Source organism: Theobroma cacao, chromosome 1, assembly GCF_053813885.1.
Source record: "Theobroma cacao isolate CCN51 chromosome 1, ASM5381388v1, whole genome shotgun sequence".
NCBI classification, from domain to species: domain Eukaryota; kingdom Viridiplantae; phylum Streptophyta; class Magnoliopsida; order Malvales; family Malvaceae; genus Theobroma; species Theobroma cacao.
Genome location: NC_142639.1, coordinates 4,171,390 through 4,309,830, shown reverse-complemented (window position 1 = coordinate 4,309,830; position 138,441 = coordinate 4,171,390). Strand labels below are relative to the sequence as shown.

Here is a 138,441-nt window from a genome sequence, read left to right as displayed (position 1 = left end):
AAAATCCAGATACTTGCTTCGTTGTCCCCGAAGAGGGCAAACTAAAGAAGTAAAGAACGGCAAAAGAACTAACCATTTTATTAAAGAACTGAAGTATTTAATATATAAAAGAATGCCAAGTGAAAGAATGAAAAGGGAAGAAGGAGGGAGAAATTAAGGCTCGGATTGGAAGGCTAGGCATGAAAGCAAAGCAAAAGAGCAAGGCAAATAAGACTTCTTTAGGTTCAAGCTAGGTTTTTTTTTTAGCAAGACAGTACGCACAAATTAGATAAGTTAAAAAAAATACTGTTAATTGAAACAGTTTTGGAATACCAGAAAATAAGATAAAATGAAAGGTTGCTTGATATTTTAAGGATTTTAATATTAAAAAATACTTTTAACGTATTAACTATTGATAAGTATTAAATTTGTGGTTAAAACTTAAAAATCAAGAAGGATAAATGATGCTGAAAGGCTTACAGATAATAAAATTCACAAATTTTATCAAATATTTTTCTCATGAAAATGCATTTATGTTCCCGAGATAAGACTTAGTTTTATTAGAAGCATTCAGGATGAACAAGCTCAAGATTTTTTGGAGGAACTCTGCACCAAGCTAATGACTATAGAACTAAAGAAGAGACAAAGAGACTTGAGAGCAGGAAGACACCAAAACACAGAGTTTAAATAAAAGAGAATGAGAGCCACCCAAACTTTGCGTATCAAGCTCAGCTAAGAAGCAGTAACTACAGTGGAGTTGACGAAGGCTAATCAATTGATTGGAGGCAGGAATTGCTATCACATCGTCCGGCCACAAAATCCTCCCGGAGTAACCCCCACCAAGCCTATCCTTACCATGAACAACTTTCTCAGCAACCAGTTCCACCCTCTGGCCCCACCAAACCATTTACCGGCCCCACCCTCCAACTGGCCACATAACGGAGGTGTTACCCAAACTTTCCAATACCCACCATTCCAGCCGGCCCCTCTGCACATCCCCCAACCACGAATCTCTACAACCACCCAAAAGCCATTCCAAAGAGACCTCAGCAACAATTGGCGCTCGTCCCTTCACTCCATTTTTGTCGCGAATCTCAGCAGAAGAGTGACTAGACAAGGATTGAAAGACTTCTTTGATGTCTATGGGAGAGTACGTGATGTCTTCATCTCACTTAAACAGAATCCCAACAAAACCACCACTTTTGCCTTTGTCCGCTACAAAGAGACGTGGGAAATGGAAAGAGCCATTCTGCAAAGCAACGGCAGAAAGCTGGATGGATACCATTTAATGGTAAAGAAAGCTGACTTTGGCTGGGATCAAAGAAGGAAAACCCACTTCAACGGGCACCCATCTGTCCAGAGCAAACCAAACACACCAAGAAATCAAACCAATCAAAACCCTCCACCCCAACGCTATCGTCCTAACTCTCCAAGGGACGGGAGGACCTACCTTGAAGCCTTACAAAACAAAAGCCCCACGCGACCTCCAGCACAGATCAGCTGCGCCATTGATATCGATTAGGAAGAGTTTGAATGGCTAAATAGAAGTGCAGTTGGGACCCTCTCAACCTATGTCCACCATGAAATCCTTCAAGGCATTTTTGCAGAGGAAGGATATCAGTGCATTGTTAAACCAATGGGCGGCAATAATGTTCTCCTTACTTTTTGTATGATGGAAGATTTTAAAGCCTACACCTCAGAGTACAGGGCATGGTTAAATCTCTGGTTTGAAAGTGTTGTTCCATGGAAGGATGCTCAACCAACCTTAGACAAGATGATTTGGCTAAGGATTGAAGGAGTTCCCATCAACCTATGGACGGAATGCCTGTTTAGAGAAATAGGTGAGCAATGGGGATCGTATGTCTTCACTGATGATGACACGGCTCATAGGAGAAGATATGATGTTGCTCGCATTCTGATCATTACCAAAAAAGACAGTGTCATCCCCCACGCAATCACTTTCAAAGTTAATGGTCATCTTCTTACTCTCTCCATAAAAGAGGAAGATAGAAAGGAATTCCCTAAACCTCGCCCCATCGGCGATTCACATGCAACTTCACCCAGACAAGAGCACTTGCAGCTTAGTAAGAACAGTGATTCAAATTCGAACGGGAGGGACATGGCAGTGTACTAGAACTTGGGCAGAGAGCCCTGTAAAGTTCAAAACGGTCATAGCTCCCTAATGAGTAGCAGTAGTAGACTATCCTCTCCTACCCTAATTTGGGCCCAAATCGACAACTCTCACAATAGCTTAAGATCGCCCACAACCTCGCCTCAACCATCAGGCCGTATGCATCTCAACCCAACAACAAGACAAACTCAAACCATGAAACCTACAGATTCAACCCCACAGCACCCCAAGTTTGACTTAGCCACAAAAAAACTACAACAAATGGACCCTTCAAACAAAACAATCCAGGAAGCCCAGGTGAAAATCCATCCAAACAAAAGCAATTCGCCAACCCCTAACCCAAAAGGCAAGGACAAAGACGAAGCCACACCCCTCAGGAAATCAGACCGTATTGCTGCCAGAAACAAAAAAGCACTCCTTAATTCTAGTCAACCTCCCTCTTGTGAAATGGAAGCCCCCTCCTCTGACAGTGATTTCACCCCTCTTGCCCAACTTAAAGCCAAAATCAAAGCTAGGAAATCAAAAGAGGAAAAGGCCATTTTTCAATCAAAAAAATCCAGGAAGCTAAAGAAGGTGACCAATGTCGACAAAAAACAGAACAGAAAAAGGAGTTTGACAAAAAGGGGCCTAAAGATAAGGAAACTCCCTGAAAAGAGTAAGGTAGTGATTCAAGATGATCGGATCTCCTCTTTCGATAGCCCATCAAGCTCAAATGAATCAACCAAAAGAAGGAATTCTCTTACTCTCAAGGAAGCTAGAACCACGATGGAGATTAGTGCTCTTTTGGGACTTCTTTTTGAAGATGACCAAGACACTGTCCTCAACCACTTCTTGAGCTCTTTGGTCACAACTGAGAAAGGGAAACTTTAAATGCAGGTCTCTCTTTTGGCTTCTTTGATTATTAATGATTAGCATCATTTCTTGGAATGTTAGAGGCCTCAAGTTCGGAATCAAAAGACGGGCTGTCAAAAGACTTGTCTCTTCTAAAAATCCCGAGATATTGTTCATTTAGGAAACAAAAAAGAATAAAATTGAGGTCAACCTTCCAAGATTCATATGGAAGGACAATAACTTTTCCTTTAAATTTTTAGGAGCTATAGGTACAGCTGGGGGTTTGCTTTCTATTTGCTCTAATAGTTTCTTTGACCTTAGTTCCTTTATCACTAATCAAAGGTATATTCTTATCTCTGGAACTATCAAACCCATCAATTTCCATTGCACCTTTTTGAACATATATGCTCTTAATTGCCCTGTGGAACGCTCTAATCTTTGGATGGAAATCTTATCTCTTAAAAATTCCTATGAGGGTCCTTGCTGTATATGTGGAGACTTCAACATCATTAAATCAACTGAAGAGAAAACTGGGGACAATCTCGACTACTCGGGTATGGCTTTATTTATTGATTTTATTAATTCAATGGAACTGGTCAATCTCCCTCTCTCGGGGGGACTGTTTACTTGGTCTGACAACAGGGAATTTCCCACCATGTGCCACTTAGATCGTTTCCTTGTAAGTGACGACATCATGTTAAAATTTTCAACAGTTATACAAAGAGTTCTTCCACGATCCACTTCTGATCACAATCCCACTTCTCTGTCTGTGAATCAATCCGACTGGGGGCCAAAGCCTTTTAAACTTTTCTCTCACTGGTTAGAAAACAAAGATTTTATCAGCCACCTTCAAGAGTCTTGGAAACAGATTCAGGATTTTGCCTTACCAAACACCAGCCTTTTTGGCAAAATCAAAAAGCTCAAACACTCAATCAAGGCCTGGCAACAGCAACATCATGAGGATGACTCTAAAAGAATTCTTCAACTTGAAAACGACATTGACCAGATGGAGAAAGTGGCAGAACAGAGGCAACTTAACATATTTGAGAAAGCTAATTATTCTGCTCTCAAATATGATTTATGGAAACTTCACCTTCGTGAAGAGCAATCATGGCTTCAAAAGTCTCGTCTCAAGTGGACTCAACTTGGGGACCGCAACACCAGATTTTTCTATCTTATAACCTCTAATAGAAGAAGAGTCAATTGCATCCAGCATCTCCAATGCAATGGCTTCACTATTGATGTTCCAAATATTATCAAAAATGAGGTGGTTCCTCATTTCTCAAATTTTTTTAAGAAGCAGGACACCTTAAAACTTAGACAATTCAACTATCCCCTCAACTCAATCAGCCCTGAACAGAAGCTTCAACTTGAAGCCCCTTTCACTGAGGATGAAATTTGGAATGTTGTCCAGCAATGCGATGGGAACAAAGCTCCGGGGCCAGACGGCTTCAACATGGATATCTTTAAGAAACAGTGGTCAATTTTCAAAACTGATATCATCTCATTCATGGCCGAGTTTTTCAGAACAGGGAAGCTCAACCCAAAATTTAATGCCCCATTCATCACTTTAGTTCCTAAAGTCAGCAGCCCTTCCTCTATTGCTCAATATCGTCCCATTAGTCTTGTAGGGAGCGCCTACAAAATTCTTGCAAAAGTTCTTGCAGTAAAACTCAAATCAGTGATCAACTCTGTGGTGGGCAATAACCAATTTGCTTTCGCAAAGGGACGTCAAATTCTAGACTGTTCCTTGATTGCCAACGAATTGGTCTACTCCATCAATAAAAGCAAAAAGGCTGGATTTCTCTTCAAGGCTGACTTTGAGAAAGCATTCGATAGTGTTGACTGGAACTATTTGGATTTTATTATGAAAATCATGGGGTTCGGTGCTAAATGGAGAAAATGGATTCACCAATGTATCTCTACTGCTTCCATTTCTGTCCTTCTCAATGGCTCCCATTCCCATCAATTCAAAACTCATCGAGGCCTCAGGCAAGGATGCCTTCTCTCTCCATTCTTATTCAATATCGTGGTGGAATCACTCAGCTCTCTTTTTCATCAAGCTGTTGCAAAAGGGTTATTCGAAGGAATCAAAATTGAGAACACGCATACCACCATCTCTCACCTTCAATTCGCTGACGACACATTTTATTCTGTGGCCCCCAACCTGATCAGCTCTAAAACATTGCCAGGATCCTTAGAATTTTTCAAGCTATTTTTGGCCTCAAAATTAACTTTGAGAAAAGCAGTCTCTTGAGAATTAGAGTTGACATTGATTTTCTTCATTCTTGTGCAAATCTAATATGCTGTAAGGTGGATAAACTTCCCTCCAACTACCTTGGACTCCCTCTCGGAGCTAACCCACGTTCGATGAGCACTTGGCAGCCCATTGTTGATAAATTCAATGCTAAGCTTGCTACTTGGAAAGGTCAATTCCTCTCAATGGGTGGCAGGCTCACCCTTATCAACTCTGTTCTCTCTAGTCTGCCTCTATACTATATCTCAATCATGCAGCTTCCTTCAACAGTCCAAAAGAAACTTGAGAGCATCCAACGTAACTTTCTTTGGGCTGGAAATGGTGAGAAGAAAAAAATTCAGTTTGTTAACTGGACTACTGTCTGTAAACCCAAATCTCAGGGAGGACTTGGCATATTAGACCTTGAATTGAAAAATCGAGCCCTCTTGAGCAAGTGGCTATGGCGATATGCCAATGAACCTGATTACTTATGGCGCATAGTGGTGGCTGCCATAAGTAAATTGAACCCGAGCTTCATGATCCCATCAAGGAAGGTCTCTAACCTATCTTTTCTTTGGAAACAGATTTCAAAGCCTCTCCTTCCTGGGAACAATTATCACAACTTTGTTATCTCTGGGTTTGGGCATTCCTTAGGCAATGGTACTACTATTTCGTTCTGGAATGATGCCTGGCTTGAAAACTCTACCTTGTCAGTTCTTTTTCCTAGAATACACGCTCTTGCAGTTTATAAGAAAGCCTCTATTGCAAGTTTGGGACAGTGGATTAATGATAAATGGTGCTGGGACATTAAGTTGCGTAGGCAACCCCTAAGTTGGGAAAAAAATCAATGGACCAACTTTAGGAGTTTTATTGAAGATATCCAACCTCATCGCACTGATATGGACAAGGTAATTTGGAAGCACTCCACTTGCGGTCAATACTCATCCTCTTCTTTCTATAACTCCTATCAGAATTCTTCTGATGCCGTTTTTGAGCCTTGGAGTTTCCTCTGGACTGGTTTGGCCCCCCCAAAAACTAAAACCTTTTGCTGGCAGGTCCTCCATGGAAAGCTAGCTGTTAAAGCTACACTCCGCGATAGATGAATCATTTGTAGAGAGGAAGCCACTTGTCCTTTTTGCAAAGCTCACCTCGAGACCCCTTTTCACTTATTTTTCAATTCTTTTATGGCTTGGGAAGTTTGGTCCCTTTGTTGCAAGAAATGGTGCATCAGTTGGGTCTCTCCAGGTGATGTTGTGTCCTTTTTCAAGGCCTGGATGCTTATGCCTTTCCCAAACCATAAGAGAGAGCCCTGGAGAATGCTCTTTTTCGCCACCCTTTGGTCTTTATGGCTTTGTCGTAATGAAATTATTTTCAGGAACAAGACCTTTGACTCTCACCAGATTGTTGATATTATTTTCTTACGCCACACGCTTTGGTGCAAGAGCAACTGGCAATTGGGGCATCTTTCATCTAATATGTGCCTTACTTATCCCATCACTTCCACTGTCAAAGGAAAAAGGAGTAAGCTGAAAGTGAGCTCCACTTGGACACCACCTCCTTGCAGCACACTTAAGTTGAATATCGATGGAGCAGCCAAAGGTAAACCCGGGCCAGCTGGTATCGGTGGAGTTCTTAGGGACCACCAAGGTATCATAAAAGGTACTTTCTCCCACAACATTGGCATAAAAGATTCAAACTTTGCTGAATTTCAAGCAATTCACGAGGGCCTTAAATTTTTCCTTGCCTCTCCATGGGCCTCCAACTCTGACTTGGAAGTTGAAAGCGATTCCCTTAACGCCATTCTCTGGACGAGAGACCATAGCGAAGTCCCTTGGCGTATGAAACTAATCTCCAATGCCATTGAAACTCTTTCTAAATCCATCAAGAAAGTCACCTTTAATCATATCAGCCAGGAGCTAAACTTAATAGCTGATGGTCTTGCTAAAGCTGGGGTTTTGATAGCTGTAAACTTCAGTACCTTCCTTCAGCCGCCAAGAATAGATCCTTCCTCTGAAGCTTGGCAAGGACTTTTTCTGATGCTTGCCAATCCTCGTATGTGAGGATGCTTTTGTTCTTTTGAAAGCTGTTTAGCTTGTTATCTCTTTAAGAGACTTCATCAATAAAATTGCCTTTCAAAAAAAGAAGAAGCAGTAACTGAATAAGCAATGTACCGTTTTGTATATATATAATTATTATTTTAAAAGTTAGTTAGGTTAGTTACGATGTAATTAATTCTTTTTTTTCTTTACTTAATTTTTAAGCTCTTGTATATATAGCTCGTTTACTGAGCCCTGATGATGAATGAATAGAAAATCATTCCCTCAGCCTTTTCAGCGCCGCTTGTCCTCTCTTCCTTGTCATATTCCTCTTTTGACAAGTTTCAAGATCAAGTAAAGAATACGTGATGAATAAAGTCTTGTGAATGGGAGATTAATCAAATATAAAGTTTGATGCAACATATAGATGGCTATAATATTTGCAGACAACCCATCAATATATTGCTTGATATTGACTTTTTTGATTAAGTCAATCAGATAAAACATTCAAGAATAGCTTAAGAACAAAATTCATTATTGAAAATGTGATTAAAATATATTTTATAACTTAATATAAAAGGAAGTTTCAAAAAGGACTCTAAAATAATGTCATGTGTCGATTTAGTCATTAGACACGTCGATGCATGAAAAAGTTCTTGTAAAATTTGTTTTTGATGAGTCATATGGGCTGAGGTAGGTTATTATAGATGAGCTATCATGAGATTTGGTTTTGGACTGATCGCATTATTAGTGGCCTGTATAGGTGATGAATTGCTATTTGCAAAAATTGTCAGATCATATTCTAGCATAACTAATACTCTTCTTAGGCCTACCATTGAAAGAGACTGAATCCGATGAAAACGATTTGTTATTCATTAACACTTTTGTGAGGAAACTCTAGCCAAGTGATTCAAAAGAACAAGTTTATAGAGCAATTAGCTGGAGCAGATTTATATTAGACATTACATATAAAATGGAGAAGACCTATTCCGGTTCATCAGATTCTAGTATATAATGAAGGGTAAAGCTTACATAGCTGCTAGTAGGGAAACCCAGTAGATTTTTCCTTCCCCCTTCCGGTAATTTCTCAGCAAGCAAACATAATTTTCTTTTTGGGTGATGAAAGAAGAATCAATCCAGTAGGTCTTGAAACAGAACAACGGTATAAAAAATGTGCTCCTGTTTATAGCTAATAAAACTAGTTTCAGGAACTCTTTAGCAATCTCTCTTTGTTGAGACCAAGATTCCCCTCAAAATATCTGTGGACTGCATCTGCATTGAACATTACTTTTATAGACAAGGTAAGAGCATGTTCTCTAACTTCTTCCCTTGGTTTTCGAATTCACATTGAAAGAGCAGAAATTAACAGAGGGAATTAGCACCCACAAGACATGAGGGCCGTCAACCAATCGTTCAGTAGACAGGTTTTTCAACGACAAATATATCCCTGTTGTTTTGACATAGAATTTTGGTGATTGTTTGCTTACAGGAGCCAGAAGCAAGAGCAATGACCACACCAATTCATATTGTTGTCTTCGGATACTTTTTAATATTTGTTCTATCTCCAATAATTTTCATGTTTCAAGATACAGATGATTGACGAAAATGAATGATTAAATCATTGATAAAAATGAATAGTTGAACAAAAACAGGCAGGAACTGTTGCTTTCATCCGCAATCAGAGCACAAAACTACTGTTTGTCATCTCAGAATGGTACAGAAGAGTACAAGGTGCCATTGCACTGCAGTATTAGTTTCCATTCGAAGATCAAGTCATCATAATATTTATAGTTACCATGAAAATACAGCCTCAGGAAGACTTCCTATGACAATATTTACGACTAAAAATGATTAAACAATAGTAGAAACATCCAATCTAGAAGCACATATGAAGGAAAAAAGCAAGTATTAAAAATTTAACTGATAAACAAGATGACTAATTCATGATTACATATAACAAGTCAGACCAAATGAAGATGACACATAAGTTTTTTTTTCTTTTGTAAGAAAATAAGTCCAAAGTCATCAAATCAGAAAGGTTGTCTTACCTGCCAAGCAAATACTTTCTTAATTTTTAACTATAACCGTCTCAGGTTCATCTTGTTTTCTGCATAATATACCAATTCTGGGATTGACTTGAATATTAAGGGGAGTGACAAGCATGGGGTATATTTTAGTAGAGTTGAAGAAATGTTGATAGATTACTTACCGAAGTTTGTGATGATAACTATGACCTTAATAAGAAGGAAAGGAATGGATTAATTAAAAAGCAGGAATAATTAACATATATTCTGAATCAACTGAGACAAGTGCCCAAATATGCCTTGATTGCTTGCAGCTAACGGTACTTGAGACCTAGGTATATGAAATGTTTCAATATAACTCAATCGGAACAGCGTATAAGCATAACCACACAAGCTTTGTATAGTGATCTTACATTTTGGAAATTCCAACTATCATTTTATGTCTATATTATATATGATCAAGAAAGGAATACAGAAACAGAAGGAAGGACACCCATGGCTAAGGCTTTTGTTTTTTTTTTTTTTTTGACCGCCCATGGCTAAGGTTCAATACTGTAATGTTGCTAAATTCCTTCTAAGTCCCCGGTAGCTGCATGACACCCACCGCAGATTCTTCATGGGATCAATTTCAGGAGCTTGGGTGTCCACTCCATTGCCTTGTGGGCTTCTATTTTCACTTCCTTTACTGATTCAATAAAATAACCATCACGTCAAACCCGACTGTACAATGTTTCCTTCAAATTGATTACCATCAAATTTTGGTTCTTATTCCCTGTTTTCTACAATGTCATTAAACTATCTGTCTTTGAGGTTTTACAAATGACCTGATTGTCAGTAAACAATCCCGTTTCAGTTGTTTCTCCAGGGGCGGCTGACTTTCTTCCGTCAGACCATTCCGATCCAAAGCCAAATACATCCGACTATTTATTTGTCCTTCCTGTGCTTTATATGATCTGGAGCCAACTAGCCTAAAGTACCAGCCAACCCAATTGTTCTGGGACCCAGCTCATGGCTCATAAATAGTAACATTAAAGTTATAAATAAGAATAAATCCTGTCAAAATCTAAAAATCAATCTCTAACATAAAATTTTTTAACAAATTATTATAACTAGAAAATGTTATTTATGCATTGAACATTTAACTTAATGATAATTACATATATTTATTTGTTCCGAGAGTTGAATTTGAATTCTATCTTTATCAAAATAAAAAAGAAAATACTTTATGTCAGTACCTAGAAGTTTCGGTTAACTGTATCCATCATCCCATTCATTGCACTAAAAAATGTGAAGTCCTTAACTTCAAGATAAACTATATATCTGTTCTTTGCCATTGTTTTACAGGTGTAAGACAATCGCAGAAAGGAAGCGATTACAAACATTATACAAATATACAGTGATAAGGACTCTCTCTCTCTCTCTCTCTCTCTCTCTCTCTATATATATATATATATATATATATATATATATATAAATCAAACAAATTCTTACCAAGAATTGGTCTATATTATTCATTATGTGCCACGTCTAGTTCAAACATCCATATAATATAGACTTCAGAAAACAAAACAGTATTTCTCCCCCTAAAAAGGTATCTTGTCAATTAATCTGTATAAACCACAGAACTTCCATTTTCTTTCCTTGAACCATAGGAACAGGGACCTGTGTAGCAAGGTTTGGGATGGCAGCTTCCTTTAAATTCTGAACTTGGAACAGCAAACTTCAAGGAGAATTAGTCCTGCTTTCTGATAATAAGAGAACTTCCTTTTCTCCAACCATCATAACTTCAGTACTTTACTTCCTCTATTAAAAAGAGTCCACTTTTTGAACTTCCAAATATCATATTTTTTCTATCGTTATTATCTTTCTTTTCTGAATAATTGAAATAGTCCATTGATTCAAAAAACAAATGCAGGATAATCTGCTACTAAAGAGAATCAGTCCTGTTCTTTCTGTCTTTATTGTATATTACTATATTATCAAGAAAGGACAACAAACATATACTCACTTTGGCTGTAATAGTGCAAAATATCTCCCAGTAGCTCTATGAGTCGATACATTCAAATTGAATTTTAGTAATTACATAATAGATTCAGAAGGCAAAACAATTAAAATGTTATAGGGCCGTGGTAGGGAAATCGAATCTAACGACCCACTTCCATGCTTGAATTAGTTAACAAAGGTTCCTGGCTAGTGACTAATTGTGTAGGTACAAGATACGTAGGAACAGGCATCTTCATAAGAAGATTTGGCTTCTCTATATCAAAATTGAGAACTTGAATTGCTTGCCTGATCGAGGGTCTCGAACTACTATCAGGGTGAGCAGACCACAGTCCAACAATCATCAAGCACTCCACTTGTTTCTCATCAACTTCCTTGTTCAACTTCTCATCAACGGCCAAAGGAAGCTTTCCTTGCCCGTAAAGGTCCCAAACCCACGCTACCAATCCCATTTCAAATTTTTCTATGCGATGAATAGATTTTCTTCCAGTAGCAATTTCTAACAATACCACTCCAAAACTATATACATCCGACTCTTTACTTGCTCTACCTGTGCTGACATACTCCGGAGCCAAATAGCCTAAAGTCCCTGCCAACCCAGTTGTCTTGGGCCCTAGCTCATGGTCCATGAGCCTGGCCAACCCAAAGTCACCGAGTTTAACATTGAAACTAGAATCCAGCATTACATTGCTAGATTTGATGTCCCGATGCACTACACACTGCTCCTACTCTTCATGAAGATAAAGAAGTGCAGACGCTAATCCGAGTGATATTTTATACCTGACAGGCCAAGAAAGTGGAAATTTTTGGCCAAAAAGGTGGAAATCAAGGCTACCATTTGGCATGAACTCATAGACGAGTATCAACTCACTTCTATCATGGCACCAACCAATTAGTTGCACCAGATTCCGGTGTCTTAACTGGCTAATGACCTTCACTTCAGTTACATACTCCTTTTTGCCTTGTTTTGACCGTCTTGAAATCCGTTTTACAGCAACTACCATGTCTAAATCAGGTAGGTAACCCCTATAAACTGCACCGAACCCTCCTTCGCCCAACTTTCTTTGTTCTGAGAAATTGTTGGGTAGCAGAGACAAGATCACTATAAGAAAACTTTCTAGGTCCAGCTCTTCTTTCGAGGTCATCATTGATTGATGTTAAGTTTGCTGTCTCTTCTGTTTTTCTTTTCATGTTCTTCTTCCACTGCCTGAAAATGATGAGTGTTACGACGGTCCCAGCTACCAAAACACCTAGAGGAACTACAGTACGTACCACTATTTTAACATTTCTTGCTGTAGTTCGACCAGTTTCCTCTCTTTCCAATGTTGAATTGAACTCCCACGATTGAAGAATATGTTGCTCTGTACTCACACCTGTGGCAGCTGAAAATCCAACCATGACCCACTCAGGTAGAGTCTTCATAAGATCAATTTGATAACTCAGACTAGAATTTTCCTGACGATTATGGGTGGCGCGGTAGCTCCAAGATGCACTCAAATTCTTAGTTGTAGCATTGTAAGTAATCAATACATCCGCAGTATCTCCATTATGAATGCTTGCATTCCATCTGGTGTAGACGGCTGAAACGATCGAATTGTTGTTAATCCCCACGTGGTTATCAAGTTGATCAGGATCCCAACCATTTTTGTAAGTGTCGAACTCAACCAGGACAACTTGGCCCAGAGTCGAAACCCACTGCGAAGTGTTAAAAAGGCCCAGACGCCCAGCAGCTGAATTTGGTGGGATCTGAGATCCAGCAGGAGCCAGGAAGAAGACAAAGCCATGACCATAATCAGAAAGGTTGTTGATGTTGATGCTGAAGGCAAAACGGGTACTAAAGTCAGAAAGCTTCCCTGTTTTAGGCTCCCACAGCGGCACCCTGTTGGCATATGTAACCCATCCTACTCTGTACAAAATGTCCAAACTGTTAAAGTTAATAATTTCATCGGAAGGGCTTGCCTCACCCTGATAGAGAATCCTGTCATCATTGGGTTCAAAGCGAGATATCTGAAAGTTTACTGAATTGACCGATGGAAAAACTAAAAGAAAGAAGGCGAAAATAAAGGGTGAATAAAATAAGATGTATAAACCAGCAGCCATGGCAAGGGAGAGGAGGGAAAGAAGCAGCTCGGCACTGAAAGGAATTCTAAAAACACTATACAATGATGCTGGTATTTTTATGATGACTTGGTGCCGAAATTTCAGCTGCCAAGTACCAAAAAGTCCAGAGCTGTATGAACCTCAGAGAAGCTTCGTTGAAACGGAACTATAATTTTGTCCTGGAAAATACATAGAAAAACAGAGTGATTTTTCTTTACAAAGTTATAAAAATTCTAAGGCGCTAGCTGTCTAAGTGTTTGACTGTTTCTTTAGTAAATTTTTATTGCAATTTTTAAAAGGCCGAAAGGTTTGAATAAATTCCCCGGTAATTAAGGCAATTAAGAAATATTGGTAGACAAGTTTATCAAAGAATTTTAGTTTTCAAAAAAAAAAAGTTTATCAAATATAAAAAGAAGAAATCAATCTTCTGATGATGAAATCGGGGTTAGGAAAAATATAAAAACTAAAAAGTCAAGAAAACGATACCAAGAAAAAGCATTAAAATAACTCAAAAAACTTTAGTCTCTAACAAACACGTACCAAGAGAGTAGAAAAAATTGCGAACTATGCATTTCAAGACATCTCCTATTTATAGGTCTTAGGTTGAAAGTAATCACATAAAGTAAATTTTTAATTTTTAATTTGAATTGCTATTAACAATCCAATTAGCAATAGTAAAAATAATCAAATTAAAATAATTGTTAATAATAATGGATCAAATTAAAATAATCATTAATAATAATGGTATAATGCTCGAAAAAATATTTGAATTATTAAAAAATATTAAATAAGTATTTATTTTTTATTTTGTTTAATCAAACTCATGTGTTTTTATTTTAAATCAAATTAGTTTTTATAAATAATGGTTGACTAATTACAATTAATCAAAAATATCATTTATCATTTTATACTCACATAATGTTAATGTAAAGAGTAAAAAATATTATATAATCATGTTATCATATCATATCAATATGTTATATCATCATCCATCGTAGTATATCAACATATCACATGAAATAGAATGACAAGTTCAAATTAGACATAATACTTAAAAAAAAAACTCCTAAACTATTCAAGACTGTTCAAATAAAATCTTATTTTTTTTATTAGGTTCAATCAAACCATTTATTTCTATTTTGAGTCAAATAAGTTTTTTCACTTTTATTTTGAGTTTAATAAACTCTTATGACTAATGGTTAACTTAGTTAAAATACCACTTATCATTTTATACCACATGATGCTAACGTGGCATACTGATATGTTATAATAGATGATTACGTAATATAATGACATACTCATATGATATTTTTCACTTACGTCAATATCACATAAGTATAAAATGCAAATAATATTTTTATTAAAGATAATTAGTTAATTATTAATTATAAATATTTATTTGATTTAGAATAAAAATATAAAGACTTGATTGAATATAATAAAAGAATAATAATATATTTGAATTTTTTAAAATAATTTAAAGAGTTTTTAGAACATTATCTCTAATAATACTAACAATCTTTAAATGCTATGTAAAACAATTTGAAAAGATCAAATGAAATCAATGCAAATTTTAGGTTTATAAGGTTTTTCTTTCGTTTGCCATATGCTAGAAAATATATTCTGGGTCATAAAATTCATTTTAAATTTGAAATTTCAGCATTAAGGATTATGTCTATTTTGACTAATTATTAGAAATTCTTATCTAATTTAATTTAAATTTATATTAAATATGTAAAATGTATAAATAAAAATAATAAATATAGCAAATTTAATCTTTCGATACTAAAATTAAAATGTTGCATTGGTTAGTAGACACATAACATAAGCTATTCACACACAATTATTTCTTTTTTATATGTGTATTATAGTTATTACTATCATTGAGAAACATAAAGAAAAGAATATTAGAAAAAAATTTTAAATATAATTTATATCCCAATAATCGGCAGAGGCGGCTGAGAAATTCTACAATCCAAAAGCGCTCAAAACAGTATACTAATATAAGTTGATTGACTATGTAGCATGACACTTTGTCAGGTTGTGTTTTTTCCTCCTTCCACAGAATAATTAAGTTTGTCAACATCACAAAAGTCAAATTGCTTCACAGGCAAGAATTTTCGATAGGTCAAAAATCTACATCAACCGGTCCCATGGCCACGGGAAAATATCCCGACGTGGTTTTTTTAGTACAAGGCAAGGTAATACTAATAAAGAAAAAAAGGAAGAAGTGTTCAAATAAAATTATATGTACATTTTTCTGTGGCATTTTTATTTTGATATTTTAAACTTGGGAAAGAAAATTTCTAATTCAAGCTTCTCAACTAAAATGTACATACACTTATCATTAAAAACGTGGTCCGATGTTTTCTCTAACTAAAACTAATTAAGAGCAAAGCACATATAACCGCTGAGGTGTTTCCATGGTAAACAAAGCACATTGTTCAGACTAAGCCCTGTCCCATAGCGATGAAGGGAATCATGTCTAATAATAACCAGCTTCAGAGCTCGAGTAATTTAGTACAAGTCCCTTAGAAACGAATGAGATAGGAGGTACATGAAAGGTAGGAACAGGCATCTTCGTAGGAAGAGTTGGGATGGCTGTCTCCAAATTCAGAACTTGAATTGCTTGCCTGATTGAGGGTCTTGAACGGCTATCAGGGTGAGCACACCATAGTCCAGTAATCATCGAACACTCCACTTGTTTTTCATCAAAATCCTGTTTCAACTTGCCATCAACAGCCAAAAGAAGCTTTCCTTCCCCATAAAGATCCCAAACCCACTCCACCAATCCTGTTTCAGTTGCTTCTCTAAGATCAGCTGACTTTCTGCCGGTAGCAATTTCTAACAGTACCACGCCGAAGCTAAATACATCTGACACTTTACTTGCCCTTCCTGTGCTTATATACTCTGGAGCCAAGTAACCTAGAGTTCCGGCCAACCCAGTCGTCTTGGGACCTAGCTCATGGCTCACAAGCCTAGCCAATCCAAAGTCACCTAGTTTGACATTGAAACTAGAGTCCAGCATGACATTGCTGGATTTGATGTCCCGATGCACAACACATTGCTCCCACTCCTCGTGAAGATAGAAAATTGCAGATGCCAATCCAAGGGATATTCTATACCTGACAGGCCAAGTAAGGGGAATTCTCTGTCCAAAAAGGTGGTAATCAAGGCTACCATTTGGCATGAACTCATAGACAAGTAATAACTCACGCCTCTCATGACACCAACCGATTAGTTGCACTAGATTCCGATGTCTTAACTGGCTAATGACCTTCACTTCAGTTGCATATTCCTTTTTCCCTTGTTTAGACCCTCTTGAAATCTTTTTCACCGCAATTGCGATGTCTAAATCAATAAGGTAACCCCTATAAACCGCACCAAACCCTCCTTCACCCAACTTTCTCCCTTCTGAGAAGTTATTGGTAGCAGAGACAAGGTCCTTGAAAGAAAACCTCCAAGGTCCCGCTCCTCTTTCAAGTTCATTATTTATTGAGGCTAAGTTTGTTGTCTCTGCAGTTTTCCTTTTCCCCTGCTGCCACCGCCACCAAATGATAAATGCTATAACTGTCCCAGCTATCAGAACACTAACAGGAACCGCAGAGGCTACTAATATGTTGATCCTTCTTGCAGTCCTTCCATCAGTTCCCACTTCTTCCAAACTTGAATGGAATTCCCACGATTTAAGTATATGTCTCTCCACATACTTACCTGTAGCAGCGGAAAAACCAATCATGACCCTCTCAGGTAGAACCCTCCTTAGATCAATTTGAAGGGAAATGTTTGAATTTTCTCGTGGATTGGTGGTTGTGAAATAGCTCCAAGACACACTCAAATTCTTAGTAGTAGAATTGTAAGTAATGAACACATTTGCAGTATCTTTACTATGAAAGCTAGCATTCCATGGAGTGTAGACGGCTGAAGCAATAGAGTTGTTGTTGATCCCCACATGACCATCAATTCCATAAGGATCCCATTCAGGATTTTCAAAGGAATCGAACTCTACCGAAACAATTTGGTTGCTAGGTGAATCACTAGTTGTAGTGTTATATAGTCCCAAAAAGCCTCCAGCTGAATTTGGTGGGATTTGAGATCCAACAGGAGAAAGAAAGAAGCAAAGCCCATGGCCATAAATAGGATCATTTTGGACGTTGATTTCAAAGGAGAAGTGAGTAGTGAAGTCAGAGAGCCTACCGGTTTCAGAATCCCAGAGCAACACACTGTCTGCATATGTGGCCCATCCAACTCGGTTTATATAATTGACAAGGTTAAACTCGACAGTCCCAACAGCCAGTTTTGCATCACCCTGATAAATAATGCTGCTCAGCGTAGGGTCAAACCGGGATATTTTGAAGCTAACTGAATCAGCATAGGGAAGAAGAGAAAGAAAGGAAAATAAGCAGAGAAAATTAACTGAGTTAGAGAACCTGGTAGCCATGTCAAGGCGAGGAAAGAGAAAAGGTAGCACAGCTCGGTGTGTCATATATGTTTATTTTTTTGAACAGCTTGGGTGTGTCGTATGATAGCATCTATGCGAGCCATCTAAAGATGCTGAGGGGTCAAATTTCAACAGCCGACTGTAGAGATGGACCGTTGAAATGATGATACAACTAAAGCAAAAACAGTTCATGAAGTCAGGCCATAAAATATTCTTTTTCTACGACTATCATCCCTCACCAAAAATTGAAATTTCGTTCAAAGACGTAACTGAACTACAGAACTCAGAAAACGTGATAATTATTTTCGCCCATACTAATACATACAATTGAATTGGAGAAAATTATGAGAAATAATTTTTTTTAATAAAAATATTTTTAAAATAATTATTAAAATAAATTTAATTATTTTTAATTATATTTAGTTATAATTTGATAAAAATATTTCAAATAAATTAAATCATTCATAACAATTTTTCTTTATTTGCGTTTTTTATTTCTCTTTCTTACCATTCAGCTCTCTCTAATTTTATCGATTTTTCTCTTCGATATTAATTTGCTATGCTCTCGATTTCTCTCTCCCACGCTTTCAGATTTTTCTCTTTTACGTTTTTAAGACATCAAGTGATGGTTTTAATGCGCTTAGAGTAGGTGGCTATTTAGAGAATTTGATTTTTAAGTATTTTGGATAAAACTAAAACAATAGAAATGATCATAGATGTTTAGAATAGCTTTTAATTTGATCAATTCGGGACCTAGACACAAAAATTCAAGAATTTGAAATTTATAAACCTAAGTTTTCAAAAGAAATTTTTTTCAATTTTTAGTCGAAATAAGTGTTTCAGATAAGTAAATTTATGTATTGATTTATGAAAACATATTAAAAACACTTTAATCGGTGTAAAATTATCCAAAAACCAAAAAGAAATTAAGAGAGTTGAGAGGATTTGAAGTTTTGGTTCATACGTAACAATATTTTAGGCATTAAATTGTAACAAAATGTTTTTAAATATAGCGTGTAATAGCAATATTTTTTCAACATAACGTGTAGCAACAATATTTTTTCAACATGACATGTAACATGTTTTTATATATGATGTATAACAATAATATTTTTTTTCAATATAACGTGTAACAACCTTTTTTAACTATGACGTATAACATGTTTTTATATATAACGTGTAACAACAATATTTCTTTTTCAACATGATGTGTAACAATTTTTTTTAACCATGACGTGTAATTTTATTAAGGGTAATTTTATCTAACTTGATTAAAAACAGTTAAAATTGTAAAGAGAGTTATATTTGAAAACATCTTATTTTTAAGTGTTATTTTAAAAAATACCCCATTGAATTATCATCTAAGTATGTTGGAGACAGATAATTAACTAGAGTAAAATTAATAACCTAGCAGGAGAAAAAAATAAAAAAAAATACTCATCAAGTCGTTGTACTCATATATTTTGCTCAATTTAATTTTTGAATTCAAAATCGAAGTCATTTAGTCTCTTGATTTTGAAATTATTTAAATTTAGTCCTCTCTTCTAACAGCATCTAATTTTGTCATTAAATGAGATGACGTCAATGCTGACGTGGTACATTTTGATGGCATATGTACCAACATGATAATGTGACAAGTCACGTGATATTGACATAATGATATACCAATGCGACATGACACTGACATATTGACGTGTTGATGTCACTTGACAGATAAAAAAAAATTTCAAAACAAATTATTGTCATATTGTAGGGGTTAAATTGAACAAAAATATATAGTATAGAGAATAAATAAAACAAAATTGAGATGGTAAGGGACTAAATTAAAAAATACAAATCTTTAAGTAGATGATAAATATAATTATTGATAAACCAAATATTTAAGTGTAAAAGAAGATTTTTAGTGTTAAAAAATATATAAATATTTTATTATTTGATTATTTGATTTTAAAATATATACTTTAATTTATCTTATTTGCAAAAATTAAGTTTGAATTATCTTTCTATAAAAAAAAATTTGAAAAAATTTTCATATCTAAAGCCAAATTTATATAAATAACTTGCATTATGTTGAAATAAAATAATATAAAAAGATTAAATAAATTCTTTTTTTCTATTTATAATAGTATAAAAATTTGAAATTTATTTGATTTAATTTTTAACTTGAACTGAACTCAAAATTAGCGAAATAAGTTAATTTAGTTACAACTTTCACAATTTATAAATACCCATTCTTTTGGGTATGAAATTAACCAAAAAGAAAAAATTAAATCAACCTATTTTGTTAATTTGAGTTCAACTCAAGTTAAAAATTAAATCAAATAAATTTTAAATTTTATACTATTATAAATAGAAGAAAAGAAGAATTTATTTAGTCTTTTTATATTATTTTATTCCAACATAATGCAAGTTATGCATTTAAATTTAGCTTTAAGCATGAAATTTTTTTAGAATTTTTTTTTTATACAAAGAGAATTCAAACTTAACTTTTTCAAAGAAAAAAAATTGAATGTATATATTTTAAAATCAAATAATTAAGTAAGAATATATATATATATATATATATTTTTTAACACCATAAATCTTTACACTTAAATATTTGGCTTATTAATGGTATAACTATCATCTATCTAAATATTTGTATTTTTTAATTTTTTTTCAATTTAGTTCTTTAACATTTTAATTTTGTTCAATTTAATCCCTATATTATATATTATTGTTCAATTTAGTCACTATGACGTGGCAAAAAATTTTTTTTTAATTTTTAAAATTTTTTTTGATCTGCCACGTGGCATAGACATGTTAACATGTTAGTGCTACGTTAGCATGTTAGTGGCATGTGGCACTACCACATCATCACGTGACATGTCAAGTCGTCATGTTGATATCACATTATCAAAATGTGTCACATCAACATTGACGTCATCTCATTTAACAACAAAATTGGATACCGTTAAGGAGAGAGACTAAATTGAAATGATTTTCAAAATTAAGATATTAAATTGCTTCAATTTTAAGTATAAGGACTAAACTCAAAATTAAACAAAATGTATGAATATAGAAACTTGATAGGTATTTTGACAAAGAAAAATCCTGAAGCCATTATTTATTCATCTGATGTAACAGATTTGGCCTTTATTAACTTACAATAAGAAAATTTAATTGAAATTGTGCTAGAATGAAAAATTATTCTCTAGTTGACTTAGTAATAGGAAAATGTTAGATACCAAGGGATTTCCTTTCTTTCTTTCACTGTGTTTTTTATTTTTTATTTTTTTAGGCGAGGGGTTGGGGGGCGGGGGGCCGAGGGAGGAGCACCTAGATTTAAATTCAAATCCTAGGGCAAATCATTTAGTCAATTACCATGTAGCACCTTGTATTTTGATACGGTGGCTAATAAAGTTTACGAATATCAATTAAAGTTGATTACTGAGTTAAAAGGGTAATTCAGAAGTGAACCTGTGAAATCTCGACCTCTATAAACACGTAACTAAAAGTAGATGCGATAATGTGGACCAAGGGTAATTTCGTAATTTCTCTTGGTAGGCTTCTATGAGTGGGTTTTTTTATGCTATTAAGGTCTAAATAGGCCTAAGAAATGAATAAATGATGTTTATGATGGTAAATAAAATGAGGAAATTAAAAATAATGATAATTTTCACGGTAGGGGCAAAATGGTCATTTTACATCTTGGGTCTAAATTTTTACGTGTTCATGAACCTGAGTATTTCTGAACTATTATGGATTTTGTCTCATTGTCAAAAGAGTAAAAAGATTGCACAAAGGATAGGAAGAAGACAAAATGACCTTATTAAGGGCATTTTGGTAATTACGTGAGAAAATGGATAAATATAAGGCATAAATATCCAAGTTTCTAGCAACTTCTTCAAATTTCTAGCAGATTCTTCAAGCTTCCAGCAACTTTTTCTTCTTCCTCACCCATCCAATGCCATTTTTCATTCCACCTCCACGAAAATCAAAATTTTCATGTGATTTTTCCTTGTTTTCTTTTTATTTCTTTTCTTTTCCTAATCCTTCCTTCTCCTAACTTCTTGGGCACTGAATTTGTAGCTTCTAACCCCAATTTTCAGCACATCTAAACCCTAGGAGAGAGAGAGAGAAAAATCTCTCCTTGTTTCTTATATTTTCTATTTCTACTTCACTTTCAACAACACTTGGATTTTTGGCTTCAAATCTTCATTTTCAAGATTGAAATGTATATATTTCCAACTTTTGGAATTTTTGAATTTATGGTTATATTTTCATATTTATTCTCTAATTTTTTCAAATTATTTTTCTTAGAAAGATTAGGTTTTTGGTTGATCTTCATGCCTCCAAGCTCCTCCAAGTAACGAAATTTAAATTGGAGTAGTTGGCCAAATGGGTTTGTGAATTAGACTAGAAACTTAGGTTAAATGTTAGGTTAGAGGGTAGATTGCCTATTGTAAATTCATTAGAATTATTAGATTTAATTTACAACTTAATTGAGATTATTATGGTTTATTGATAAATATAGGTTTTAATGGTATTTCGAGATTACTTGGATTAGGACCTTGTTGGTGCTAGTTTTGTCAGGTGAGTGAACTGCATTTCAAAATCATTTTGGGAATGTGACTGTTTTGTACAAAACATTTGAATGATTTTATACAACTTTATCTTAAAACAAGTGCCTTGGGAACAAGCTTTTGCTAAATGGTTTTATGTTATGATATGTGGTTATTATTGATTCATGCACCATTTTATTATGATGATATATATATATGTTGTGCATGATAGTTGATATTGTGTATGATGACTATAACTGTGTGTGTGCACGATGTGGGGGGATGCACATGCCGGTGATGATGGTGGTGTGGGAGATGGATGATGATAGTGCCCGTGTACACGACATGAGGGGATGTACATGATGGCACTGATTGTGCACGATGTGAGGGGATGCACATGATGGTGCCAGCTATGTGCACGATGTGGGGGGATGTACATGAGCCGGGTGTGATTATGCTGATATTGGTGTTATCTATGCATTTATATATATACATCTATGTTTATGAAATCAAAGTTCATAAGTATGGTATATGGTTTTGTATATGTGAATCTTTCATGTTGAACTTTGAAAGTTGCTAAGTATTGTTAAATTGGTGTTCATTGTAACAAGGAATTTGGCTGTAGCGAAATGGATTCTCGCTGCCGCCAGAAACTCTCGATGGTGGTGCAGTGCTGTCATTTTGACAGCAATTTTGACCACCTTTCGATCAGAATTGGACAAAGTGGTAAACACTAAAGTCGTAGCCCTGCCTCTTAGCTTTCTAATGAGATAACAAGCATGTCAATTGGACCCATGTAGTGGAAGATAGGCTTGAAAAACTGAATCATATGCAAACCAAGAATGCCTTTTGCTGTAGCGAGAAACGTATTGTCATGTTGCTACCTTGCTCGGGTTCCGATATAATTTCCTTCACTCCCTTATCTTCATGATTGAGCATGGGTCTTTGTAATATTAAGAGTCCACTGATCAATTTCCAAAACAAGGGGGTTTAAGAAAGAAATTAAACCAAATTGCATTGTTTTCAAAACAAATGCATCATTATTCCAAATTCTTCCTATTGATTGTTTGTTCCCTTCTTATGTTCACTCACTGAGTTTTATACTAACGTTTTTAAAATTCATATTTTCAGATTTGGAGTTAGTTGGAACTTAGTTTGAGTCGCACATATATACTCGTCTTCTTAGTAGGTACTATGACATCTCAGTAGCTGCACCTTTACTATGATAACTCCGTTGGAAGTCTAGAGTCCTTTTCGTTGAACATATGTACCTTGATGTAAATTGTTAAGATATATATATCTTAAGCAATAGACTTTGATGTTGATTAATGTTGCCACTACAAGATGGCACGAATGACATTATTTTGAATTATAAATGTGAACATATGGTTTTGATGGAAAAGTATTGAAATACTTGTTGATAAGAATTATGAAATATGACTGTAAGAACGAGTGATGAAATCGATGAATGGAGTCACATAAATAGACTTGTTTGGGCTTAATGAGCTATGCCCATTGGGCTCATGCGCTGATTATGGTCAAAAAATTTAGGCTGTGACATACCATGCACTGGAAGGACGATTGAATTGACATTTTCTTTCTAATTATAATTTTATAAGGCTGCCCAAGCATTTTTTTCTACTCCATCTGTTGGACTAATCAATCTGATCATAGCAAAGGTTTATCCTTTCTTCTCATGTTCCCTTGTGCATCACGGATCAAAAGGCAGTATGCCCATTTGTCTATTCTCAGAAACTGTCTCCGACGATTTCCAACTCAGTGGTTTCAACTAGTCAATGTCTTGTCTTAATAGCTACAGAAATAATCTTTAACTTGTAAAGATGAAATTCTCTTACAATATTAACAATCATAGTACGGTATGTTTAACAGCTCCAAGCAATGTGAACTGATATATCCAACAACTTAATTTTGATAACTTTTAATCCAATTTTGTCCGATTGGGTTTAGCATATAAGCCAAACTAGTTAGAGACTGGCTGTGTCTGCCTAGAGAGGATGTATATGTTAGATATTAATCCCTGAGTTTAGACAACCATCTAATTGATTAATTAACTTTTAAGTTAGTTGCTTTTAATTAGAATTCACATCAATGCAGCTAGTTGAGACAACTGGCTATAATAAATTGGCAGCAACCGCTAATTAGCCTACAACTCAATTAGACCCTTAAAAATAGTTGATGACGCGTTTGGGCATATCCTTTATATATATATATAGATAGATAGATACATTGAATAATAAGCAAAGTCCATAACTTCTCCTTTTCCTTTCTAATCCAACAATGGCTTCCTTACTGCCATTAACCTCCAAACCTTCCATTAAACCCTGCAGCATCTCTAGAATTATTCTCATGTCGGCCCCTCCAATCACCATCACCGTCCTCCTTTGCTCATTCAAAATGCCTATGGCATTTATGTTCTATCCACAAACACCTATGATCCAACTAAACAATCTTCTTGTTTCAAATTTCCAAGTCTCGAACTCAAATTTGGCAGCCACTTGGTTGGCCAACCTCACAATATATAACCCAAACATAGCCTTGGAAGTACAAATGGATCAAATTGAAGCTTCCATTCTTTATAAACACGACAATGCTCTCTCCTTAACTTCCATGGACAATTTCAAGTTGGGTTTCAGGGAGAGAAAAGATGTGTACGTGAAGTTTGTGACGACCAGGAACGAAGGTGATCAGCCAATTGTGGAATATCCACTGTTGAGGGTGATTGAAAAGGATAGGAGACAAGGAAGGGTGAGCTTTCGAATGAGATTCAATGCAATGACTACGTATGAGATTGGTTGGCTTGGTTGGAGGACAAGGCCAGTGATTATGAATCCCTATAGTATAGATTTGGATGTTGTTAGATATGGAAGAAGAGGCACTGCAAGCACCATTATTGGTGATTCCCCCATGGATGGTTCTTTGCTTATGATGGTTACTGATTGAATTCAATTTTTCGTCCACTTGTATTTGATAAAAGAGCAGCTACGATATATAGATAGATAAATCATCATTGCAATATCAAACAAGTTACTTTCTATATTTATCTGTCTTATCATCGAGACAATTTTTCATTAATTGTATAGAAGATTGTTCTTTATGAATTATGGGAATTTCTGTACAAATTTTTTTGGCCATCATTGTGTAAACAAAGTGACAGAACTTAAATTTGAAGCATAGATTGAGTTATGGATTAAAGGTTACAATTGTGAAGACTATAGAAATAATCATTTGTTTGTTTCTAATTTTCTCAACAGTTTTATAGTGACAAAGGAAATTTTGAGTGATATCCCAATTTAATTCTGGCTAGTTGGATTGTCAAACTTCGGTGGCATTCTAATTAAAATAAAATAATTGTTGTATAAATTATTTTTCTTTTTCTCAATATAACTCTCTCTCCTTACTCACTAGTATTTAATTTTATGTACATTGTTTGACTTTTAACCTAATAGCTGGGATGTTTAAAGAGCTAAAGACGCTACACTCACATCTATCAATGTTTGTGGAATTTATAACATGTAGGCAATTAGAATTTTTCTTTCTTGTTTGACTTTGATCCTAATTTCTTAGTTTCAGCTTTGATTTATTTTTTAAAAAATATTATTACATGATAAACTATACACACACACATATTTTTTATCATGCAATCATTTTTTTAAAAAATAAATCAAAGCTGAAACTAAGAAACAAGGATCAAAGTCAAACAAGAAAGCAAAAATTCTGACTGTCTCCCCCTGAAGAGGCCTCAGAGTTGAGTCCAACACAGGAAACTGGCCCAAAATCAAGAAATGGAATAGCAAATGAGAAACAAATCAATCTACAACATACAGTAGAACTGTATCGAGGAGGTCCTGTGTTGACACCTGTACGGGACATGGTTGGTATTGTTTAATCTGCTTTGGTTGTTTTGGAGTTTTCGGACATGGTATTCAAATTGTTTTGAGTGTTTTAGATATTGAGTTTTGGGTTGAAATAAAATGTTGGGGGTGCTTTGGGGATTTTGAGTTTTTGTCAAGTTTTTTGGGTATTTTCTCCTTTTATTCTTCCAAAATTTTCTTCTCACTTAATTGTTCTGCTTTCTCTTCTTTTTACTTCATTTGCTGTTTTGTCTTTCGCTCTCTACTGTTGGTTCTTTCTTCTTTTCTGTGTTGGATTTGTTTTCTTTCAGTTAGTTTTTGTCATTTTCTTTGTTTAATTCGTTGTATACATCTGACTATTTCTATGTTTACTAGGGATTGATTGTTCTTATTGGATGATGCTATGTTGTGTTTTGTTTTTGCTCTTATTTTTTCCTTTTTATTTTTGCTTTACTGTTTCAATAGTCCATTTGCGACACAAATGCTTCATGAAATGCAAAACCTTGGCTTGCTGAAATTGAGTGAATGGTTCCTAACATGAACGTTCTCTTTTTTGTTATATGTGAATCAATTCCCGACTGAGGTTTTACTTTTTGTAAATTCTCTGGAATTCGCTACTTGGCCCTAAAAAGAAAGAAAAAGAATATTACAAATGTTGAGAGGATTCGCTTACTTTATCTTTTATATTCAGAGACCACGTTCTTTGTTCAATTTTTCTTTTTGTTGACGGCAGTCATTGCATAAAATGCGCCATTCAAATTTTACTTCTGTTTAGTACTGTTTTATTTCTGTTGTCATTAATGCAATAGTTTTTTTTTTTTTTTGAGAAATAATGCAATAGTTTATTTCTGATATATTTTCTAATCTTAATATTAATTTCATCAAATTTAATAGCTGCTTAGCCTTGAATTCATGTGTCAAATTTTTTGTAAGTGAACATGTCTCACTTAATACACTATTGGAGTAAAATGCTTTGTATATAATTATTATCAAATGGCACTATATATTTACATGTTCATTAAATACAAGATTTGTCAATATCAATTTCAATTTACTTAAAAAATTACCTGTTTTACCGAGCGTATCGTTGTGGTTACATTTTAGTATTTCAGATAAATTTCTCTATTTCTATTAAAATATTTTAATTCATCTATAAATATGAATATGCGTCACTTTTTTGTTATATAAATATATGATAAATAAATAAATAAATATATTTGAGTATATAATTTCGAATTTTTGAAATAAAATAAATTTATATGTGACGTTTATAAATAGCACAAAACTCTGGAACTCATTAGTATGATATATCTATAAATATATGAGTTTACAAGTTGAAGCAGATCATGTGGGCTTGAAGCATCAAAAGAAGGCAGATCTCCCTCTCCTCCTTTCAAAGAAGAAAAAGCGAAATCTTCTTTTCTTGGGTGGAGAAACTGTTTGAGAGTTATGATACAGTTCATGTGCATCGATTTCTTATTTATTTTATGTCTCACTCTTTAAAAAATTTGAGTAATTTCCAATGGTGGGATGACTCAGAAAAGCGACATTTCCATTTGTTGGGATGATAAATTAATGGGAAATTGTTCTCCATAACAACTTTTTCCTTGGTCTATGTTCATATATCATTTGTTGATGATTGACACCTGGCTAAGCTCGTTTTAAGCTACCATTAAATTAATCTAAATCTCGGATTTAGCTCTCCTTAATCTAAGGACCCCCTAGCCTAGCCTTGGTTCAGTTTCGGGCAAAGATCGAATCTTATTGGTCCAACAAATCCCACTCACATGGGCATTAACCAATGGCAAATTGTGTTTAGTGTCAGGCAGTCACCAAACCATTATTATAATTATCTATTTAGCATGGACTTGGCCCCCTCGCTAAACGCCCAATTGTAAACTTAATTAATCATAGTTAAAGTATTCTAAAATTTGTTTTAAAATTTGATAGAGTGATAATAATAATAGTGAAACCTAGCTACATGTCCATTGTGATGAAATGTGCTTTTCCCTTAACCAAGTTTGCAATATGGTGGATAAGGGTGTACGGGATGTTTCCCATTGCCTGAAGCCGATGCAAGCGTGCCGAAACCTCCCTCGGTTGGTGGATGGTGAATTAATTTTAGGCTTTCACATGTGTGTCAGTATTTGTATTTTCCAAAAATAATATTGGTACACATTGTACCCGCTTTATGATTTAATCAATGCACTATTAATTATATATATGATCAAGTTAAGGGTTTGGTTAACCCGTATTTTTAAATATTGATTAAACTAATTAAAAGAAAAATATAATTGTAACAACATTTGCTAAGATGATATTTATAAAAATAGCTTATAATTAATGTATTATTTCTTCGTAAATTTGAGAATGGTGAGAACCTTTTAAAGCAACCTTGTCGTGGATCCAAAAAAGGAAGCTATGCATTAATTTTTTCACCTCAAAATGGGCAAGTTATTGTTTGCATATTGTTTGCTAACCATGTTTGGCATCTAAGTATAAACGCATTAGGTGTATTTGGGTTAGAAGAGGCAACCAAATCATAGAAGAGATTTGTCCACATACGTAAACTATTAAAATAAACACATATAAGCATTTTCTATTGAAATTAAAGCCAAGCTTTCGACAAAGACCTTGATAAAATAACATACAATAGTATTTAAATAAAAAAAAGTTTAAACTTTTTAAGTCATCATTGACTCGTTTTATGTATAAGTTCTTTCTTTTTTCTTTTTTTAATGGAAGTAAACAAAAAGTTCTTCGCCAAGTGTAATTACATCAAGAAATTAACTTTCAAGAAAATTATATCAATATTGTTTTGATATGGAAGGAGGAAGTTGCAAGTTCATCCTCTCTAGATCACAAGGTTCACGTTGAATTGAATTTATTGAATTTGGATATGATGAAATCAATTAAAGAATAAAAACCTTTTTGCTACCTTTAGCATTTTAATATCACCAATACTAGCTATGGTTGTGCAAACTAAAGGTACGATTGTGTAGGCTAAAGAATACCTACATGTTAAGCCTAACAATTTCAACATTTATAAGGAAAAAAAAAAATTAAAGAAACCCCTAGAATCTTTTGTTTATAGTTGGATGTGAAGTTTTTAAAGAAATTTTAAAGATATGTTTAGTGGTCTCCTTTTGTGTCAATGAAAAGAAAGAGAATTATTCTTAAACAAAAGACAATTTCTTAATCCCATAAGATGCATTTTTGTACACTTAAAAATGGTAGGTCGCAGTTTCAAACTTCTAATTAATTTTGGGTAAAGGTTTTGCCTGGAACCAACATTGAAATGAAACAGGACCTACCAACCAAGAATAAAGCTTGCTACAACCAAGAAAAAAATATATATGAGGCCTTCTATATTTGGATTGAAGAAAATTGGTTTCCCTATCCATATTTGGAAACTTTACAAGAAAAGAATGAATCCCCTCTCCAACTCCAACGCTCTGTCTGACATGTGGAAATAATCCCATATCCTACAGTTGTACTTTCTGATATATGGCAAAAACTTTATCACATATATGAAAAAGATCTCAAAAAAAAGTGGTCAACAGTAATGTAAATTGGCTACATTAGCATAGGGTTCATCATAAAATATTCAAACATGGCTACAGCTTTGGGTTAAGAGTTACTGTTGATAAACTCAACCTGGGTCCTGGGACATACTAACATTATCAGAGGCAACAAACCAATAAAAAATAGTTGAAAACGGAAGATTAAACTATTATTTACTGGTATTCCCACCTGTCAGTGACTTATAAGTGCGACGGAGCCATAAAAATACAGGAATTCTGTACAGTCTAAATAATATGCCCTAAAAAGTATTGCACTGTTCCAAGTCCAAACCATATTCGTAGTAAGCAGTTTAAACCTCAATGAGCAAATTCCCCATTAATCTCCTCAATATGCAGCTCTAGTTTCACCACAAAAGCCACTTTTTTCACTTATAAAACTCTTGATGACCACCTTAACCACTAGCTGATTATTTCCGAAAGCGGTCCATTGGCTTAACCCTGTAAGCTTTTTCCTTCTACTCTTCTGAATAAGCTAAGAATCTTTGGTTTTCATTCACTAAGATTGCCCTTAACTCTTTCACTCCTTTTAATTTGTCTTTGTTGCACTATTAGGAACCCTAGAACAACAAGGAGAAAGGATGGGGAGAGGGAAGATTGTTATTCGAAGGATCGATAATTCTACAAGTAGGCAAGTAACCTTCTCAAAGAGAAGAAAGGGGTTGATTAAGAAGGCGAAAGAGCTCGCAATTCTATGTGATGCAGAAGTTGGTCTTGTGATCTTCTCCAGCACTGGGAAGCTCTATGAATTTGCAAGCACCAGGTTTGATATCAGTTTGTTATAGATTTTTCTTTATAATCCACATTTTATATATTGGCATTAAGGAGAAAAAAGAAAACTCACCCTTGAATTTCGATCATTTGTTGTAAGAATAACAACCATAAAAAAAAAAACCTAAGTTACTCATGTTATCATAGTTTAATGTGCTTCCTTCTTTCTATTAATCTTAGGCTTAATTTCTGCTTTCTAACCTTTGCAATAAAAAAATGTTGCATTTTAAGCTTATATTTTTCTCGCGACTGCCAATACTATTTAACACGCAAATTAATTATTTTTGTGACACTATTGTTGATTCTTTTATATATATATGTATGATTAAACATTCTTCATTTGCTTTACCAACATTTATGTCAATTAACGGTGTTATACAGTCGAGGTTTGCCGTGCAAGATATTGCATGGCATCCAATTAAGAAAGGCAAGGTTTCTTCGTGTCTGATCTGCTGTAAAAATAAAGCCAAGCATAACAAAGCTCTGGGATATGCAACTATGCATCTTATCTTATGTCCTAAATGATGAACAAGTAATTATATCACTGAAATAAATTCTAGTGAACCTGATATATTATTCAAGTATAGCCAAAGTCTTAGAACTCACTCCCTAGGAATATCAAAAGATTAGGAAAGATACAATTTTTGCAAGCTTTACCTATCAGGAATGTTAATGGGGTTTGAACTTAAATATAGAACGTTTAGTGACTTGATTTTTAGTTAACTCAATAATTGCAAAATATATCATGGGAGGGAAATAGATAGAGTTACTGTGTGTGTATGTGTATATATATATGATGATGATGATGATGATGATAAATCATAGACTGAAAATACATGTCATAGCTCATTTTCTTATCCTTAATGAATCTCATAATTACTTTCTTTTCTTGAGAATTAGCCCCCAAATAAATCTCTGTTTTGGACTAGGGTAATGTTATTTTCTATGACTACTCATAAATTATATTGGGGTAATAAATAAGAAATTGGCATTAATTATTTGACACTTTAATATTTCTTGCGAATGCCTTTCAAAAAAAAAAAATACTTCTTGTGAATGAAACTACCTTTGTGATAAAGTTAAGGTTAAAAAAAAAAAAACCTAAGATCTATGTCTAGGTGACCTACAATTTTCTCTCCTTTTTCAATCCTATAAGTCTTGTCTTAGAAATAATTTTCAAATTATAAACATGATTATAAAAGTTTAGGTTAAGTACTATTTTAATGTTGGACAAGCAACGTGTTGCAGTTTTCCTAGACTTTAGTAAAATTGGGAGCAGAATCTAGGGAGTAGCAAGTTTGGTTGTGAGGAATTACTCAAAAGTGAGAATTTATGTATCTTGAAATTGTAAAAACAATTTTCATTTCCAAAGAGCCCGCTCACAAGGAACAAGTGTAGGGGCATTTCCCTTGAGAAAATAATTAAGGGTGTGAAGCAGGAATCAGCTGGCTAGATATGAAGAATAATGGAGTATCAGATGAATGATTTGATTAGGAGTTTCAGCAATAATGCAAAGGTAGCCGTACTGTATGTTTGACAAATTATAGTAAGTTCGGTAGGCCAGTGAGGAAAAAAGAATAGTAAGTGCTTCTCTATGAAGAATGCACTATTAGTAAGGGATTTGGATTCAATTTTGGTGTGCTCCAAAGACGATAGCAATGGTAGAAGGAGCATGATGAACACTGAGTCACCGACAATAAAAAGGTGGAAATGGACCATTACCAAATAAACAATATACATATAACCCCTTAATGAGTTAGCGGATGAACTAGATACAGACTTTGGGTTCATGGTTTCGATTGAAGGGTCTTATCTTTTACCTAATTCTCCCCAGTTTTTGTTGATTTGATATGTTGATACTTTCTTCCTTCTTTCTGACAGGGAAAACAAATATTTAAACTAATGCATCTTCAACCACACTAAACAAATAGTAATTAGACGAAGTTGTATATATATAACAATATAGAGCATTTAGCTTTATCCAACGGGGTATTTGTTTTCTTTTTCTTGATTATTTTCCTTTAAAAGGAGGAAGCAATTTTGCTACACTTTTAAGATACTTCTCAAACCAGACCTGTCTCTAATCACCAATTTGAGTTAAACTAAGATATGGTACAAACTTTATGATACGATATACGTCTATTATGTATATATAGACACCACATTTTCTGCACCCGTTTTCCATTTCAAAAGAAATTCCCCACTTCATGAGTTCTTTTCCTGTGCTGCTGCTGTTTCTTTTATTTCAACTTGTTAACACTGTTATCTTTTGACTATATCTCTGCGTTTTCTTGTACCAAGTCAGTAAAATTCTTTCCATGATCTTATTGCTAGAAAGATTATATATCCAAAGATATTACTTAATTATGCTGTTGATTTCATATTTTGCATCAATTCCCATTGCATGCTGGCATTGAAGTCAAAATTATACAGCTAGCTTTAGTTGAAGTTTTATGTGATTTACGTCTATATCTCAACACAGTCATAAAGCTGCTTGTTTAATTCCAATTTCTTACAAAAACTTTATAATTCTACATCCTAATCCAATCCTTTTTATCAATGTATGATGACATGCATATGACTTCCCACTAAGGCGATCACCATTATGTTTTCCTTATAAGAAACAAAAAGTATTGATTCTTTAAAACTTTCCCTCCTCAAGAAAATGATTGTTGAACTAAATTGCTTAGCAGCCAATGATTTTGGCATGGCATGTTGGGTTCATTGCATCACACTCTTAGCTTTTAAAATTAATTTATAGCCAACTTCCACAACTTGAGATCAAAATGCTAGTTTGATTCAACTTTTTTCGTAGTGTACCCTGCTCCCTTTTAAAGTTCAATGCTCCCACGAGAGAAAGAATATTATAAATAGATATCCAACTTGTATTTTACTTTTAGCATTTCTTAATTTATAGTTATCTATATTATAAGAACCATATTAAGCAAAGCATTAGGTATCAACTATTCATTTAGGTCACCTCAAATGACCTCAAAAGGGAAAGTTCACATAGAAAACTAATTTAAAGAACCAAGCATTTGATTCATGTTAAAGGTATTTTATAGCCACTAAGCGAAGGGTAAATCTCACTTTATCTTCCTCAAGTTTCGTTGTTTTTTTTTTTGTATTGGTATCTCTTCTCATGGAATTAATCAGATCAATGAATGACACTATATATAGCTAAGATTATATATATATTATGGTTTAAATGAAATGAATTACTTTTTCATGATTTCAATTTTCTAAAGTTATTTATGCCAATCATGCATATTTGTGTGTGTATTCTCATTTGCAACCAATTATATACAATTTTGTTTTGCCCTTTATTTAATACTCTTTGGAAAATTCTGTCATTTTGTTTTTTTAACATTTATTCAATTATTTTATTGCGACAATTTTGATAATTTCATCCTTAGCTTACATTCAAAATTTATATATTATATATTGAAAAAAAAGTTTGATGTTTAATCATTGAGTACAACTTATTGCGAATAGCAAAACTTTAATGTAGTAAAATTAACTGAAAACTTTAAGTAGAGCTAACACTTACTAGAGTACAACACATATTTCATCTATGTGTCTTTCTTTTTTTTTTTTTTGATAGGCATCTATGGGACTTAATAACTGATATAAGAAAGAAATAAAATATTTTCTTATATTTAATATGTAAATGGGATATGCGAGTAAATGAGTTAGTGTAATTAAAACTTAGCCTGGGCTGTTGTATATATAAAGGAAATGTTAGTGTTGGCATTGGTTACGGTGATATTTAAGTAAGGAAATATTGCAATTATCTCGTCTCCTCTTAAATTTGGTGAAAATAATGCATTAAATACAAAAATCTTTCTTAAAATGGTATTTTAACTATCCTTAATCAGTGTTTACACAAAAACCTTTCTTAAAATAGTTTTTTAACTATACTTAATCCAATTTTATATATCCTCTAGCTTGTTAGTAGAACCTTGATTTTAGGACTAATTAAAACCAGAAAATCCAAGTTTTGTAGCAATTAAGCACATTGAGAAATTTCTCATGTAATCAGAAGTAAAAAATAGATAAAAACCCATGCACAGTAAGGGAAATATATCAAGTAATAACTGACATTTCAGAATTACTGAAAAGAACTGCTTTTTCCTGCGATGATGCTATCATAATCAGTTGACATTTCATACTGCTGCATCTAGATGAAACAGATACAATTGTGCAAGCCCCTGATTATTCTATTTACTTTTACCAGCATGAAATCAGTTATTGAACGATATAACAGCTTGAAAGAGGAACATCAACAATTGTTGAATCCATCATTAGAGGTGAAGGTAAAGTTCTCACCACTTTTTTTCTGTATAAATGAGAATTGGTATGCTAAAGTTGGTTTTTGTTTACATACATGCTATGGAGGAAAAAGAAAAAAAAAATGGTAAAGATTAATGGTGCATATGCTATTTCATTCACTCATTAATGTTTAATATCTTAAGGTGAAATGTTACACATAACTAGAATAAATTTGTGTCATATGTTACCTAAATTTATGGGAAATTGTGTCCAAAAGATTTTATTTGCCATAATATATATATATATATATTTATATACATACTACTTGCACTTGTGCGGTGGGTAATGCACTATGCTATATCTTATTGTCAAGAAAAATAACAGCATATGATAGCAATGAATATTCTAAAAGAACATATGTTTATACATATAATCATAGTCTATTGGCAGTCTAATATTAACCAAAGTAAAAACTGCAGCAAGCGAAAGAATCCAAGGTTTCAAAAGTCACCTTTCCTAGAGAAAAATTCATCTTTCTAGTGGTAAAGTGAACAGCTGATCATCTCTAATTGTAAACAAATGACTTCCCTGGTCCTGCACCAAACTAGAACAGTCAGCCAACAAGAACAGCAGGCATATGTAAGGGCAACTTTATGACCAGTATTAAATATAAATTTTGAGGAAAAGCACCTTTTAGAAAGCCCAGGTACACTACAAACCCTAGTTTAGATGAGCTCCAAGTCCAAGCAAGTCGACTTAAGTAAACTATACTATCAAAAATTCCCAGCAGAATGCAAACCGCAACAGTTCATTAGGAGTCTCCTTGAGAAATATATTTTTGACTAATAAAAAGCACCAATCAAGTGATCATATTTCACTGACATAAACCTGTCATGCTGGCAATAATGTAACTAATTCAGGTATGAACCAATTGATTTCATATTTTTGAATAGTAGGATCCCATTACAAATATATAAACAAATAAAATCACATTAATTATGAATAACCTTCAATCAACCCAAAAACTAAAATGAAAACCGTAGAAAAGCTATATATTATTGTATTAATCTATTTCCAATCAGATTGTGTGATGATGAAGCCTCTCTAAAAGCTAAGGAAACAATCTTATTACTCTCATATCATCAATTTTCGCAATATGTTATTAAAAAGCACTTTGCTTACTTTCCTGTGAGAATGAAGCAAATAAATTTCTTATGTTCCAAGTAAACTAACATTTGCTGTTTTTACTTGCCAGTTTTGGCAAAGAGAGGCTGCAATCTTGAGGCAACAACTACAGAATTTGCAGGAGAACCATCGGTACATTTTTGTCTCTGAGCTTAAAATTCCATAACATTTTTGTTTAAGATATTTCTTATCCTGAAACTAAATTTTAAATGAAAAAAATTAGCCACAGAAGCAGGCTCTGTTATCTTTTCCAATGCTTTCAGTTTTTCAGGCATAAGACATAAAAATTGTATAAAGAAGAGAAAAGTAGTATTGCAATACTAGAAAACATCAATTAATATTCCAGAAATGATGAAGAAAACATGCAAGAACACAGAATACCTATGGGAGAAAGAAGAAATATACATCCATATTGCTGATATTTGAAATGTTGAAATGATTTAGCATACCACAGGTAATTAATAATTCAGTGTACATGGAATATAGGGGCCAAAGAAGGAAACAAAAACAGCAAGTAAGAAACAAGTAACAATAAAGAAAAAACAATAGAAATTCTAGAAGGCATTGCAAAAGCTGAACTTAGCAAGACCAGTGGCACAATGCCTCACAGCTTCAGAATTGTCCCATAAAAGGCACACACGACAACTCAAGCCACCATCTAATGTGTTCCTTGCACCCTCGTCAACTAGTGCCGGTTACTTGCCTTGAGTAGTCTGATATGAGTAATTTGGATGCTTGAGACTGTATAGAAACCTTCTTGTATATTTCTTCTGTAATGGCTGGTTTTTGTAAGCCATCTCGGTTCTGACCATAACAGAAAGTCAGATCCTTTTGTAAGTTACAGGGATTCACTGAATTGATCAGTGAAACTCCTTACTTCTTCAAAAAAAAAAAAAAAAACCCTTGCTGGTTAACCATGGAACAAAGTCAATAACCATAGAATTCAACATATACATGCTCTTACCCTAGATCAAGACCTTAGGCAGCTTATGCTCTACACCATGGAATAAATTTCTAAACACCTTAAACAGTGTCCCATTGCATCTCCATTTCACCTGTATATTAACTTCTCATATCTTCAGATATTTAAGAGGGTCTCATGCCCTAGTCTTACCATGGAAAAGTTCCTGACAAAGATAAACCAGGAGATACACAACTCCCAACTTGCATTTGCCACATCTATGTAATGGAAGCATACCTTGTTGAAAAATTACAGCCAAACTAACTTGAAATAAATCATAATAGCAAAACTGCCCTCTTAAGCAAAAACCCCCTTGCCGCCAGCCCAAACCTTTTTTTCTGTTGTCCTTGAAGACCTCAAAGCCTCTGTTATATATCCATGTTCTCACTTCCCCAAAATATGACCTGCTAAGTATCTCTAAGTAGCTGCTTCCTCAACATAAGAATTTCTATTCAATCATTTCAAAGTGGAGTGAGTCCTAATGATAATGTCAATGGAACAACAACAAAGCAAAGGTTTTTTATGCTTAAGTTGCTAAATATGATTCAGCTTCTCTTTAAGCAATAAACTATATGGAAATAATAGTTCACAATTCATCAAATTACATCCATAAGGTTCACAATTTGTCAAAATACCCATCAGAACTGTGAGGTAACTACAATCATAAACCAATCTTTGCCTGTATAGGCTCTCCGCCTCCAACAAAGATGGATCTGTGACATCGAAAGAGCATGATAATGTTGGTTAATTATGTACTAACCTATAACCGGACTTCAGACCTCCTACAGAGAGGTTGCCATTCAACAGGTTCAAACATTTCAGATAACCATTTTCCATAACCATAAAGCTAGTTTCAGACAGCTAACAAGAGGAACAAAAAATTACCGCCCAGATCCTTTATCCATCTCAGAGTCTGTTTGGTCAAAGACCTGGACTCAGAAAAGATAAAGGGACAAATCACCAATCAACAATGAAAGTAGCAAACTAATGCCCAAATTTCGCCAGATCTTTACAGCCACTGATAAACAAGCACTGCATACAGCATCTTGCACTGAAGTTCAAGAAACCGTTATGAAAAAAACCACATTACCAGATCTAATAAAGATGTGACTCTATTATATTTTACATATGGATGTGAGACCTAATTCATAAAATCTGGTGATTGACCAACACATATGATCTGATAAAGCAGGCAACTGATGGGTGAACAGCTTCATGGTTTGAGTGTTGAAGACCTGCAGAATCTAGAGAACCAACTGGAGATGAGTTTGAGGGGTGTTCGTATGAAAAAGGTCAGATCTCCAGAATTTATACATAATCTCATGGCAGTCAATTTGAAGCATATGCATGAAACTTGACATGCTTTAGCTTTAACTTTTGCAGGAACGGATATTAACTGACGAAATACAGGAATTGAGCCAAAGGGTCTTTCAACAATCAAGCTTGCTGTGTTTTGTTAAATTGTTCTATATAGAATCACTTCAATTGTTATACTTACAATGTGCTTGCACTTTTGTCAGGGGAATATCATACATCAGGAGAATGTGGAACTGTACAAGAAAGTAAATCTTATGCGCAAAGAAAACATGGAATTATACAAGAAGGTATTCCATTTTATTGATGATACAAACTTTAGACAAATACAAGAATACTAACTAAAGAGAATAACATCCTCTAAAACTACATAATATCAAATTAACAATGGCAATGAGTTAATAAATGTTGCTTCATGTCTCAGGTTTATGGAACAAGGAATGTAAATACATCAGATGGAAATGCCTTAACTTCATATTGTTTTGACTCTGGAGAGGGTTCACATGTCCCCGTTCATCTTCAACTAAGCCAACCTGAGCCACAAAATTATGACACACCAAATAGATCTAAGGATTAAAGGTAAACGCAGTTTTTATATCAAATAGAAATCTTTTCATGTCAACATCAATCTAAGTATATTCCATGAAACTGCAGAAGCCGAGGAAAGAAGGTTGTGAGGAATTCAGACTCATGTTACTTCATCCTCAACAAACCTCAAGTCTATAAGAAAATTATTCTTGGAGAGATGATCTAGATAAAGTATAATCCGTGCAATGACCAGTCTGACATTGTTTGTGGCAGTACAATGAAATCACTAAAGTTATCAGAGGACGAGGAATCCATGTACGTGCAAATCAAAAATTTAAATAAAATATTGTTTGCACAAAACTATCTCCTCCATAAAAACAAAAAATTAACCATTTTTAATGAGATCTAGGTCTTCTGATACTGTGTTCATGAAATATATCACATTCGAATGATTAACAAGTATTAGAGAGATTGAATAACATGAGATCCCTTTGTTTGACACGTTTCTACAAACTGGAATGAAAACTTATTTTGGAAGAAAAGGGGGAGGGATTAAAAATATATCCGGTTACCTCTAGAGTGAACAAAGAAGGGAAAGGGCAGAAAGAAGCTTCATTGCTTGATATTTTTCACCTTTTGCATGATAGGTTCTATCTTTTACATTTTTTGTTTTCAATATAGTCTGCCCGATCCTACAGCACAAAGACTTGACTTTGTCTTTCAGAAAAATAGGTATCAAAGAAGGAGGCTCAAACTTTTAAATAATTTGAAACTATATCTTAAATTTTTTCTTCCTCGAACTTCATGTCACCACATCAGTTTAATAATATGTGGGCAGCTTCTTCCTCGCAGCCAAAGCCATCTCTTGTCCTTATAAAGGTTTGAATTAGAAACAAATCACTTCTCCATGTTGCAGCCTCCCAATGTAGCTGCACTTAACTGAAGTAGCGAACCATCAAAACCAATATTCTTTTATCTTTTGCATCACTGGTTGTACCTATCTTCTCAAAATTGTAAAATGCTGAAATGCAATGCTATCATTTAGGAATGGATGACATAAAAGTTCTTCTGAAAGTGAACTGACAAGTCACCGGCATTGAATTTCTAAATTGCAGGGAGTTCACATATGCAACTTCCGCACAAATAAAATTTTAAAGAATTTCAATTTACTAATCATAAGATAAACTGCCATATATGATACTGCTGCACTCAATAGAATACGTTGAATGAACCAATGGCTTCATCAATCTCGGCCTCACTAGGAAATAGATAAAGGATGGCAGCATGGCACCATACTAGATTGTGAATAAAAGTTTAATCATGGGATCAACAAAATCTGAATGCCCTTTGAGATGAAAACAAACCCTAAATTAAAACTAATACATTTGTACATAAGGGTGACTAGTTTGCTAAAGAGTTGAAATAGAAGTTTTATATATTGGAATTAAGCAGTCTCTGCCAAACTATCAATTTAATGAAACAGAAAAAAGAACCACTTTTTTTTCTGAAAGATGATCGTTTATTCCTCCTTTATCCGTGATGCCATAGCAAGTCGTAAGCCTTTTAGGCTAGAGACTCTAATGGCATAGCAAACCTGATAAGGGCAAAGAAGACTGTACATTCACAAAAATCGCTTAGACAATAAGCCATAAGAGCCTATACCGTTTCAAAGTCTAAACCAGGTCAAAAGTCCTACAAAAACAAGGTGAAAAGAAATTCTACATAATCAACAGGAACAAACTAAAATAGAAAACAACAAAGAGCCTCCTCAAAAAGAAATCCACATGAGGATGACAAAGGAAACAAAACAGCCTGAGCAGAGTCGTAAAGAAGGCTTCCAACCATGATGGATTCAGGACTTAAGCCTCACATTCGCCACAAAGAAAGGTGGTCAACTCAAAATCCTCAGCCAAACAGGAATAAAAAACCAAAGCAAAACCTCCAAATCCACAGGCGTCAAAGAAGTTCCCAACGCTCCACAAAATCGAAGCAAGGAGTGCTCAAAAACCAAGAACCTTCAACAACAAAGAACATGACAGCAAGCACAGAAACGAGCCAGAATCTCCCCAAAAAAGTCAGAACAAGCCCCTCCTGAGTCAACCTAGAGTCCCGAAACAGTGCACCACATGAAAACCAAGGTGCTCCTTCACGCACCCCAAACCCATCCAACCAAGCATACCGCCCTGTGACAAACTCAGCCACCCCAAGAATCCAACCTCCTCCATTGATCAAGAAGGAGGGAAGGCCAGTCCTTATCAAGCCACAAACACCAAGCAACCAAACACCCTTACTCCCTTAAATGTGCAACTTGAAACTAATCCAATCCATTATGTGCAAGTTAAGATTGAAAATTTCAAACTTTATTTACTCCAAAAGGAAAATCTTCAAGCTTTAAAAAACCAGGTTGAGAAAATATACAGGGCTGGGTTTGTCTAAGCTAAGAACTTTCAAAGATACAACCCAAATCAAACCAATATGTTTAACCTTTCATCAATCCAATATGCATCTGTACATAATAGCTTATCTTTGGCACCTACAGGCTGATGACTAAGAATCTATACGTTTATATATGAAGTTGAGTCTCAAAATACAAATAAAAATAAGTTGACCTTCACCTCATGTTAACCTCCCTAAGTAATTATCAACTTCAAACATAATTAATAAACTTAAAGATAATTACCTGTGTAGATATACACACTGACAAATTAGCTCCGACATGGAAACGGCATAAATTCCAACATCATTCATGTGGATACGACAACCTTCAACATTATAAATCATGAACTAAGGTATTTAACCCTTCAGCCTAAACGCAAAGGTTGAAAATTGACAAAACAAGCGGCAATTTCTTATTTTTCGTATATTTGGTGGTAGTAACTGAATCATATCAAACGACCATTCAATCCAAGGGTTCAAGACATGAAATCCCAACTCATGAGGTAAAGGAAAAAATAAAAATAAAAATAAACCTATAAATCTTTACAATCTTCTCTTCGAAATTTTAACACAAAAAGGGAGTTCTCTCACTATCACTTCTCTCTAACCGAAATGATAGTAATACAATCGAATATGTATCACAATTTTTTCAAAAAGAAATGAGAAAATTTGCTTAAAAGCAAGCAAGGGTTTCGAATTTTAGAGAGGAAACATTTATGAGATTTGGAAAAGAAAGAAAATGAAAGAAAGGATCGGATTCTCACCTGGAGAGAAGCTGAAAGGGGTTAAAACTGTGTGGGAGAGTGGAATTTGGAAAAGCAACGAGCAGCAACCGAAAGAATCTGGGCTTCCCAGATTTAAATAATGGAGGGAATGTGGTCCCATTTTATATAGGCTCCACGAAATCCCCTACTGCTACGGGTAGAACCCAAGCCCAATACAGGTAATATAAAACCCAAATATGCTCCAGGCCCAAATATGCTCGTTAAATTAATCAGATAACACGTCAATCCTTTGCATAACAAAAGTTGCATAACAAAACAATATGGTAGCTTATGCTCTAAAAGAAAAAAGGGTTTCAATAGTTTATTTCTCGAGTGAGCTGCTTCTCCAAAGCATAGAGTTATTATAATACTAAGTATATTTATTTCAATTATAGCTACATGTATTTTTATTTAAAAATTTTTAATTTTGATTTTTTTCCAAATTAAAAAAAAAAAAAAAGGAAAGAAATAACTCAAGAGGTACTAATTAGACTTTGGTTTTAAGAAAGAAATAAGTCAAGAGGCACTCATTAGAATTTTTGTTTGAGACAGTGCTAAGCTGTATTATTTGATTTGTCATGTTAAACATCTATTAGGAGATTTTAAATGATTATTAGGACAACTATACATTGGTGTTAATCACAGAAATGTTTATGAGGAAAGGCCTTCTCTATCTAAGAAGGAAATTTCCCCCGACAGAAAAAGAGACAGAGCTTGACTGGTGAAATTACAAATGAAATGACAATGTTTTCTTGGCTATATATATCAACAGTGTTGATCACAAAAATACACTCTGATCAGTCTCAGACAAGCATACGGATCATATGCAGTTCCAGGCCTACTCAATGCAACTTGCACGGCTCTACCCCACAATTTGCCTTCAATAATTCTGCGACCTTTATTGACAGGTGAAGCTGCATCCAAAAAAGCATGAAACTTAGCACTGTAACTCTGATCAATGCCTAGAAGATGTTAATAAGTTATGACCATCGATTTCAACAAATCCAGTTTGATCAGAAAAAACCAATCAACAAAAGAAAAAGAACAACCTTCCTTTTCCTTGCCATCTTGGCGTATTAGCTTGTGAAAAACTAGAGTTTCACATGCAACTCTGATGGTCTCTGATGACATTTGAAATTACATTCTCTGCAATGTGTGCAGTTATCAATCACCGTTAATTAGTCTTGTCATGGGGCTGAAAGGTTGTTTTCCAGATGAAAATCAAATTAGTTAAGATTTTAATCATTGGTGAAGGCATTTCTTTGATAAGAATCTGACCTTGGAAGGTTATTTTGTCTCTTCACTGATGATCAGAATTTAGTTAAGCAGATTAAGAAGAACAAGAAGGTCTTGCTCCTGTTGTTTTTCAGTCGGTCCTGGAACCTGAAAAATGCACCCCCAGTGGCCCTCGCAGATTCAATATGTCATCATCCAAGGCACAGATCCATTATTTCTAATCATCAGAGCTAACATAAACATTTCGAGCGAAAGAAGAAGAAGAAAACAAAGCAACAGAAACAGTAATTCGGCAGAAATGTGATTCTTGGAAACTTAATTAGCAGATCTTAATATATCTATATAGTTACAACAAAGATGATCTGAACTTAAAAAAAAACACATAAACAAACACAACATTACTCATGTACTTCCCATCTAACATCCTGAAAAACTCGCCGGCCATGGCCAGATTCATCATGATGACAGCCATCATCAAAATTCTGTGAATAGCTAACAGCATCATAGTGAAAAGACAAAGGTTTTGATCCATATATGCTGCTCTTGCCATCCCTTACCAACCTCCTTAGCAGATTTCTCCATCTCCTCCTCGTCTTGTCACTGCTGCTGCTTCTATAGTGAATGCGTGAGTACTCCATTTCTTCATGCACAGGGAAGCATGATGGGGACATCATGCAACCGGAAAAATAAAAGGATCGGCGGCGGCTGAGATCTCTCTCCATTTGAGACATTGGTTTCTTCTCCCCTTTCTAGCTAGACTTTATTTAGGTTCGAATTTGATGATGTCAAGTTTCTCTTGTGTTTCCTCAACAATCATATGAGTGAGAAGAGGATGTTGTGTCTTTTATAAGTAACAAGAATGATGGCAAAGAATGCAAAGCTTTATCCTTTTTGGCACTAATTCAGTGGGCCTTTAATGTGTACTAGACTATTATTTAAGCTCGCAAAAGTTTTAGCTGGATTAGAAAAAAGAGCAGGATAATAATCAATTAATCATGTGATCCCTAACATTCAAATACATTGGTTTTTTTCGCTGACTTCTGATTAGTTCACAAGCCAATTATCTTCCTTATTAACCACATCAACTCCCAAAGTTGATCTGATGTGATACAACCTGAGCTTTGGATTCATACAGGGTCTAAACAAAATCAGTCAAAACACAGAATTAGTTTGCTTGAACTTAGATATCAAAAGAAGGCCAAGTTGTTCTAATTGCTATGCTGATCCTGATCCAATAATTCCCAGGAAAATACAAAAATTAAGTTAATAACAGCAAAACAACAGACAACAATATTTTCATGCACTCACAACTGATAGATAACGCTGTGTTGTATAAACCCCAAAATGAATAGCAAGGTTACACAAGAAAGTGGCACAGCTCTCTTGCAGGTCTTTCACTTGAATTTTCAATACCTTTCTTAAAGAATTAAATTCCTGAAATTGAAATGGAGAAATAGTATAGTATCCAAATGCAAACAAAAACAGTGAAAGTAAAGAGTATGAAAGTTTTCTTGCCTTTTTTGTCTTGGCAATTCCTGTTTTCCTTTAAAAGGAATTTATATATTTTAGCCAGAAGGGCAGAACCTGATCATGCTGGGTTGGTGTCTGTTGAGCATGTAATTAATAGTATTTAGGTTTGGTGGATTGCCCATAAAGTTGCCAAGCTAATTAGGAATAGGCAAATATAAAAGCTAAAGTGAAATTTACAAATAACCAGTCACGTTGTTAGTTGAGAAGCATCGGTCATCAAACTACTTCCAACTTTAATCATGATAACATTAACTTTCTTTTAATATATGATGGTAAGCACACTTAATTGTCTGAAGAAATGCTCGTGACTGTATCGTTTTCATGAATCCTCGCCTCATGAAATGAAAACAGGAAGAATCTCAATCAAACGATACTTGATTGATTGAACAGCTTTGCTGTTATTTCTTAAGGAACATTAATGGTGGTAGGTGTGACAAAGAGTGTGTTTGACGCCTTATTTTATATGCTCAAAGATTCTCTTAAGGATACAAAAGCTCAATATACTAGTACTAAACAAAGGTTAGCTACCCTCTTGAATTGAATAAGAAATAAGAACTTTTATCACTTTTTCTTAAACCCAGAGATCCTGTTGTTTTGCCTAAGCTAACAATAATGTCATGGTTCAAACAATTCATTCAGAAATTTTGATTCTTGAAGCAAAGAAGAATTAGCTGAATGGGTTAAGCAAGTGATCTTGGTACAACAAAACCTGCTTGTGGCTACAACCCAACACGAAACTAGTGGGCACTAGGGCTGGGGCTTAGTTTGTCGTATATATCTGAAAATTTTTTGATTTGGGAAAAAAGACATAAAAGCAAGCAGGGTACGTAGACACTGTCATATGCAAACATTTCACTCTTCTAGGATTCAGGGTCCCAGCTCCATCCCTGTTTTATCGTCTTCTATCTTTGGATTCTGTTTTCATCTTTACGGTAGTATATATATAAACCATGTTGGATATAAATGAATTACTGTTTTAATTTGGTAAATGTGTTGATGATTATGACATAAAATAAAAGTAACTAAAAATCAAAACATATTTTCTATGTACTTGGACTTCCCCCCACTCTATTTACGTCACCAAAACAAATGGTAGGTGAAAATGCCACGGCATCGTTTCTGAAACGGTGATGGAAAGAAATGGCATCATTCCACCGACTATACTGACAAAAACTTAATGGTTCTGATCAATACGTGAGATGATTGCTGAGGAACAAAAATCAACATTTCCCATGATTCAAGAGTGGGGTAATAGTCATTTCAACTTCTGCTATTAAATCTAGCTCCGGGTAAACAGGTTACAGGTTTTGAAGTTGAGAAGGTGATTGAATTTGTTATAGGAATTGTGAAAAAACAGGTTTGCGTGCACTTGAAGAGTGTCGTTGAACCTGGATTTTGACTTTGGTTCAATTTCTGTACATTTTGATCTTAGTTAATAATTCCCTGTGAAGATAAGGTTAAGGTGAAGGTGAAGGTGAAGCACACCTTGGCCCAACATGATCCACAGCCGAAACTTTTCTAACCGTTGCAGGTGATGTATATTCCTCTTACAAGTAGAGTAACATATGTCTCCTATCTACCCTCCATTTATCATTGATCAGTTTACTGTTGCTACTTGAAATTAATTGTCAATCTAGGAAGTCGTGCAACTGTTATGGAACATGATTTACCTCCTCTGCAAATGTTTTGAACAGATATGGGATAATGGGGAATGGGTTGCTCAAGGAGATCAGTTAGGAAAAATGATAGAGTAAGAGAGATGAGCTTTGGGTCATAAACAAAAGAGAACGGGCTTTATATAGAGTGAGAGTAAAGAAGATTATATTCCATGGTTGAACCAAATCAAACCAAACTAACTATCCAAGATTAAGTTATGTTGGTCTGAATCAATCTGTTTTTTTGCTTTTTTTTTTTAAAAAAAAAAACATTTCGGTGTAAGACAGCAAATCACATTTTGAAAAGTTGTAGAGCATTTGAAACTCATCTGGTCAGGCCAGGGACCCCATGTGGAGAAGCTGAAGTATGTCTTGGACCAAAGACTTGGCGTTTCACATGTTGAGAAAGGACGCAACTGGACAAGGATGGTGGGTGCACATGGCCCGAATCAATGAACTTGACCCTGTTTTGCTGTAGCAATGTAGCCTGTTAAATCTGCTTCGGTTAAGCGGCAGACGGGGGATGGGGGTTGAGTTGATTCTTCAGACAATTAAGTTTTCTTTTGCTTTTTTCCTTGATTATCATAATTAGTGTTTTCATCTACTTGTTACGTGGGCTAAAGGGGTGTAAGGCCCCGTTTGACTGGGGGACATATCAAGGGGACAAACACGGTGGTTTAGCTGGCCGAACGCGCACCCTACATTTGGCTTTGCCTGAAACCTCAAAGCTGAAAAAAATAGTTGAATTATATTTATGTTGAAAAAATCAAACAAGCTGGAATAGCTCAGTTGGTTAGAGCGTATGGCTGTTAACCATAAGGTCGGAGGTTCGAGCCCTCCTTCTAGCGTTTTTGTTTTATTTTTCATGACATTTTGGGCTGGCCTGGTTAAGACTTAAAGGCCCATGGGTAAATATTCCGGTTTCATAAAAAGGGTTAAGACAGTTTAATTTCACATGACATTTTGAGCTGGCCCGGTTAAGACTTAAAGGCCCATGGGTAAAATTTCGGTTTCATAAAAAGGGTTAAGACTTAAAGGCCCATGGGTAAAAATTTTCTTATATACTGAATAGTGTTTTCATTTTATTTTTCATGACAGTTTGGGCTGACCCGGTGTCATAAAAAGGGTTAGACTTAAAGGCCCATGGGAAAATATTTTCTTACATACTGAAGTTTAGTGTTAGTGCTCAAGCCCAAGCCACTGTCCCAGCAAGAAAACTACATAATTTTGGAGAAAATGACGTCTTGAGTTAGCGAGGAAGGGTCCATATCTTTGGTGGCAAACTCTGTCTCTCAAATACATTCAGATTCTATCAGCTTATATTTCTGAGGTTTTAATTCTGTGGCTAAGAAATGCAGAGTTTTGGATAGGCCTTTCATGGCTAGTTTCGTTGCCATGCATATCTGACGTTGGATTTCCATAAATCCTTATTTGATCATGTAAACAAGGGAATGGTACTAAAGATAATCGGCACTGGCAATTAGCAACGAAAGGCAAAGACAAAAGGGAGCACATACTCAGTGGGAGCCACCAACGGTTGGAGGATAGTCGTTACTCGTTAGAGAGACAGCAGCACTTCTTCGCTCTGAGGAGAGCCAAACCAGCTTCGAAAGGAAAAGGACTTGAACCCACAGATTTCAAAAATCGGCTTCCAACCACCAAAAGCTCACCCTCAACCTATGCCACAAACCAAGCCTTAGAGACATACCCATACCCTAAGTAACAAACTTCTTCCACAGCTTCAGAACCCTAAACTCCAAAAGAAAGAAGAAACGAAAATGGCAATGGCAATGGCGCTTCGACGACTCTCCTCTTCCATCGACAAGCGTTTCCGTCCTCTCTACAATGCCACCTCCCTTTATTACATGGTTTCTTCTTTTCCTCTCTTTTATTTCTTCTAATTCGATATTCTGTGATGGTTCCTTTTTTAATTCTTTTCTTTTTCCTCTTTTTTTTGGTGCAGTCATCTTTGCCAAATGAAGCTGTGTACGAGAAGGAGAAGCCTGGTATCACTGTAAGAACTTCATTGTTTTTCTTTAAACTTGTTTAGTTTAGATTGAAAGTACTTTTTTCTTATTTGAATTATTCGATTGAAAAGTTGTTCTCCTGTTTCTTCACAGTGGCCAAAGCAACTGAATGTTCCACTTGAGGCCGTTGATCCTGAAATTGCTGACATCATCGAGCTTGAGAAAGCGCGCCAATGGAAGGCAACAGCATAACTATTTTCAATCAACTAACTCCCCTTTTTTTTGCTTTTTGTTTTTATTTTTTTAAATAACTTTGTTCTCAATGATACCCTGTTTTTGGATTGATAACATGTTGAAGTAGCTAAAATTTACTGAAAGAAAACCCTGTTTGATTTTGAAGGGACTTGAACTCATTCCTTCGGAGAACTTCACTTCGGTGTCGGTGATGCAAGCAGTTGGGTCTGTCATGACCAACAAGTACAGTGAAGGGTATCCGGGTGCAAGATACTATGGAGGGAATGAGTACGTTAATCAATTCTCTAGTCCTTTCTTCGTGCTCATATTAAGTTTTGTTACTATTATTTTCTTGGGTGTTTACTTGACCGGAATCAGTAAATTCATGTAGTATCCGGATGCTCTAGTGGTTTTAACTTTCATCTTGTAGGTACATCGACATGGCAGAGTCCTTATGTCAGAAGCGTGCCCTGGAAGCATTCCGGTTGGATCCTGAAAAATGGGGAGGTAAGATATGTCTAATTTGGTTATGGCAAGAGAATTCATAGCAATAGTTTTTTTTTTTTTTTTTTAAGTTTGTTATTTATATTGGAGGGTGAATAACGTACCTAGAACTTTACAGATGTAATTACTCACTGGGTGCTTACGGAGATAGTAATAGGAATGGTTAGGAAAGAAATTTACTGCATGAGCTTTCATACCATTTGGTTGCTGACAGGCTTTCTCTGTTTATCATGCTCTGTTGTCTGGCAGTGAATGTGCAGCCCCTTTCTGGTTCTCCAGCCAATTTTCATGTTTACACTGCACTATTAAAGCCTCATGACAGAATCATGGCACTTGATCTTCCTCATGGTGGGCATCTTTCTCATGGTTATCAGGTACTTCAAAATTACATAGCTAATTTTGTTGCACTGACTGTCCTTACTTGCTAACAGTATTTAAGTACACTGTGACTTTGCAAACAAGTTTAAGCTAGAGTGCAAGACATTATTCTCTTCAAACATCAGAAGATGCCTCAGCAATTGCTGGAATTACTTAAAATGAAATTACGGGGTTGTAAATGTATAATTGTCCCTTAATTTATTTTTCTTCTTTGTTTTATTTATCCAAAACAGTGCAGAGAGTAAAAAGATAGTGGTAATAATTAAGAAATGAGGCTATTATTTAGACATTTTTTAAGCATTTCCCTTGTTATTTCTAAGAACAGATACTGAGTACAAGTTTAAGAAACACCAAGAGCCACTCTCATTCCCTCTGTCTTGGTTAAACTTCTAGAGTCTCTCTCATAGTCCCAGCCTCCTTCCAAGTTTTCTCCTGACACAGATATTCTGTCTAGATTCCCAGCGTCGTTTTTAAAACAGACAGACATATGAGTTGAATTCTTGAAATAAGTGGTCACTGATATTTCGCCTGTTAGTTGAAATTTGAAGGTCTTCTTTTGAAGCTTTCATCTCTTGTGCTGCTGTATGATAATGCATGCAACATTCTTTCTCTTTGGAAGTGTAATCCTATAACCAATGAATCTATGTCTATATACTCTGAGGATTAAGCAGGATTAAATTCTGAATGTCAACAGTTTCTTAGGATGTCTTCTTGTTTGTATCATTATTTTTGTGTTGTGGCTTGATGCTTATGTGGTTTCTTTTGTGATTGCATAGACGGACACCAAAAAGATATCTGCTGTGTCTATATTTTTTGAGACAATGCCATACAGATTGAATGAAAGCACTGGCTATATTGACTATGACCAGGTACTTTATCAGTTTTCATATTGTGATGGCTTCTTAGTTTTTCTTTCATCACTTTTCGGTCAAAACAGAATACAGTTTCCCAGATTGCAAATCAGTTTTTGTTTACAACTATTTTCCTTCCCAGTAAGGCAACACATATTTTTCTTCTGCTAGTTAGCTGACACTGTGCTGCATCAACTTTTTATATTACTTTTAATTGATAGAAGATGTCCCCTGTGTAGTTTTGGTCTAGTTGAGCAGCTTTTGTAGTTTTTCGTTTTATCAGATTCCCCTGAATCGTAGTAGAAGTTTTTCTTGACATCAAAGTTTTTAATTGCAGATGGAGAAGAGTGCAACTCTTTTCAGGCCAAAATTAATAGTTGCTGGTGCTAGTGCTTATGCACGCCTATATGATTATGCACGTATTCGAAAGGTAGCCTTTTTTAGATTTATCTAAAGCTATCCAGCTAAGATTATCAATTTGTCATACATCGAAGGTCGTGATTTTGACCCCATTTGGATGTTGCATTTGTTATGTATTAAACCAGGTTTGCGACAAGCAAAAAGCAATAATGTTGGCAGACATGGCACACATTAGTGGTTTGGTTGCAGCTGATGTCATCCCTTCACCTTTTGAGTATGCTGATGTTGTAACCACCACAACTCACAAGTCACTTCGTGGGCCTCGTGGAGCCATGATTTTCTTCAGAAAGGGACTGAAAGAGATTAACAAACAAGGGAAAGAGGTTAGCCGCTGAAAGTAAACATTACCTTTTTATAATATCTAGCTCATTTTTTGCTCAATTCTCTTTCAACATGTGAGTGGAACAAAAATTTAGACTAGTGACTTTGTCTGCAGATTTTCTATGATTATGAAGACAAAATCAATCAGGCTGTCTTTCCTGGACTTCAAGGTGGCCCGCACAACCACACAATTACTGGTCTTGCGGTTGCACTGAAACAGGCAACTACACCAGAGTATAAGGCCTACCAAGAGCAAGTCCTCAGTAATTGCTCAAAGTTCGCACAGGTATCATTTGCAAGATGTAGCAGAATTTATTCTACAACAAAGCATGGAAACATCCCTTGTTCTCATCTACTTGATGGAGAATTATTTTTCATTTTGCTGAAGTGATTCTTTATATACATTGAAAAAGAATGAACATATACCAGGAGGCATCCTTATGGATGTGTTCAAGAATTTTAAACAATAAATACGTATGATTCTCTCTTCTTAAACTCAGTAGTTTTAACCACCAAAATCTACCAAATTTGCAGACTCTGGCTGAGAAGGGATACAAACTTGTTTCTGGTGGAACAGAAAACCATCTAGTTTTGGTTAATCTGAAGAACAAGGTAAGAGATAGACATTTTATATCCTCTGGCTACTTGGAGAAAATAATAAATCTGGTTTAAAAGTTCTCATACCTTACTTCTTGGTTGTTCTTTACAATTTTAAATTTGCTACTCTGTTGAGTTTTGATGGAAGATGATGCTCTTTACTAGTAGAGATGCTGACTTCATGAAAAGAACCTTATTATGAAGGCTAGGATGAAACTAAGCTTTTATAGCATCTTCTCTACAGGGGATTGATGGCTCCAGGGTTGAAAAGGTGTTGGAAGCAGTTCATATTGCAGCAAACAAAAACACTGTACCTGGAGATGTGTCTGCTATGGTTCCTGGTGGCATCAGGATGGGTAAAGGCTGTTTTTTGTAATTTTGTGCTCACATGACCTAAACTTATTCTTACAAGTTGAATTACACTCCAGGAACCCCTGCTCTTACATCTAGAGGATTTGTTGAGGAGGACTTTGTTAAAGTAGCAGAATATTTTGATGCTGCTGTGAACTTGGCAGTGAAAATCAAGGCTGAAACAAAAGGTTTTTGCAAGCCTTTATTCCCTCTAGTGTTATTCTCTCTGAACTTGTACTTGGCTGACTATCAGTTATATCTGCTCTATAATGCGTATGTTAATAGTACATAATTATTCTAGGTCCTGAGTCGTGACTAGTTCTGTTGCTTGACTCTACTGATTTGTGGCTGCGTGCTGTTGATTTTTTTAAACCAGGGACAAAGTTGAAAGATTTCGTGGTCACACTGGCTGCTCCTAACTTTCAATCTGAGATTGCAAAACTCCGCCACAATGTTGAGGAGTATGCAAAGCAATTCCCAACAATTGGATTTGAAAAGGGAACCATGAAGTACAAGAACTGAGAAACCAACCTTGTCTGCAAGGTATATGATTGATTAACTCACCATGCTAAGAGTCATTTCTTACTTCTCTTAAGGTGAATTAGTTGACATCTAAAACCCATTTATGTTCTTCCCCCTTTGAAAAGAAATTGTTGCCAACATATACTATGCTCTTTGGGTATGTCAGCATCTATACTAAGTGCCATCTGATGAATCTTTTAGGTCTTCCATATTTGTGACAACCATGTTATTGTAGTTCTGTTCTTGTTGTCATGTTCTTTGCTGATTATATATCTATTCGGAACAGGTATGCATGTGCTAGTGTGATTTTTCGACTGGTGGAGGCAAACGAGGAATAAAATTTTACCAGCAGGCCAATTGTGTAGAATGTGAATTAACAGCTTTTATGGGTATAAATGAGAAAACTTTGGTTTGAATCTTCACTGAATGTGTAAACATACATACATACATACATACTTATCGACACTTTGAAGTAATAAACCTGCTTTGAGATCAAAAGTAATTTCATCTTACTGCCTTGCATTTGATTCATATGGTAGATGCAAAATTCATCTGAGTAACAGATATACTCTCGAATCGTTATGTTCATCTGAGTACCGGATTGTTCAACCACCAGACCAAAATGATATCGGAAACAAGAACAAGAAGTAACTCATGACATTTGTTTTGGAAATGATCATCATGAAAACCCTCTGATGATGCCGCAGTGGTATTATTTTCCATAACTAAGCAACTTCACCTTGTTGGCCTTTTTGGATCCCTAGTTAAATCTGCTAGAACAAGATGGTTGAATTATGAGCACTTGATTTCGACCAATCTTTTTAAAGAGAATCTTAGGCCTTGACTATCCATTAAACTGGTATCTACTTCCAAAGCAAAGGCTGCAGCCACTCTTGGAAAAAAAAAATGGAGCAACTCTATTTTTAAAGTGCTTGGAAGTTACTTTTAAGTAAGAACACAGTAAAGAGAAAGGGAAAAGTAGACTAATAATAGCCACTATGTTGTTCATACTTTTTAAACTTTATAATAAAATCAAATACTAATCTGATTGGGACTGCTACTTTTGAAAAGAATATGCATAAATATGAATTAATCACCAGAATTGTTACTATGAACAAGTTAACAAGTACTATATTAACTTTCTGTTTACCCTATTCTTGTTATTGTGTAAAAGAATGCCTTCTTTATAATAAACTAGGGGATGACAAGATGTGACATCTCTCATTTTCACCACCTTTTCACCACTAAAGAATGTATTCTCACTTCCTCCATTTTCCCAGTATCTTAAAAAAGAGTGATCATTGATTACAAATATGTAATAGGATATTATAATTGGAAAAACTTTCCAACTAATACTGTTGAGATATGGGATTCTTCATATCCCATGTTGGGTAGCAAACTTCAAATTTGTTAATCAATATAATACAGAAATATCCAAATTCGCAATTTTCTCAGGAAACTTTCCATGTTAACCCAATGCTACTAAAATTGTCATTAATGGCGTTAACTTGATAACTTAATCCCATCATAACTGAACACGTGGGAAACCAGACATGAAGAAAATCGGGGTCCCACCCCAAAAGATCATCCTACAAGAACAATATTTATTTCCTCTTATCCAAGCAAATGTACAAAAATCAAAAGAGGAAAAATGAGAATTACACGACACCTGCCAAACAGAGTCCTATTCAAGACAACCTTAGTTATGGTCAATGTCCTCATGGCTACTACTCGCTTCTCTCTCTCCCGCTCAGTCCATCCAATACCAAAGTTTTCTTCTCCTTCTCCCCATTTTACCCCCAAACTTTTGCGTAAATCCTATGCTTGTCCCCTCTGGTCTTCTTCTTTCTCCTTCTGCCTTGAGTCTTTTCACCACTCAACTTCTCCTTCTCTCTCTTTCTCTTCATTTTCTTCTTGCTCTTCTCTCTCCCCTCCTTCAATGGCTTCTTCAGCTTCTATTGATGAGAACATGGAGTCCAATCCTCTCTTGCAAGATTTCGACTTTCCACCTTTTGATGTTGTTGAAGCCAAGCATGTCAGGCCTGGGATTCGTGCCTTGTTGAAGAAACTCGTATGTTCTTTTGATTTTTTTTGGGCTGGTTTTATTTCCGGGTTTAAGTTCTTTTTTCTTTTTGCCTTGTTCTAAATCCAATATTGGATTTTGCCTTTTTTGAGATCATTCTCTTTTTGAGAATTCAAATTCAAAATTTTGGTTGCCATGATCTTTTATTTGCTTGGCTTTTGGGCTTTCAAGATATTGCTTCTTCGAAACTAGTGTTAAAGTTCGAAACTTTGTAATGTTCTGGTGTCTGGGATATTTGGATTTTGTGTGTTTGATTTTGATAATGTTTGTGTTGGTTGAGTAGGAAAATGATTTGGATGAATTGGAGAAAACAGTGGAGCCATCGTGGCCAAAGTTGGTGGAGCCGTTGGAAAAGATTGTTGATCGGTTGACTGTTGTATGGGGAATGGTTAATCATCTTAAGTCTGTTAAAGATACAGCTGAGCTCCGTGCTGCCATTGAAGAAGTCCAGGTACATTGATGTTGTCATTATGTTCTCTATTTAAGGACAGTCTAATATATAACATACAATATATATACGAATATATTAATGCTTAGCATCAATTTTTTAGACATCTAAGACCTATCTAGTTCTTATCGTAGATTAAGTTGGTGAATTTATTTTAATGATTTTGGCATAACTTATACTACATGGTATAGTAGGAATTTACTTAATTGATTTTCTTTCTATTGATTGAGTGGGGAACGGTGGCGTTCCTTTTTGTTTTCAAGCAATTTGGTTTGGCATTCTTGCATTACTTTGCAGTTTCCTTTAAACTCACTCTTTCCATTTTGGTCCTTACGATGTTTAGTTTTTCCTTACAGCCTGAAAAAGTGAAGTTTCAACTAAGATTGGGACAAAGTAAACCCATCTACAATGCTTTCAAGGCTATTAAAGAATCTCCTGATTGGCAATCACTGAGTGAAGCTCGCAAACGTATTGTAGAGAGTGAGTATCTTTGTTTAGTTATATATATATATATATCAAGTAAAATGGGAGATGTTGTTCCATTTTTATCTTGGTGCCTTGCTTCTATGCTAGAATCACTACCTTAATTTAGTTATTAGATATTGGCCAATGCTGAGTACTAACAGCAAAGTCTTATAGTTTGATTGCTATAACAAATGTGATGATTAAAATTCTGAAAAAAGAATGGAAGAAAAACAAAGTGAAACTTAATTTAGTGTGATGTTGCATGTCCCTGTTGAATATATAAAACTGATATCATTTACCATGTGCTTGTTCCATTTCTTTTAGTTTCTATTAGTGTTTGAAAATGCTGAATAACTCCCTTTTTTTTGTATGTGTGCAGCCCAGATAAAGGAAGCTGTTCTTAATGGTGTTTCACTTGAAGATGATAAAAGAGAAGAGTTTAACAAAATTGAACAGGTTCAATTTAATATTAGTTGAAGTTAAAGCAACAGAAATTTGCTTGGTGTCATACTACTGGTCCATTTTATCTTTTGCAGTCAACTTCTGTGCCAACTAAAATGAGAAGTAATTGACACAAGTTTCTTTTGAAGTTCTTGGTGTCTGTTTTCTTGCCTTTCTTTCCCTGTCTTTTAAGAAAATTATTTCCTGTAAAGTTTAGCAGGTTTGGAAATCTGAAAGTAACCATATAAATATTTGTGCTCATTCTTTGTTCCTTTTGGCTATTCCTTTCAATTTACCATTAGCTGCATTACAGGAGCTGGAGAGGCTGTCTCACAAATTTAGTGAGAATGTTTTGGATGCCACCAAAAAGTTTGAAAAGCTGATAACTGATAAGAAAGAAATCGAGGGTTTGCCAGCGACTGCTCTTGGGTTAGCTGCACAAACAGCAGTTTCTAAGGTATTCTTTTCCTTCAGCTTATGTTTGCATTTACTAATGGTTTCCCATTCTCAGGCCTAGTGTGAAGTTTCCAATTTTTCTGCCATGTATTATATTATTTCTTGGTTCTCGCCTAGGGGCATGAAAATGCTACTGCTGAGAACGGCCCGTGGATGATTACATTGGATGCTCCAAGTTTTATTTCTGTTATGCAACATGCTCGTAACCGTGCTTTGCGTGAGGAAGTCTACCGTGCTTATGTAACTCGGGCATCGAGTGGTGATTTGGATAATACACCAATAATCAATCAGATATTGCAGCTTCGGTTGGAAAAGGCTAAGCTTCTCAATTACAAGAACTATGCTGAGGTATGAATCAAGAGTATCTACAACAATATATCCTTTTCATAGGCTGACCAAAGTGTATTTGATCAGGTAAGCATGGCAACCAAAATGGCTACTGTTAATAAAGCTGAGGAGCTATTAGAAAAGCTTCGGAGTGCTTCCTGGAATGCTGCTGTCCAAGGTAGTATGCTGGTTATAGTTTCTTATTGGGTACAAAACGTTGCCAGTCTTTTGTTCTTTGATTTATCATGTGAAACTTTGTCCTCAGAACTTGTCTGTTTGATTAGAATAACTTATTAATGTATGATATTTTTAGTTCTTGATATTTGAAAGTTCAATTTTAACACGCAAACACTATTGTTGTTGTTAGGAACACATTCCTACTCTAGCTTATTTAAATGAAACTCCACTCACAGCAATTGATTTTGTGATCATGTATGTTACTTATTATCTGATGTGATTTCTTATGAATTCACCTTAATGCTGCTGTACTAGTTGGCATTATCAGAAAGGTTGTTTTTTCTTAAATACAATTTCAGAACTTGATTGTCATGAAGCTTGCTATGTTTTGCTTTCTATATTTCTCCTAAATAGTTCCTATCCAATAGTTTCATTCTTAATGCAATCTTTCTAAATAAAAGCTACTTGGGAAGAACTTTTAAGCATCTGATCTTTTTGGTCTTTGCAGATGTTGAAGACCTAAAAGATTACTCCAAGAGTCAAGGTGCACTAGAAGCTGATAATTTGAGCCATTGGGACATCAACTTCTGGAGTGAGAGGCTTCGTGAGTCAAAATACAACATCAATGAGGTTGACTTTCTCTCTTTGCTAATTAAATTGTAGCTTCAAGACATCAGCTTTACGTGAAGAAAACTTATGTCTATCCTGATCCAAAAATTGTACAGGAAGAACTCCGGCCGTATTTCTCGTTTTCAAAGGTTATGGATGGCCTTTTCAACCTTGCTAAGACACTTTTTGGAATTGACATTGAGCCAGCTGATGGCCTGGCTCCTGTAAGTATTTCCTTGGTTCATCTACACTTTTCTTCACTGCCTATTTCATAGAATATTAATTTCACATCCAACTTTTTTTTTTTTTTAAGGTCTGGAACAAAGATGTCAGGTTCTATTGTGTCAAAGATTCTTCAGGTAGTCCAATTGCCTATTTTTATTTTGATCCATACTCTCGTCCATCAGAGAAAAGGGAAGGTGCATGGATGGATGAGGTTGTTTCTCGAAGTCATGTACTGTCAAGTAATGGTACCACTGCAAGGTTGCCTGTTGCCCATATGGTGTGCAATCAAACACCACCAGTTGGGGACAAGCCAAGCCTCATGACATTCCGTGAAGTAAGTTGAAGACGTTATTTTTAAGTATAATGCTAATGCTTATAAGTTATGGTGTTCTAAATGATTGGAAGCTAAGGTAATAATAGGGAGCAACGAGGTCCAGAAGCCTAGAGTTTGTCCCCATCTGCTGCCTTTCCCAATTCCTTCCCTCCCACTTTAGTAGTGCTTCTGATCTTATCCCCAAAAACCAACATTTTGAGCCACCTAAGCACTGTGTCTTTATTATTAATTTTATCAGTTAAATCAGTCTTCTATAATTAAGTTCTTTGTCCCATTTAAGCTAAAAGTACCCAGGTGTACTCCTTGATCAAGTCTGATCATAGCTTATACTTTTCAAGTGTAAGCATATTTAAACAACATGCTTTCTGGGAAGGCATGATGCATGGATGCTTCTTGTTTAGAACTTATTAGATTTAAAAGCACGGTTCTAGTAAACCCTTTTGAATAAATACCCATAATAAGAACATGCATTTGTGCATTAGACTGCCTGGTTCTAGGAGCCTAATCTCTGATAATACTATGGTTAAACTCAGGCCACATGCTTGCTGAGAGGATGAACATTTGCATGCTTAGCTGACCTCAAATTTTGCTTCCGGAGATTTTGGCTTTATTCTATCTTGTTATAGTGCTTGCATGTGAGATTGCATAGAATAAGATAGGATATACTTTTATTCTGGTATGTTTTACTCATTACTGTATAAATAGTGGCCGTTGTAAAGCATATCTTACTCTTCTGGATGTTCAAAGTGTTTGCTATAATTTGGCCCTTGTAGACTGATGGCATTTCTCTTTCTAGGTTGAGACTGTCTTCCATGAATTTGGCCATGCACTTCAGCATATGCTGACCAAGCAAGATGAGGGTCTAGTTGCTGGCATTCGGGGGATTGAGTGGGATGCTGTTGAGTTGCCCTCTCAGTTCATGGAAAATTGGTGTTACCACAGGTTAACATCTCCAACAACCAAAATCTATATCTTGTGGATTGCTTCAGACTAAATTTGCCTTTTGTTGCTAAAAGAAACAAAATTGGGTGTGATACATGCATGTGGAAGATATGCATACAAGGCCCTATATAGTTACTTATCATATTAGGTGTTGCTTAGTAAAGCAGCCCCTCTACTTCTTGTGTATTATATGGCTTCTTAGTTGTTTGTGGTTTTGGCTTTATGCAACTCCATAGTGTTTTTACTACTCTGTTTGTAGTAAAAAAATTGCATTTGATCTTAATGTTTATGATCTGACTATGGGTTAGGAGAAGGTGTGGCTATTTGACCCCTATGACCATGAGCTTGAGCTTGTTTGATCTATTTGTTCTTATTAGTTTGTGGCCAGTAAGTAGAATCATGGTCAAACATGTAAATGTTCTACATTCTCTAATTGGTTTGTCCGAATATATTTCCCATTCCACATTCTTGGATGTTGCCATTACTATTATGTGCATTTCCTTTTTCTAAATCAATTATAACTTTTGTTAAGTAGATTTTTATTCAAGTTGTCTTTTGTTTGCTTCAGGGAAACATTGATGAGCATTGCAAAGCATTATGAAACAGGGGAGACTCTCCCTGAGGAGGTGTACTTGAAGCTCCTTGCTGCAAGGACTTTCCGTGCTGGTTCTTTAAGTCTTCGTCAGGTCAGTTGAACTTGTTCTGCCTTCATGTCAATTTTGGTGTGTATCTCTGCAGAAGCAATGTGTTTCCTGAGGAAGGCTTGTAGTTAAACAGAAGCCCGCCCCTTAATATATGCAGTGTTCCTTGTGAGAGTTCATTAGCACCATGTTCTCCTCCTTTGTCTTTCTCTTCTTTCTTTTGTTCCTCTTGTGCCTCCTATCTCTTCTTCCACCCCCTCTCCTACCTTAATGTTGGACTGATTTGACTGTGCTCCCTTTGATATCAACCAGCTACAGATCTATCTTGCCTGGATACATCCATATTTTAAAGCATTATGGAGGGTACTTTGTGTCCATGCAAACCATGTAGAGTGTTACAGAAATGGATGATGTTAGATGATTTAAGTGGATGCATTAAACGTATCGTTTTCTTCATTTGTTTTTACCACCTTATGCAACTCTGTGATAATGTTTTTTTAAAACTTTGTGACTCTGTATGTTGTTGTCTTACTTTAATGAAAGGAGATTGTAATATTTGGTGAACTGCATTAGTGTTTGCTCCAGTATTTGAATACTTGACAGGGCATTTCTAACTGTTTCTTATATTGTAGCTTCGATTTGCTAGTGTTGATTTGGAGCTTCATACAAAATATATACCAGGTGGGTCAGAATCTGTTTATGATGTTGATCAGAGAGTTTCCAAAAGAACACAAGTGATTCCCCCATTGCCAGAAGATAGGTTCCTCTGTGGTTTCAACCATATATTTGCAGGTTTGCTCCTTTTTCTTCTGATCTCCCCCCCCCCCCCCCCCCCCCCCCCCCACCATGCCCCACCCCTTGTGCTCTCAGAAAAATTGTCACATGTATTTTTTACTATTTCTGTGCAAATTTTACCTAGGAGATTTTTAAATTTGTTTGCTTTTGTGAATATCAGGTGGATATGCTGCTGGATATTACAGTTACAAGGTATATTTTATTTTTTATCTAGGTTTCTTAGAAAAGTACATCTGTGGAGAAATATTTGAAATGTTCATGGTTGGAACTAGCTACCAAGGTCTGATTGTCTACGATCTAAAAAAGACTAGATATAATTTATGATCTTTCTCCCTCTCATTTTCTCTCTGCAGCCTACTTCTGCAGTCTAGCTAGTATTAAGTTTTGTCTGCTAAATTCCTGTGATCTTTTTAAGAGCTGTGGGTAATTAGTATTCTTGTTTTTCCTTTTCTTTCCTTTTCCTTTGCCCTTTGCTATGTGATCTGAAATCAGAAATGCTAATTTTGCAGTGGGCAGAAGTGTTGTCTGCAGATGCTTTCTCAGCATTTGAGGATGCTGGATTGGAAGACAGCAAGGTATGTCAGTTGAAAAGGCTGTTCAGGATTGGTTTGTACGATCCTCCATCCTCTTTTATATCTTTTCCTTTTCAACTGTATGCATCAAATAGAGTAAAATCACTAAGCAGATTTCACTCCCCCTCTTTGTTATTTTACCAATTCTTATGGCTGTGCCTGTGTCTGCAATTGGTGACCTATGGCTCCTAATAAAGGATTCAGCAAAATGTTTATTGCACTACAAAAATAATCATTGAATGCAGATCCTTACCTAGGGTGCTGATTGTGTTGCATACAGTGCTTCCTCTCTGTGTTTTCCTTCAAAAACTCTGCATCAGAGCTTGCTAAAACATATTCATGGTCCTGTTATTATTAGTAAATGTTTTCAAAAAGAAAAAGGGAAAATATATGCTCAGTTATTTGTAATTGTATTCCAACAGGCTGTTAAAGAAACTGGCCACAAGTTCCGGGAGACCATTCTTGCTCTTGGAGGTGGAAAAGCACCATTAGAGGTTAGTTTATACAAATTGTACACTGACATTCCTAATTGTGAAATTTTAAATCATGTTTTCTGTTTCTTTCCCTCTCTGAGCAGTTTCTCAATAAGAGAAACACTATGTTTTGTATTTTCTGTTTCAGTTTGTTAGACATCGTAACTTGTAATGTAGAGTGCGTCAATTATGTCTTCTTAACATGAGATGATGATGCATCCAGGTCTTTGTTGAATTCCGTGGACGTGAACCTTCACCAGCGGCATTGCTCAGGCACAATGGATTGTTACCAGTCACAGCCTGAGCATGAGCTGTTTTTCAGCTGCCATTCAAGGACATGGAAGGTCATTTAAGCTTCTGTCATACACCACATTTGTGTTTTACTAAGCTTTTCAAGCTATCTTTACTAGTCTCAAGGGTTCTGCTTGCTTATTGCCCTGAAAAGATAAGAAACGAATAAGGATGGGGAATAGCACTTAGAGATGTCTTTAACCCGAAGATATTTATTCTGGAATTTTCTTGGGACTTATCCTTTTGCTATCTCTTCTGGTGAAATATTTTCCATTTCTGGTTCTTTCATCTGCCTATGCATTTGGCTGCTATAACTTATATACGATATCAATTTGCTTATACTCAGAAGCAAAATTGGAGATGGTAAAAGCACAATGTCCATGAATGATTTTGTTGGGTTGATGGGATTATTTTTAGGATATTTATATTGGATCTTGGCTTCAAAGGCAAATTTGCTGATTATATTTCCAAAGTCAAGCACATATAAAAACTGCCCCTTCACTTCACTACTTAACAAAGCTAGAGAGTATCCACATGTCACAGTAAGTTAATGCTCTTTTCCCTCCATTTTCTTTGTTCATTCTAATAATATTATATTTTTTAATATATCAAAATCAATTTTTATTTTTTTACTTTTTAATATTAAAAATCATGCTACATCAATTTATTAAAAAAATTTAATATTATAATATAAAATATAAAAAATAATTAAAAAAAAAGAAAATAGATTGCAAGCATTTTTAAATAGGATAGTACTGATAACTATAAAAATAAATAAATATCTTTATCATGTTAAAATCTTAATATATCTTAAAATATTGAAAGTTATTAAAGAAACAAATTTCATTACGGCTGAGGAGGGCTTGCCTTGAAAGAAAGATTAACATTGTAAGTTTGTTAAATAAATAATCATACCAAGTCAGATCATATTTCTTTGGTAAAGGGATTGACGGGTAAAGTCAACACCCGACGTAAAACCCGCCACTTGCAAACCCACAACTAACCCAAACCAACCAACCAACCAAACCGGACCCAATTTTATTTCACAAAAGGAAAAAAAAAATCTTTTATTTTCTCTCTCAACAAAATTTAAAACAAATATCCGAGAAAAACAGCTAACAGACGAGGAAGATCTGTAAAAGTCGGCGATTCTTTTTAGGAACAAGAAGAAAAAGGGGAAGAAGAAAGAAATGGCAAGAGCAGGAGGAATAACGAACGCCGTAAACGTAGGGATAGCAGTGCAAGCCGATTGGGGGAATCGCGAATTCATCTCTCACATTTCCCTCAATGTTCGTCGCCTCTTCGAATTCCTCCTCCAATTCGGTAAATATATCCCTTTTTTTATTTTCCTTTTTCTGATTTTCAGGTTCAATTTCCTTTTTTACCTTTTTTATTTCTAGTAAATGTTTGTTTTCACCTTTCAGAGGCCACAACGAAGAGCAAATTGGCATCATTGAACGAGAAACTGGATACCCTGGAACGTCGTTTGGAGCTTCTTGAAGTTCAAGTGGGAACTGCTTCGGCTAATCCTTCTCTTTTCAGTACGTAATTTGCATTTAAAATTGTATTGTTTCCATGTCTTTGTCGTGATTCTGTTCGCACTAAAGTTTTCGAATTGTAGAAAACAAAGTCCTTTTTTGTCTATAATATACTAAACTTGTTAATTAGTGAATTTTTGCTTGTCGTGTTTGTAAGACATTATCTACTGTTTGAAAACTTCAATGAATCATCTTTGCCTTGTCTCTTTTAAATCTTCATTGCACCATTTTTGAGAGATTTTTTTGGGGCTATTTTTTGTTTTATCTTTTAGCTACTTAATAAAAGCACACATTCTTCCAAATGACAATTTTAGGTTGTGGCAGAGACTGAAACCTAAGAGTTAGCCAATCTTGCCTACAAAGATGACGTTTTAAGTTCAAATCTTTATTTCCACAATCTTAGCAATCGAAATGAAGAAAGAAAGACAGAAAGATTGGTAACTTGCATTTTGAGGAAGATGCTGAAACAGTGCTTGGCAGCTGAAAGTTCTGACTCCCGCCTTTATAGATAATGGAAAAGTTAACTTAATAGTGATGGTGGTTATCTCCTTAACCAGAAGAAAACCAAATTCTGGACTCCAGTGGATCCAGATTTGAATTTTATCAAGGCAAAAGAAAGAAACTTAAATTAAAAAAAAAAATCAATTGGCTCTGTGGTAATGTTAAAACAGTTGCGTTCATCAAAAATTTAGATTTATTTCACTTAATGTATGCCTCTTAACTGCTTTGTTAATTAGTCTGCTCAAGGATGTTAAATGAATAGTAACTAAAATGGCTGCTTTTGGCTTGCTTTGTCATCAGTTCATTCATCTTTGTATTGATTATCCCACATTTCCAGTGTGAATTTTAGTTGCTTAAAAGGTCTCTTGTATGTTAAATAATGCCAGTTTAAACATTTGAAGCTCGTAATTGCTTTAACATGCCCTGTGGTTGAGTCTAGTCTGGCTTCATATTGTAACATGTTTATTCTTAAGCATAGTAAGCCATCAGTTGCTTAACAATTCTGAAATTGAAATATGGTGCTGTAAGTATATAACTTATTTAGACTAAAGTCACCAATCAGATCTTTATAGCTTAAATCATGTAAAATGTCTAGATTAGTGTTGCATCTTTGGCCTAACTATATAGTGGTTGGCAAAAGAAGATGCAACAACTTGGCTGATTAACTGAGAAGAGTGGGGAATGAAGGGGAGGAAACAGGGAATGTGTATTGACACAACATTAAGGTCTGATGCAATAGTAAACACTTAAACTTCAAAATAAATGGAATAGATGAGTGTACTTAGTCGTTCATTGAAAAAGCATTGGATACTCTTCCTGTTAGCTGATTATCATTTATAAATTGATAAACATTTCATCCACCTATCTACTATCTTGGCTCTGGAGGAGCCAAGGCTTGTGTGTTAATAGGGGAGGGTTCTGATGTAGTTGGGGTAGGCATTAGAGCCATCTTTTTTTCCATATTTATGGAGTAGCGATTGGACCCTCCCAAGCTATATATGCTGTCTATGGACTTCATGTATTCTGATGCATTGTTCTCTATGATCAAAGCATCCTCTAGCTCTCGAATGATGTCAGCCATGCATGGCCTGTAAGCAGAGAAAGGCTCAATACATGCCAATGCTGCCTCAACTACTCTCCACATTGCCTCAGCATGGTACCCTCCCTTTATATTGGGGTCGACGATTTCATCAATCTTTGACTCCCTTATATAAGGTTTTGCCTGCATGCAAAGGTGTCTCTTTGTTAATCTCTTCGCTTGCATTTGGTTTAAGAATGATAGAAAGAAATTTCTAATAAAGGAGTTCTATGAATTCAACGATCTAGAAACGAGAAAACATGAGATCAGATATACCCATTCAACCAAACTCCACTCATTCCGTGGCCTCTGTATGTTAAGAGGCTCCCTTCCGCTTATAATTTCAAGAAGAACAACACCAAAGCTGAAGACATCACTTTTTGCAGATAGCTGCTGGGTTGAATAATACCTTAATAACAGAACAAAGTTAGGAGTTAGGCTTCTTATAAAATTTTTTAAAGACAAAGTAGGCAATGGAAAACCATTTTTGTTTTATGGTGAGGTTGACTATAGTTTCTATAATCAAGTTGCTGCTGTAGAAGCAGCATAGTTCAACAAAATCAGAATTAGCTTGGAATGATTGATTCTTACTCTGGATCCATGTATCCAGCGGTGCCTCTTACTTCAAGGGAAGCATTACTGTCCCCCTCTTGAGGAGCATATTTCGAAAAACCAAAGTCTGCTACCTTAGCACACATGCTATTGTCCAAAAGTATGTTGCTTGATTTTACATCCCTATGTATAACAGAACGCCCCGCATAAGTATGGAGATACATCAAACCTGAAAATTACAAATGCTTATTAGACACTTCAATAGGATCAATATTCTTATTTTGTTAGAGTAGAGAAATCATATAAAGCATAAATAGCTTAGCATCTCGAGTTACTTGCCTCGAGCAGCACCAAGAGCAATTGAAAGCCTTGTTGGCCAGTCCAAAATTTTCCTTTTGGCTGCTTCACCTATTAAATACTGATGATCAACAAGTGATGAACAAGACAAGAAATAAAATATAAGGGCTTTTAACGAAAATTACCATAGAGGCGATCTTGCAGAGAGCCATTGGACATGAAAGGATATACAAGGATTTGTTGGTCGTTTTCACAACAATAACCAAGAAGAGGCACCAGATTTTCATGCCGAATAGCCGAAAGAAGGTTTAGCTATAGATATATTAAAAATGGTTATCAGTTGCATATTTTCAACTTTGTGTTGAAGCTATAAATGTAGGATTCTAAGCTGATGATTTATTAATAATAACTTTTACCTCATTCTCAAATTCTCTAGTTCCTTGAGTTGAGGTAGCTGATCTGACCTTCACTGCAGCCTCCTGGCCGTCAGGTAGAGTACCTTGGTACACAGATCCAAAGCCTCCTTCACCAATCAAGGTTTTATACTTTTGGGTGGCGATCTCAATGTCCTCTAGAGTATATGTCTGTATAGATATTGACTTAACAACAACGTCATCTGTGCTAGGCATGGAGAACATCGGATCTGCATTTTCAAGGAGCTAAGGTAAATCATTTACTTTGACAGAACATAATACACAGACTGGAAAAGCACTTAAAAATCACCAAACACTTTTATGCAAAAACTCAGAAATGTAATTAGTTTGTATTAGCTTCCTGACATGGAATTAAGAGATCAATGAGTAAAGAAGGAATGGATTACTCACTCTTTGCCGTGGAGATTCGATTTCGATTGCATTTTCTCCTAGCCATTAGTTTTTGTCTGTAAAGGCAAACAATAACAGTTCCAAGAGCAATAGTAACTACAGCGCTTCCACATGCAGCAGTGCCAATGACAATTCCTTTTGTTGGACCACTTGATTTCCGATGACATGCTCCGGAACTGAAATGTAGATGCAAAAAGATCAGTTAATTTTGTTTTAAATGCTTCTGTTGTTCTACAAAGTCATAGAAAATGGACTAGTTTCGTACTCGGTGGTTAGTTTTGAGCTGTTCAAGCTGTATGGGAGGTCATTGTCAAGTTGAGGATTGCATCCATAGTATCTGGGGAAGAAATAACAAGATCATAGAGTTACAAATCTATTCGTAGTTTCAAACAGATAATAGCTAGTTTTGCAGCACAAAATTAAACTTTTGTAGGAAACAACTCACAATATGCTCAAGTTTGGAAGTGAGATAAGAGATTCCGGTAGCGATCCCACGAGTTCATTTTTGCTTATATCCCTGAAAATGAAATGTAAATCAATCAATATATGAAGCATAAAACTTTCTAGGGAAGAAATTTGATATGGTTGGGAATGGCGTTAGCAAGTGGAATAATAGAACATAGAACCATTGTCTTTCCAATTCTTAATATTTGCAAATATCATTTTATTAATAGATTTCTGTGGACTTAAGAGCTGAAATTTGAGTTTGAAGAGAAAATTTACACTGATGTCAAATTGGAGGATTGTGGGAATGTTGGAATCTCGCCTCTGAAGTAATTGTCGCTCAGGTTCCTACAAAGTCACAATCAAGTAACAGAATACAAATTAGCGGCTTTCGTGCTACTTAGTAGACAATACAAACAACCAATAGCAGAGAGCATTGAAGATCGTACAATGTTTTCAGGTGGGTCAGTTCTGTGATACTCGGAGGAATTGGCCCTTGAAATTTACTTGCAGAAAGATCCCTGAAATTATGTAGTAATAAGGAACAGGGAACTAATTTTCAGTGCATCTACACTTGAAAGCAAGAATCAAGAGAACATAGGAATTCGTTATAACCAAGTGGTAAATCTTGAAAGGAAGAGTAAAGCAACTTACAGATCTGTGATGACTGTGGAACCATTGGAGTTGCAGGTCAGACCTTGCCAATGATCAGGAAGGCATGGATCTCCTGACCAAGAATCTATTAAGGTATTCCCCTGGTTAAGCATTAACAGCTCCTCTTTTACCTTCTTTATCACAATCACTAAATAGAAAGAAATGAGTGAGAATCTTGATTGCTAGATAAACTCTGAAGCATAAACATTAGTATAATTAAACTTGACCATTGAAAAAACAGAAAAAAAAAAAAAGAGAAAAAAATAGGAAACAATTTGTTAAGACCTACCATCATCATAGTCAGTCTGTTGATCCCTTGGACGCACCTGCAAGATCTCGAAGGCATTGCAAATGGGTCCAAATTCAGATCTATTCGATACCTTAGCCAAGGTCAAATTCAGAGACCCTTTAGCTGTCAAATTGAAAAAACCCTCTCGATAGTTCGATCCATTAGCCAATATATCAAAATTCTCCTCTTTCCTCTCATTGTTGATGTAAATATCAAACACCCTTTGACCAATTCTTGTAACAGTGTCATTGAGCTCAAGAAAGTAGAGGATCACCGTGTAGTTATAGTCTTCATTATCAAGGCCATTTTGCAGGAACTCCAATCGATTTGAATCTGTAACAGCTGTTTGTAGAACTTTGAGCGGCACTGTTGTATTAGCATTGTTGTGGATAGTAATAGAGAAGTTGGCCGGTGAGTAAAGACTTGAAGCTGGTTTCCAAATTCTGTCATATCCGTCTTCTGGGTACCTGAAATTGGCAAGTAGCCTTAATAAACATAGTTCGCGGCTTGATACGGTGTTTACACTTTGGCTCTGTGCAAGTTGATCTAGTGAAGAGAAGTGTAGTTGAAGATATTGTATTTTAGTGTATTGAATCATAAATAGAATTAGAAATGCATAAATGATTCAGTTATTCGTGGCAGCAATTCTAGTTTCAGCCAGGGGGAAAAAATCAATTTGATTTTTCTTTTGATTGAAGCACCACTCTTGCCAACTCCCTAAAGGTTAAATCTGCAATCAAAACGATGCCCTGGGCTTGGCATTGTTGTTGTAAGAAACATGTTATTCCTGCTTTTGTCCTTTTATTACTCAGTTCTCTAGAATCATTATGGTGCTTGCTATGCCGACACTAATCTTATCATACTTGTTTATGGGTTTTAAGGATACAGAAATCATATACCTGGTCTCTCCAATGCCCCCTAGATCAGTTCTGTTAAGCAGCTTCAGAATACTGGATGATTTATCCTTTAGATACGCTGAACCATTCAAATGCCTTAGTTCAAGACTCGATATGTAGGGATCCCCTTTTTCATGCACTAAGCAGAAGTCAGTATAGCTATCAGCAGCTCGGAAAATTCCCTCCACCACCAAGCCCTCCGATGAGTTCACGAGGTGTAGTGGTGTGACGCCAATGGAAACACGAAACAACGAGTCTAACTGAGCCCCCTCTGTTTCGCCGACAGGGAATGAACCCCTTATCAGATAGTCCTGATCTTTTATTGTCGGTAAGCTATAACATCTTTTCCCTGATTCGATGTCAAAAATCCGAACTCTTTCGATGCCTTTGTTCAAGTTCCTGCAACTTTTCCTGTCTCTAAACCATTGATCATCAGGTATCCAATGTATGCTGTTTTTTGTAAAATTTGATTGAGCGCAGCATGCTATGCTCAAAAAGCCTGCATGTAATTAAAGCTTTGAGCATCACATATTTTGGTCAACTCCAACATCAGGTTGGAAAACCAATTTAGAACATCAACAACCTCACAAGTCAGACTCTACCAGAACATGTAATTAAACTGATTCTATTGCAGTTTCACTAATTTGCAAGGAAGATCTAACCTTTATAAACCCTGATCATTTCTTTTTATCAATAATAACATCATATGTGGAATTTGTTAATTATCATTTCGATATTGATCCACCTTGTCCAACATATATTCTGACAAAACATTCCATAGACAAGATCAACCTCGCTGACTGTTTCTTTAAAGATAATCAGATTTGAGAGCTATTGGCACAATTTACACGTTACAGACTAGATTCGTTCTTTCATCTACTAAGTTCTGGAACATTTATTCAGTCAAAATACTTGGTTTCACCAAACTTCGTTAAACAAATTTGGTTCAAATACTAGAAAAGTGTCTTACAAGAACAAGGTCAAGAATTTTTGTCTGATCTATGATGAACAACATAACAAAATATGTTCTGATACTAACCTTGTGCACTTGTTGATGGAAGAAGAATGAAGAAACAAAGGATACAAAACACATAACATCTTCTTAAAATCCAGTAAACCAACCCTTCCATCATCATCTCATCTTAAATGGAGCACGCCCCATCGGGTTATCAAAATCATAATCAAGCAAACCAAGTTGCGGAACTTTCACCAACTACCAGGCTAACCCTTCCGATCAAAACCAAGAGCTCAACCATTCCTAAGATAAGCTGTTTTTCATATGGCTCTCATGATCAACGTATCTGAAGTAATCCAGACATTTTTTTGCAGTACTTGAGATCAAAAGAAGGCGTTCATCTTGACAGTTATTGAATCAATGGAAACATGTCAAAAGTCTTCTAATGATTATCCTCAGACACGGCGGTGGTGACATACAAATGAAACAAAGGGTAGAGGACGGAAAAGAGGTTGATAATGCAGGTTTGACTTCACAATGTGGAAACTAGAGGAGCTTAATTTGCTAAGAAAGAAGATTGAATTAGAACAATCCAAAAGTTGATTATCAAATTTATTTTAAAATAATTGGTATTAATTAACAAGTATTATTGTTCTTTTGTTTTGATGGTGGAGGGTAATCAATGTATTAAAATTTTGGCTTAAAATAATGGAGCGGAACAACCCCTCATCTTCGTCTGCCTCCGTCTCTCTTCTTGTCTGTTACCATGGACGCAACATCAAGGAAAAATGCACATTGGCTACTCTAGTAAAAAATAAATAAATAATAACCATCCCATACAGTTAATCACTTTACTATTTATATTTTCTTTATCACTTTTTACTTCTTTAACTAAAATTAATTACCTTGTTAAATTGGACAAAAGTAAATAGTAAAAAACAAATAATATTTGATCAAAAAAGACACGAAAATGAAATATTGTGACACTATACTAATGGTGTATAAAATTAAATCAAGCTCAACTATGAAGTTCAATTAATTCAGTAGTATATAAAATAATAAACAATCTAGTATAACACAATGCTAAAATGATATTTTAAAGGCACTTAGAACTAATACTATGTAAATCCTATTTGGTTTACATTAATTTATCATTTTAATCATGAAAGATTAAATTGATTTTAATCTAGTATACTCTTATCTATATCTAACAATTTGAACATCATACTAGATCATGGATGATACTGATAAGAAATGGCCAGTACTCCGCCAGAAAACATGTCCATGACAAGAAAATATATTTTGATTCAACTAATATGGTCAGATATAAGTAATCCAAATTCTCAAACCAATTAAAATCGAACTGTCGATTTCCACAAACGTGTAAAGACAATTAGGATGAGTTGTAATCCCATTAGCAGAATTAAAAGCTGTGTTTTACAGACTGGAAGATTGGGATGTCCCTCAGATACAGTGTTCTGCTTGGTCAAATGATCCTACGTAACAAAACATTGTAGAACCAATCACCAATCAAAGTTTCAGTAACCCATTTTCTGTCTTTGAAATCTGCAACATCCATCCTGAAGTTTCGTCGAAGATAGGAAAATGTTTTATTTTCGGGTTTTTACAACTAATATCAGTTTAAAATCATTGTCTTCGTTTTCTATATGAAAAAAGATGTTGGATTTGGTATATCTCAAAATTCGATCATATAGGTCATCAGGTTTACTTGGTCTTCTTTTAGAAACGTGTATATAGCCCATAAGGCCACACTTGCCAATGACCTTATTCAATGTACTTTCTTTTAAGAAGGGTTAACATTTATTTTGGTTCAAGCCTTAGCATGCATGCAGTCAAAGTGAAGGAAGAAATAGAACATAGCATTATCTACCTTTGTATGGCTTAAGTCTCAAAACAAAAATAAAACCGAAGGACAAGAGGGCAATCTTGTTTCCTGAATCTGGTTTTAATTAATTTAAAACATGCCATCAACTTAAGAATCAAACCTCTTTAAGTATTAATTTCTGGTTCTAATCATGCTATCTGCCTTAGTACATGAGGATTATGACAAAGTTATCACTTATTATTGTGCTTAAACCTTTCACTTTAACCATAACTGTCAAGATTAATAAGTTGATGACTGTTTAGGTTTCATGACATAACTCAATTCACATTTGTTGATCCAGTCCCTTTCTGTTTTCACACTATGATCCCCATTCCAAATTAACTGTCAAAGTGGAAAATGCCCTCCTGTGAGAATTATGTCATGGTTTCTGAAAGCATAGACTAGGCTGATCAAGTTTACCTTAATGCACACGCTTGTTCCTGTCACGCTAGGAACAAGTCAAGGGCAATTGGGTCAACCCCGAGTATCAGTCTAACAATTTAGCTGAACAATTAATCAGCAGATGGAAGATTCTCTCGGAAATCCGTCCCCTCAGAAAAGGCTAAAACCTTGGATGATTGGTTAGGTTTTTTCTAATTTAAACTTAAAATAATGAAAAGGTTTGCTTCCTGACAATCATGTCAGCATAGTTCTAAGCTCTTGATTTGTTTACTAATAAAAAGTTAATACAATCCTTTGCTAAAAAGCCGCTTGTCACCTGTAATTATTTTTAAGTGTATAATGAAAAGATTGGATTCTTTGTTTTGTCAAAATGATCAAAATAATAATTATCTTCGTCAAAGCATTGCTTAAGTTGGTTAGCCTGTTTCCAGCAATACCTGCGTCACTGATGAAGGCATATTCGAAGCATTAAACTTTGTCCATAGCTGATACATATATGGCCAAAGTTAGCAATGATTTGCTTCTATTGTTAGTTTCCCATTTTTTAATTGGGGTATCAAAAATTATTAATCCCTGGCCCAATGGCTAATACAACTATCAACCATGGTTTAGTTCCAGGAACTCTTGCTATCATATGGAAGCCTTTGGTAAGTGACCAATAACAATTTTGGAAGGATAGAATTCCAAGCTGATATTATGCAATTCATGGCATGTATCAATCCATTTGACTTGAGTGACAGAATAGGGTTGCTAATAAGGAAGCATGTTGCCGCCTCCTTGTTATAACAAAATTTTACAAAGGATACGGTGATTCGATTCATCAACAAGAATAAGTATTGTCTCTTCTGTTTTAGAATTACGTTCAATGACGGGCGAAGCCTCCTTAATTGATGGGGAAGGAGGGGCTAATTTTTTTTTTTTCATTACATAAAAAATTTTTAAATTTTTTTATATATTCTTTTAATAGCTTCATCAAAATAAAATTTATTTAATAACTAATACACATAAAAAATAATAAAATGATTTTACATATCTCACTCAACTTTAAAGCTTTTTTTTTGTTTTTTCTTTCAATTTATATTATTTTTATTTTATTTTATTTTTTTCATTTATATTCTATTTGTTCATATATTATAAGTTTCTATAAATTTTCTTTCCCAAATTTCTACAAACTATCAACCATATTCTTTTTCTTTCTTTTTTGTTATATCATATGTGATAACTTCTACTTACCATATTTTTCTTTTTTCTATTACGTAAATTTTATTGTTTATGATTTTAATTTTTAAAAATTTATAAATTATTATGAAGTTTTCAAATATAAGTTGTAATGTTACATTATTATTTAAAATTTTATTAATATATTATTATTTTATTAATCTTGATTATGTAAGAGAAAATTAACTTGATTATATTTTTTTTATGTGTTTTACGTTTTATATTTAGTTAAAATGAAATTATCTTGAATATGTAGTTTTTAAACAATTTTGATTATATAAGAAGAAATTATTAATCTTATATATCGTATTTAATTATTTACATTTTACACATTATAGTTTTTTATTTAATTTTATATTTTCATTATCAATCTTTTGATTTTTGATTGAATTTAACATATTAGTTTTTAAAATTTTTAATCCTTATTCTTCTTTATTTAGCCTCTTCAATAAAAATTGGCTAGCTCCACCTTTGTTCAGTTAGCCATTGTGAGAAGCACATGAGCAGATTTCATCCCCATAGCTATTCTGTAAGGAGAGACAATGTTAGGTTGGCCTCAAACCAATCAGCTCAAGGGTTATTTATTGCATGTTGGCTAAGATGAGCCTTCACATAATCTTATTTCTCCATTTAACTGAGTTATGCTTACTTTTGCCAGGGTATTGTATAGGGAAATTCATATGCCTTAATATCAGCCAAAAGAATAGAGGACAAAACTTAGCTTCTCTGGAATAACGAATTGTTTCTACCAGCCTTTCTTAATAACATTGATCATCGAAACCAAAAATCATCTTTTCTTTGAGTTGATTAGACCAGAAAATGTCTTAATCGAAAGCTAATACTTGGTTTCCTCGATTGATGAAAATGTATACATTCAGCACTAATTCATGCATTTATAAGGATGATTCCAAATACAATTACAGAAATACAAAAAATAAAGAAAAACAGTTCATTTTGAGCTAAATGAAACGTTTGTTAAGGATTCCTCTGTGATTTTCCTGTGTCCTTCGGTTCTTCCGTCCAAAATGAAGTGGTAGATCAAAGAAAATCCTATAGAAAGCAATCCACCCTGACATTATAAGGAAAATTTTCTCACTTCTCGAATATAACAGTACTAGAAGAATAACGATTGAGTGAATTTTAGACTTGGATCATAGTCACAGGCTCACAGCTCTCACTGCAGCCTAGCCTATCCAACGAGTTTGTCTGGTCTAATACTGAATAATTATCAAGAGTAATGATAGGCGGATTGGAGTTTTGGACAGTTAGCTTAAAGGGTTTTTCCTTACGATATCAAAGAACCGGTTAGAAGAATTCAAAAAAAAGTTTATACGTGTATATTCTCCAACATGAATAACGGAGCTCTATCTAAGAACCAGCCATATAACAAGGGAAAAACGCACAATGAAGGCAAAGATGTCAGCATGAACTATTTTCTTTGGCCCAAAGAGGGGCTTTGTGCACGCGCTTTCCTTATAAAAAGGGTCTTTTCTAGTTGAAAGAAAGAAGTGATCGAGAGCAACCAAGAGAAGATATAATGGCCTACGAAGCTTAAAAGCTTTCCAAGTAATATAAGCATGTGTTAAAGCCTCTATAACAGCTCCTGGCTCAGGAAAGCCAATGGCAGTGGATAAACCGAATACGTGAGGACCAGAGACTCTATAAGCAGGATGAGAAGTTTCACGAACAAAAACGAATCGCTCTTGGAGAAAATAAGATAAGGAGAAGAAAATACAGATGGTGAAGATGACGAACAAAACATGTTTAATGATTCCTTGCATGTTAATTTCTATTGGGGTTCAATAACTTAGGGGATAGACAGAGGAAGCACAGAAGAAAAGTTTGAGGGATTGGTTATATTTGAAGGCAACTGCATCAGAGGAGCCAGTTCCAAAGTTTTTGTATGCTGACGTTTTGTTGAAGAATCCGAATTGAATCGTTTTAATCAAAAAGAAGAAAATGATTCCTTGTTGTCTTCATCCTTTGGTTTTGGCTTATGTACCAGCTGTAGCAATGGATTTTGCTTTAGCTTTATCCATTCAGAGTTTGGACTTATGATTATCCAATTTTTATTAACCCCTAAGCTCTTAAACCCTTGAAGGTAATGAGTCAGTTCATATGAGAGTTGAGCTAGAGGTTAGAGCTTGGAATAATTTTGTTTCATATTGCTCATACAAGTTGGATAAAAACTAAAAGGGTTACCTTCCTCTTGTGCTCTATTATTCCCTAAATAAATTTTAGTCAATCTCTGGGGCTTTTCATCATAACTTGTTCATGGTTGATTGTGATCTCAGGTAACCTGTTGTAGTAGAAAATGCCATTGTATTGTATAATTTAATAAGGGAGCATGTTATTGCTTTATTGGTATAACAAAATTCTACTAAGAATATACGAATTTCATTTGTCAACAAGAATAATAAGTCTGCCTCTGTTGTTTTAGAAAGTTATGTTCAATAGCCTCTGTGAGAGTGAGAACCGCAGGAGCACATTTCAGCCCCATAAGCATATAATTAGAAGGCATAAATAGGCTATGGTATCTTTCACATATTCTTATTTCTCTTTGTAACTGACTAATTACTTTGCCTAAGTTTGTTAAAGGAAATTCATGTACTTAAGTTTTTTTGCTTAATCATAATTGTGATTAATTGTGAAAGGTGGTGCCGTAGGGTTAGAGAGACAAGCGGAGAAAAGGAAATACTTCACGTATCTAAGTGAAGCAGAGGAAATTCATGCATATAGCAGAAAATTGTATTAAGGTAAAAGTTACCACTTAGTTTCCTCCATTAATGAAAAAGTATACATTTACTATTATTCATGCATTTATAAGCATGATCCCAAATACAATGATAATGAAAAGAAAAATAACAGTTCATTTTGACCTAGCATTATACGGAAAATTTTCACTTGTTGAGTATATCAGTACTAAACAAAGTATGGTGTGAATCTTAGACTTAGGTCACAGTCACAGCTCCTACAGCCTAAGCCTATCCAAAGGATTTCTCCTGTGTAGTACTGAATAATCAAGATCGAATAACAATAGTCATGGTTGGAGATTCAGACTTAGATCAAAAGGTTATCCGTACATACATACCAAAGAACCTATTAAATGAGAACTCAATCCAAAACAGGTTTTATTCTCTAACTTGAATAGGACTACCTAAGAAGTAGCCACGTAACAAGTAGAAAATTTGCTGTGGAAGCAAAGATTTGTGCATAACCTACACTGTTTGCCTTTGTCTCCAAGTGCCTGCAGGGGTTTACCTCAAAAGGGTTGTTTGTTGAAAGAAAGAAGTCGATGATAACAACCAAGAAAAAATAGTATGGCCTTGGAAGCTTAAAAACTTTCCAAGCAATATATGCTAGTATAAAAGCGTGTAGTGAAGGAAAGGATATCTTAAAAGCAAAGGCTGTATAAGCAGCATGGGAAGTTTGGGTAGAAGGATCTAAGAAGTAGAAGGAGAAGAGACGGATGGTAAAGATGAAGAAAATAACAAGTTTAGTGATTCCTTGCATTATGCTAATTTATTTTAGGGTTCATTAACATAGACATAGAGGAAGAACAGAAGAAGATTTGAAAGTAATTTGTTGTATTTGAAGGCCAATGCATCTAAAGGAGTTACTTTCAAAGTTTTGAATGAGAATTTCTTTATTGAATAATCACAGTTGAGTTGTTTTAATCGAAAAGATGAAAATGACTTCTTTGTATCTTCATTTTATGCAGACATGTTATTTTTGTCTATAGAACTAACAATTTAAGAGGAAACAGGCAAGTCACTGGTTCTTACAAAGCTAGAAAAAGTCATGTCAATAACGGTTGAGAGTGAGACTTGCATGACTCACCCTTATGCACCCCTGCACATGCTTGTATCAGTTATTGTCATAGTTTACTTGTTATTTATTTTGTGACAGTGACATGCAGCTATTCATGTACAGACATGAAGTGTGACTTCTGCAGTGTGTTAGAGCATAGCAGAAGAGTTAATGACGCTGTGTTTGAATCATGTATTGAAGTGTTTTACTGCTTACGGAGTATTGTCTATACTCTTTCAATTAATAAAAATTGAGGGTGTTAGTTCCTTTTTCTTAAGTTCTCTTCTTTGTTTTCCCTGCTAGCTTTCTGTCCTTGAACCTTCACAGCAAAATCAGTGCTTATTCTTTGAAAATATAATTGATATTTTAGATCACCAACTACTCAACAACAACAACTTCGGTCAAAAAATGGACTTGGGTATGGGTAAGTGACCTCAGGAGCACATTTCAGCCCCATAAGCATATAATTAGAAGGCATAAATAGGTTATAGTATCCTTCACATATTCTTATTTCTCTTTGTAACTGACTAATTTTTTTAAAAGTTAATGGATTTCATTGATAGAAAACAGGGATAAGTTCCCTGGATACAAAAAAAGCAATGATTTTAACATGCTATGCCTTGATGCATATCATCTCAAAATCACGTTGACAACCCGCCCAGGAGAAGCCATCAAAAAAGAGACCTCCAACATACTTTGCCTAAGTTTGTTAAAGGGAATTCATGTATCTATTTTTTTTTTTTTGTTAATCATAATTGTGATTAATTGTGAAAGGTGGCGCGGCTGGGTTAGAGAGACAAGCAGAGAAAAAGGAAATAATTCATGTATCTAAGTGGCTGCTAACAGAAGCAGAGGAAATTCATGCATATAGCAGAAAATTGCATAAGTCAAAAGTTACCACTTACTTTCTTCCGTTAATGAAAATGTATACGCATTCACTATTATTCATGCATTTATAAGCATGATTCCAAATACAATGATAATGAAAAGAAAAATAACGGTTCATTTTGACCTAGCATTGTAAGAAAAATTTCTCACTTGTTGAGTATATCAGTACTAAACAAAGTTCGGTGTGAATCTTAGACTTAGGTCATAGTCACAGCTCCCACAGCCTAAGCCTATCCAAAGGACTTCTCCTGTCAAGTACTGAATAATCAAGATCGAAAAACGATAGTCATGGTTGGAGATTCAGACTTAGATCAAACGGTTATCAGTACATACAGACCAAAGAACCTAGTAAATGAGAACTCAATTCAAAACAGGTTTTATTCTCTAACTTGAATAGCATGAGGGTTACCTAAGAAGTAGCCACGTAACAAGTATAACATTTGCGAAGATTTCTGCATAACCTACCCTGTTTGCCTTTTTCACCAAGTGCCCACAGGGCTTTACCTCAACAGGGTTGTTTGTTAAAAGAATGAAGTGGTTGATAACAACCAAGAAATAATAGTGTGGCCTAGGAAGCTTAAAAGCTTTCCAAACAATATATGCTAGTATAACAGCTTCTAGTGAGGGAAAGGGGATGTAAATGGAAATCTTATAAACATTGAAGTCTCCACAAGCAGCATGGGAAGTTTGGGTAAAAGGATATGAGCAGTAGAAGGAGAAGAGACAGATGGTGAAGATGAAGAAAATAACAAGTTTAGTGATTCCTCGCATTATGCTAATTTCTTTTGGGGTTCATTAACATAGACATAGAGGAAGCACAGAAGAAGATTTGAAAGTAATTTGTTGTACTTGAAGGCCAATGCAACTAAAGGAGGTGGTTCCAAAGTTTTGCTTGAGAATTTCTTTATCGAATAATCGCAGTTTGAGTTGTTTTAATCGAAAAGATGAAAATGACTTCTTTGCATCTTCATTCTACTCAGACATGTTATTTTTGTCTATGGAATTAACAACTTAAAGAGCAAATAGGCAAGTTTCCGGTTCTTACAAAGCTAGAAAAAGTCATGTCAATAACGGTTGAGAGTGCGACTTGCATTACTCACCGTTATGCACCCTGTACATGCTTGTGTCAGTTATTTTCATAGTTGTTGTTTATTTTGTGACAGTGACATGCAACCTATGCATGTACAGGCATGAAGTGTGCCTTGTGCAGTGTGTTAAGTATAGCAAAAGAGTGAATGATGCTGTGTTGAATCAAGTATTGAAGTGTTTTATTGCTGATGGAGTATTGTATATACTCTTTCAATTAATGAAAATTCAGGGTGTTGTTCCCTTTTCTTAAGTTCTTCTCTTCTCTGTTTTCCCTGTTAGCTTTCTGCCCTTGAGCCTTCACAGCAAAACCAGTGCATTCTTTGAAAATATAACTGATATTTGATATCATTCACTGCTCAACAATAACAACCTCAGTCAAAAAATGGACTTGGGTATGGGTAAGTGACCTGAAACAATCTTGCAGAGTTCAAATACAAGCTGATATAATGGAATTCAAGCCATTTTCCACTTTGATGTTCATGACAATGGGGCTTCTATATATAAGAGAGCATGTTATCACCATTTTGGTAAAAAAAAAAAAACTAAGAATACAGAAATTTCATTTGTCAGCAAGAATAAGTGCACCTCTGGGTCTAAAATCATCACAGAGAAGAAAAAACATCATGTCAAGTGAGGTTTACAAGAACTGCATGAGCCCATCCATCTATGAAATAGAGTATAATCTTCATGTTTCATAAGCACACCATGGATTTCCATATATTCTATTCCCTATTGTTAAAGGAGTAAATCAATACCTCCGTATCCACTAAGAGAACCTATGAACCAAAATATTAAGGCCCTCTAGAAAAATAATGATTACTACAAATTATTTCCATGAAATTGAAGATAAAAGCACTTGGTTTTCTCCATTGGTAAGAATGCATACATTCACTACTAGTTACTTTGTATAAAACTTGTAAGCATGATTCAAATACAGTGACATTGGAAACAATAAAAATCCAGTAATTTTGAACCAAGCAAAATGTAATTGGCTAAGCATATCTAGCACATCCCTTTTCCCTGTGATTTTCCCATCTCCTCTGTTTCTTCAATCCAAAACAAGGAGCTAGATCAGAATAAATGCTACAAAAAGCAGTCCAACATAAAATAATTTTCCCACTTCTTGATTTTATTACTACTAATAGAGTAATGTCGTAATACCAAGAGAATTCTAGATTTGGGTTCTTGTCACAGCTCAAGACCGGTCCATCAAAGGAATTGTCTAGTACTAAATGATCAAAGAGCAGCTAAGGATAGCTAGGGGTTCGAACTATGTACAAGATTGACAATCTTGATACCATGCCAATGAAAAAAGAACTACTCCCGATTCTCCACCTCTGAAGGTGAACCTGTTCAATGAAGGATCAAAAGTAGGTTCTATTCTCCAACATACGGCTATCAAAGTAATAGCCATGGAACAAGAAAAATCCGAGCTGTGAAAGCAAGAATTGCTATTGCGTAAGCGGCGTAAGCTGATATTCCTACATCGTTTGGCTCCCTGTAGTTCGCTGAGCGTACAACTACCGAGACTCTGTCGTTCGTTAAGATGAAGGAAAGGTACAGAACGAGAAGTAGATGATAGAATGGCCTATGATGCATCAAAGCTTTCGAAACAATACAAGCATATATGACACCTTGTACCGCTGGAAAAGGGAGGAAAATGGATTCACCAGAAATGGTGAGAAAAGAGGCTGTATAAGGAGGAAGGGAAGTTTTACGAACTGACATGAGATTTACTACCGATAAAAGCTTGGATGGTGTCATTGGAAGAGAAGAAGACGATTGAGATAGTTTGAATACGCAAGATAAGAAATTTAGTCATTTCCCGCATGCTATTTTTTTTTTTTTTTTATAATTGAGAGAGGGAGATTCGAATTCTGTGTTTTAGGTAAGGAGATTATGCATCAATCAATGAGATAAATATTCGGATGCTCTCGCATACTAATTTCTTTCTAAATTCACTAACATAAACATAGACAGAGAAATGTTCAAAGCACTTTGTTGTATTTGAAGGCATTTGCATCTGAGGAGGTAGTTCCAAAGTTTTGTAAGAGGATCTCTTAGTAGAAGAATATGAATTCTGTCACCTGGACTGAAAAGAAGAAAATGACTTCTTGTAGTCTTCAGCCTTTGCTTTTGGATTATTTTATGAATTGTAGTTTACTTTATCCTTTGTTTATTTATCATTTGTGCGGAAAGGTTTTGGAACTTTCTACCAGTTTGCAGCTAAATAATTTGGACTACATAAAAATCATCCCTGTGGAACTTTGTGAGAGTCGTGTCTATGAAGGTTACCTATGATGTAACCCTTGAAAGCTGAAACTAAAATGTAAAATTATTGTTTAAAATGCAAAGCATACTTGCATTTCCATATTGGTCATGATGATTGAATGGCTAGCTTGATCAAAGGCCACGGAATCATCATGTTGGGAAAGAAACAACCTCAAAGTAAAAGCTCTACTATCCTTATTAGAGATGCTGCCCTGGCATTCCTTTTATGCAGGTGCTTAATCTGGTCTAATCCTACAAATTGTGTACCTGGGAAAACTAAAAGTTTTGCCAAGAACATAGCCAATACTCCTAAGGAAAACATGTTTCTAACCAGGCAATAGGCTTTTGAGAAATCTAATTTGATCTCAAGAAAAAGAAGGAAAGCAAATCCATATTTTTAAACCAATTAGAAAAATTGTATTGTCATCTGTCAATTTTCACGAATATGTAAAAATAATTACCATGAGTTGTAATCATATTAGCAGAGGTGGCAGCACTAAAAGTTGTGTTTTTACAGTTTGGAAGATGGAGATGTACCTAGCATTTTGTGTGCTACTTGGTCATAATCCTGTCCTGTTGTAGAACTAGTTCTATTTTAGACAGAAAGTTATACTAGTCTATGGAATTAGTAACTTCACAGAAAGTTTTACTGGAAACAGGCAATAACAACAATTAAAAATGATGGTCCTCATTTTTTAATGAATGAAAAATGGATTGGTTTCTTAAACTCTATCACTGCTTATCAAAATTACTTGGAAATTTTTTAATTAAATGTCACATTGCCTCTCACTAAAAGTGTCAAAGCACCAGATAGAATTCAGATCCTTCGACTTAAGTTTTTTACAGATGAGGCCATACTTGCTTCAGAATAGAAACGGAATTCTTGGTATGTATCGACCAACTATCTTAGTTGATAAAGTATTCTAGCTGTTGAATCAAGAACTTGTAATTGAATCTCGTTTTTATCAAGGAGGGGAGAGGGCTACCTTTGCATAACCTAGCTATTAAGACCAAACGGTCCAAAACAAAGAAAAAGAGTCAATGGCAATTTATTATACTTTGATTAACACCAAACTCTTTACTTTCATGTTCATAGAGGCAATAGAAAAACCAAAATGTGAACCATCCTCTTTTGTTCTCTTGTTTTCCAGATAAGTTTTAGCCTATGCTGTAGCTTATCTGCACTAATCTTTCATGTTTATGCATACAGGCCTTCCTCTTTCCTGCATTTTCAATTTTGATCCCAGTTAAACTGTCATAGTGGAAAAGGGAATTCTATGAAAGTCTACTTGTACTATTCAGGAGTTCTGGTCATGAAATTTATTTCTGAAAAATGCTTTACTCAAGTAGATCAAGTTTCCCTAAGAAACAAATCAAGGGCATTCACTTAACTCCTAACATCAATTTAGCTGAACCAATAAATCAGGAGATTAGTTGAAGATTCTTTTGAAAATCTATCCATGCAGTTAAAAAAGGCCAAGATAACAGATGATTGGATTTTGTTTAGTTTTTAACATAAAGTAATTTCCCTTCCTGATAATTTATACTGTCAATATCACAACATGCTCATACGCTCTTGATCTGAAGAGATGCCTGTCACCTATAGGTATTTGTATCTTCGGCAGGGGTTATGACATGGTTAATTAATCCATGTATATAACTGAAAGATGGATTCTTTGTTTTGCCAAATAGATAAAAAAAAAACTAATCGACTGTGCAAGACCGTGCGTAAGTTGGTTAGCCTGTTTCCAGCAAGGTCTATTTGATGCTTACAAAGATAGGTGGCATATTCAAAGCATAAACTTTGTCCATTGCTGATACATATGGCCAAAATTAGCAGTTACATACCTTTTTTTGTTAGTTTTGCAGTTTGATTGGGCTAATGACAAATGATGGAAAAGCTGTCACTAGGGTAATGTAATTATCAAGCATGTTTTATTTCCAGTAATTTTTATAATTGTGAACCCTTCGGAAAGTGACTTGGACCAAGCTTGTAGGATAGAGATGCAAGCTGGTTTTCCTAATTCATGCCAGTTTCCCTTCAGTAGACATGAACGCGGCTTCTAAGAGACTAAGCATATCCTGCCCTTTCTTATAGTTTCTTTGTTATATGTCCTTACAGGTTTTGCTAAGGGTATACAAATTTCATGCTGCAAGTGCCTATGTTGTTATTGGAAATCATGTTCCCAAGTTTCGGTTAAATTGCACCAGCCAGTTCATTCATAAATATCTATGCCCCTAAGCACACCATGTATCTCCATGGCTCTATCTATTCGTGACTGACTAATGTTTGCCTTGTCTAGAGTTTTCTTTATGGAGAAGACTCATACCTGCTAACAGTACTTAAGGAACAGCATATCGACGCCCTCAAGAAAAATAACGTAAGTCACAAGCTATAACCTTTGTTTTCTCAACTGGTGAAAAAGTATGCATTCAGTACTGCTAGCTCATGCATTTATAAGCATGATTCCAAATGTTTTGACAGGGAAACAATAAAGTAACGCTCGAACGAAGCAAAATGTTAAGCCCTTTCAGCGTCATCCTTTTCCTCTTGATTTTCCTATGTCCTCTGGTTCTTTGATCCAAAACGAAGGATTATATAGAAACAAATCCTATAAAAAGCAGCCCAACCTAACATTATAAGAACATTTTCCCACTTCTTGAATTCCTCAGTGCTAATTGCGAGTGAATTTAAGATTCCGAATCCTGTCACAGGTCTCTGCTGAGGATCAAATCCGAAAATTTGAGGAGTCTGATACTGGTTCATCAAGAGCCCTTCGTATGGATATGTCATAGTGGAAATCTTGTTCATCCATTTCCAGTACCCTGGAATGTCATGGCTGTTTAAGAAGTAGCCACAGAACAAGAAAAAGAGTGCGGTGAAAGCAATGACTGCTGCATAACCTAATATATAATTTGGCACCACTGAGCTCACAAACATCACAAATGAATTGGTTGAAAGAAGGGAGACATAGAGAACGATGAAGAAATAGTAGAATGGCCCCCGAAGCTCCAAAGCTTTCCAAACAATACAAGCATAGACAGCAGCTTGTAGTGCTAGAAAAGGAAGGTATGTGATCAGGCCAGCTATGGTGTAAGCAGAGGCTCTATAGGCATTATGGGAAGTTTCACGAACAAAAATAAAGCGCTCTTGGATGAAAGCTGGCACGGCATCATTGGAAGAGAAGAAGAAGAGACAGACAGTGAAGATAAAAAAGCTAAGGCGATTGGTGATGCCTTGCAGGTTGATTTTGGGCTTCATGAACATTGTGGCCATCATCAGGCCCATGACAGTGAGGACTACAAGTCTGGAGAGAAAAAGCTCAGGTGTACGCCTGATGTTCTTGAAGTTTCGGCGCATGAGAATCCAAGTCTCTGAGAAAAAGGAATTTGCAAATTTGGGACTTAGGTGCTGTACTGAGATCTTTTTAGCAGCATGATCCGGAGTCAGGTAATCATCTTCATTCACAGTATAGTCACTGCTGTGAGGTGTTGGCGTCCCTGGAAGGATATCACTTGAGGATGTGTAGTAGCCAGGGGATGAACTGCAAAATTTCATGGACGCAAAGAACACGGGCATTTCAGCTCTTTGTCTCTAAAATCAAAAAAATTTTCCCTCAGAAATTGCCGAAAAACAAAACTACTTTACCTCATTGGATTTGGAGATTTTTTATCAGTACGTTGCCTGGTAGGGGTGAATATGAGTTGGTGCACTAATCCACTGTGGCTAGCACTCCATGACATTGATGTATTATTGTAAGGGCTCCTCACACTACGATCAAAATCATTAGCCGAATGTGCATTTGCTTGCAAGGGAAGGCGCCCGTCATTTTTCCTTTCGTCACCGCGCCCTTCCATCTGATGGCGGCGGCCACGATTAGCTGGGGGTGGTGTTGGGGCTGCCGTTGAAACAGACATTTCCTCTTCAGTCAGTGGGGGTGGTCTTAGGCCAGTTCTCGCAAATTCAGCAACTGCTTCAACTCCAAGTTCAGATTGATCATATTCTTGAATCACATCAATAAGGAACTCTATTGCATTTTCACCCTTGGGGACCTTTCTCCCCATCCGATTGAGATGTAGAGTGACATCTTGTGGTGATCCTTGATACATGAGCTGGCCGCGAGCAAGGACAATGAGATGATCAAGGAGCAGCTGGATTCTGGATGAGGGTTGGTGAATCGTGAGGATCACAGTACTACCAGAGCGCGCAATGTCCCGCACCTTTTCAATTACACTATAAGCACTAGTGGAGTCTAGACCAGAAGTTGGCTCATCTAAGAAGAGCAAGGATGGTCCATGAATTATGTCAACACCAATCGAAACTCTACGGCGCTCACCACCCGAGACTCCTCTAGTCCCAGCATCGCCTATATACGTGTTCCAGGAGGACTGCAAGAAAGTAGTAACAACTCACATAAATTAAGAACGTCACTAGAAAGTAGTTTGCTGGTAAATTCATGAGAATCTAGAATAGTTGGTTCCTGAAACCAATTTTCAGGCTACAGATAGGATGAATATAGAACCACATGAAGAAGAGAGTTGAAACTGGAAACTGTACTTACTGTCAGTCCAAGCTGGTGAATCAACTTCTCCACACGTTGCCTCTTTTCCACTCTTGAGATTGGTCCAAGTCGAAAATCAGCAGCAAACAGCAATGTCTCGTAAACAGTAAGCATTGGGAACAACCTATCATCTTGCATTATATAAGCTGAAGTCCTTTTAATCAAACTTGGGCTCATTGCCATTCCATCCAAAGACACCCTACCCTTAAGGCTTCCACTAGCAATACGCCCTGCCAAACCATCCAGGAAAGTAGATTTGCCAGCACCACTAGGCCCCATGACTGCAGTGATGCACCCTTTCGGTGCATATCCGGTAATCTTATGCAACAAGTCCACTTCCTGGCTCAACCATTTCCCTTCTAGCTTCTTCTTCTTTATCACAGTGTAAGTAAGGCCAGAATACTCAAGCCCTCCAGTCAAAGTCACCGGCTTGTTCCCTATATCAATCACTGTATCACGGGCATGACCGTTTCTATGAGCCATAGTTTAAGACCAGTAAAGAAACAATACGATTTTTATTTTGGAAAAGGTTATGGCATGGACAGAGGAAAGAGAAACGAACCTTCGGACAACTAAACTAGCTTTTTTTTCTTTTTATTTCTCCTGTTGGTCTCCTAAACTGTGTTTGATGAGGTGATGGGGGAATTAAAAGGAGGGAAGATCATGAGAAAAGGACTTTTACAGCTGGTGGGGCAGATCGAGGAGGTAGTTCCAAAGTTTTATATGGGGCTGTCTTCATTGAAGAATCCGATTCTAGTCGTTTTGATCGAAAAGAAAGAAATGACTTCTTGTAGTCTTCATCCTCTCAATTTGGCGTTAGCATCTTCATTGTGGCTCTGGATTTTCCTACCCTTAACCCATTCCTTTGGATGCATGTACACGGTTTCATGCAATATTCAGCAAATCAACCTTACATTACGTTTCCTTTCTAAGTAAGATGCACAGCATTTGACAAGTGTAAAGAACTGATTGGCAAGATTTCATTAGCAATTGGGCTTTGCCGGTTCTGAGGTGTCCCTGGCTGGAGGAGTAGAGAATTAAACCTTGGTTTTTATTGGTGAATGACGGATTTACTAATCACTTGTACTTGAGAAAAATAAAAATGTCAATGTCAACTTAGTTCTCAACAGGGTGTGTAAAATGAAGCTCCTTTCTCTATTAGTGCTAAAACTTTTTCTTATTAATATTGGATTTGACGATGCATATTCCCAAGAGTTTTGAAATACATTCAAACATCAACCAATAGGATCAAAAAGTTTTTGAACTTTTTGTTGGGTTTGTAGCTGACATTAAATTTTGTGAGTGTTGGACATGGTTTATACTTTTGTTTTTTTCCTTCCACTGAAAGTGTTTTGAGTTTTCAGAGCAGATTGGTTAGCACTGTAACATTTATCCTCCCTTTGGACAACTTTGTTAACTAAATCCGTATTTCCTACTCTTACCAGATCTGGTTTGCCATTTGGATTTCAAATGGTCCAAAGAAGTGGGCGTCTCATAAGAAAGGTGGTTCAAATTTACAAGAGCAGATTGTAAGCCCAATCAAGACAAGATTGCAAGATCAAATCAAAAACATCTGTTTGTTTGGAGATATTTATTTTATCCACACTTTAGAAGTCCAGCCATGGAAAGAGCCACTTCTCCCCTCATTTTTCTTCTCTGCTCCATGCCAAAGCAGTAAAGAAGCAGCAATGAGCAGTCTTTTGGGACTTGAAGTATCAATCCCCACCAACAATAACACTCTCTTATTCTCTTTCAATTACAAACTACCCCCAACAGCCTTCAAAATCCCTCTTTTATCTTCTCCCTCTCATTTACCCTGCAAACTCGAGCCAAGAAAGAGAAAAAGAAAGCAAAGCCACAGCTTCCCTCCCTCCAAAAATCTACTTTTTAATCCCAGTAAGCATTAAATTACCTCTCTCTCTGCGCTTTATTCAGCTCAATTTTTATTCATAGGCTGCTTTCTGTTTCTGGGTATTTCTTCTTGTCATATTTTATTGCTTTAATTTGTTGTGAATGAGTTGTTTTCATCTCTTTTCTGGATTTTTGCATCTTGTCATTTAATTATAATGACCGAAACTAAAACGCCACTTAAACCCTATTTTCAGAAAGCAAAAATGAAGTTGAAAATTATGGTTTTTTACATTTGTTACTTAAAAGAGAAACTGCTTTTTTCAGGTCTTCAAGCAAGTAGTATAGCTAATGCTCAGGTTGAAGAACAAGTAGAGGTTGAAGTTTCAGAAGGTTATACGGTAACCCAAATTTGTGATAAAATAATTGATGTCTTTTTGAATGAGAAACCCAGAGTAAAAGAATGGAAAAGGTACCTGATACTAAGGGAAGAGTGGAATAAGTATCGGGAAACTTTCTATAATCAATGTCGAACCCGGGCTGACAAGGAGATTGACCCAACTATGAAGCAAAAGTTCATTTCTCTGGAAAGCAAGGTGAAGAAGGTATAAACCGTGTTTTCCATATCCCAAAGCGTTTGAATTTTCTTATATTAACTTGTTTGGTAAGGATGGGAGTTATGAAATCTCATGTTTTTTTGTAAATTTGGAACTTGAAGAAATGAGAAAACTCACCCCAATCAAACCAAGCTTTTGTTGGGGGGACTTAGTAGGGTCAAATTTGTGGTTTTCTCAGTATCCGAACGATTAATATTTATAGCTCTATTTATGTTTCTTTTTTCAACTTTTCTAAAGTGACTGATATGGGGTTAATTTTGAATTTAGATACTCTTTTTGGTTTTAGAGGATCTTTTGGTTTTGTGTAATCAGGAATGAGCATTGCAGATTGATGATGAAATGGAAAGACACAGTGAACTTCTCAAGGAGATACAAGATAGCCCCACAGATATAAATGCTATTATTACAAGGCGACGTAAAGACTTCACGGATGAATTTTTCCGCTACCTCGCTCTGGTTTCAGAAACCTATGATGGTCTGGAGGACCGTGATGGTAAGCATTGTGCATCTGTGACTTTTGCTGTCTCAATTGGTATGCTGGTTGAAAAGTAGTAGATATTCTAAGATGATAAGGGGTGACAATGCCTTCAAAAAGTTTAAGATTTTTATCTTTCCTCCTCTCACTTGCTTGAAGTTGGCTTAATTAGAAAACTTTTTTATTTTTTTTGGAGTAGGTGTAGCTAGACTGGCCGCAAGATGCTTGTCTGCAGTTGGTGCTTATGATAAGACACTGGAGGCTGTGGAGAATTTAGATGCTGCCCAGGCAAAATTTGATGATATACTAAATTCTCCTTCTGTGGATGTAGCATGTGAAAAGATCAAAAGCCTTGCCAAGGCAAAGGAACTTGACTCTTCATTGATTCTATTGATAAATAGTGCTTGGGCTTCAGCAAAGGAGTCCACAACTATGAAGAACGAGGTATTGCCATTATGCTGCATCTTGGTCTCTTTCTTGAGTTATTTCATCTTTAGGAGATAGAAAAATTGTTCAATTCACATGTTTATGCTTATTCTATCTTAATTATAGTTTTGTTTTGTTTTTTATTTTCTTTAAGATCTACTATGGAGGCATTTAAAAAACATGGTTAGGTTCTTAAGTCTGTTATGAACACCAAATCTCAATCATCTAAGTCCAAAGAAAGTTGGAACACAATATGCCTAGTTTTTTCTATTCTCATACTTCTCTTTTTCAACATCTAAGTACAGGTTAAAGACATCATGTATCGCTTATACAAAGCCACAAAGAGCAGTCTTAAGAGTATTGCACCAAAAGAGATAAAGTTGCTCAAACATCTGCTAAACATCACAGACCCTGAAGAGCGATTTTCTGCATTAGCAACAGCTTTCTCTCCAGGGGACGAACATGAAGCCAAGGATCCTAATGCTTTATACACGTAAGCAAATTTCTTCATCTTCAAATTATTGTAGCACCTTTTATTATAGCAGCATGACATGTTCTATTTGTTTGCCATTACGTGGTTTAGCAGTACTCCAAAAGAGCTGAATAAGTGGATTAAGATCTTGCTGGATGCGTACTTTCTGAATAAGGAGGAGACTGACATCAAAGAAGCTAAAAACATGACTCAACCTATGGTTATACAAAGGCTGTTCATCCTCAAGGAAACAATTGAAGAAGAGTACTTGGATCAAAGGACAACGGCAACAGAGCATTCAGAGGATAAAACTGAATTGGAAGAGTTCTAAACTATAACCTATATTCATCAATATATACGAGGACCATCTAGCAACCACCGACATGTTTTTCTGCTAGAAAAAGAAGTTAGGTTTTCATGGTGAATCTTAGAATGTGATTCATTCATAGCTCATACAGACAAGTTTTGGATCTTTATGCTGTATTTTTTTAAGGAGTGGCAATGTGGGAGGATATTACTTCTTTGAGCTACCGGGTACGAAATGAGGTGGTATAATTCAACTATTAGATGGAGAAAACTTTCATTGTCATCTTTTTATCCATTAGTATCAAATGCACTGTTAATTTTGTCACAGTGCGACCCTTGACATCATAGTTTCTTTCTTCGTTATTATACATGGGTGCAAACCAGAAACTACGCAGTAAGATTCTAGTCCCGACCAGGCTTTGAACTGCTGAGGACAGGCCCAGCTGGGCCCAAAATAATTTACTATCAAAACTTGCCTAATAAGGCAAAGTGGACAAGTCTTTTTTGACCTGTATTTCCTCATGGCTTGTTGCCCACGAAGCGTAGTCTAAGGGGGCGTTTGGTATGCTTAGACCAGACCAGCTGGGCCCAAAATAATTTACTATTAAAACTTGCCTAAGAAGGCAAAGCAGAAGTCTTTTTTGACCTGCATTTCCTCATGACTTGTTGCCCCCAAGCGCATTTGGTAGACGGTAGCTGAGGGACATTACATTGTTTGGTTGGTGTTTTGAGATGAGAAAGTTCTCTCATTTGCAATGTGATTATAATGAGAGAAGGAAATGTCAATTTTCTCTCCGCAAAAGAAAAGTAAAAAAAATTTTCTCTCCAACTTAATCTCCTAACCCTTCTCTTCTATTTTCCGTTCTATTCTTCTTCCTTCTTGCCTTTTTTTTTCCTTCTTCTCATCCTTCATAGTAGCCAGTTATCAATACATTTGGATCAAATTTCACCGTCAAACTTTTTATAGAATTAGATAAATTGGGACTTATTTTACGAAACCTTTATTCAAAATTTCTTATTTTGAGAAACATTTGTGTTTTTTATGCTGAAAATTGAGAGACAAACACAAAATTTGAAAGTATTTTAAAAAAATTTGTATTTTTGATGTCAAAAATTGAGAGAAAAACACTTTAAACAATTTAAAATTGAAGAAATTTACTAAGAAATTGAAAAAATTTAAAAAAAAATGATTTGGATGCCGCAGTTATGAGAGAAAAAAAACTTATTAAAATAATACATATATCAATAGATGAGAATATCTATTGATAATTGATCTATCAATAAATTTTTCTTTGAAAATATTTTTTATTATTCATGCCATAATTCTAAGTATTATTATTTTAATTTTTATAACTTTCAAATAAAAATAAATATTTAGTAATTTTAATATTTAAATAATTAATATTAAAATATTTTATTATTTTTATCACGATATTATTTATTATTTCAAAGAATAAAATTGAAAAGTTAAAATTTTACATATAAATTTATTTAATTTTATATTTTTATATATAAAAGTATAATTTTGTAAATTTATATTACATTTTCAATATTTTCAAACGAAACACTATAATGTAATCTCCAATAATCACATTTCTTATAATCATTACTTTTTCGTATTATATCAAATAGCAATCACATTCTAACATAACAAACACAACTTAAATTTAATTTCTCTTGACATGTTTTGTTTTATTCCTACTTTACCATCCAAACCCACCAATAGACACCGTTATTCTCAAAATGACATAAGGCCAAAACTGTCATTCCATCACAAAACCCATCATGTTAAATAGAACCCACCACCATTTCCCTAAAACCCTAAAACAGTCTTAAACCCTCTGGTCCTCATAAAGGCTTTAGCTTTTTGCTCCTCTCATGGCTGCTTCAGTTCTTCGTCGTGCTTTACAACGCCGTGAGCTTCATGCTGCTTCTCTCTCTGCTTGCAGATCGGTAAGTTTCTCATTTCTGTATTTTGGGTCTTTTGGGTTTTAACTTTTCTTCAAAGTTTCGGTCTTTTTGCTGTCAAAAGTCAATGCTTTTTGCTTGATGTTCTTTTCGTTTTTTATTTTCTTTTCCTTTCATGTTATCTGATTTAGAATTCTGTTTTAATTTTCATTCCTTAATGGGGAAATTGTAGAGTCTTTGCTCATTTTCAATGTTTGTTTAAAGGTCAAAGATTTTATATTGCAGCAACATTAATGAAGTTTTTCTGCCTTTGTTTTATTTTCTTGATTTTGGGTCTTAGCCTTTTAATCAAATGATCAGATCAATGCTAAAAGGAAAAAAATGGCTCTTTTTCTTTGTTGGGTTTAAGTTATGTCGGATTGGGTTCCTTTTGGTTAGTCATGAGCTGTTGGATTGTTAATAATTATGGACTAGAATAGTTTTAGAGTTATGAACTTTTCTGAGTTAACGTTAGTAAACAAATTTGAAATATTGTGTTAGGGATCTTCAGGATGAGATATTCCAATGTGGATTTTTGTAGTAGTAGAATATAATTGGCCGTTAAAGCTTACTAGCGTTCTTTATGTTTTTGTCATAGTTGACTGGAAATGCAAAGACATCATTGGCTAGCTCTCCATTAGTCAGATGGGCATCCTTGGCGAGACCCTTCAGGTGATCTTATTGTTTCTTCAAAACATTATCCATCTCAATGGCTTTTTGTTTGCTAATGTCTTGTTGTCCCTGCAATACAGCTCACGACCTGTTGGTAATGAGGTTATCGGTATTGACTTGGGTACAACCAATTCATGTGTATCGGTGATGGAGGGAAAGGTAGATTATACTTTTTCCTATTAATATTACTAATCTTTGTTGAAGTACATAATAGAATTCCCTTTCATTTTGGGGAACTATGTTCTACTCAGATTATTTGAGTTTTTCTTTATGCATTTTGCAGAACCCTAGAGTAATTGAGAATGCTGAAGGAGCTCGAACCACGCCATCAGTGGTTGCCTTCAACCAGCAGGGGGAGCTAATTGTTGGAACCCCAGCCAAGCGTCAGGCTGTGACCAACCCAACAAACACATTTTTTGGAACCAAACGTCTGATAGGGAGACGTTTTGATGATCCCCAGACACAGAAAGAAATGAAGATGGTACCATACAAGATTGTTAGAGCTCCCAATGGGGATGCCTGGCTTGAAGCCAATGGAAAAACTTTTTCTGCGAGCCAGATTGGTGCATTCGTTCTAACAAAGATGAAGGAAACTGCAGAGGCGTACCTTGGTAAAACAGTGACCAAAGCTGTCATAACTGTTCCTGCTTATTTTAATGATGCACAAAGACAAGCCACCAAGGATGCTGGGCGGATTGCTGGGTTAGATGTTGAAAGGATTATCAATGAACCAACTGCTGCTGCGCTTTCCTATGGGATGAATAACAAAGAAGGTATCATAGCAGTATTTGACCTTGGAGGTGGAACTTTTGATGTTTCTATATTAGAAATTTCTAATGGTGTTTTCGAGGTATGCTTCTTTTTCCTTATTTGATGTTTTGTTCATTGCTTTTGCTAAGTCGATTTACTTAGGGATCTCTTTATCAGGTAAAAGCAACCAATGGAGACACCTTCTTGGGTGGAGAGGACTTTGACAATGCACTATTAGAATACTTGGTGAGTGAGTTCAAGAGAACTGATAACATTGATCTCTCAAAGGACAGGCTTGCCCTGCAAAGGCTTCGGGAAGCAGCTGAAAAGGCTAAGATTGAACTTTCATCTACATCCCAAACTGAAATCAACCTTCCATTTATAACTGCTGATGCATCTGGAGCAAAACATTTAAATATAACTCTAACCAGATCCAAGTTTGAGGGTCTGGTGAGCAGCTTAATTGAGAGAACTAGAATTCCATGTAAGAATTGTTTGAAGGATGCTGGGATATCCATCAATGATGTAGATGAAGTATTGCTTGTTGGTGGAATGACTCGTGTCCCCAGGGTGCAAGAAACTGTTGCAGAAATTTTCGGCAAGTCTCCAAGCAAAGGGGTTAATCCTGATGAGGCAGTTGCAATGGGAGCTGCTATTCAAGGTGGTATCCTTCGAGGTGATGTTAAGGAGTTGCTTCTGTTGGATGTAACTCCTTTGTCACTTGGTATTGAAACACTTGGAGGAATTTTTACTAGGTTGATCAACAGAAATACGACTATTCCTTCAAAAAAATCACAGGTCAGTTGCGTCATATATATTGGAGAGTACAATAACTTTGCTGCCAGTGTTTAAAACTAAAAGTTGATTATGTTGTGCCTATAGACTTTGTATCAGAGTGCGTAAGCTATTCTCTATCTGTTAGTAATACGTATGTAGCCTGCAACACTAGAATGTTTTGCCAATGCATACACATGTCTGCACAAATGAATCCTTGCCATCTTGTGTAGATAAGTGTTATTGTCGTAAAAGGATAGCTTAGTGTTTTTGCTTGCTGCTATTGACGGCATACTATTTTAAGTTTTTAACAATCCTCTGTTCACATCTCAAGATGTGTTGAGATATCTTTTGGACAACAAATTATACTAAAGTTTGTGGTTTCAGGTTTTCTCTACTGCAGCAGACAACCAGACTCAGGTTGGAATTAAAGTTCTTCAAGGTGAACGTCACATGGCTGCTGACAATAAGCTTTTGGGTGAGTTTGATCTTGTTGGTATTCCACCTGCACCTAGAGGCATGCCACAAATTGAAGTCGCATTCGACATCGACGCCAATGGAATTGTAACTGTTTCTGCTAAGGATAAGGCAACAGGAAAAGAACAGCAGATCACAATCCGATCATCTGGAGGTCTTTCCGAGGATGAGATTGAGAAGATGGTGAAAGAGGCTGAGTTGCATGCTCAGAGAGATGAGGAGAGAAAAACTTTGATTGACTTGAGAAATAGTGCTGACACAACCGTATACAGTGTTGAGAAGAGCTTGAATGAATACAGAGACAAGATTCCCAGTGAGATTGCATCAGAGATAGAGTCTGCTGTGGCGGATTTGAGGAAAGCAATGGCTGGGGACAATATAGATGAAATCAAGGCCAAAATGGACGCTGCAAATAAGGCTGTTTCAAAGATTGGTGAGCACATGAGTAAGGGTTCTGGTAGTGCTGGCGGTTCCTCTGGAGGGTCCCAGGGTGAGGATCAGGCCCCAGAAGCAGAATATCAGGAGGCCAGGAAATAAAGGCAGGGTCAGAATGCATGATACCTGACATATATTCTTACATTATTGATTAGATCATGATTTTGGCAAATTTGTATCTAATTGAGTTATAATAGATGTTCATTTAAAACCCTGAAGGTACAGGATTGCGGATGCAATCCTAATTCTCCTTGTTAGGAAGGTTTTATGCTCTTTTTTGCATTTTAAAATCCATTTTCATTGAGCACTCTACTTATATCTTGATCCTCATAAAGAAAGGAAACCTTTCTGATTGTCATATAGGACTGTACAATTTGCTCATACTCTGCTTCATGTTGGTTTTGAATATTAGGAAGTCTATTTGGACAATGGGGCTTATACAAATTGATGTTAATAAGGAAATAATGTTAATTATTTGAACATTTGGAGCTGTGGATTCGTCATTACGCCACAGTTAAAACGTGAGAGAGACATCATCAACCATGAGACATGGCTTTTACCAATTTGGGTTTGGAAGATTCAATTATCTATTTCAAAAAAGCTCACGGCATTTGCACTTGCATTGAGCCAAGCATTGTACTGCACATCACTTTCTGTACTATGTACTACCTTCTCTTCTCTGCGCGTGTTTCGTACACGAAAGAAATCAACAAGAGAAACAACACCAACATCGTGACAGGCGGTTGGATCCACAGTATCCTCCGTTTTGAATTGTTCAATTTTGTCTAATCTGAGATTAGACAAAGGCTAATAATTGTAGCCAAGCTTTTGTCTTCTAGTCCACATATTTCCCCACCTAATGAAAAAGAAAGCCAATAATTCGAATGAGCAGACTTTTAGTACAAGAAAACTTTTTCTGTTTTTGGAGATTTTCTTGTGCTTATTGTAGGAAATCACATTGATTTCGATTATCAAAAGAAACAACCCCTAGGCTTTGCTTCTGTTTTTTTTTCAAAGCCTCTTAGAGAGGGGGTACCTTGGATTGGAACACACAGCTTTGTAAAAAGCTCAGCACTAGCACTAGGCCAAGAGCTCATGGTTGGGTTTTGTTCCATTATGTTGTGAAGGTTCTACCATATTTTCCTTCTTACTTCTTAGAAAATTATCATAAAAAATTTATGAAGTTAAGATAAAGATGTAAGAAAGAAAATAATTAAAGATTAGACAACTTCAATGCAAGTTTCAAGTCCATATCAATGACATACTAATATTTTTTTATTTCTTAATTTGGGGTTTTTTTTTTCTTTGACATTAATCCAAACAAAAGAAAGAAAAAACATGGAAAATGCAGTGAGAGAGAGAGAGATAATTGAAGCATATTCTCCCTTGTGAAAAAGACCTTTGACCCCCCCAAGTAAATGCTTAATTACTTCAATAAATACATCAAAGAATAATTTGTTGAAACTTAAAAAGAGTTAAACCCTTTTGAAATGGCACAATTTTAAGGTCAACACATAGCCAATTAGCCATCACCCGACACCTGATAAGATTTCCTTTCCCAAGGGTAATTTGGACACTTCATAGACAGTCGAGAAGGAAAAACGAAACATTGAAAGGATACTTTGGTCATTTTAGTTACTTCATTCGGACCACGTAACTCGTTATAAGTATGGCAACTGAGAATGCATCTACGCCAGGAAGCCAACTGAAATAAAACACGCGACAGTTATTACTTATACATTGAGCACCCATTGCTTTCCAGGCGGTTACCTGACCATTTTTCCTGTAATCTTATCGAGATTTTATGGGTTATAAAATTCAATTATAATTCTTGTTATTGGGTTCATTATTATTATTGTTTTGTTAATGATGGGATTGTTTTATAGGTGGGAATTAAGGGATGGAATTGGAGAAAGAGCAAGAATTGGAATGGATTGAAGCACAAAAGACAGAGATAAGTCTGGACCTTGTGGCTGCAGCCAAGAAGCAGCTTGAGTTTCTTGCAGCTGTAGATAGGAATCGTTGGCTCTATGATGGTCCTACTCTCCAAAGAGCCATTTACAGGTGATCACTTTTTACAATTCAAAATCCCGATTGTTTCTAAATTTTTGTTGCTAGAGTCATCATTTTCCCGTTTTCAAACTCTGGGTCTCTTTTGGGTTGGGTAGTATTGACTTGGATGTTTTATTTTTGGCTGTCAACTGTACTGTGGCAGTGGCTTTTCAAATACTATAATTTTGATCTTCTTTCAGTTTTTCCGAGTTTTTTATTTGATTCTTAGTATAAATTCCCTCCAATTCATGCTTTTTCTGCGATCCTTGGGAACTAAATCATGAGGCAGTTTTTGTGCACTTATGAAATAGAAGTTTGACCTTTTGAGATACGCTAATTTCAGGTACAATGCTTACTGGCTTCCCTTAATTGCCAAATATCATAAGGAAGAGTTTTCGGAAGGGCCTCTGGTTGTTCCTCTGGATTGTGAATGGATTTGGCATTGTCACAGGCTCAATCCGGTATGTTTCAAAGCTGATAAATAAAAGCATTAGAAATTTCGCCTCGCTTTGCTTGTTTATTTTGATTTGCTGATCTGGATTCCTTGTCCTTGTAATTCAGGTTCGTTACAAGTCAGACTGTGAGGAACTTTATGGCAGGATCCTTGACAACTCTAATGTTGTATCTTCTCTTCAATGCACATGTAAAAGGCAAACTGAAGAAATTTGGAATAGACTTTATCCAGATGAACCTTATGACTTTGACTTGACCAAAGCATTATCTGAAAATGCCTCTCAAACACTCTCTGGACTTGAAAAACACACTAAATATGATCTAATTTCGGCTGTTAAAAGGCAGAGTCCTTTCTTTTATCAGGTAATTCTGAGAACGATCATTTTTGTCTTTTGAAGTTGGAATTTTTGCAAGCATTTATCCTATTGTTTTGAAGGTTAGATAATCAATATGTTCAAGTAATTATTCTGATAATTCTTAATGTCAATTAGAAGATTAGTTGATGGCCACTAGAATGACAACATCTATCAAACAGAAGTTTTAGTATTGACCAAGAAAATGGTGTAGGGGGCTCTGATGATACTTGTTGTCAGGTTAAAAGCTTTATGCAATGCCAAGTATATCTGGTTAGGTTGGAAACACATATACGATTAGGAAATTGCTTTAGACTCTGTAGTTTTCCATCTTTCAATTTTCTTTAGCATCTTCTTGATCTTGTTCTCTGTGACAGGTGTCTAGAGCCCATATGCACAATGACATCTTTATTGAAGGAGCTGTTGCCAGATATAAGGGTTTCTTGCATCTAATCAAGAGAAATCGAGAGAGGTCCATAAAGCGCTTCTGTGTTCCAACTTATGACATTGACCTTATCTGGCATACCCACCAGTTGCATCCTGTCTCTTACTGCAAAGATTTGAATAAAGCTATTGGCAAGATATTGGAGCATGATGATACAGACTCAGACAGAACTAAAGGGAAGAAGCTTGATGTTGGGTTTTCTGGGACTACTAAACAGTGGGAAGAGACATTTGGCATAAGGTACTGGAAGGCAGGGGCCATGTATAGAGGGAGTTCTCCATCTCCTCTCACAGCGATTCCTTGCATGCCTGACACATTGAGTAAGGAAGTAGGTGCCACAAATGCTTGTCAGAAAATTATTAAGCTTCCTGAGATGAAGGTTGTTGAGGTAGTTTCTGGTAACTTTTTTCTTTAGCCTTCCATGAAATAACAGATCTTATCATATGCCAGTTTCTTGTTCTTGGGTTGCAATGCTTATCCTTGAAGCTTAACTTTATCTGCATTATTTTGTATGTTCTTGATACATGCTGTAATTTCTTGGCTTTCTAACAAAAGGCTGTGCTGAGTCCTTGTAGAATTTTTACTGATAAATGAAAAATACTATAGAACTTAGAAATGCTAGATCTCAACTACATCATTATGAACTTAAAGATAATTGAAGATCATAACTTCTGACATGAATTCAATAATAACATATAATTAAAGCCATTACTATGCATCTGAAAGTAGATGCTGCTTGTTATCTACTTGTTTTGATTGTATTAACTTACTCATAGTTTCTCAGTTTTTCTTATATTTAGCCTGGCCAGGTTACTGAAGCAGCTTTCATATTTCAATGGTTTTTAACTCATTATTCTTAATGCCTTTTTCAGGTCCTTTTGGAGTTTGTAGGAGTTAAGAACTTACCAGATGAGAAAAAGGGAAACCTCTTTGTGTTGTTTAGTAAAACTCAACCTGATGTGTTCTTTAAAGCTAAGCAGAAACTGACTATCTTATCTAAGTCGGGGCAGAAACAGGTTGCTTCATTTCAGTGTGAACCTAATGGCGAACTGCTCTTCGAACTTGTATCACATTCAGCTTCCAACTTACCAGGAACAAAGACATGTAAAACTTTTGGTACTGCTTCACTCTCTTTAAGAGAGTTTCTGGTTCCAGTTTCTAAACTTGCTGTGGAGAAATGGTTAGACTTGATGCCCAGTTCTGGAAATGGATCTTCAAAACCAATTGGCCTACGAGTCGCTGTTTCATTTACAGTACCTGCCATAGCACCACACATGCTTCACATGGTTCGATCCCGCCCTTTTTCAAAAGGTTCTTGTTTTCAGCTCCCTTTAGCAGGAAGGGTCCAAGCTGGTAAGGGTTGCACACGTGTCATTGATGAAACTCAAGCTGAGGTGATAAGACTCCAAATGAGGTATACTTACATCCAAATTTCATACCGGCAAGCAACTTTAACATTACCTTCCACGTATTTTTGTGTGTTATTATGTATTTGTATCCCTTTGAGTGCATGTTTATCTTTCTCTCTCTTCTGTGTTTGTGTGTACACAAGTATGTATATAACAGTTACAATTGCAGTTATGTAATCTATTTTTGTTAATTTTTATGGTAATAATATAATGGACAAATCAATAAACATTTCAGTGGAAAATGTTTGGTAAACATGCTATTCACACTGCACAGTCTCATATAGATTCAATTTGATGCTGGAATTTGCTACTTGTTTTGTCTAATCTCTCACATCAGAGATTCCACAGTTTCCATAGTGACTCTTTGATCTGTGCTGTTTATGTATTTGTCAAGCTTTACTATGTTAAACCATAATTATGTACACTCTTCCCAACAGAGATATCACTTTTCCTAGATTTTGAAAGAAAGGTTTATATCGACCATTCTATTAGACGCTTGCTACTGGATAACATTTAATGTGCTAATCACAAAAGGTAATGCTCAACTGGTAAACTATTTCTCATGATAAAATTCAAGAAATACAGACAATTTTTATGATTTCTTACTATAATTTAGTTCATTTTTTTAGTGTATTAAATACCCTTGATTCAGGGATTTTCTGTTCATCAACTTTATGTTAAAGCCATGATAATTCTTTGAAACAAATTATATTGCCTATGCATGCATCTTTCTGGTGGCTCACCATACTGTTAGTTGCAAGATATGTAATGTTCTGAAGCAGTAATTTTACCATTTGGGGGCTTGATTACAGTGAATCTGGAAAGGCAAAGATGAAAGGAAACTGTCTTTCAAGGAAGCAAGTAATTGGTACCACAAAGCATGGTGAAACACATGCTCTGGCAGAGTTTGTTGGGACTCGTTGGTCTTTAATGGATTCTCAATGGGTCCTTCAGCATTCAGAAGAAGTCAGTGAACATGGTCATCTCTTTGATCTCAAAGGCAATAGGATGGTATGCATCCATTTGTTTGCTCGTTACATTTAAATCTCTTAGGTTATTGCAAAAATTTCTCCTTTAATGTCCATGTGGCCAGAAACCTTTATTTTACACAGTGTCACTGCATTATCACCCTATTCTTAAATTCTAGTAGATCTTTCATTTTGGCAACTAAAGCATAGAGCAGTAAAGGTTCTTCCCTTATGTCAACTGCCAACCTGACCCACCCTACAAAAGGGACCAACCCTTGTACTCACATATACTACCGACCGGCATATGTATGTGTGTACACACAAACATCCCCAACATGATTGGCTACCTGAATCATTCATCTATCTCTTCACAGAGCTCATGGAGATCATATTAAGTAATTTTATTGCTTATTTCTTTGAATTTTCTCTGCCCAAGTCTTTACATGTATTAGCTCTGTGTGTATACATGATATGTATTAATCTAATTTTTAGTGTTATTGCTGTACTCTTACTGAAATACTTCCTTACAGTATATCTGCAGAGAAACTTCCCTTTGTTTTGAGTATGATACTAAATTAACTCCACTGAACTTATCATCTTTGAACAGGTAAAAGTTTTTCTTGGCAGAAAACTGGATTATGAACCCAAACATTGTGAGAAGAAGAGAAATGAAGGTGACTTTATGACTGCTGTTGAGTTTTCTGCAGAACATCCATATGGAACGGCCGTTGCATTGCTTGACTTGAAATCTGGATGTCTGAAGGTAGTTTACCTATATATTTGACATACAAATATACAATTACAAAAGAACTTGCAACTTACGTTTCTACGTTTCTTTTTAAAACTGAATAGGCAAAGGAGAAATGGTTTGCTTTGCCTGGATTGATATCAGCTTTTATACTTTCTCACATTTTGAAGAAGAAAGGACATATTGGCTTGACCATTGATGTCAAAAATACAAAAGAGGTAGATAGTGCAACAGAAGTTGAGAATGACCATGTCAACCTGACCGCCTCCATAGAAACTGAAGTCAATTTAGATGGTGATGTGACCTTAGAAAATGCAATGATACCCAAAAAAGATTCATGCAATGGGGACTATGGAGGTGAGAAAGGAAACGAAGTGAAGAGTGGTGGCTGTGGTGGTTGTGGTGCTGAATGTGGTAACATGGTGAAGAGTGGTGGCTGTGGTGGTTGCGGTGCTGGATGCAGTGGTGGGTGCGGGAGTGGATGCGGTGGTGGTTGTGGAAGCATGGTGAACAGCAGTGGCTGTGGTGCTGGCTGTGGAGGGGGTTGTGGGAGCAGGGTGAATAGCAGTGGTTGTGGTGGCTGTGGCGGATGTGGTGCTGGTTGTGGAAGCAGGGTCAAGAGCACTGGGTGTGGTGGGTGTAGCCTTAGTTGTGGCGATGATATAGATGGTGGTGAACCCGGAAATTTGGTGATAAGCAATGGATGTGAAAAGCCCATATACATGGAAGAGGCTGTAAAAGCTTGATGTCTACGGGAGTAAATATATTAGCAGGTACTCCATGCATCTTGATATGGTTCTAGCAAGTTCTACATAATCCACATGCAGAGTGCCTGTCCAGTAAATAATTGCGTTTAGTGCTTCTTATTTCCGTCGCTCCACCTGGCGGAATAATTATAGTGTTTATATGAAGTTTGTGTCCTTACATTGTGCCTGAAGTTAAGATTCAGTTCTGTTTCATCAAATTCTCGCTTGGATATGTAGTTTCCTGCAAGAATAAACATCTCTGGGAAGTGGTAATGTATTACAATACTCTATAATACTACTATTTTAATTATATTTAATGGTGAATTACAGTGAATTACTTCATGCTCTTCCTAAAGTCTTCTCATGATTTTAAAAGCTTCATGCAGTTCTTGCATCAATGAAAAGTCAGAGCAAAGTATGCATTTTTCGCGTAAAGGAATTTTTTGAACAATGAAGCGTGACAATTGCACACTTGACTCTGTTGTGCATGCCTCATCCCAGATCATATCTCGTTAGAACTCAGAAGAGTGCAATAATCTCCGCCTTTGTTACAATCCTAGATGGTGTTAGGTTTATGTCCGAGATTACATTAGCACAACCTGACAGATAACTCTACCCTGAAAATGAAAACTTCAGAGAAGTCTATCCATCTTCTCATGTCAACATTAGGTTCACAACTTCATCAATTTTAGCAAACCAACTTCAGGGTCGCATGGAATTGTTGATTTCTGAATTGTCAACGCTTCTCTACAGGCTTTGCTTGGTGATAAGCAGCTTTCTTGATGTTGGAAGGGAAAAGTTTTGTCCATCTTCTTTAGTGAAATTAAAGTTTTGTAGATCTGTCACTGACCAATATTGATCCTGAAAACTTTCCTGTCATTCTTGTAAATGGCCAACAATTCCATCATTGATAATATTTTAAAACTCCTCATCTTTTTCCTTCATCTTAAACCATAAAGATGGAATTAAGAATATAGTTTTGTGATGCTTTAAGTCAATGACAAAATGGTACCCACACCTTTGGAATCTTCCCCCCGTTTCATATACAGATACCTAAATATTAAGCCAATTAACCAACCAACAGAATTGTCGAGTAATAATAATATAGTAATAAATAGGGAACCGGATACCCACATGAGAATCGTTGAGTTTATGCCGCAAAAGCCATTCTTTTTAGATAAGATGACTCAACAGCTTTGATTACCAAATATTACAAGTTTGCGATCCAGTCCTCTGACAATGCTAAATGCCTTGGCCCTCCACCTTATAGAGGGCTAATTACCTTGCCTGGAGACTAAAGGTACCCAACAGACTTTAATGGGAGGATGAAATTAATAAACTTGAACACAAACTACCTTCCTCTGTTTAATCTAAAACCCCAAAAAAAAAAAAAAAAAAAGAAAGGGTTCATAGAAGGTTTTATGCCTGAACCATTTGTTTCCTTTAATCTTCTGTCTTAGTCACCCTATGACCCCACAGTTGTGGAAAAGTCATCAGATTCACTACTCCATAAACTGATCCACAATATCTTTTCATCACCCACAATTAATCCTTCTTTCCTTTTTATTGGTGAGACACTATTTATTCTTAAACATGATTTAATTTCTTAAAGTCCAATTAAATATAGTACCATAATTAATTGAAAAGGAAAAAAAAAGAAGAAGAAATGTCTGGAGGCTAGATTACTAGAAGTTTCATCACAATTATAGATTTGATAATTATATTATTCACTGCTTAGAGAATTACAAGGATAATAATGGCACAGCAACTACAAGGAACAAACTAGATGTCCAAAGCACAAAATAGAAAACAATTTCACAAGATCAAACCTTACTGCATTACACTGTTCTTAGATATATCCCATAAATATAGAAGTGAGATTACAGATGTTGTGTAATTACAGGGATTATCAGCTCACAAAGATGATGGAGGGATCACAGCAACACTCGTCAATAAGACAGCAGCAACACAAAGCTGCAAGACTGCGAACAAAAAATTGAACCATGAAAATTAAAAATGAAAAAAAAAAAGAGAAAAAGCATGAAAAGCAGAGGACATGTGAAGAGATGGGAGAAGAAATACCAGCCCTCGAGGAAACCAGGCCCTCTCTTTGGTGGTGGAGCAGCATATTGTGGTGGTGCCATCACTGGGGGCCCTTGATAATAACCTGGTAACCAAAAATTCAAACATCAAACCAATTAAAACAAACTACAAAAGCATTTACATACAAAAAAAAAGAAAAGAAAACCATAATTTTTTAAGAATAAAAAATAATTCTAGGAAACAGAAACCCATGAACATAACATGGTGTTACAAGCTTCGTAATCTGAAAGATGTGTAGCAAGTTCCAACTAAAACTTTGCCAGTACTGCAAAAACTAAGAACTTCACAATTTGCATTCTGTAAAACCTAACAAAACTATATGAACAAAAGGGAAACCAAAAAAAGAGTACCTTGAGCAGGGTAGGGATAAGCATACTTGGGGTCGCTCATATTTGCAAACTGCAACTCAAAAGGAAAAACAGACCAGACAGAGGTGTTTTAGCAACGAATATGGCGCTGACTATATCAGAATTTGCTCTGGAGGGAAGGGTTTGTGTTATGTTTGGTGGAGGTTTTATATGCCACAGAGTAAAAGACTTCCAATCCGCCTTTTCAAGTGGTGAAGTTTATATCTGCATTTGCCTTGGAATTTATTCTCTCTCTTTTTCTTTTCATCCAATCTTCCTCACTGTCCATCACTTTCTCTGGTTTCGTCCAAGTTCATTATTGATTCGGGCGCTCCCGCACGCAATCAGATAACGCGTCAATTCGAGAAGAAAGGTTACCATGCTTACGTAGAGAGCTAATATGTTGACAGGTGGCCATTGGATTGCTATATGCCTATATGAAGAGACTGGTGGAGTGGCGTACGTAAAAGTTTTGGGACTGTCTGCGAGAATCCATGAGACAGCTCAGCATAAGTAATATTTATGTAAAAAATAAAAAAAGGAAAAAAAAGTTTGTAATTAATAGGCTATTGTTTTAATTGATCATTAATCTTTGGCGTACGAAGGTAACCCCACCCTAGTAAAAAAGATTACATAAGTTACATAAGAAAAATACAAGTAGAATGCATTGGATGGAGTAGTTATGAATGAACATAAATTATTAAAAAGTATAAATGATTAGTAACGTCATGGCCTGTCAAATTAACAAAATATATTGTAAAATTTTGCTTTAAAAAAATTGTAAGGGATTAGTAAGATAAGAAAATTAAAATGATATTCCTCACATTATTTTTTAAAAATATGTGATTGATTCGAAAGTAAAATATAAGTATCTCCAATTTCAATATTTGTTTCCCTATAGGCAAAAAGAAACACCCTTGAAAGCATAAATTTTCAACTGGCTATGGATATTAATGGGAATGGCGAGTATTTCCATTTTCGCCAGTCCCCACAGCCAAACCTCCCAAGTTTGCAATTCTGGATGTTAGCCATGGTCCGCTAAAGTTGTTGGTACTTGTCAAAAAGGATGACAGTTCCTGTTTGCTTATTCTTCTTTTTTAAAAAAGAAAATTGTATGTTTATTTCCTCAGTTTTGATGGCATGATGGAATTTTCATTTGGATATCAAATGTGAAAAATGTTTGCTTTCTATTGACTTTTTTTTTTTTTTTTGTATTTTCTTCAGATCAAACAAATCCCATAAATTCTTGACACTCAACCATAATAAGTAACGAAAAAGAAAAAATTTTTTAATATGTTTACTAACTACTTTGGGGAGGCCGAAAGCTCCTCTTTGACTCTGGCAATTCATCTCTAATTAAGAACAGTTTGGGGTATAATCGGATGGCTATCATTGTTTTATTGCATGAGCAGAAGAATCTGCAAAAGTAAAACCACAGAAAGATACGCTAACAATCTTCTGAAAATTTACATTCCATGATGATGATGATAATATTGATTACACCATTCCTTGCATTTACTTTCCTGATCTAATCCACCATGCTTTTCCATCATGGCACGCCATTACCAACCCCTTACAAAGGCATGAAGTTGATGGCTACTTCTTTGTTTCTAATTTCTATTTACAATGTTTTCTTATCATATTAAAAAACACAAAGTTACTTAAATTAGCAACTTGTTGGACCCAAAAAGTGCACCCTAGCTGCCAATGATGCGGATATAAAGCCTACGGTGCACAACAGAGTCAGACACAGCTCATATTGAGTATGTGAGCCTTGGCCCAGCAGCATTCCCACATGCAAGACAATAAGCAATGCATTTAAAGAGTTTTGAGACAGATTGTCTCGTGGAGAGCCGCATATGGACACCAAAGAAAAAGGTCAAAGTAACAAAAGGAAAGCTCGTGGCTTGTTGGTACATTCATAACTAGAATATCTAGACCTTCCCTTTTGTAACGTGAATAACAGCTGTAAGCATGCTTCTCGACATTCTATCTTCTTTGATGAATGAGAATACAAGAAAGCGCATTAAGACTCCAATATCTCATCAGAGTGCATGTTCACATTGTGAATGTCAAAGAGGGAAATAGAAAGGAATGAAATAAATGGAGGCAAAGTACAGAGGAAATATGTTTTCCCTGGTTTGTTTAGAAGGGCATAACAAGTGGAGAAGAAAATGAATGAACTTAACATCTTCCAACACTACCAACACCTAACAAAGCATTCATTCAACTCAACTTAATCATTTCATTGCAGACATTGTGTCATCCAATCATACATTAGGGATGACCTTTTCTCCTTCAGTTCTGCACTTCATAGCAGAAAATGGTTGCAATGGCTGAGTTTATCATTATTTTTTTCCCTTCATCAACGAGAGATTAATTGCATGTGTCACCCAGAAGGACCTGAGAAGGAAAACAACAAAAAAAAAAGAGAATTACCTTAACTCATTAAGACAGATGACCAGCCAATCAAACTCTATAGACTTCTATCCTTTCACTATCCCTATCCCTGTCCATTTCTGTCACCAAGGACACCAAGACACTTATCTGCTTCTTATTGTTCTGCAGCATGTAACTCGATCTGCCAAAAGGTCATATGTTCTGCTCTGGGGCCCTTACCAGATCCTTCAGATTGGTAAAGCCAAAGAAATTGTAACTAAAATCACAACAGAAACTATCATCTCATTGAAACAATTAGAATACTATTATTAAAAAATGACCATGCAAGTAATACATATTCTTTCAGATTCTTGAAGGCTTCAATAAGTTTCAACTGAAAGTGAGTGCTCCAAATCTCCTAATGTTAAAACATGATCACCGAGGGGCAATATCCTTTCTCCATGTTCATTCGCAATGCTAAGGTGGTTACAAGGATCTACTAAAATGCTTGTCTTAGTTGATCTGTATGAACTAGTATGTATGCGATCAAATGCAATCAACTGTTTCTCTGGAGTGCCCTGAAAAATTTTTGGTGCTCTAGAGAACAACATGACAACATGGCTTCCATCCATATCTCCAACATTTGTTACAGAAATATGCACATAGAATCTCAATGAATCACATGATGTCACCTCATCAATGTGTACAGAATCAAGTACTTGTCTCTGGTGCAATATATTCTTACTTGAAGTGCCTGTAAAAGCCCTTGATAAACTTAGTTTTCTTGGAGCGAACAAGAATTTGTAGGTGAAATCAGTATAGCTTAAGCCTTGTCCAAAGCCATAGACTCTTTTTCCAGTGTAAAACCGGTAGGTTCTCCCAGGATAACCACGAAAAGGATCAGCACGCATGTCCATATCATTCATTGGTATTCTTGTAAATGACTCAGGATACCAAGTCATTGGAAGCCTTCCACCTGTTTTAAAATATCCAAACATCATATTAAATTCTAGAACCTTGGAACGCATAGGGGGCATTTTTTTAATGTTACAGAGAAACGAAAACTTTCCAGTTCATGTCACAATTGGATAGATTAACCTTTTTGTAGCATTTGAAATGGCTTCAATTATTAGTTTCTTTCATGAAGAGATAGCTTACTCTTGTTTAGTTCTGGCAATAATTCTCCCTAGATGCTGGATTTACACTACCAAATGACATAAGAAATGAACTTTATATTTCATGCAGCGTCTAGATGCCTGCTACTGAGCGGTAGTTTTATGCCTACTAACCTGGATTGTAATCACCAAAGATGACCTCTGCAAGTGCCTTTCCACCAGCTTCCCCAGGATATCCAACCCAAAGAATGCTTGCAATCTTCAGGTCTCCTTCAGCAAATGAAACATCAAGGGGTCCACCACCAGTAAGAACAAGAATTATCGGTTTTTCACTTGCTGCGGCAATAGAAGATACCAGGGCCATCTGTTTACCAGGCAAGAGGAGACTAACTCGGTCATGATCTTCAGTTTCTTGGGACAAATCCAGCCCAGCAATTACAATCACAAAATCAGCTTTCTTGGCAGTAAGAATTGCTTCATTGAACCCAGCATCAGAATCACAAGGCACATCAGAGCAACCAGATGCATAAGATGCCTGCTTTACATAGCCTTGCAGTCCCTCAAAAAGGCTCTTTGGATCACAAGGAACACCTGCCATACAAAGAATCTCAAATAACCATAGTATACAAATTAAATATTGCGTAAAGGTCTACCAAATGAAGAAACCCAATAACAAAGTGAGGTTAGCAAAACTTCAGTCAGCAGTCTGTTTGATCCACATTCAATATGACTTGACGGAAATATTATGAGACAGACATGCTAACTCTTGGGTAGCTTGCCATATTGTTTGATTAACTGTATGAGTTACAAAAATAAAAAGGACATTTATCAATGCTTTATATAGTGCCGAATGAAATTTATTATAATGCACTAATCACATAATTCCATTGAACATTTAAAAAAAAAAAGAAAGAAAAGAGCATGAAGCTGATATGGACCTTCAAGAGTTAAACATTATAGCATAAGTCATACCTGAGTAGCCACCACCCATATTGCTTATGTTGTTAGCCATTGGACCAATAATGGCCAACGAAGAAACAGCATTTCTGTTCAAAGGCAGGAACCTTTTCTTGTTCTTCAGAAGCACGATCCCCTGCCTTGCTGCTTCAAGTGCTAGCATCTTGTGCTGTGAGGTACAAATTTCTTGTTGTCCCAACTTTCCAAACTGCCCCTTTCTGGGGTCTCCATCAAACAGCCCAAGACGGAGTTGAACTGAGAAAAGATTTAGAAGAGCTCTATCAATGTCCATTTCTTGCAACTTTCCTTGTTCAATTGTGGTCTGAGTATGTCGAACCAGATATGATCCACAGTTAATATCCATTCCTACAGACAACCAACTTAACGTTAATCCTTACCAAGGTGCAGTTCTTGCTAAAAGTCGTTAACCAATTCAATTGAAAAAGATATAACTAGGAAAACTTAAAAACCTGCTTTAAGAACATCAGCAACAGCATCCTCAGGTATTCTTGTGTAATTCTGGTCTTCTTGTACTGTTGCCACAGCATCACAATCTGAGGTGATGTATCTGACTTATGCCACAGAAGTATCACAGATAAGTCTATTAACCAATCGAGGTTGAATTTTCAAATTTTGCATTTATCATTGTATAAGCAACTCCTAAAACATTTACCCTTTGAAGCCCCATTCATTTCGAGCTTTTTGCAAAAGATCTCCTCGTGCGCAAGCTGGCACCCCATTAATAGCATTGTAGGAACACATCAAGCAGCTTGCTTTACCCTGTTGGATACAACTACGAAATGGTGGCTCATATGTATCCTCCATATCTTGCTTTGTAACCTTCCAATTCGGAAAAACAAGTACTATTACCAAACTAATTCAAACTGGCTAATTTAATTCAAAAAAAGGCTTATCACAACTAAATATTGGTTTAGAAATATTAAACATTCTTAAATTGAAGAAAAAAAAGCCAAACCTAATTGAAATTGACTGACACAGTTTGCAATTGTCTTATCAAAACCAAATATCGCATTGAGACTTATGCTTATAGATAAATTCACCTAAATTTGATTGAAATGGGCTAACAGCCTAATACACACTGAAGAAGAGACACTGTAACCGTCAAATGATGCTCAGAAACAGGTCAAAAAAGACAACTTAAGCTAATCCTAAAACAAAATAAACCCAAATAAAATTACTCCTCAAGTACACAGTAAAAAGGAAGACTTTACCACAGCATTGAAGCTATATCTGCTGAAGTTCTCCCACTTCTCCAAGTCATAAGCAATGAAATGCTTGCAACAAGCAGAATTCATAAGTCCATCACCTCTCTCATCATCATCATGATTATCTCCTCTAAGTGCCCTCTTTCCTCTAAACCTATCTCTGAATGTTCCACTACCTCCCCAGGACCCACCCTGGAAACCCTTTACAAACTCAATAGCATAAGCCGAAACGACCATGGGATCTTCACCAGGAGTCTCCTGGCCTCTTCCCCATCTGGGGTCCCTGAAAATATTGATATTAGGTGCCCAGAAAGTCAAACCAGCTTGTCCAACGTTATACATGGCTTTAGCCTCAACACCAACAGCCAAGCCAATCTTGAACCAAAGAGTCCTATTAAAAGAAGCAGCCATGACAAGAACCTGAGGGAAACTTGTTGCTGCTTTAACAATGCCATTAAAGGAAACTCCAGGGCCATTACTGGCGACCCCATGAAGAGACTCTGACCACCATTCATAAGGAGGAATTCCAAGTCTAGGAATTCCCGAGGCATTGTTGGACAATTGTTGGATCTTTTCTCGGAGAGTCAGAAGAGAAATGAGAGATTGAGCTCTGTCTGTGATGGACAGGGAAGTGTTGCAGACTGGGTAGGAGTTAAAGTAGGGTGGTTCGCATGGGAATTGCGGGTTTGGGTTTGATGAAGAGATTGAAATGAGTAAAGTGAGAAGTTGTAAGAGGAGGAAGAGGGATCTATGTTGGCGAGACATGGGATGATGAAAGGGTGCTTTTGGCAGTCAGCTTGAATGTTCTCTCTTTTTTTTTTCTCTCTGTGAGATTGTTAAGTGAGGATCATAAGACCGGTTGCTGGATATAAGTAGTGAGTTTGACCATGATTAGGATTTAATTAATACCTTCGGGTTGATTCGGAGAATATTGAATTGGATGATAAAGTTACATGATCATATAACTGAGGTTGGCAGCATGTAATTGTTTTAGGATGATAAAAGGCTTTTAATATTTTGTGGATGCTTTGTTTGTTGGCAGTAAAGATAGAAAATAAAACATTTGAGGACAAAATTTGGTTATATTTGAATTTCTGCTGTGGTTAAATGTAGTTAACATTCTTATTTTTAATAAAAAATATTTTATAATAAAGTTGATAAATTAAAAAACTTGGCAACAATATCCCAACCATTCATATGTCAGCTATCCTATTTCAAATGCTAACTCTTTTAATGGGTTTAGTTCCGCCTCCGCCTAGAATCGTTTTGTTCAACCTTTCCCTGCTCTTTGGGCCTACAAAGCCCATAATCTCATCCCACCTTTCAAACTCATAAAACTCCATGAAACCTATGGGTGCTGAAAGTGAACAGAAGTCATCCAATCTAATCTATATAGAAGTTTGGGTCTTAGATACTAAACCTAGCCCAAATAGATTTCAGTTTAGGTTTCGAAACACATGACGTCTGAATTATCTAACCATGACTGACGTTGGTCACTGAAAGCCATCTAGTGAATAAATTTTTATTTTTGACTTAAACTAAAGGTATTTAGACTTTATTAGTGAAATATTGAGCAATTTTTTTATAAATATAAATATTATTAATATTATTACTAATTAAAATCGATTGGACGGATCAATTTCGACTATTTTCAATTTTATAGATATAATTTGATGCGTTTTAATTTTTTTAGAATTTGATTAAATTAATTTTTAAAATCGAACTGACTTGGTGTTCATCCACACCATTAAAAACATATTACAACCCTTAATTTACTGAGCCTCATTTTACATGTACACGTTCAACATGATGAGAATATTCCTCCTTCACAATTTCCTACAAAACAAACAAACAAACAAACAAAGCCTTGGGTCTAATAATGTTGACATATAAGACGAATTGGTGCATCGTCAGGCAGACAAGTCTTGTTTGTTTTCTATTAATCTTTAAATTATTTAACATAATCAAATCCTATAAATATTTGTTGATATCAGTTAATTTGTCTAGTGGGTGCATTGGGCCATGCTTCTTGTTTGGATGCTTTGTGGGGCTCTGCCTTTGCTAGAAGCTTTCATAGATTGTTTAACTACCTGGGGAATCCTGGGCCACGTCACTCCGCCACTTTGGTGCAGGTTCAAACAAAATTAGCATCCTAATAAATAATTAAGAAAGAAAGAGAACATTCCGGTATGTAGTCTTAACTCTTGAGTATGAATATAATAGCACAAGGAAGCATAAGAACAAGATAAGCATACAGGAAACTACTTTCCAGGGAGTTCTTGGACTTTCAACTCTTTTCCTGCTGCCGGAGGGTGGAGAAATAGGTTGCTAATTGTACCGACAGTAGACAGAGGAAAGCAGCTAAGCAATCCTCGAAGACTCCTCAAAAGAAATTAAGCCCAAAACGACCTCACTGGCCCTGCTCAACGATGTTTGTGAGGCTTTGGGCCATTGGTATTTAGATACTTCGGCCTGTCGAACTCGTGAGTAGACAGTAAACCGGTGTTCATGTCCGAACCCCACAAAAAGTATTACTGTGTTACCGAGAAAGCATCTCAATGGGGTTTTTTCTCAGCTATAATAATTTCTTTGGAAGCTCCGCTGCTTGCCTGCTACAAATAACTTCCATATGCCATAGAGTTGACAGACATTGCACATAAACAACTTACATTGAACTGTAAGGTGGGATTTCATTTCACCTCAGGTGCTGAATACTTCTACTTTCTAGTGCAACTTTTATGCTTTTCAGCTTTTCTGTTCTTTGAATATAATCTGTATATAGACTTCCGGATATACTTAACTTGAATATGACTCTCAGGACTATATATGCCTGACAGAAAATTTTGCAACTGAAAGCCATGCAGATCAATGTAGATTTAGTATAAATCTCCTCTTTTCTTTTCCTTCACAACCTTATTTGTATTTTCTCATCATAAAAAGTCAGAATATTGCATGGGGATCAAACCTTGAGACTGCTCTGCTATACATTGGGAGGTTCAAACGTGCCATGTGAAATATAAGACATCAAGAAAGATGAGTTTCCCCGCTTATAATAAAGCCTGGAGTTAATGTTGAGGCATCTGTCTGAGTTTGACAACAAGAAAGATGAAAAACAAGTCGGAGGTTTAATTCTTACTCCATTAGAGAGACAGCAATTATTGAGATGTATTCGAAACTTGTCATTTAGCTGTTCATTATTAGGTGGGACACATCGTACCTTGCTTCACTTGGTGGAAGACAAGTTGTTTTTATGGCTTTATGAGGTGAATAATCAGTAGTCAACCTGTCTCTCCCTTTTTCTTATCAAAGTGAATGAGAATTTCGTTTGATTCCTTTTATCAAGCAGCGGTGATAAGGATCCATGATTAAAAGACTCAAAGATCTTGTTGCCTTCGCGTCGTCCTGTCAATATCTAATTTTCCATGATCCTTATGAACAAATCTTCAATTAATTCCTCTTGTTTTTCCACCTTTCATTCACCAATGATGAAGCATTTGAATATATATCTGAATCACACAAATCGCCATTTGCATTAATTATACACGTTTTTGTTTTACGTCAATGCAATCCTTAATTTCTTTCAAGTTTTCTTGCAATGGAAGGCAATAAACACTTATCATATGCTTCGAAGCTTTGATGCTTTTGAACATTTAAAAAACGACAAAGCCTAGCAAGATTGACAAATTTTACTCGGATCGATTGCTTCAATATTTCTCAATATATCATCTAGCACAACATTTGACTAGCAATGTAAATGATGATGCTTGTCGGTGTAGTTGCAACTTTTTACGCGTGAATGTAAACTAAAGGACATGGAAGTTTCAGCGAGAGGGATTAAATAAGATTCACAAATAGCTAAAGACTAACCAATTGGATACAATACAATCTGCAGAAAATGAGGGTCATAATTTGCTGGCGATAACCCTAAGAAATTATCCACCACAAGAAATTGGTTGTTAGATACATTCTTCTCTTTGGAGTAATCTTTACTTCATTTTACTGGCTAGTGGAAGAAACAAAATGGCTTTGTAGAAATCATCAATAAATACAAAAATTTCAGTCTGGCATTTTGGAGACATAGTCTGGTGTTTAATCAAAAAGTCACACCAAATTTGATCCCCATTTCTTGCAAAAATCCAAATCATTTAGATTAAAGCAAATATACATATATAGACATAATTTTTTTAATTCCAAGGCTAGCTTCTAATGGCGAGGAGAATAATAAGCAATGGGCAAAGCTTTATATTAAATCTTCAGACTAAGAAAAGATTATAAGGATGGTGAAAAGAATAGTGCTACAAAATTTTGACTTTTTCTGTGGTACTTTTTGATACTCCAAAAAAAAACATTCCTTCCAATTGGCAAAGAACAACTCAATTTGACTTCTACAAAAAGCAGACGCTAGCCACAGCTCCATGCCCCTTTTCCTTCTTTCGCAATCATGACATTGCTTAATTCCTCAACGTCATACCAGATTTTAGTTCTCTTCATCATTCTAAGGCACAGGCATGTTAGATTCTTGCGGGGTCTGAGAATTCCTCATCATTTTTGCTCCCCACTACAGCCAATTAACTGTGCTGCAAACTATATATCAGCAAAAAAAATGCATGCAGCACAAGCTCAACAAGAAAGAATGCTCGATGATCACCCATAATTGGGACTTAAACCCTGGGTATAGCCTTTAAAAGAAACAATGACCAAGATGTAGAACCTGCCTTACTTATAATGCAGAGACAGCTTCCACAGGCTTGACTAGATTGTAACTCTAATTTTTTTTTTTTAGTGTTTCTGAAACCTGACTTTGCTCGCAAGCTAATTTGGCAAAACCACCGGTCAAAATTTTGTTGCCCTTCTAAGGTCTAAGTATCTATATCATCAAGCAGGAGTAAATTTCATACTCTATTGGTAAATTATAGTTGATTCACTTCATCGAAGATAAACATTGTTTTAGAAGAATTTTTAACATTGAGAATGATAGATTGTGATTCATTGATAATGTATATAGAATGTAAACACCACGAATTTTATTAAATCCAATCAAAATTAACAGTGTAATCAATTCTCTCATGTAATTTTTTTTTTTCTAATTTGAATAATCATCATGAGTTTGTGAATATGAAATTTAATTGTATTAATTAATAATCATTTTGCCTGCATGAACTTTGATAAGTACAGGCGGCACTCCATGAATCTGTCATTTTAATGTCACTTTTACTCTTTTAGTTAGCTTCCCCAGCCAGATATTGCCTCGTCTAATCGGAATCAATACCATATTGTCCATTACAATCCTGTCATCTCCCAATTTCCAATCAGCAACTAACGGCTAATTCTTTTCCTAAAAGATTATAAGAAATCATTCCCATGATTAGTGGTTGGTACTGTCCAACTAATACTTATTGACTGATAATGGAAATAATTAACGTAACCAACAAATAAGAAAAATATATGAACCTAAATTTCTATTTGCTTCTGATTATTTCATGTGTGCAGGTGTGTCTTTCAGTATATTTTTAAATCTGAACTCTGAATGCATATATAGGCGGTCATAGCCAAATTAAAGGAACATCTCAACGACAACCTAGAAACAATATCAATAATTCCAGGTGAAATGATGTAAACTTGGAAACAATGACAATGTAATTACCTTAAGAGAGTGTTTTGGGCAGGCTTAGATTTTATTTGTGAATGGTAAGAGTCACCCATATATGGGCGGCTGCATGTTGTGGAAAAGAAAAGGTCTTGGCGTTTATAGGACACAAGAATCACAAACTAATATCGCTATCCGAGAAAATGATTCAGGCCTGAACTCAACTAGGACCGTGAAAAATCCCTGTCAAAATAGTGGGAATTCTTTGAGAAATGTCTTCTTGCATTTGTTGCTACAGGAAACAATTGTGCCCCATGAGCACCCTTTGCAGGCTTCCTGTTTAAATATGAAGGCCCCACAAAAGAAAAGGGAGATGAAATCAGATAACTAAATCTGTCAAGACTCACTTGGATTATTGGTTAATCGACCAATCCATTCTGGAGCAGCTTAACAAGAAACCTAGTGTAACACTGGTATCAGCAATTAGCAAGTGTTTTAGCATCAGAAGGGACTAGCAGTTCCTGTTAGTAGTAGTTAATTACACGTCTTTTTATGGCACTTTTTCGAGAGTATCCTCGTTTTCTTGTGCTGATTTGACTCGATAGGGTTGTCATTGTCACCATTTCCTTTCCGCTCCTCTCCTTTTCCATTTTCCCTTCGAACCCAAACAGCAGAAAGACCACAGTACACTGACACGTGGTAGGCCTTTCATTCTTTTCGCTCTCTCTAGCACTCCTATCTTTCCCTCAAAGCCCCATGAACGGCAACAAGCTCAGCACCCTAGGCGAGCCGGCCAATGCCCCTTACAAGGATAAATTGAAATCCAAAGTAATCAGGCATAGTTGCCTTAAGGAGGGCTCAAGGGGTACCAAAGAAGACGATGAGCAGCGACACTGGGCTTCCTCGCTAGCTAGCTAGCTAGCTTGTTGTAACATTGCTTTTTCACGGATTTTATACAGACATATTGTCGTACAGACGATTAAGAAGCGGACAATCAACTTTTCTCTTGTCCTGTGAACTAAACATAATCAACTGTTTGTCCAACCGCAACACGACATTCATATGTCTGCTACAAGAAGGATTGAAATCGAAGTCATGTTCAATTGAGCTGTACGTTGTTTTAACTTGACTTGGTTCATCTAAAACCATGTTTCAAACTTTAAATTAAGGTGAAACTCTATCAAACTTTGGAAGAATTACTTTTGTACTTATATTGATAGCCTTCCCAAATTTATGAACACATATATATATATATATATTATAAAATTCTACTCGAACCTTGGATAAAACTTAATTCGAAATTGAATATTTGGAAGTAGCTAGATTTAGTAAACCTAAAAATGCATTTACCCATCTCAGGAGATAATGCAAAAGAATAGATTGCAAGAATGAATTGGATTGGGTACAAGAATTACTAGTAGAATGACTTTGATTCATGTTCACTCCACAAAATTTTGAGAAAGTTCCAACAAATAGTGCTGCAACATTAGATCATTAATTACGAGAAATACCAGAAGAAATGAGAATTCATTCACCCTCTCTCATATCATGCAAAGGGAGTGGCAACCATGAACAGAAATCACGTTCTATTATTATAGACGATGGGGGGACCCAGTCAAAGGAGCCAAATAAAGCAAACAGAAACAAAAACAACAGACAAAAGTCAGTGAAAAGCGGTTTCGGGGATAGAAGGGGATAAGGGATACTGTGGGCTGCCTGCCCGCCCTGCCTGTTTGGGTAATTTCTTCCATTAAGAAGAATAATTTGGTTCATTGCCGTAATGCAAACAAAAATTCCTTTAACGTACCAATGCCACCCCACATTTCATTTTCTATACAGTGCCAAGAGATTGAATTTATTACTAGCTAGTAGTACTATATTTACTAAAAAAAAGAGATGAAAATTACTAAAATAGTATATAATAAGAATGGAATTGTGATTTTTGGGTTGTTGAAGAAGAAAAAAAGCAGCCCTCGGTTTTGGAGAGTAAAGAGTTGCAGAGGCATAGTGACGTGGTCTTTTCACAGGAGATTCTGTTGTGCCTAAATCTATAAACTACTCTGTCACTCATACGGCGTCAGAGAGACCAAAATACCATAATCCCTACTTGCTATCTATACTTCCAAAAACCCATATTAAAACAAAACAAACAAAAAAATCATTTGCTACAGTTGTTTTACTTTTTATGAAGGAAAAATTATAGCGGTAGGTGCAGTTCTTGGCTGTTTCTTACTACTCGTAGACTACTATATTTGATTTCTGGAAAGTTCGTTGACGATAAAGGAGGAAGGAGAAAAGAGAATTCAAGTATTGAACAATTATTGCCAATTACTGTTATAGTATATATATTTGATTAAAGGGAAAAAAGTTTTGAAAATAAATATCCAAATTAAAAATAAAATTTGAGATTGTTAAATATTTTATTTAAGGGGCGATGTACGTATTTAATTTTTAATTCGAATCTATGTTTTTAAAAAATTATATTTGATTAAAAAAAACGTTTTAGAATTTGTAAAAGTAATTGGGATATATATAGTTAATTAGGCTATGATTATCATTTAAAGTATAGCCGACTATTGTTGATTTTTATCACAAAATAACATTTTATTTATTCTAAACAAAAAAAAAAAAAAGTGATTAGGTATGAAACGCAGTTCAAAGAAGCGGCTACGACCTTTGTCGGGAATTATGGAAATAAGCAAAATTTGTCTGGCTGTAGGAATTGCAAATTTTCTTCCCTAAATCTTGCTGTCTATTCTGTTTTACTGAAAACAAATACACTTGGAATATCAACCTTAAATCAACTCTCACTCCTGTATTCTGGGTCTGACCAGTTTTAAGGAATCTAAACAATTTATTTTTTACTACATAAAACTTAATATTTAAAACGTATTCCTCATTCCTTCCATATTTATGCTATTTCAATATTTTATCCCACATGGAATATATGTTTACTTTCGTTTTGGGTATTTTTAGTTTTTAATGAACTTTTAACATTGAATTTTGAAATTTTTATCACAAATTTTGTCTGATTTTGGTGTTTAGTTTTATTTTAGAAAAAAGGATTCAAATTCATTTTTTAACTTGAAATTTCAGAAAATTCTGAAATTAAAATTTTATTAGGATACACATTTTGACTCATATAGTTAGAAAATTATGAAACGTTAAAAAAAATGAAAAAGCATGCAACATCCAGAAAAACATATTCTATAGTGTTTAATTCGAAAATGGTGAATAAATATTTAGGGTAAATTAAGTAAACATTAGATTTCAAATTTGCAATTAAAATAGAAACAGAAACAGTATAATAAATTACAAATAACTCAAAAAAAGTTGTCTTAAGGGTTTTTTTTTTTCTTTCATTATATTTTCTTAAGAAGATTGATGAATGTGATGTTTTGAAATACATATTTTATATGGAAAATGATCAAATTTTACAGTTTTTTTTTTTATATATCTATCCTAATATTGAATATACTTTTCTATGGTCAAACTACATACTTCGATATTTGTGTGTTTAAGTGTAGCACTTCATGAATGGACTTTTTGTAAGGGAAGAACACCCCAAAAAAAGCAAAAAAAGAGAAAAACTTTCACTCCATGACAAGGAATTAAAATATTAATAGTCTGGTAAGTCAAAAAACTCTTATCAAACAGAGAATGGGATATGAAAATTTGGCAAATGTGGGTCACAGTCACATTCCTTGACAGCCTACCATAATTTAAAGGACAAAAACGAATTATTTATGTTTTTTTTATGGGAATTATTTGTGGTATTAATAAAAGAAAAAAAAAAGAGGAATAGTTTAGTAAAGCTAATGCGCAAGAAATTTGGCGCATATGGAAAAAAAATTGTAAGTTGCTTCACCAGATGTAGAAAAAAAAAAAAAGAAGAAAAAACATGCCACTTGTTTTACGGTTAGATGATTCACGTGGTGTTGGGGTCGCCCCATTTTGTCCCATATTCTCCTTGAGAAGTGTGTTTCCTATGATTTTTGCCACTTGGAAATTCCAATTCCATTTCTATTTTCTTAGTAAAGCTGAAATTACTTGCAATATTATTTTACAAATTGAACCACAAACGTAGATTTGGGCCAAAAGGGGAGTAAAAACCTTAGGTTTTTGTATTGATTACCATTTTTCCATCATAAAAATTGCTACTATTTTAAATATTTTGAAGTGTAGAGCTATGAAATGGACCTGCATTTCCTCATATTTGTAAAATAAGTAAAAATGGACAATATTATTGTGAATAATAGAGCTGATTAAATTCAAACATTGATGGTGGTCATGGTACCTCTTTCTGAAACTGAGTTATCATCAACTTACAGATTATACAATCAGGCTGCCACATAAGGCTGCAACTTCTTTCTGACATTATTTCCCTGCTATATGCTGTCCCTGTGTCGCAATTTTACCAAATGAAATGGCTGGTAATCATAGAAGCATGCAAATCATGGCGAGTGACATGTTCCTTTACCTTTTCACCTTGGATCAGCGCTGTAATTAAAAATGTTGGATGAACATATTTTTCTCATGCTTTTTCGACCGAAGTTGTTGATAAATCTTTTATACAGAGGGATCAAGTTTTATTTTTCAACCTTTTTTCTCTTGTTCCTTCGTAGCTTCCTCAAGGAGAGGATCAAGCTTAACTAGACGCCTCTCCAATCCTCACAATTTCAATATTCCTTTTCAACATACGAACTAACAATACATTAAGGAAATCTGAATACCAAGGGATCATGCACCCAAAAAAAAATTTTATCTGAGAGGATTAGGTTGACCCATAAAAATTATTGATAACTATATGGGGTTCACAGGACTCCTCAGTCGTTACCAAGAGACTGTCAGTAAACAGTTAAACGACTTAGGTTTTCTAGGTGATGCAGCCTTTGCTTGTTTGGTTCGGTACGTATATTATATATTATTTTACTTGGCATGTGCTTCGAGCAGTAATAATATTTTGCATCTCATTTGGCTAGCTCCCAAAAGCCAACACATGTCCATGTTTCCTAGTGCCCAAATCACCAATGATTCACTTGCGAAAGTACATGCATATCGACAATTTCATTATATATTTGTATTATATTAGAAATTTGCTGTTGTTTTCCTTTTTTCTGGTAAATTTCTATTGATTGATTTTACCAATTCGTGCTTATCGAGGAGAGGGGATTTAAAAGATTGCTGGTCATCTTGAATATGCAACTCTTCGGTTTCTTTCACCCTCAACAGGCTTGAAATTACTACTATATTGAACATCCATTGTGAGTCATACATACAATTGACAGCATTTGGAAATAAAAACAAAAACATATAATTATACCAAATTGATATTCTCCTAGAAGATGCCTATGAAATTATACTGTTTACACATTGATTGTTAATGGAGATGGTATCCATTATTGCACCTTGTAGCATAGTACATGTCCATATATAGGTTAACATAGTGACCATACAGATCTAACTTAGTAGCTATTCAAATAATTGTATGACACTCAGAGAGTTTAGATGTCCCAGCTGACATGAATTTGAGTTTCATCATACACATGTTAGAACTTAGACAGCTTCTCAGATCAACATCAAATATTATTAGGGTACCACATTGCCCTTAGAATAGATAGTTTGTAACGTCTTCAAAAAATAAATACCATACCTCGGTATAATCGTGTAATCGAAATTAAAATTTATAGAAAGTTATTGATTAAACAAAAACGAACTTATTAATAATAAATGAACATCATTCTTGAAACAATAATTAATACCACATAAATTTAAACATTTGAATTTTGATGTATGTTATTTAAATTGTTGGCACGGATTCACTTTTAAAGAATTGAGACTTTAGCTCTCTCTCATCTTTATCCAAAATGGTGATGGGTGGAAAAATGAAATTCTTGCATTTCCATTGAAGTCTCCATATAATTAATTGTTGGATAAAATATCTTCACTCTCTAAATTTTAATTGAAATTATACGAAAATTCATTAATTTTCAAAATATATACTTCGTCCTAAATGTCTAAACAATTTTAATGTTAAATATGAAATATCTAAAATGTCTTTTTTCCTTTTCTATTATTTTCTTTCTCTCAAGCTAACCAACAACATCTTTTGCACCAATCAACCACCCATGGAGAGCACCAAATCAGTGCTCCCTAAGAGCATTGGAGCCCGCTCCCAAAAATTTTTAAATTAATAAAAAAATAAAAATTGATAAAATTATATAATAATAATTTTTAAAATTAATAAAAGATAAAATTATCTCTTTAATATTGTCACATCATCAAATTAATAAAAACATTAACGGTTGATTAACGGCTGAATCTATGTGTCTAACGAAAAAAAAATTTTGAGGATAGAATGTCTATTTAAAAAACAAATAGACCTTCATATAATTTCAATCAAAATTTAAGAGATAAAAGTATTTTACCCTTAATGTTTATATAATAGCCAGTTTTTCAACCATAAATGCCGTATGAAGCAAGTGTATATCATGTTGAAGACATAATTGCCCAACAGTGCGAGTGAATGGATTTAATTAATTCCATTTGGGTTTACTTTCATTTTAATTTACAGGGGCAGATAGAATTGGGATAATATCAAGTGCCAGCATAGAAAAGAAATATAGCACTAATTAATTCTTAATGTCAAACTAAAGACAAATTAGGCATTAGTATTTTCTCCACCCTAGTCTTGAGGAAAGTGAAGAAAGAAGAAAGCACATCAAACCTAAGTTTTAGGGGGGGCGGCACATCGGCATGGGACCTGATCAAGAAACATTATTTTTCCTTTATGATGGCAGCGATTTAAGCAATGGAAAGAGAAGAGATTGAGAAAAAAGGGGTGCGGTATTTGTGATGATCCATTAGTAATAACAATACTATTAAAGAGGTTATGAAAATGAAGAAAGAACCTGACAGAGTATGATGCTAAGCCATGCTTTTTCGGTTAGGACAGAATTGTGGGTCAAAGCTTTTTCAGAGGCAAGGAAATTAAATATTAAATTTGTCTGATTGATAATTTCGGTGAAAAAGACATGAATTCACCTTGAGAGAGAAAGAAGCAGATTCCATTTTTAATCTTAGGCTTTTTGGTTGAATGCATTTATAATAAGATAGTAGTAGTAGTCGTAGTATTAGTAGTTTCATTTTTTTATTTATATATATACATATATAAATGTTTATATATTCTAACCTGGTGCAACTTCACGTTAGTAAGCTTGCTATTTGGATCAGTCTTCGTTGAGACTTTTTTAAGAGAGAGAGAGAGAGGGGGGGAAAGAAAGAGAGAGAAATGGAGCTCTCACAGCATGGTTTCTTGGAGGAGTTATTGGCTCCCAGAAGAGACAGTTGGACAACTTTTTCGACTGGGGTGACTGAGTTCCTCCCTAATGGATGGAACTTTGATTCTTTTGATGAGAATCCAACTTTGGCTACATCAAATCTTTCCTTTGTGGGATTCTCCCACCCAACTGAAAACCCCAGCTTTGAATGTCCTTTCGGTGAGCATCAACCCTACCCTTTTGCTGATGGATTTACAGTCTCAGAGATGGATTCTTCATATACCAAGAACGACACATCTCCTTTTCCAGCTCAAGAAGACTACCCATCAATGGTTGATGATGAAGAGTTTGGTCTTCTCAGCAGTGATCATCAACACAGCTTGGAAGAAAGAAAGAGTAGCTGCAAAGTTGAGATGGAGCAAACTAGCAACATTCAAAGTTTTAACATGGGCTTGTTTGGAGAGAAAAAGACTAAGACAAAGAGGTTAGAAGGTCAACCCTCGAAGAATCTAATGGCAGAGAGAAGGAGAAGGAAGCGACTAAATGACCGACTTTCAATGCTCAGATCAATAGTCCCCAAGATCAGCAAGGTGACCCTGGTTTTTTCTAATTTGCTTAAGTTTCATTTTTAGCATTATAGTAGAACCCAAAGGAAGTATTTCATTTCAGAGTTATGCAATCTTTTAAAAATAAGTAGGCTTGTTTTAGTGAGTAGAAAAGAGTTCTGAAACAGAATGTGAACATTTAACAGATGGACAGAACATCTATACTTGGAGATACCATAGATTACATGAAAGAGCTTCTAGAAAGGATCAATAAGCTGCAGGAAGAAGAAACAAAAGTGGGTAGAGATCAAGTAAGATTAATGAGTAACCTGAAGGAGCTAAAGCCAAATGAAGTAATGGTGAGAAATTCCCCCAAGGTAAAGGCTTCTGCTCTAGTTCTACAATAACCCATTCAATCAACAATTAATTGAAGACTCAGTTCCTATACTGAACTTCTTTTCATGTAATTAAAACACAGTTTGATGTAGAGAGAAGAGAAAACAATACTCGAGTCGATATCTGCTGTGCAACCAAACCAGGATTGCTGCTATCTACAGTGAACACATTGGAAGCACTAGGCCTTGAGATTCAACAGTGTGTTATAAGTTGCTTCAATGATTTTTCAATGCAGGCTTCTTGTTCAGAGGTATGCTTCTTTACCTTAATTTTCTGAATTTCTGTGCAAGTTTTAAACTCAGCAAACATTTTCTTCAATAATGCGTATTTCTTCTAATGTATTAGGTAGCAGAGCAGGGGACATTGATAAGTTCTGAAGACATAAAGCAAGCATTATTCAGAAATGCAGGCTATGGAGGAAGATGTCTGTAGAATAGGAAGGAGGAAAATAAGATGGTCATCTAGAAAAGGCTAAAGAGAGGGAATTTCCCTGAATTTGTTCTTCAAGGAATATTGCAAGTGAGAAGCTGTAATAACATTTTTCCTTTTTCAATAAGCTCTGTTCATTCATCAGATCCATCTCACAACCTACCATGATTTATCTACCCCTTTTTGGAGCATCTTATAATATAAATATCATTTGTTCCTCCTCTTAACATTATTCCAATAGGTCGACATTAAATGGTTGAGAAAGAATTTTGTTCATATTTTTAATGTTATAAGAATGTATCCAGAGCAAAGTGTGCAGAAATCAATTTGTGGTTTATTAATGTTCTTTCTGTAAACTTACCATTATAATTCTGCATTTCCTATTGCTGCAGCAGACATAACCAACCAATAATTGAAATTTAGATGGGTAAAAGACAGTGACATATTGTCCCTAAATCTTAAAAAGTATCTGATATGCTATTGTAAATTACAGAAAACAAATCATATTAATAAGAGCATTACTTATCCGGAGAAGCAAATGTACACATCAATAACATCATTTTCTACAAATAAAACTGTCAAGCAATAGGTCTCTTTCAAAGCATGTCACAAAGCCAACAGTTAATGTGGATACTCATCTGAAATAGGTTATCTTCTCAAAGTTTTCCTTTCCCCTTTTTGGGTCCTATTATCTCTTCTCTCTAGCTTAGTTTAATTATTAATTTCATTATTAGGCAGTAAGACAAAGAAACTGCAACTTCATGGTGGTACAACAATCCAATCTATGCCCGTGACAACAACTGCACATGAGCAAACTCACTTTTCTTGTTATCAATACCACTTTCTTCTGTTTCTTTTTCCCTCTTTCTATTGTCAATCTAGTTGGTACAAGTTAAAAGTAGAAAAATTAAACTAATTAAACCAAATAATATAGTAGTGTTTAGACAATTAGCCACAATCAAGATTCCCAAGTGCAATGCTTAATCTTATATTCCACAAAAGTATGATGACATAAAAGGGTATATAAGTAACTGAGACCGAGGCAGGGATTGAGAGCAAGAAAATTGAGAGGCCCTTCTGTTTTCCACTGTGACATTTTGTTTCTAAAATTATTGATGCTCAGCAGGGTTTCCTCTTCTTTTACCCTTCTTCAACAAATATGATTAGCTGTAATTTCTAAATCAAGAAGGTTACCCACGAATGTTGGTGAGGGACCAGCCGCAGAGGTTGAAACATTTGAAGCTTACAAGAAAGAAAGATTTCTGCATTGAAATCATGTATAAAGAGAATCTAGTTGCAGTAGAAGGGCAGCCTTATCAGCATCTGATGTGATGCTCTGCATACTGCATAGTAGGAATCAGTAACAGCAATTCTATACACAGAATCCCTTGCTGCGGAAGCCAGAAACTAGATCTACAAGTCTCATTTCTTTATTTCTTTTTACTCATTTTGTAGTATACACCACAGAAAAACTAGCATCTTCTGGACTATCACTGTGGCACTGTCCTTTCCACATATTGCCCTATTTGTTTCACATAGAGAAGCATGGTTTCCACTATTATTAAACTACATTCTGTTATTCGTAATATAAACCGGAAATTGGCAGCCAAAAGTTTGAAATGCTAACAAAAGCATTTGGGACATGGCATTCATAAGTAAATATCAAAGCATTTTCTCAGAATCAGACCCTGTCGTTCACAGAAATGCTAATAAGAACAATTAGGATTAGGGTTTTTAAGCAGGAACCAGTTCATGTTCATTAAAAGAAGACGAGGTCGCATTCTGATGCACCAGCCCATCTTAACTCACACATACTTCTCACTTCTCATGGTGAACTTTCTTAACATTTAGTTTCTGAAAGTTCCCTGTAATCTGCTTTAACATCAGCTCACAATGCCTAAAAATTCCATAAAGGCAACCTTAGATTGCAAAGCCTTTTAAGAGGCAGTCCTTGAAATTAGTAATTTGAATATTCTTATGTAGATAGATTGCATATGTTTATTCATGTATCTTGAATTAATGTGTTCACATGTCTTATCAATTGTGATTTATGTAACTAGATATAAAGAGTCACTTACCGTACCTATAAACACTCCCTTGTACTTGGCAATTGGAAAGCGAGTGAAAAGTTTCAAAAGATTTTCCTCTTCACCCACCAAAGTGGTATCAGAGCAACTATTCTTAGTTTAAGAGATGACAAGTAATGGATTGTATTCCTTCCAATTTCCTCGTCTTACAAAAGAATATTATCATAATTTGTGGCTTGTTGCTAAAGGCTATAGGCAAAAGCATGGAGTTGACTATAAAGAGGTTTTTGCACCTGCAGCTTGCATGAAGACTATTTGTTTGCCCATCTCCTTGGCGACTCAAATGAAATGAAGAACTTATCAGCTTGATGTGAAGTTAGCCTTCCTAAATGGGGTATCTTGAGGAGGAGGCATATGTTGAGCAACCGACGGATATGTGGTTAAAGGACATGAAAATAACGTCTTGAGATTGAAGGAAGTATTTTATGGATTGAAGCAAGCACTCGGTGCATGGAATAGTCGCACTGAGACAAGTACTTCCAAAAACAATGGGTTTGTTCGTTGGCTTCATGAGTATTCTACTTGTTTGCCTTTATGTGAATGATCTTGTTTTTACCTATAATAATGCAAGTTCGTGTGAATAATTCAAGAATGCTATTGGGGCCTTGTGGTGAAGCAAATGGATGATGGTATTTTTTTCTCACAAGAAATCTATACGAAGGAAATGTTGAAAAAACTCCATATGCTTGATTGCAACCCAATGACCATATCCCATGGAATATGGAGTAAAGTTGTCAAAATTTGACAATAGAAAGAAGGAAAATCCTACTTTATTTAAAAGCCTGTTGGAAGTTTGAAATATTTGATATATATTGTTGCAACTTTTTATACTAGTCATGCTATTTGGCTTTGAAGGTTGATGAAGGAACTACAATTATCCAAGAGGCAGCTACGAAGATTTCCATTGACAACAAGTCCACACAAACAGTTACTAAATCCGGTATTTCATGATGGAAGCAAGCATATAGATGCAAGCTATCAATTTATTGGAGAATGCAACCAAAAGGAAGTGAAGCTTAAATACGTGAAGATCCAAGATCAGTCGCAGATATTTTTACAAAGCTTCTCAAGTAGGAAGATTTTAGTAAATTGAGAACAAAACTTAGGGTTACAAAGAAAATTTTAAATTAAAGGAGTGTTGAAATTAGTAATTTGAATTTTTTTACACGTCTAAAGTCATTTATCTTTTTATTTTTCCAAATTGCATATGTTTATTTATGTACTTTTGAATTAAAGTGGTTTATGTAATTAGACGTCAAGAGTCACTTATTGTAGTTATAAATACTCTTTTATATTTGACAATTGAAATGCTAGTGAGTGAAACAAGTACTAAAAGGCTCTTCCCCTAACAGCGGGGGCATGTTTCAGTTTTCATTCAAGTATGATAAATGGATTAACATAAGACGGTTGATTTTTCTTCGAAGAGAGGCGTGTGCTTTTACTAATATATTCCTTGAACTATGATGAACAAGGTCTAGCACAGCTGGTTAAGATAACTATTTTGCTTTCTCTCTTTCTTTTGGGCAAATCCCCAAAGCCTGTTTCTTTTAAATTTCCATTGACCCAGTACACAATTTCTTCTTAGTACTATTAATTATAACAAAATGCTATTGCGTATGTTTTCTTAACATCTTCCCATTTGTTATATAACACACGAAACACCAGCTCGGGACCTTCAACATCAACCCCAAACCTTACCTAAAACTCATTATAAACTAACAATCTAACAATCTCATTGCTGAAAATGTTATAAACAAAAAAGGAGATTATTATTAGGAACAAATTTACAACATTGAATTTCTAAAATTTGGATTCAGGCTACATAACAGGGTCAAAAGTCATCAGCTACAATAAGCATGCTAGCTATAACAGATTTTGATACAACTAAAACAATTTGTTAAAGCTGAACTTCACCTTCATCATCACCACTACCTACTTCTTCATCATCATTATCCAAATCCAAAGAGTTGTCCACAATGGTGGTCTGCAGGTGTTGCAGCTGGTTAATAACATATCTTGCATCAGAAACCAATGTGTTTTTCGCTGCTCTAACCTTGTCTACGTTCAGAACTTGAATAGATACCCTATTCTCCTTCCCAAATTCTGCTTTTCTCTTAGCTTCCCTACTATGTAGCTGGTCGATGTACTTCTCATGTAAGGCCCTATTTTTAATCTGCTTCAACACTGGGGGACTAACAAGGTCTCTTGTAGAAGAGTTACCAAGTTTTGATTGGTGCTTCTTAGGACCAGAAGAAGATCTCTCATAACACTTCTGGAGAAATCCCTGTTTTTCCAACAAATTTTTTGGGGTCGAAAGCACAACATTCGATAGAGAATGCATAGATGGACTTGTGTTGGGCTCAAGAATAGAGAATAGATCCGCTTCATCACCTTGGTCCGAATGATAATGCTTTTGCAACAAATGTCTCACCGTTTTTTTCTGTACAAGATGGCTTTTCTGTTTACTGCAACTTGACCTTTTAGTCCTTGGCACAGTGGGATTAAGCAGTCTGCTTGCAGAGAATGACAAAGGTTCAGTGGACGATACATTTATACTTTTTGCCCTCGATCGAGGCTGGGGTTGAATTGGAGTTAAATGGTCAGAGTGGATTTTATCAAAACAATCCTGTGCAGATTTTCCCGGCACCTGCAATAGATTTCCAATTGGTAATCAAGTGCTGAGTCAATGCTATCAGAAAAAACATTCTAGGTAAAACACCTCAGCATATAAAAGCACATAACCCAAAACTTACAGCATAAGAGCTTATGCAAGACTGTATTTGACACCAAAATTAATCACAGCAGGAAGTCTTTGGATAAGAGTAGATACTACTCAGTAAATTTATGAATAGTCATTCACATCCAAACATAACTGATAGCATAATATACTACATTCACATCTATGCACAACTGAATGTAACATAATGTACTAGGATGGCTTTACTTGGTTTAATGGTGTAAACTTATATTTGATTTTCCCTTTTGTTGATAGAATGTTATGTCTTCCATGATGACAAAACTTGACACTTAAGCAATGGTTTATATTCAACATTAAATCAATAGATGTTCAAGCAACATTGGGAAGGGCAGTTCTCTTTCTCACACAAATAGCCAAAGTCTCACGCTCCAATAGTACAACTAGACTAGTGGTATACATGATTCTAGCATAACTGAATCATTGTTTTCTTGAGAAAAAAAGACGAGCATGTCAGAGACAAAGTCAAATCACAAGAAAATCAGAAACATACTTAGTTCATAATTATATGCATTTTCATGAATAATTAAATAATATTCAACATCTAGGAAACACAAAAAACGCATAAGCAGCTTGTAACTCCTGACTTCACCACCCTAAGTATATTTTGGAATTGGATATTATGGATACGCATATGTTTTAGCTTAAAAAATAAGCAATGGATAAGAAATTTCACCATAAAACAACTTGTACCTCTAGTTTTACCTCCTTGATCTTTGAATTCACTCAAATTTAATAAAAAGGAGGTAGACATGACCTCAAATGTAAGCATTACATTGACCATCAGGATAAATCTGACGTTAGTGGATGGCAAGTGAAATTAAAAATGTTGAGATGAATTCCACTGAAAAAGAGTAACTATCAACCAATAAGCATTAAGGGTGTTTCGTTGAAGAAACTTCAAAGTCAGAATTAGTCCTGCTCTATTATTCTTTTTTTTCTAAACAAACCATCATTTTTCTTCTTTAACTTAGGCATGTTGAAACAAATGAGAACAGAGCAAGAAGAAAGCTTCTCAATCACAAAGTTATTATACTTCATTTCAAAAAAATCCTTAAATTTGAAAAACCACAAAACATGCACATCAATCTACAACATTATGTAATATAAGAAAACCCCAGAAATCAAAATGCAGATATCAAGGAATGGCAAAACTACCAGCTTCGAAACCTTCTTCCAAAAATTAGGTGTTGGTTTGGCCGAAAAATAGGCTCTTTGCAAAGCCAATTCCTGCTCCCTTGTCCACCCTTGAACATTCTCATCACCTCCCTCCTCGCGCTTCCTCTTTATCTTTTTAACCCCAACATCTTCATTATTTTCACAAACTTCTCTCCCTTCCACCGTAACCGCTTCCAAACCAACACAAATTTCCCTTTCCTTTCTCTCCACTTCCTTCGTCTCTTCGTCCAACAATCGCCCCTTACTCGTACCCTTGTTCTTCCTACATTCAACCTTCTTTGTCTCGATAAACTTGCTTTCCTCTGGCTTGTCAGACAAAGACCCGCCGTTCAATCTTGGAGATCTTCGCAACCCAGACGCTGAATTCACACAATTTGTTGAACCACTGCTTGATTGTATCAGTTTCTTGGAAATTTTATCCGTGGAGCAAGCGGGGTTTTCCCTCGATCTGGCCTTTTGGGTATTCAAATCTTGCGATTTTGTGGGATTTTTTTGATTGAGAAGCCTCGGGGATCGGCGGAGAGGGGTGGGTTGCGGGGATTTGGAAACGGAGCTTCTCGTTTGCATTTTTTGCAAACACTTGGTCGGTTTTCCTTTTCCCTTTGTCATTTTTTTTCTCAGCTCATGCTTGGCTTGGGGGTTTTTTGAGAGGGAAAATCGATAGGCTTTCGCTGTTCAAATTTAGGTCATAATTCAGAATGTAGATTCTGATGTGGGCTTCACATGTCCTGAATTGCAACCTTGTGATCTTGGCAGGCCCAAAATGGAATGTGTTATTTATTTTCACTTGGATTTTGTTTCTCCTACTGAAAAAAAAATATCATGATGAGATAAGTTAGATAAATATCATAAGAAAACAACAGAGCCCATAGTTTTAAGTTTCAAGCGTTGTCAGAATCTGATCATCAAGATAAGACAAGAGCCGAAATAAGGCTAAACAACATGGGGAATGAAACAGTAAGGAACCCATGTTGAAGCAAGCATCCCACTACTGAAGTAGACCTTGCACCCTGAAAGAATGATGATTTGTTTGCTTACAACACATAATAAAAAAATATATATATATATATATTATGATGGAAAAGCTGCGAAAGAAGAGAATTCTCTACCTAATTTTGTGATTGGCCGACACCTAAGAACCTCACCTTACATCAAAAATGTTAAATTAAATGATCAAGTGCCTAATGGTCATTAAAATATTAATTAATTCATTCTTCAGGCTGACATGAAAAGCATTGTGTGGTTTTTAGGTGAACCCAAACCTAGCTTAGTCAATCCGCCGTGTGCCATTTAAAATTGAAAGCAAGGTAACATGAGGAAGACCAAGGAAGAATGTTTAGGTTTATGCTTTTGATGATATATATACCTAACTTCTTACAGGGATTTCCACTACAACTGCTACCCTTCAATGTAGAGTATAGCTATAGTTTGATTGATGTCTTGTGCTTTTAGTACCCCACTACATCAACATCTGCTTCAAGAGTTGCAGCCAAAAGCCTAATCTTTCCTATCGTATGTCCCTTTCTTTCATTTGGTGATGTGACCTAAAATGGTTTATTTTTACGTATTTTTTTTCAACAATATTGTATTTCGAGAAAAAAATCAAAAGCAAAGAAATGAAGAGATATAAGCTTATCAAATAAATAAATGTATGGTAACAAAAATGTTGGACGTCATTGAAATTAAGTGGTGAATTTTGATATTTATATCAAAGATATATATATATATATATATATATATAAATTGAATTTACAACTGCTACCTGACCGTGACAAATACTATATAGAGTGATGGGCGAATAAATTTACGTCTCTAATAAAGATAATTACACAAGCAGTTAAAGGGTGTTGGAGAATAAAAGTTAATTGATTTATTAATTTAGTGATTAGTTGAAGACTTTGAAGCTTTCCTCTCTTTTTTTTTTTTCTTTTCTTAATCAAAAGTGCATTTGAATCCACCATGAAAGGTCATTAAAAAGCTAAAAGCTCTAATGATGGCATTGTTTTATCTCACGGTGTTTCTCACTTAAGAGGTGATTGATGCTTTGAGAATCATGTTGGCCATATCTAATATTTGCTTCCAAGACATCAAAATCAACCCCAAAAAAAAAAAAATCAATAACTCGTTCTGTTTCTCTCTCGCTCTCTTCCATCTTTTAACAAATGCGGTAATAAGGAAAAAGATGAAAAGCCTAGATTAGGACAACAAAATTTTGTCACCAACAATAACCAAAACGATGTTGCATCATCATCCAACTGTTGGGATAAGACCACCGAAAATCCACTAAGGATTGTCCATGGAAGGCTCTGTCCCCATGTGATTTTGGTGAAGAAAAGGGTCCCATTTCACGGATTGCTTATCATCCGTACGTCAAAAAATCCTACTTTTCACTCAAATTTCTTTGAATATTAGGGGAACATGATGGACCGAGCTGCTTCTATGGCGGCCAAATTATCCCTCTTCATCTCTTTTTTGGAGTTTTGTAAGGTGTTTGGACAGAAGGGAAACGAATGAAAAAACTACTGAGAACAACGCCATTTGGCAGTTGGGATTTTTCAAGATTAATTAACAATTCATTCTTGTAATGAATGAAGTTGGTAAGGAGGAACATGATATTAACCAAGTACATGGTTTTCTTTCTTTACAAATTCTCAAATGTTAGTCATTTCTTATTTTTAAAACCCTTACCCTCTATCATTTTAAGATTATTAAAATCAAAAATATTAAATTAATTAATGATATCAAATTTTAATGATAGAGATGTTCTCCAGGACAATCAAACATGACAGAACACCATGTGATGCTGCTGTCATGTGATTCAGTTTTGAGGATGACAATATGTACCCATCAATTTCAATTCTGAGGTAAAACAAAAGTGTTGGTTTAAACAGTAAGTGCCATCCTATAGTTGTATTAATTTTATTTGTCTGGAAAAAATGAAAGTGGTGAACTTGGAAGATACTATTGCATGGGCAACCAACGGACAATGGAGGTAGTCTTGTATTTTGTCGGAGCATCAAAGGAGTGCCCACTCGAATCAAAAGGATAGTCAAATTAAAAATTAAAAAACCCAACAAACTAACAGTGCTTTTTCTGCTGATGAAAAGAAGGGAAAAAAAAAAAAAGCAAAAGTGAAAGCTACATGTATGGAAGTTAACATCATCACGGAAGCAGTACAAAATTTTGCTGCTTTTGCAGTACTGGGGAAGGTGGGGAGAAGAGAATCAAAAGCAACTCAATGCTCCCAACAGTGAAATTAGGTCATCAGGGAGAGAGAGAGAGAAAGAGAAGCTTAATTTGTGGCACTGAAAGTGGCTCAGTCTTTGTAGGGCATTTATGCTTGTGTGATTGTGGTTTCTACCAATAATGACGTCAAACTGGATTTGGGCCATGTCGTGAACATTTTATGGTTCATTTTTCTCACTTCATTATTTTTCTTTAATAACCCTCCCCTTCGATCCCACGTTCTATGTGTTTGGCTTGTGTTGTTTGTGGGGATGATCATACATGGGAGTTTGTTCAACAGTTTTCGTGTCCTCTGCTCCTTTCAGTTGAGATACATTGGCTCAATAATCAACGCACCCCATTTTTTTATAGATTGGGGGTCCTACTTGTAAGATACGAAATCAATCTTAAGATTTACTTACTCAGATTTCAAATCAAGCTTCTAACCATATAGATCATAAAAAGTGTAAATGATGAAGAAATTTGAACTGTTAATTCGAATCTTTTCTTCTTTTCTTGAAGTGTAAAATCTAAGTGATTAAGTGCTGGTAGATTTTGTGTGTGTGTGTGTATGTTGAAAATCCAATTCCATTATTTCTAATAATGGTAGTGCCTGATTACAAGGTTAGTTTCTTGCCAGTGCACCTTTTCAGCTCAAAATAGGATTTTTTTTTTTTCATTTTCCAATGGACTGCGGTTTCAAGGATATGGAAGACACCACATGGTACAGTGACTTATGAGCAAACCTTCTGCTTTGCTCATAAATCCGGCTGTACAAAAAATTGGGTAGAACCAACCAACTCTTTTGAAAAGCATGGATGCACTTACGGATCATCATTAACAAGGCAACTGTGTTTCACTTGTAAGTTTTTCTTACCAATTGAAAATTGTAAAATCCTTATAGGTTTGCCTAATTTTTGACAGAGACATGCACTGATTCTTCGCAGATGAGGGTTACCTTGTTTCACATTAAAACCCAGGGTTGCCCTTTCTCATTGGCTGTTCTTGCTTTGGTTAAATTAGTAGACAAGGCCCCACCCGACTAACTCTAAATGCTTACATTTAGGCAAATGCGAAAAAGTAAAGAAATTATCTTTTCCAGAGAGCAGTAGGCTGGAAGCATATGCAGAGTTGGTTACTCTGTTAGCCAAGAAAACTGGACTTACAACTTTACCAATTTCCTCTTGTAAGTGCCAAAAACAAAGTAACAAACTGTAAGTTTTAGCAGAAGAAAAGAAAGGAAACCAGAAAAGAAAGCATCCTGGAACAATTATGACAATCAAGTACAATCTATAAACTGAGCAGTGACATCTCAAACTGGATATACGGATATTTTCTTTTTCCTTTTTTTTCTTTTTGAAGTTTTGGGTAATGGATAAGAACTTCATTAAACCATTTCATTTTCCAACTGAAACGATTGGAATCTTCTTCCATCTCGGAATAATGGCATAATAAATTCACTAACCCTAATACACTTGGCATGCAAGAAACTGTAACAGCGAACACTATACAAATTGACCTGCTCTACCTGGATTCCAGAGATGGTAAATATCCCACCCACCCCTTTTTTTTTTGGTTTTTTCCCCAAAAAACGCAAGTTGAAAAAGAAAAAATAATCTAATGATCCAATATATACAACAAATTGTCAATTTGCTAATACAAAGGTACTGGAAAACGTGGCGGCTTGGGCGGCTTTTGCACTTTTACTTCAACCTTGTCTGGCCGTGGAGGTTCACATGGACATGGAAATGCTATGAACTTGGGGATCTGATCTCCTGGCATTAACACAGGCAAGCTTTGGCTTTGGTTTTCCTTTAAATCCTGAATACAAAGAAAAAACCAAAGATAGGCTGAGTATCAAAGAGCAAGAAACTTTTCTCTTACATGGCAGTAAATCCTCATGTTAATTTCTGAGGGAGAGAGAGAGAGAAAATTTACCATGTACTCAGGCTTAGATTTGGAGGGCGATGCTTCGATGTCCGCATCCGGACCCGTGCCATCGGAGATAGAGCGGCGGAGTGATCTGAGCTTGTCCCAGTGGTAGCAGCAGGAGAAGATGCCACTCAAGCTGAATATGATGATTAAGAGGAGAGCTGTGCCAAGAGGGAACCCGAGGGAAGGTCGAGACGCATCCACGTGGGGTGGGGAAAGATCCTGATTCTCCATCACATGTACTCTTCCTTGATGAACTACTGCTAGTCCTTGTCGTTGCTGCCGCTGTTGTAGTTGGCGGTGTTGTTCCTTTTCTCATATGTGTGAAAGGAGCAAAGAACTAGCGGTGAAGAGCATGCAAAAAATTATGGCATTGAAGAATAAGTGAATTTTTTTTTGGCGGGGGGGAGAGGGGAGGAAGGCAATTTCAGAAGGGGAACGAGAGGAAGGATGCTTTATAAAATGAAGGGGAAGGTTGGTTTAGTGTGTACGTGTAAAGGCACACCGAAAATGTCCTATGTGTCCGGGCCATGGTACGGAGTAAGGTGGGGTCCAATTATAGGTTGCAACCCACGAAGAAGAAGAAAAAAAAACTTAAAAGCTCAAGCAGTAAAGCCCCTTCGGTTTTGCTTGTTTGCTGGGGAATATAGGAAAGAAAAAAATTGAGCAAGGAGAGAGAGGGGTGTTTGTGAAAAGATGTGAAAGCAAAAGTGGGAAATTTGGGGAAAAAAAAGGTCTATTAGCTGGCTACTTGAGATTGTGGCAATGGCCGGTCTTCCCCTTTTTACTTTTTTTCTTCTTCGTGCTTTTGTAAAGAGAACTGCTTATCAATCGGTCTTCCCCTTTTTACTTTTTTTCTTCTTCGTGCTTTTGTAAAGAGAACTGCTTATCAATTGCCATTCTCTGGACGGCACCAACAACTGCTCGTGAGTTGTGGCTTGCTGTTTTGTAACCAACTGTAGCTACTTGTGATTCAATCGTGCTGTAAGGATTATTACTTTGTCAACTGTTTGTACTTGAAGAAATCTACAAACATTCCACCTTTGCAACTAGCCTCATGTCTATAACCGAAGTCATTCTTTGCTGCTTTCCCATGTGAGTTCAGTTTGCCTAGACAAAGGATTGTACTTGACCTTTTTTTTTTGTTGATATTAAGCTCAACCTTTATAATCAAGCTCTGCCATTTGTCAGATGAGAGGGGACTGGGGTCATGGTCCTACAGCTACAGAAGAGCGTTGTTATGGGTATTTGGCCTTTTGAAGTTCTTAAAGGGCAAAATGCGATTAATTGGGTCATTTCATTTCATGTCAAAACAACAATTCCCTGCTTGTTTTTTCTCCTTCACGAGCGTGAGTTAAGACATGTTTACGGTCAAGTGAAACTTGAAGAAATTGCAAGAAGCCTCTTAGTACAAGAAACTTCCTAGAAGAATGAAAAGATCCCCATTATAAAATACTGTCAAGCATAATCATTTTTCTTCTCAAAAAAACAAAAAGGGTCAATACTGGTATGAACTACGATCGACAGCAACACGCTGGTGGCTATGATCTGTCGTGTAGAATTCAACTTTGAAAGATTTTCAGCTGTCTTTTGACTTAAACCCCTGCTCCTACCCACAAAAAAATACAGCAAGGAAATCTTCTCCCTCGTTTTTCTTCATGATGTGGACCGCTTCCCAAGTTTCTTTAATTGTTGAAATGGACTTGTTTGCATGCATCATATGTAGTTAAACTCAGATTTCTTGGAAAATCATAGTTTTTGGAATGCTTAGTGTACAGTAGTCAATGTAGTTTGGCACAAACAAGATAATGTTCAACCTGGTTAGTAAAAGAAAGGACAAAAGAATGTTTTCCATTTCTAAAATTCCTAGAGATTAATTTAATCAGAATTAGAGTTTCAATTTGATTTGTTAACAGCGTTTCTAACTCGATCAAGCTTGGAAGATTTGAATAATTCATACTGTCCTGTCCTTCGGTACTCAAAAGAAACAGATAATTTCTAACTGGAAGAAGGTCACTAGCCATCTGCAAGTCACTTTCGTACCTTTCGGTTCAATATTAGTCCTTATCTGCCAGAATACAGCGACACAGCCCTGCCTCCTTAGAAGGTTTTCTTGACATCTTTAGTGCTCTGCTTCTGCCTGGATGGCCACTATTCAGTGCTGCCAGGATAATATGCACCTTCTTGGTACTTTCTGTTGATCTTATCTTTAACTTTTCATCGGAAAAAATTTTCAACCTTGGGGACCATGGAGGGCCAAAATCGTTGAGACAGGATAAGTAAAAGAATTTCCCATGTTTTCCAACTTCTTTTCCTTTTGGAATTCTCCATATATGGAATAGATTTATCTCTGTCTTAATTGCCAATGCGGTGGAAACGTTGATAGCCATGCCTACCTATTGCCAATGGGACCATCAGCTTTGTCAGTTTGCTGCACTCTAGAAAATCTTCGCTCTGCACTCTTGATAATCTGACTTTTATTATAAGTTTTCATCAATGATGTGTCATGTATATCTTTTCT

The 138,441-nt window shown here is 35.6% G+C and overlaps 16 protein-coding genes, 1 long non-coding RNA gene, 1 other non-coding gene and 1 pseudogene across 29 annotated transcripts; 10 read left to right on the top strand and 9 right to left on the bottom strand.

Moving 5' to 3' along the window:
- Window positions 1-11,251: 11,251 nt before the first annotated feature.
- LOC18611416 (L-type lectin-domain containing receptor kinase IX.1 pseudogene) lies at window positions 11,252-13,430 on the bottom strand (annotated as a pseudogene).
- Window positions 13,431-15,628: 2,198 nt separating this feature from the next.
- LOC18611415 (L-type lectin-domain containing receptor kinase IX.1-like) lies at window positions 15,629-17,839 on the bottom strand. Its single transcript, XM_007047654.3, has one exon. The coding sequence runs from the start codon at window positions 17,822-17,824 to the stop codon at window positions 15,824-15,826; it is 2,001 nt and encodes a 666-aa protein (XP_007047716.3). The 5' UTR covers window positions 17,825-17,839; the 3' UTR covers window positions 15,629-15,823.
- Window positions 17,840-30,028: 12,189 nt separating this feature from the next.
- LOC18611413 (MADS-box transcription factor 23) lies at window positions 30,029-39,312 on the top strand. The gene is made up of 9 exons (XM_088806095.1): window positions 30,029-30,219; window positions 30,332-30,539; window positions 34,785-34,863; window positions 36,075-36,136; window positions 38,158-38,257; window positions 38,349-38,390; window positions 38,486-38,569; window positions 38,704-38,858; window positions 38,934-39,312. Exons 2-8 carry the CDS (start codon window positions 30,358-30,360, stop codon window positions 38,854-38,856), a joined length of 702 nt encoding a protein of 233 aa, XP_088662221.1. The 5' UTR covers window positions 30,029-30,219; window positions 30,332-30,357; the 3' UTR covers window positions 38,857-38,858; window positions 38,934-39,312.
- Window positions 39,313-42,545: 3,233 nt separating this feature from the next.
- LOC18611411 (uncharacterized) lies at window positions 42,546-44,898 on the bottom strand. 5 transcript variants are annotated; one of them, XR_016026179.1, is made up of 4 exons: window positions 44,552-44,898; window positions 43,286-43,390; window positions 43,057-43,153; window positions 42,546-42,921 (listed from the first exon to the last, which is right to left on the bottom strand). XR_016026179.1 is itself a non-coding variant. In XM_088806098.1 (2 exons), the coding sequence occupies exon 2, from the start codon at window positions 43,972-43,974 to the stop codon at window positions 43,642-43,644; it is 333 nt and encodes a 110-aa protein (XP_088662224.1). In that variant the 5' UTR covers window positions 43,975-44,677; window positions 44,759-44,889; the 3' UTR covers window positions 43,430-43,641. The 5 variants fall into 5 exon arrangements, 1 of the variants encoding a protein (XP_088662224.1); XR_016026172.1 differs by having other exon boundaries at window positions 43,057-43,202; window positions 44,552-44,896; XR_016026180.1 differs by having other exon boundaries at window positions 44,759-44,891.
- Window positions 44,899-47,202: 2,304 nt separating this feature from the next.
- TRNAN-GUU (transfer RNA asparagine (anticodon GUU)) lies at window positions 47,203-47,276 on the top strand. Its single transcript has one exon. It is a non-coding gene; the product is annotated as a tRNA-Asn (tRNA).
- Window positions 47,277-47,966: 690 nt separating this feature from the next.
- Window positions 47,967-53,071, top strand: SHM1 (serine transhydroxymethyltransferase 1). The gene is made up of 15 exons (XM_007047647.3): window positions 47,967-48,296; window positions 48,392-48,442; window positions 48,549-48,635; window positions 48,796-48,917; window positions 49,060-49,136; window positions 49,383-49,507; window positions 50,288-50,380; window positions 50,700-50,792; window positions 50,908-51,105; window positions 51,219-51,389; window positions 51,638-51,715; window positions 51,945-52,056; window positions 52,129-52,239; window positions 52,428-52,594; window positions 52,860-53,071. Exons 1-14 carry the CDS (start codon window positions 48,207-48,209, stop codon window positions 52,571-52,573), a joined length of 1,554 nt encoding a protein of 517 aa, XP_007047709.2. The 5' UTR covers window positions 47,967-48,206; the 3' UTR covers window positions 52,574-52,594; window positions 52,860-53,071.
- Window positions 53,072-54,195: 1,124 nt separating this feature from the next.
- Window positions 54,196-62,140, top strand: LOC18611408 (Zincin-like metalloproteases family protein). Its single transcript, XM_018126440.2, has 17 exons — window positions 54,196-54,644; window positions 54,940-55,107; window positions 55,461-55,584; window positions 55,949-56,025; window positions 56,324-56,467; window positions 56,584-56,814; window positions 56,881-56,971; window positions 57,479-57,600; window positions 57,696-57,803; window positions 57,893-58,138; window positions 58,935-59,080; window positions 59,649-59,766; window positions 60,354-60,513; window positions 60,677-60,708; window positions 61,026-61,091; window positions 61,511-61,582; window positions 61,785-62,140. Exons 1-17 carry the CDS (start codon window positions 54,225-54,227, stop codon window positions 61,863-61,865), a joined length of 2,406 nt encoding a protein of 801 aa, XP_017981929.2. The 5' UTR covers window positions 54,196-54,224; the 3' UTR covers window positions 61,866-62,140.
- A 732-nt stretch (window positions 62,141-62,872) lies between these two features.
- Window positions 62,873-70,301, top strand: BRK1 (BRICK1). 4 transcript variants are annotated; one of them, XM_018126445.2, is made up of 3 exons: window positions 62,873-63,175; window positions 63,277-63,393; window positions 68,911-68,966. In XM_018126445.2, the coding sequence occupies exons 1-3, from the start codon at window positions 63,043-63,045 to the stop codon at window positions 68,949-68,951; spliced, it is 291 nt and encodes a 96-aa protein (XP_017981934.1). In that variant the 5' UTR covers window positions 62,873-63,042; the 3' UTR covers window positions 68,952-68,966. The 4 variants fall into 4 exon arrangements, with proteins under 4 accessions (XP_017981934.1, XP_088659809.1, XP_017981939.1 ...); XM_088803683.1 differs by lacking the exon at window positions 68,911-68,966 and adding an exon at window positions 70,255-70,301 and having other exon boundaries at window positions 62,874-63,175; XM_018126450.2 differs by lacking the exon at window positions 68,911-68,966 and adding an exon at window positions 63,705-64,012 and having other exon boundaries at window positions 62,875-63,175.
- On the bottom strand, window positions 64,580-70,265 carry LOC18611406 (nodulation receptor kinase-like). The gene is made up of 15 exons (XM_018126430.2): window positions 69,965-70,265; window positions 68,929-69,424; window positions 68,030-68,496; window positions 67,741-67,888; window positions 67,536-67,607; window positions 67,366-67,434; window positions 67,088-67,159; window positions 66,908-66,979; window positions 66,643-66,818; window positions 66,235-66,461; window positions 66,004-66,130; window positions 65,861-65,929; window positions 65,561-65,750; window positions 65,246-65,378; window positions 64,580-65,113 (listed from the first exon to the last, which is right to left on the bottom strand). Exons 1-15 carry the CDS (start codon window positions 70,059-70,061, stop codon window positions 64,760-64,762), a joined length of 2,769 nt encoding a protein of 922 aa, XP_017981919.2. The 5' UTR covers window positions 70,062-70,265; the 3' UTR covers window positions 64,580-64,759.
- Window positions 70,302-83,811: 13,510 nt separating the features above from the next.
- LOC18611404 (ABC transporter G family member STR2) lies at window positions 83,812-86,488 on the bottom strand. Its single transcript, XM_007047642.3, has 3 exons — window positions 86,006-86,488; window positions 85,093-85,832; window positions 83,812-84,988 (listed from the first exon to the last, which is right to left on the bottom strand). The coding sequence occupies exons 1-3, from the start codon at window positions 86,486-86,488 to the stop codon at window positions 84,004-84,006; spliced, it is 2,208 nt and encodes a 735-aa protein (XP_007047704.3). The 3' UTR covers window positions 83,812-84,003.
- A 1,109-nt stretch (window positions 86,489-87,597) lies between these two features.
- Window positions 87,598-90,494, top strand: LOC18611403 (endoribonuclease E-like protein). 3 transcript variants are annotated; one of them, XM_018127824.2, is made up of 6 exons: window positions 87,598-87,901; window positions 88,181-88,458; window positions 88,798-88,963; window positions 89,145-89,389; window positions 89,677-89,864; window positions 89,955-90,494. In XM_018127824.2, the coding sequence occupies exons 1-6, from the start codon at window positions 87,694-87,696 to the stop codon at window positions 90,172-90,174; spliced, it is 1,305 nt and encodes a 434-aa protein (XP_017983313.2). In that variant the 5' UTR covers window positions 87,598-87,693; the 3' UTR covers window positions 90,175-90,494. The 3 variants fall into 3 exon arrangements, with proteins under 3 accessions (XP_017983313.2, XP_017983342.2, XP_088659736.1); XM_018127853.2 differs by having other exon boundaries at window positions 87,599-87,901; window positions 89,958-90,494; XM_088803610.1 differs by having other exon boundaries at window positions 87,839-87,976.
- A 1,463-nt stretch (window positions 90,495-91,957) lies between these two features.
- LOC18611402 (heat shock 70 kDa protein, mitochondrial-like) lies at window positions 91,958-95,564 on the top strand. The gene is made up of 6 exons (XM_007047638.3): window positions 91,958-92,102; window positions 92,695-92,768; window positions 92,849-92,927; window positions 93,052-93,618; window positions 93,696-94,316; window positions 94,680-95,564. The coding sequence occupies exons 1-6, from the start codon at window positions 92,028-92,030 to the stop codon at window positions 95,304-95,306; spliced, it is 2,043 nt and encodes a 680-aa protein (XP_007047700.2). The 5' UTR covers window positions 91,958-92,027; the 3' UTR covers window positions 95,307-95,564.
- A 1,274-nt stretch (window positions 95,565-96,838) lies between these two features.
- Window positions 96,839-102,720, top strand: LOC18611401 (glycine-rich domain-containing protein 2). Of its 2 annotated transcripts, none has more exons than XM_018129917.2 (9): window positions 96,839-96,989; window positions 97,091-97,268; window positions 97,600-97,717; window positions 97,818-98,072; window positions 98,440-98,895; window positions 99,380-99,921; window positions 100,729-100,927; window positions 101,492-101,647; window positions 101,737-102,720. In XM_018129917.2, the coding sequence occupies exons 2-9, from the start codon at window positions 97,105-97,107 to the stop codon at window positions 102,376-102,378; spliced, it is 2,532 nt and encodes an 843-aa protein (XP_017985406.2). In that variant the 5' UTR covers window positions 96,839-96,989; window positions 97,091-97,104; the 3' UTR covers window positions 102,379-102,720. The 2 variants fall into 2 exon arrangements, with proteins under 2 accessions (XP_017985406.2, XP_088661853.1); XM_088805727.1 differs by having other exon boundaries at window positions 96,867-96,966.
- Window positions 102,721-104,070: 1,350 nt separating this feature from the next.
- LOC18611400 (cysteine-rich TM module stress tolerance protein) lies at window positions 104,071-105,143 on the bottom strand. The gene is made up of 3 exons (XM_007047636.3): window positions 104,832-105,143; window positions 104,461-104,545; window positions 104,071-104,360 (listed from the first exon to the last, which is right to left on the bottom strand). The coding sequence occupies exons 1-3, from the start codon at window positions 104,869-104,871 to the stop codon at window positions 104,288-104,290; spliced, it is 198 nt and encodes a 65-aa protein (XP_007047698.1). The 5' UTR covers window positions 104,872-105,143; the 3' UTR covers window positions 104,071-104,287.
- A 1,660-nt stretch (window positions 105,144-106,803) lies between these two features.
- On the bottom strand, window positions 106,804-111,429 carry LOC18611399 (Glycosyl hydrolase family protein). Its single transcript, XM_018113947.2, has 6 exons — window positions 110,512-111,429; window positions 109,953-110,119; window positions 109,750-109,847; window positions 109,295-109,645; window positions 108,497-108,913; window positions 106,804-108,183 (listed from the first exon to the last, which is right to left on the bottom strand). The coding sequence occupies exons 1-6, from the start codon at window positions 111,268-111,270 to the stop codon at window positions 107,588-107,590; spliced, it is 2,388 nt and encodes a 795-aa protein (XP_017969436.2). The 5' UTR covers window positions 111,271-111,429; the 3' UTR covers window positions 106,804-107,587.
- A 1,276-nt stretch (window positions 111,430-112,705) lies between these two features.
- On the top strand, window positions 112,706-113,847 carry LOC148764442 (uncharacterized). 2 transcript variants are annotated; one of them, XR_016024155.1, is made up of 2 exons: window positions 112,706-113,187; window positions 113,450-113,847. It is a non-coding gene; the product is annotated as an uncharacterized LOC148764442 (long non-coding RNA). The 2 variants fall into 2 exon arrangements; XR_016024154.1 differs by having other exon boundaries at window positions 113,446-113,847.
- A 9,502-nt stretch (window positions 113,848-123,349) lies between these two features.
- On the top strand, window positions 123,350-124,962 carry BHLH093 (beta HLH protein 93). The gene is made up of 4 exons (XM_007047632.3): window positions 123,350-123,962; window positions 124,124-124,294; window positions 124,396-124,563; window positions 124,659-124,962. Exons 1-4 carry the CDS (start codon window positions 123,384-123,386, stop codon window positions 124,743-124,745), a joined length of 1,005 nt encoding a protein of 334 aa, XP_007047694.1. The 5' UTR covers window positions 123,350-123,383; the 3' UTR covers window positions 124,746-124,962.
- A 3,614-nt stretch (window positions 124,963-128,576) lies between these two features.
- Window positions 128,577-131,352, bottom strand: LOC18611396 (Homeodomain-like superfamily protein). The gene is made up of 2 exons (XM_018114457.2): window positions 130,743-131,352; window positions 128,577-129,476 (listed from the first exon to the last, which is right to left on the bottom strand). Exons 1-2 carry the CDS (start codon window positions 131,328-131,330, stop codon window positions 128,727-128,729), a joined length of 1,338 nt encoding a protein of 445 aa, XP_017969946.2. The 5' UTR covers window positions 131,331-131,352; the 3' UTR covers window positions 128,577-128,726.
- A 3,934-nt stretch (window positions 131,353-135,286) lies between these two features.
- LOC18611395 (hydroxyproline-rich glycoprotein family protein) lies at window positions 135,287-136,352 on the bottom strand. Its single transcript, XM_007047630.3, has 2 exons — window positions 135,927-136,352; window positions 135,287-135,809 (listed from the first exon to the last, which is right to left on the bottom strand). The coding sequence occupies exons 1-2, from the start codon at window positions 136,152-136,154 to the stop codon at window positions 135,642-135,644; spliced, it is 396 nt and encodes a 131-aa protein (XP_007047692.3). The 5' UTR covers window positions 136,155-136,352; the 3' UTR covers window positions 135,287-135,641.
- Window positions 136,353-138,441: the final 2,089 nt, after the last annotated feature.

What these genes read in the sequence shown, in the direction of transcription:
- LOC18611408 (XM_018126440.2), top strand. Translation starts at nt 54,225, where the DNA reads ATGAGAATTACACGACACCTGCCAAACAGAGTCCTATTCAAGACAACC. An exon ending in GTGCCTTGTTGAAGAAACTC is followed by an intron (nt 54,645 to 54,939) that starts GTATGTTCTTTT and finishes TTGGTTGAGTAG; the next exon opens with GAAAATGATTTGGATGAATT. An exon ending in GTTCTTTAAGTCTTCGTCAG is followed by an intron (nt 59,767 to 60,353) that starts GTCAGTTGAACT and finishes CTTATATTGTAG; the next exon opens with CTTCGATTTGCTAGTGTTGA.
- LOC18611403 (XM_018127824.2), top strand. Translation starts at nt 87,694, where the DNA reads ATGAGCAGTCTTTTGGGACTTGAAGTATCAATCCCCACCAACAATAAC. An exon ending in AAATCTACTTTTTAATCCCA is followed by an intron (nt 87,902 to 88,180) that starts GTAAGCATTAAA and finishes TGCTTTTTTCAG; the next exon opens with GTCTTCAAGCAAGTAGTATA. An exon ending in TGGAAAGCAAGGTGAAGAAG is followed by an intron (nt 88,459 to 88,797) that starts GTATAAACCGTG and finishes TGAGCATTGCAG; the next exon opens with ATTGATGATGAAATGGAAAG.
- BHLH093 (XM_007047632.3), top strand. Translation starts at nt 123,384, where the DNA reads ATGGAGCTCTCACAGCATGGTTTCTTGGAGGAGTTATTGGCTCCCAGA. An exon ending in TAGTCCCCAAGATCAGCAAG is followed by an intron (nt 123,963 to 124,123) that starts GTGACCCTGGTT and finishes AACATTTAACAG; the next exon opens with ATGGACAGAACATCTATACT. An exon ending in TGGTGAGAAATTCCCCCAAG is followed by an intron (nt 124,295 to 124,395) that starts GTAAAGGCTTCT and finishes ATTAAAACACAG; the next exon opens with TTTGATGTAGAGAGAAGAGA.
- LOC18611399 (XM_018113947.2), bottom strand. Translation starts at nt 111,270, where the DNA reads ATGTCTCGCCAACATAGATCCCTCTTCCTCCTCTTACAACTTCTCACT. An exon ending in GATATAGCTTCAATGCTGTG is followed by an intron (nt 110,120 to 110,511) that starts GTAAAGTCTTCC and finishes CCGAATTGGAAG; the next exon opens with GTTACAAAGCAAGATATGGA. An exon ending in CTTTGGTGATTACAATCCAG is followed by an intron (nt 108,184 to 108,496) that starts GTTAGTAGGCAT and finishes ATTTTAAAACAG; the next exon opens with GTGGAAGGCTTCCAATGACT.
- LOC18611406 (XM_018126430.2), bottom strand. Translation starts at nt 70,061, where the DNA reads ATGATGATGGAAGGGTTGGTTTACTGGATTTTAAGAAGATGTTATGTG. An exon ending in AGCTCAAAACTAACCACCGA is followed by an intron (nt 66,819 to 66,907) that starts GTACGAAACTAG and finishes TCTACATTTCAG; the next exon opens with TTCCGGAGCATGTCATCGGA. An exon ending in GCTGGATACATGGATCCAGA is followed by an intron (nt 65,379 to 65,560) that starts GTAAGAATCAAT and finishes TCTGTTATTAAG; the next exon opens with GTATTATTCAACCCAGCAGC.
- LOC18611395 (XM_007047630.3), bottom strand. Translation starts at nt 136,154, where the DNA reads ATGGAGAATCAGGATCTTTCCCCACCCCACGTGGATGCGTCTCGACCT. An exon ending in AATCTAAGCCTGAGTACATG is followed by an intron (nt 135,810 to 135,926) that starts GTAAATTTTCTC and finishes CTTTGTATTCAG; the next exon opens with GATTTAAAGGAAAACCAAAG.
- BRK1 (XM_018126445.2), top strand. Translation starts at nt 63,043, where the DNA reads ATGGCAAGAGCAGGAGGAATAACGAACGCCGTAAACGTAGGGATAGCA. An exon ending in CGAATTCCTCCTCCAATTCG is followed by an intron (nt 63,176 to 63,276) that starts GTAAATATATCC and finishes TTCACCTTTCAG; the next exon opens with AGGCCACAACGAAGAGCAAA. An exon ending in GGCTAATCCTTCTCTTTTCA is followed by an intron (nt 63,394 to 68,910) that starts GTACGTAATTTG and finishes ATGGGTTTTAAG; the next exon opens with GATACAGAAATCATATACCT.
- LOC18611402 (XM_007047638.3), top strand. Translation starts at nt 92,028, where the DNA reads ATGGCTGCTTCAGTTCTTCGTCGTGCTTTACAACGCCGTGAGCTTCAT. An exon ending in TCCTTGGCGAGACCCTTCAG is followed by an intron (nt 92,769 to 92,848) that starts GTGATCTTATTG and finishes CCTGCAATACAG; the next exon opens with CTCACGACCTGTTGGTAATG. An exon ending in TTCCTTCAAAAAAATCACAG is followed by an intron (nt 94,317 to 94,679) that starts GTCAGTTGCGTC and finishes TTGTGGTTTCAG; the next exon opens with GTTTTCTCTACTGCAGCAGA.
- LOC18611413 (XM_088806095.1), top strand. Translation starts at nt 30,358, where the DNA reads ATGGGGAGAGGGAAGATTGTTATTCGAAGGATCGATAATTCTACAAGT. An exon ending in TATGAATTTGCAAGCACCAG is followed by an intron (nt 30,540 to 34,784) that starts GTTTGATATCAG and finishes TACTTTTACCAG; the next exon opens with CATGAAATCAGTTATTGAAC. An exon ending in TACAGGAATTGAGCCAAAGG is followed by an intron (nt 38,391 to 38,485) that starts GTCTTTCAACAA and finishes CACTTTTGTCAG; the next exon opens with GGGAATATCATACATCAGGA.
- LOC18611396 (XM_018114457.2), bottom strand. Translation starts at nt 131,330, where the DNA reads ATGCAAACGAGAAGCTCCGTTTCCAAATCCCCGCAACCCACCCCTCTC. An exon ending in GGAAGAAGGTTTCGAAGCTG is followed by an intron (nt 129,477 to 130,742) that starts GTAGTTTTGCCA and finishes AATCTATTGCAG; the next exon opens with GTGCCGGGAAAATCTGCACA.
- LOC18611404 (XM_007047642.3), bottom strand. Translation starts at nt 86,488, where the DNA reads ATGGCTCATAGAAACGGTCATGCCCGTGATACAGTGATTGATATAGGG. An exon ending in TTCACCAGCTTGGACTGACA is followed by an intron (nt 85,833 to 86,005) that starts GTAAGTACAGTT and finishes ACTTTCTTGCAG; the next exon opens with TCCTCCTGGAACACGTATAT. An exon ending in AAATCTCCAAATCCAATGAG is followed by an intron (nt 84,989 to 85,092) that starts GTAAAGTAGTTT and finishes GAAATTTTGCAG; the next exon opens with TTCATCCCCTGGCTACTACA.
- LOC18611415 (XM_007047654.3), bottom strand. Translation starts at nt 17,824, where the DNA reads ATGACACACCGAGCTGTGCTACCTTTTCTCTTTCCTCGCCTTGACATG.
- LOC18611400 (XM_007047636.3), bottom strand. Translation starts at nt 104,871, where the DNA reads ATGAGCGACCCCAAGTATGCTTATCCCTACCCTGCTCAAG. An exon ending in TTATCCCTACCCTGCTCAAG is followed by an intron (nt 104,546 to 104,831) that starts GTACTCTTTTTT and finishes TTTGGTTACCAG; the next exon opens with GTTATTATCAAGGGCCCCCA. An exon ending in CCTGGTTTCCTCGAGGGCTG is followed by an intron (nt 104,361 to 104,460) that starts GTATTTCTTCTC and finishes TTTTGTTCGCAG; the next exon opens with TCTTGCAGCTTTGTGTTGCT.
- LOC18611411 (XM_088806098.1), bottom strand. Translation starts at nt 43,974, where the DNA reads ATGTCTCAAATGGAGAGAGATCTCAGCCGCCGCCGATCCTTTTATTTT.
- LOC18611401 (XM_018129917.2), top strand. Translation starts at nt 97,105, where the DNA reads ATGGAATTGGAGAAAGAGCAAGAATTGGAATGGATTGAAGCACAAAAG. An exon ending in CTCCAAAGAGCCATTTACAG is followed by an intron (nt 97,269 to 97,599) that starts GTGATCACTTTT and finishes CGCTAATTTCAG; the next exon opens with GTACAATGCTTACTGGCTTC. An exon ending in GTGATAAGACTCCAAATGAG is followed by an intron (nt 99,922 to 100,728) that starts GTATACTTACAT and finishes GCTTGATTACAG; the next exon opens with TGAATCTGGAAAGGCAAAGA.
- SHM1 (XM_007047647.3), top strand. Translation starts at nt 48,207, where the DNA reads ATGGCAATGGCAATGGCGCTTCGACGACTCTCCTCTTCCATCGACAAG. An exon ending in CCACCTCCCTTTATTACATG is followed by an intron (nt 48,297 to 48,391) that starts GTTTCTTCTTTT and finishes TTTTTGGTGCAG; the next exon opens with TCATCTTTGCCAAATGAAGC. An exon ending in ATTATGCACGTATTCGAAAG is followed by an intron (nt 50,793 to 50,907) that starts GTAGCCTTTTTT and finishes GTATTAAACCAG; the next exon opens with GTTTGCGACAAGCAAAAAGC.